Source organism: Micropterus salmoides, unplaced genomic scaffold, assembly GCF_014851395.1.
Source record: "Micropterus salmoides isolate LMB-PRFRI ecotype aquatic unplaced genomic scaffold, ASM1485139v1 Ms_hic_scaffold_19, whole genome shotgun sequence".
NCBI classification, from domain to species: Eukaryota; Metazoa; Chordata; class Actinopteri; order Centrarchiformes; family Centrarchidae; genus Micropterus; species Micropterus salmoides.
Window position 1 is genome coordinate 11,463,061 of NW_024041039.1, and position 123,444 is coordinate 11,586,504.

The 123,444-nt window shown below is 40.2% G+C and overlaps 6 protein-coding genes across 10 annotated transcripts in view; 3 read left to right on the forward strand and 3 right to left on the reverse strand.

The window, feature by feature from the left end:
* The window catches only part of ppp2r3a (protein phosphatase 2, regulatory subunit B'', alpha), a 62,115-nt gene extending 37,263 nt beyond the window's left edge, over positions 1–24,852 (reverse strand). For 2 of the 3 annotated variants that reach the window (XM_038728794.1, XM_038728792.1), the window contains exon 1: positions 24,272–24,852. The gene's annotated coding sequence lies outside the window, so the exon portion shown is untranslated. Of the gene's footprint in view, positions 1–23,934; positions 24,048–24,271 lie in introns of those variants that run through there. The other variant, XM_038728793.1, reaches the window with a different exon arrangement.
* Positions 24,853–34,623: 9,771 nt separating this feature from the next.
* On the forward strand, positions 34,624–41,503 carry nceh1a (neutral cholesterol ester hydrolase 1a). The gene is made up of 5 exons (XM_038728329.1): positions 34,624–34,952; positions 37,646–37,901; positions 38,316–38,385; positions 38,654–38,825; positions 38,919–41,503. The coding sequence occupies exons 1-5, from the start codon at positions 34,812–34,814 to the stop codon at positions 39,534–39,536; spliced, it is 1,257 nt and encodes a 418-aa protein (XP_038584257.1). The 5' UTR covers positions 34,624–34,811; the 3' UTR covers positions 39,537–41,503.
* Positions 41,504–46,059: 4,556 nt separating this feature from the next.
* LOC119910909 (tumor necrosis factor ligand superfamily member 10-like) lies at positions 46,060–51,819 on the forward strand. The gene is made up of 6 exons (XM_038729758.1): positions 46,060–46,299; positions 47,300–47,440; positions 47,952–47,997; positions 48,105–48,221; positions 50,495–50,748; positions 50,970–51,819. Exons 1-6 carry the CDS (start codon positions 46,186–46,188, stop codon positions 51,177–51,179), a joined length of 882 nt encoding a protein of 293 aa, XP_038585686.1. The 5' UTR covers positions 46,060–46,185; the 3' UTR covers positions 51,180–51,819.
* Positions 51,820–52,688: 869 nt separating this feature from the next.
* msl2a (MSL complex subunit 2a) lies at positions 52,689–60,898 on the reverse strand. 2 transcript variants are annotated; one of them, XM_038728578.1, is made up of 3 exons: positions 60,745–60,898; positions 55,103–56,505; positions 52,689–54,635 (listed from the first exon to the last, which is right to left on the reverse strand). In XM_038728578.1, the coding sequence occupies exons 2-3, from the start codon at positions 56,423–56,425 to the stop codon at positions 54,333–54,335; spliced, it is 1,626 nt and encodes a 541-aa protein (XP_038584506.1). In that variant the 5' UTR covers positions 56,426–56,505; positions 60,745–60,898; the 3' UTR covers positions 52,689–54,332. The 2 variants fall into 2 exon arrangements, with proteins under 2 accessions (XP_038584506.1, XP_038584505.1); XM_038728577.1 differs by lacking the exon at positions 60,745–60,898 and adding an exon at positions 57,854–58,891.
* Positions 60,899–61,037: 139 nt separating this feature from the next.
* pccb (propionyl-CoA carboxylase subunit beta) lies at positions 61,038–66,769 on the forward strand. Its single transcript, XM_038728580.1, has 15 exons — positions 61,038–61,313; positions 62,174–62,293; positions 62,415–62,483; positions 62,593–62,649; positions 62,821–62,934; positions 63,203–63,313; positions 63,548–63,656; positions 63,967–64,087; positions 64,189–64,270; positions 64,365–64,488; positions 64,695–64,802; positions 65,218–65,318; positions 65,454–65,552; positions 65,638–65,737; positions 65,865–66,769. Exons 1-15 carry the CDS (start codon positions 61,068–61,070, stop codon positions 65,984–65,986), a joined length of 1,683 nt encoding a protein of 560 aa, XP_038584508.1. The 5' UTR covers positions 61,038–61,067; the 3' UTR covers positions 65,987–66,769.
* A 333-nt stretch (positions 66,770–67,102) lies between these two features.
* stag1a (stromal antigen 1a) lies at positions 67,103–121,620 on the reverse strand. Of its 2 annotated transcripts, XM_038728916.1 has the most exons (32): positions 121,459–121,620; positions 83,535–83,749; positions 82,962–83,082; positions 82,571–82,726; positions 82,240–82,336; positions 82,071–82,147; positions 81,016–81,220; positions 80,324–80,475; positions 80,099–80,172; positions 79,820–79,943; positions 79,537–79,635; positions 79,305–79,384; positions 78,934–79,041; positions 78,577–78,691; positions 78,246–78,363; positions 77,890–77,993; positions 76,977–77,069; positions 76,342–76,635; positions 75,786–75,856; positions 75,319–75,487; positions 73,992–74,084; positions 73,451–73,625; positions 73,153–73,292; positions 72,495–72,596; positions 72,222–72,370; positions 71,359–71,487; positions 71,034–71,236; positions 70,740–70,908; positions 70,370–70,486; positions 70,034–70,148; positions 69,821–69,901; positions 68,745–68,768 (listed from the first exon to the last, which is right to left on the reverse strand). In XM_038728916.1, exons 2-32 carry the CDS (start codon positions 83,561–83,563, stop codon positions 68,745–68,747), a joined length of 3,783 nt encoding a protein of 1,260 aa, XP_038584844.1. In that variant the 5' UTR covers positions 83,564–83,749; positions 121,459–121,620. The 2 variants fall into 2 exon arrangements, with proteins under 2 accessions (XP_038584845.1, XP_038584844.1); XM_038728917.1 differs by lacking the exon at positions 121,459–121,620 and having other exon boundaries at positions 67,103–68,768; positions 83,535–83,563.
* Positions 121,621–123,444: the final 1,824 nt, after the last annotated feature.

Sequence of the window (123,444 nt, forward strand, 5' to 3'; positions counted from 1 at the left end):
CTTGGTAAAAGTGTGGCTGTTACAACTATCCCTTTGTTACAACCATCCCCGGTCTCCCCAAGACCTGTAAACAGACTTTGATGTGTCAAATCAGTGGAGTTCCTCTTTAATACTGAGTATCTGCCAATACTGGGTCAATTACATGTGTAACAGCAAAATAACTGCATCAGGAAAAAATAGCCTGAAGTACAGCTTTCCATTTAGGAAGTCTTACGTAATTATTATGGTTTTCTACTTCTTTTTTGTCTTTTTTTTGCATTTGGTCCTCTAGCGTAATCTAGTAAAGATTTATCACAGCCTGAGTAGTACAAAAATAGCTAATATGACAAAAACAAAGAGGTTAACACAATTAATTATGAGGCGTTTAGTGTTCAGGCATACTTGGAGCCCAAAAAGGAAGAGAAGGAAAACTAGACAACATGGAGCCACAGCCAGACCAGAGCAAAGTCCCAGACCCACTGCTGGTCAGAGCTGAATGACTTGTTCTAAAAAAGTTCTGGACTCAGACATTCCCCAGATACCCAGAGTGCTTTTACACTAACAGACATTATTCAACAAGTAACATCCACTCAGAAAATTGCAAAACACAGACTCACTCACACACTCCTCCGTTAGGCGTATTGTGCTCAAACCCTCAAACACTTGTGAAACCATAGAAATAAGCAGTAGACTGACCAGTGGTGCCTTCAGTTAAAGGGTATTTTTCAACCTGGACCTTATTTTCCCATGTTTTTTGTGTTTAATTGGGACAACATTTATTTAAATTGGTCTAGTACAGTGGCACGGTGCTACAGTGGTTAGCACTGTCACCTCACAGCAAGAAGGTTGCAGGTTCAAACCCTAGGTGCTCTGGCTTCCTCCCACCAACATTTTAATTGGTAATCCTTAGGTGTTAGTGTGACTGTTTTTTTGTATATGTGTGGCCCTGCGATGGACCTGTCCAGGGTGTACCCTTCCTTTCGCCCGATGTCAGCTGGGATTGGCTCCAGCCCCCTGCGACCCTGTACGCAGAATAAGCGGTTGACGATGGTCTAGTACCATCCAGACAAATTTTTAAAACTGCCTGCTATATGAGTTCCAATCACTTTCTCACAGTTATTAACCAACAGAATGCAACAAAGGCACAAATCTAAGCTCAAACCACATGAAACCTTCTAGGAGAAAAGAGGTACAGTTTTCCCCCGGTTTTCCTTCCCTTGTTTCTTTATCTTTACAAAAACATAAACGTTAATGTTGACAAGTTCATTAAATCTCAATGACAAGCTACATATTTTAAAAATGTTCAACTTCTGATCAGACTTTCAGGTACCTTTGTTGTCTGTTGTTTTTTAGTCATAAATTTAGTAGCACCAAGGTATAAGAAAGATATTTCTAGTTTTTTACCAAATCAGACAGTTTTTTAAATACAGCTGGGAAAAAAATATAAATAGATATATCAAAAACAAGTATAAAATGTTGATGACTCTGACCTCCCTGGAAATGTAGTCTGGACATCCAAAAGTAGCATCTTAAAGACGTCTAATCAATGACGCACACTATACACAATATCACACGAAGACATTCACTCTCTATCCCCTAAATACATCTTCTAGATGTCCAAACATACTGTCTTTCAGATGGTGTGCACATGGTTGTGCTCATTGGGCAGATCCATGTAGGCAGCAGGACTATGTGTTGAAATGAAAGAAAGAGTAGAGATTTCCAGATTTTAATAGAAATCCATATAAGAGCATGTTTAGACAGGAGAGCCAAAGCTAGACTAACTAGTCTGAGGGCTGTCTGAGTGTGTGTGTGTGTGTGTGTGCGTGTGTGTGTGTGTGACTTGACTGCTGTCCCTGTCCGTCAGAGGGTCATATGAGGAGCAGATTAAGGTTTCTAACCGCAAACCCCTGTCGCCATGGCCCATCGTGATGGAGAAGGTGAGGAGAGTCATCGTGTTCCGAACCACCACTGACTCACACCCTCCTCATCTCACCACCATGCACACAAATACACCGAATACACATGCAAAACCAAATCTAAATCAGGACTTTGTGGAGCAGCCTATCTCACATGTTCATCATCCCTTCTGCAGCCTCAACATCTCGACCAATCACATCAGTTTGAGACAGAGCAGATGAATGCCATCATCCAAATTAGGGCTGAAACTAATGATTATTTTTCTATTATTTGTTTTGTTTTGGCTTTGGTTTTCATTTGATTTATCTATGGATCTACAAAAATAACAGCAATCCAAAGGCAGTTAAAGTGAGAACACTTATTTCCAATATGGTCCCCAGCTGTTAAAATGTTAAAACACAGTAGGATCAGTGCAAACTGTACCAACTATACATACTCCTATATGCACAACATAAACAGATTAATAGCAAAAGTACAGTTTCATTAAAATCCTGTCACTGTCGATCAGAAAAAAGTCCCAATTGTCTTTGTCAACTTCATATTTAATGTAAGAATTTTGAAGCTGGAACTAGGTAATGTTTGCCTTGGACAATTAATTGATTATAGTTTCCAATGCTAAAGTTTCCAATGATATAAAACAAAGAAAAGCAGCAAATCCTCACAGTTGACAATCTGGAACTAGAGAATGTTTGACTTGGACGACTAATTCATTATCAAATTGTTGCCTTCATTTTTCCCCTTTTTTTTCCAGTTTTAATCTTTTCCACCTTCTGTATGCAGTCTATGGCGCTGAAGATTAAAACTTCAGTGAAGCTCAGATCACTCTGCGCATTGAGCCTGACCAACCCTCTAATCAGGATTTCCATGATGTATGTTGGTATGGCAAATTTGGTATAAATTGTCCCAACAGTAGTCTAATTTATCCCTACTATTAGTGGATTTCATCTACCTCTGGGACCATAACCCTGGCTCTTGTTGTATTTCTCTTACACAGCAATTATTCAAAAACTGGAGCATGAGGCCATGTGGGTTTCCACTCTTTACTGAAAACCATAAATGCAGAGGTGATATCATCTAATAACAGTTTTGAATTTGAGATATTAAATATATCATGTTAATGCGGGACCAGCTGTCACTTTAAGCCTGTTAGGGGCGTATTTACAAGCCAACATAAAAACAAGACCATAAAACTAGACTCCCCTCACCTCTCCCTCAACTCTCCTCCCTTCCTTCTATTAAATTTGTAGCTGTACACACCCTCAACTGAAGGAAAATTAGTGGGAACAACAGTAAAGAAACAACATGAAGATTTAATTGATATTAAACAACTTGTGGGATTCATTACAGCTAGGGATGAAAGCAAGACCAAAAAAGTAAGTGGATTGCTCATGTATAAGCCCAGTTAACCCTACAAATAAATATATAGCAGAAACACAAATCTGCCTTTCTCTTGCCCTCTTACACACACGCACACATGCCACATCATCTGTTACTGGGTTATTTTCTTCCCTAGTGTTTAGAGTCTATTCTTAGAGTTGTGTTTGTGCATGTGACCCCAGTCTCTGCTCACGGTCAAATGTCCTGCTGCCTTGTGAGCCTCACTGTCGCTGAGTGTGTCACACACAACTTGATCCACAGAAACGGGGGCCATGTTTACACCTTCTGGTCCACATCACCATGGGCCACCCCCAAAATTGTCCCACTTGTCCTTGCCTTCTACACCCAGTACAGGCTTACTACATCCATTCAACATTTTTCCTATTCCTTCACAAGTACTCTCCTTCTCCTCTTCTTTCATCTTTCATCTCTTAATCAACACCTCTTTAGTTTTATCCACTCTGTGAATCACATCCCCCCCTCAGGATCCTGAAAGATAAATACCGACAATCTCCTTCCATTTCTCTCCGCTCATCTTTTGTGTACTCATGTTTTGCTTGACATTTTATTTAATCAGCTTGAGACATCAACGCACACCAGCAGGGTTTTTCATTCACTTACACATAAACCCTGAGTGAATGCCAAGTGTATACAGTCTCCGGCTGGGATGTGGGTTTAGCCGAGCATGTGGCTGTGGCTGTGAATCTGCCGCTATAAGCCTGGGGCTTAGGTCTAGACTTTCCTAATGAGAAGCAGCCCACTAAATATTTACAGCAACTAACTGCTGTGCTTAATTATTGCATAGCTAGCTAACGAACTGAACCAACTATCAAAACTAATGTTAGCTTAATGTTGTTGATACATGATACACTTGATAATTTAGGATGATTTTATTTCATATTTCTTCATGTATGTATATACCTATAACCCTAAATTTACAAAAGATTGGTAGTTATCTTTAATGTATCGTTTGCCCCCTTAAAACTGTTATTTCTGGCAGTTATGATGTAGTTTGTGATGCTAAAGTGACTCTCTGTTTACATAGTGGATTCTTTTTATTGGGCAGAGCTACAGAGGTTTCCTTACAATCACTTTCATTCATAAGGTTTTTATTAGCTAAGACATTTCTGACATTTAAATGTTGCAATCAGATTTAGTAAACTACTTGTTTGAAACTAACTAGTAGTAAAGTTAGGAACGAATTTACAAATATACCCACGGAATTCAGAATAGCTGGAAAAAAACAACAAAGGTGAACAAAAGGGGGAAATGAGAGGTGAAAGATGAAATAAAAAGGAACAAATGTTTTCTGCTACAGCTTCAATTTAAAAGAAAGATGGTGGGGACACTGGTTTAAATCAAAAAGCAACAAGTGAAAGAGAAGAAGAAAGAAGGAGGACCGCAAAAAAAGTAGACAGTGATAAGGTAAGGTAATAATAACGCTGAATGAAACCTGAGTAAAAAGTAACCGGCTGCATAAAAAAAGAAATAAGCATAATATAATGTGACATAATGAAAAGAGCTTGTTTGTTAAACCAGGTTAGAAAACTGGGTTTGGTCTCAACAAAGAATCAAAGTAAATACAATCAAGAAAGGACAGAGTGTTTTTTCTGGCTTCCAAATATAGCTGCAGGCTGTATTTATGTGTATACTGTGTGTGTGTGTGTGTGTGTGTGTGTGTGTGTGTGTGTGTGTGTGTGTGTGTGTGCACATCTGTTTGTAATATGGCAGCACAATGGAAAAGATTTACTACAAGAGCTGACTTGAGTACAGCTTATTAGACTCCAATAATGTCAAACCAGGACTTAACAGAGTCTCTGAGCTGGGGAGGAGGGGGGCTACCTTTCTCTTCTGTCATCACACACGCATATAGACACACACATGCACACAAATACACACACACCACATTTCTTGACAGGCCACCTAGCCTTGTAGGCCAATGCTTGCAAAGTAGAACGAACATGGTGATCTCATGTGAGACTATATATGAGGAAAGTATTTACCCTAGGGCAACATATATTCACACACACACACACACACACACACACACACACACAGGTTACAGGCCAGTATGTCAAGAGTACAGACAATGGCTGCAGCCATTGTATGACTCACCATGACACAAACACACACACACACACACACACACACACACACACACACACCCTCCCTTGGGTTAGGCTTAGAAAAGAACATTCCCTCATTATAGCAGCAAAGCAGCAGTTCAAAGGCAGAGTGGGAATGTGGTGCTGTTACTATGGCTCTAACTGGCTGCAAGCCTGGACCATCACCATCACACTAACACACTGACGAATAACCTAGCAAGTCTCACACACACACACACACACACACACTAACCCTGACTGGTCAACAGTGATGTGAATTATACACTATTACTCGATCATTAGTGAGTGACCGTGTAACGTCACAAAACCAAAGCTTAGAAGTAAAGCACCTTTAATATTTAGTCTAGCACCTTTGAAACGCTTCAGAATTATAAATAGGTAAAGAGGATGAAAAAAAACATGAACTGCCAAAGTAATGCTAACACGGAAAAAACTAAACAAAGAGTTCCACAACTCAAAGGCGATCAGCTTTGTTTTCAACTCTGAAGCAATACACCCAGCAAGCCCTGCTCAAAGGACATAATAATGTGATAATAGCGCTGTAGTAACAAACTGTAGGAGGTAGCCCCTGCCATGTAGAGAAAGTATTTTAATGGAATTCAGAATTTGAAGGGGAGTCAGTGGGAGCTAAGTAAATTTGCATTTGAGCATGGAAGTTCATTTCTGACCTTTAGAGAGTGGACCACTATTTTGTTGCAAATATCTTAATTGTTAAAATGTAGGATTTCTTAGCATTTACTACAAGCACTGACAAGTAATGTCACTGCAGTAAGTTCCCAATGTGTTCTTTTTTAGCTCTGCTTGCTCTAAATTGACTAAATTGATTAAAGTGATGTGAAGGCTCAAGGCTACAGCATATCACACCCGAATGTCCAAACCGAACTGGAATAAAAAAGACAACATATCTGGTTTTGCTGCATGAATCTTTATTATTCTTTTAATTCTAAATTGGTGGAGCACTCTTAAGAAGGGTCTGTTGGTCAATCCATTGTTTACATAGGATAAATCCTGATGATATTAAGGATCTCCTGACCTATGTTCTAGCACCACACTCACGTCAGATTATCAACTATATGTAGCGTAAGATACAGATATCTCAAAATATACAGGACACCATGACATTTGATAAGCAGTTCCACATAGGCTGTGTTTAAAACAGAAGGCAGTTGCCTCACTGCCTCGATACCGTAATAGATAGCTGCCTCAGAAGGCATCACTTTCAAGTGAAGGCATCTCTGTTAACACTGGTTTCAAACAGCCTTCTAAGGCAGCACTTACGGCAATACGAGACGTCTACACACCGTCGGGGTGGTTATGACGCAGTGGATAAGATGCATGCCTTTGGTGTGGGAGACCCGGGTCCCCACTTAACAAGTTAGCAAGACACTTAACCCCTAGTTGCTCCAGAGGTGTGCGACCTGACATATATAACAATTGTAAGTTGCTTTGGATAGAAGCATCAGCTAAATTAATAAATGTAATGTCTTCTGGCTGTTGGAAGAGAGACGCTAGCCTTAGCATCAGCTAACTAGCTATTGAAAAGGCAATGACTAACAGATGCCTCAGAAATCATACTGAAGAAAATTGCAGGGTTCAGCGCAAAAGTTTAACTATTTTCAACTTTGACCACGGCGTGCGATGTCCCCGAGCAGTGCGCTCTGCTGCACTTGCTCTTTGCTCAACGTAGCAATAAACTGCCATGGCGCAGCACAAGCCATTTAAAATAATGGGTTTCACAGCGCAGCAGTGCGGTCGTTGCAGTCATTTGAGCCATTTCGAACAGCACTTGATGACTCGCTGTCCTGTTTGACACCTTCTGAGACAGCAGTTTAGCCCATTCCAACACAGCCAAAATATGAACCCTTGTGGTATAGATGATAGTGTGGGAAATCTCCCACAATAGCTAAATATTTGGTTCTATAGGCTGACATTTTAATTTCTGTACATCCATCCATCCATCCAAATCGTACAGGGTCGCGGGGGGCATCAGGCGAAAGGCGGGGTACACCCTGGCGACCTGTTCACACATACACAAACAGCCAGTCACACTCACACCTAAGGACAATTTAGGGTCACCAATCAACCTAGTCCGCATGTCTTTGGACGGTGGCAGGAAGCCGGAGCACGTAGACACAGGGTGAACATGCAAACTCCACCCAGAAAGGCCTGTTATCCAGTAGGCCACCGTGCTGCCCAATTGTATAGATATCTCAAAATGCAAGAGATGTAAAAGATAATAGTGAAAATTTGGTCATACTCCTTACAGCATTACTAATGAGCCAAGATGGCAGCTGGGTAAATGTGTAACATATGTTCAGGGACTACAGATGAAAAATGGCATTTTTTTTCTATATCCAGCAAATTTACAGCTGTCCACTGCCTGTTAAATAAACCAAAAAACAAATAGCTAGAGATTGATAAAAAAAATGTTTAGGCTGTTTCATAACTATTATGATGACCTAAAACCGAGGTCATATGTACCATCATATCCCCAATATAGATAATTTATCAACTACTAAAATGAACGCTAATATTATTACAAATGATTGTTCGTTCTACTGCTACTCTAACTACTACATACTGTTACTGTGTGACTTATACATTATAAATCTGCTCAAAGAGATAAAGAAGAACAGCTGGGTAAAGCTGAAAAGATTGTATGGACTGGACATCATCATCGCTACTGTGAGTCAGTATGATGAATGAGATGCTGTGCAGTATGTGGCTGTATAAGGTAGGTCAGAGGAAGGTCAACAGCACTAAAGCTGCCTTATCTGGAGTGGTCCAATACACACACACACACACACACACACACACACACACACACACTCTAAGAAAAAGCAGACAACAAAATCCAAGTCAAGTCTTTGTCTGCCTCAAATCACTCACGCATTTGGTATGACGGCATGCTGTGTACTGCTGGGATGTGTCATGTGGCTCATATCTCAGTGTGTGTGTATATTTCCATAAAAGTTGAGAAGGCAGTAAATGCTATATGTCAAGTAGGCATGTGGGTGTTTTTCTTCTTAATATTAGCTGCTGGTAAATACTGTAAATGTGAGTGTGTTTCCATATAACATGAGCAAGCAGTGAGTGCCATGAATCCAAATTTCCCAGTCAGCATTACTGAGCTCATGGCAAACAGGGAAGGCAGACACACAGTCATCCTGTAGGTATACTGCCAAGTCTTACATGTTCATGTCTCACATCTGTTTGCTGTTACACACACACACACACACACACACACACAGTAAGCACTCTAAGATGCGTTCTGTTACAAACACAGACACCTACACTTGCACGGTTCGTTACAAGAGAGGTCTATAACTCCCACACAAACCACCCGCACAAGTTCCTGAACCAAACTGCCAGTATTGGCTGAAAAGAGTGTGCATACTTTTCAAACTATTCATGGATAAATTAAGTTTATATCGCATTTGAATGCTTGAAAAGAGGCGTTGACCTCACAGTCGAGGATATGAGTTCATACTTTCTGAAGCAATATAGCTAATAATAAAACACTGTCAATCAGACTGAATAAGGTTTCAGCCCCTTTTTACTGCATTAAGTTGCATGAGTCTTGTTTCCATCTTATCAACCAATCAGCACCTGCTTGGAACAGGTGAAACTGGTACCACATAATCAAAACTGATACCTGAACATAGTAAATAATCATTCTGCATACTTAACTCTTCCATTTAAGTTACAGCAACAAGTTACTTATTCAATTGTATACCTGCCATTTTGCCTTAAGTGGCCCTTTAAACAGCCCTGAGATGTAATGGAAATGTACGCACACAAACACATAGTTCTGATCCCTCAGGATTTGGCTCCTCCAGCAGCAGTGACAGTGTGACTGTTTTGGCCTTTGAAGTCAGGAGTCAGTAAACCTCTGGGAAACTGGCTTCAATCCTCGCCCTGTCTCCACCCCTCAGTTTGCAACTAAAGAGCAGCTTCCCGAAAAGACTCATTTTAAAGTCAAGAGAGAAGCTTCTTGATATAATGATCTATTCAAAAAGCCCTGGGCCTTTGTGTCAAGTTAAGTCCAGAGATTGTATCCTCATTTTGGGAAATACTCGCTCATTTCAAAAGCATCAGTCATTCGTGAGAGTCTTTAAAAGCTTCCCATCTCCTCAACTCTCTTTTTCCCACTGACACCCTGCACTGTTTGGGATTAAGACTCTGGGTTTTAGCAGAGGAGATATTCTGACTTAAAAGAGTGGAATTGAGGAGGAGGAAGTCCATCATGCTTAGGGAGTCAGAAAGGAAGGCAGAGAGACATTTTGAGGTAATAAAAACTCCACAGACTGACTTAAAACACCATTCCCTTATAGCTGCCCATGTCCACATGCTAATTAACGAAACACAGAAATCCTCATGACCAACAATTCAGGCAGCACATCCACGTGGACAAAAGACCAAGCTAGAGAGAGAAAAAAAACAAATAAGGGCAGAAAATAGTTAACATTTGCCATCTCTACACCTCGGTTGTCTCTATTTAGAGAATGGCTTCTCATTTTACCCCGTCTAACTTGCAATCCATCATCATCCCCTTTCATTATGACAAAAAAGACAGATTTTTACAGCATTACAGAAAACAGTCTGACAGTGCTTCAGTGTGTGATTTATATGCTGTAGGTGTATGTTGCATGCATAAGAGGTGGGTGTACAGAGGTGCAATTCTGGTGTCCTGTATGAGTACGACCTATATATAAGTCCTGACGCCTGGGGGTAGAGTAGCCTGCATTCCTCTGATTCAGCCTAAACGATGGATATCTTACATGCCTTCCCTCACTGTCACAGTCTCTCTCTTAACAGCCTGCCTTGCCTAAGGGTGAATCTTAACACTCAACTCCTATCATCACCTCATTTGCCCCTTTATACTCATGCATGCCAGAAAATGTGCCACTTGATTGCCATAACGCTTCAGGATGCCACAGCAACAAATGGAAACAGGATTTGAATTTGATTTGTATTATGGCATCATGTGGATGGACAATCATCAAATACTTTATACACATACAATTTAATCCTGAAAACTGAATACTTATACTTCTACAGGATCACTGAAACAATAACAGGTGATAACCTGGACCTCAAATGTGGTAAAAAAACTGCGTGTCAGGAAGATGTCCCAAATATTAAATATTTTTTTCATTCAGTGCATATCAGGGCCCCCACAGTGGGCAAATCTAAGATGAGCTTTTTTTTCTTGCAAATAATTGGAAATTGTTACCCCTTTTGGTTAAGACATGAAAGTCACAAGCCAAAAAATTGTGAAACACTAGCGAACAGTATATAATTAGTTCATCTGTTTTTATGACATTTTGTTTACTGATTGTAAACATACTGTGAAGAAGGGTGCAAGAAGAGGAATCAAGGAAATAAGGAATTGACTAAATAACAAAGTAGCAAAATATTCCCTGTGTGACTTAAAGGGCAGATGACAAAGGAGGAAGAGGCTACAGCCTATTTGTTGTGTGTTTTTTGGCTCTGTATATTCATACATACTGTATCTGATAGTCTGGGCTTGTGAACATAAGTATTAGTGAACGCAAGTGCAGCGTGTGCCTGAGTGAACCAGTATTAAAAACGCCACGCTAATTTTTTGTTCCCTGAAAGTTAACATTATAATGATACCAAGTTTTCACCATTCAATAATGGTATGTTATTTTCCAACGTGCGTGTGTTTCTATTTTTGAGCACGAGAAGGAACTTTATTTTTGTGTATGTGTGTGCTGTATGTTTTGGCCCTGGAACTGTGGGAGTGCATTTATCAACAACAACATAGTCCCAGCTGTCCCCGAGGACCCGAAACACTAAAAGCTCCCCTGGTTCCCATGAGCGCACACGCCCACGCAGCCTGTCACTGGATTGCGTTGGTTTCTATTGTGAAACTCAAGACAATGTTGCTCCAAATAAACCAGTAAATCACTGCTTAATCACAACGTTACTATGATGAAATTACAGTTTAATTACACACACAGGCCACATCAATGTAGTCAACATGTTGCTCGTCAAGTCTCTATGTTTCTGAGATAAATGCTTCAAAACTCAGTCTTTAATCAGAATGCATTCAAAAAGTACAGACTATAAAAGCCAGAGCATGGGATTGAATAATTATTTTATATGTAGCTAATTTTACCTTGTAGTATGTTGTCATTGTACACTCACTATCACTGCAACATAACTTAAAAGTCTATTTTTATTCAGTTCTCATGAACACAGCTGACACACTGTGAGACAGGAGACACTGTATCTAGTTCATAGGAAGGGAGGAATAAAAGGAAAACATAAATCATCTTTAGAAATCAAGATGCATGCCCTTCTAATATCTAAGATCTAAATTCTAAATTCAAAGAAAAAAAGAGAAACACTAATGCCTGAATGTTTGTGTGACCTGCGACAAGTGTTAGGAAGAGAGAAACAAACCAAATAAACAAACCAGAAATGATAGCATATGGAAAAGAGCCAATCCATGTACAGATTCCTGCATTCAAGCCAGATATTTATCAATATATACTCAAGAAGAACAGATTGACTCTCATGCTGCTAAGCTCCAATAAATAGTTACCACTGGCTTCTGTAAGCTTCATTCTCCATGAAACACAGAAGTACACTATGCAATGCACCAGATCGCTATCAGTGCTGATATTGATCAGTTATTGACGAACCCACATTTAATACAGTTTCTTTGTCAATGTCAATATAAAATTCAGAGTGTGCAGGTTGTCGAGTCAAGTTTTTAGTGCCACAGCAATACCTGGGCTTACATACCATCACAAACGATTCCATTGAGTTCCACAAAATGTAAAAAGAGTCCCATGCTTCATGAAATATAGGAGTACTACTGTGGTTAGATAAATCAGGTGGGTATCTATCAGGTGGGTATCTTCCAAAGTTGCAGTCTTTTTAGCACAGAATTCTCTGTCCTGTATTTAGCTTCTTAAGCCCACTTCATGCACAAAATCAAGAAAGTGGGAAAGAAGAGAATGAGAGAGAGAGAAAGAAAGAGCTGGTAGATTCAGTGTGCAGGTGATGTGGCCACAGCTGCAGCTGTACAACAAGCTGTCTTTGATTCACTCCAGTTCAAACACATAGCAGGAGAATCACCTCACTGATGAAAGGACGCCAATGATATCAAACTACCACATCTCAGCTCTTCCAGGCATTGGGCACTGACACACACACACACACACACACACACAAACAGAATATTATACTAAGGGCTTTCACAGGAGATGTGATGATGAGAGCATGAAGACATTTTTACAAGCATTATAAAGGCAAGGACACAGGTATGTGCAGCAGTTTGTTCCCTAAGCTGTATATGGACAAATGTTATTCACACACAAATCCAGTCATTCAGTTTCGATCAGACTGTAATGTCTTTGGTGTTTTCCCCCCTGAGGGGCCTGTACCTGGACAGATGAGAAGAAAGAAAGAAAGAAAGAAAACTGCAGCAAACTGTTTCTCCTGTAAAACAAGTCAAAATCAGTTAAACCTACCTGTCCTCAGTCCTTGTACAAGTTTAAGGTTGCTTCCAGAAAAGCAAAATTGATGGAAGGAGGACAGGAACAAGCCTCCATCCAGCTGGCAAAGGAATTTTGAGAAAACTCCCAAAATGTCACACAATCACTACCAACAGCTGGGCTTAAGTGAATAAACAGGCTTCCTGAATATAAAAAAGAAAAAACATCCACAAGGAAAATGCGGAAAGAGTCAAGCTGTTATTGTCTTTTATGGTCAGTAAATGTTGCTCATATTTCATCCTTTCATCCAAAAAGAAACAGAAATAAAAGACATCCAGTTTAACTTTCAATGCTATGGTACATATATTAATATCCATACAGCCAGAACAGCAACAAGTGTGATGCTTCTGGGAGGTTTTTAAAAACTCTGACAGACAACTTAAGACATTTCTGGACTCCTGTACAATAGAACTGAACCACACGACCAATCATGCCAAACCCATGTAATTTTTTAATTGAATCCACTTAAAATCGGAAAAATGTTTGTGATGATGATTGGTAAGAATTTATCTAAATTGTAGCCTTGTTTTGACTCAGTAGAGACAGAGAAATATCTCTGATGTCTCTCCAAGATATCAGAAGAAGAGAAAAAGAGAGAAAAAAGACCCTTGTTGGAGTGTTTCTTGGGTCTCAGCTCTCAGCAAGACCCGACTCTAACAACTAGTTGAAGTTACTCTCATCTGTCTGGTGTCTGTGCATGTCTGTCTCACAGTAGGTCTCCAGCACTGTCTGTAACCATGGAAACCACAAGGATTTAGCGCCAATCACAGGATGTAATGGCATATTTTACAGATGCCACACACACACACACACGGAAAACCATCTTCCCATGATCAAAGTAAGGGAAAAGTCACACAGTTGGCTTCCTCAAGAGTCCGCTGGGACTTTTCCCCTGTGTTTTGTTGAAGTGAAAAGAACACTCCTTGACAGGTGAGCTGAGCACACATACTTCTGGGGGAGCCCTGCTTCACATTCATACAGCTATTGAGGCCTCTACTGTTTGCTAAGAGGCAACCCCACTAGAGTGATTAAAGTTCAACGTGTTGCTCAAGGGCAACTTGACCTGTTTACTTTCTGCCTGTTTACTTTCCTTGCCCAGACTTCCCCTGCCTTTTTCAGTCCAGCAGCACGTTGGTTATGAGACTGTTGCATCAGCTACAGCCACACTAGTGGCTCCAGGCCACAAAAACGAAACCACTAATGTCTCCTTTGTGAATTAGCAATCATACATGTACGTATGTTGCATAAGGTTGAATCTGTTATAGTCCCTCCTACTGTGCCACTGTAATCTATCTCATAAAGCAGAAATGCTGTGAAAGTAGGGTGAAAAGAAGGTCACATAGGCCTGCTGTATAACAGACATGATCAGTCACGCCCAAAAAGCTACAAGCCGATGTGGAAATAGACAGATAATTTATAATATAAAGGGTTAATTTTAAGATAAAGGGTAAGACAGAAATAAAGAAGCTCTATATTTAACTATACCATTTTTTTTCAGAGTCAAAACTCTAAGTGTGAAGTTCAGGCTCTGTAGATAGTCCCTCATCATTTCCCACAATGCAATTTGTCAAATTTCATAGATGTGAAATTACAATGATTAACAAGTGTCTGTAATCTCACTTCACTGCTCACTATAGAGAAAGGAATTGAATGTCTTTTCTATAGGGAGTAGTGAATGAGTGAAAGAAAGTAAAAACCAAGTATTGATTTCTGACCTACAAGGGCAGAACAACAGCTCTACAAATGAGGAACTACAACCTGAGGCACTGTTCTCCTTCGAAAGAGCTGCAGACACAGAAAAGCATGCATGTCATGAAAATACTTCTTAAGTATCATAAAATTTACCAAATGAGCAGCTATAAGAGAAAAATACAGTGCAGGTTCATGGAGGGTTTTGTGTGAAATGATCTCTGGTTTATGGCAAATTCAGTTGCACTGAACTCCACTGTGCTGTAGAGCAGTTACACACACACACACATACACACACACACACACACACACACACACACACACACACAGAAATACACATAGCCACTAGTGGTCAGACTGGCAGGCAGTGGGGAAGCTTGTGTGTGCTGGGATCTGACCAGTTTACCGTGTACTGGCTGCCAACAATCCACCGCACACACACACAAAAACACACCACTGCATTGTCCAACCACAGCTTCTGAGCGTGCGCGTGTGTGTATACATGTATGTCTACGTGTGCCTTTGCATACATCCACACGTGTGTGAGCACAAGAGTATCCATGTGAGTTTGACCTTGTTTTTGTGTGTGCACAGAAGGCCTGCATATCCATATATACAGTGTGTGTGTGTGTCTGCGTGAGCGATTGTGTTACAGTGTCCTCTAATTGTGTATGCATGGTTTTGGGGAGTTAAAGACACAGTATAAACAACGTAGGGACTCCCTTGGCTTGTGTTTACTGACCGAGATAAAGGCTGTCATTCCTCTCTCAACACCAACCTACTTCCTCCTCCCATCCCAACCAGAAAGAGGGAGAGATGCACTTAAACCTTGGCAATGTCAGAATGATCTTATCTCGCCAATAAAGCCTCTTGAATGGATTTAGATTAAACTGAAAGAGGGAAAAAACAAGAGAGGGCACACTGGTGCAAAGGGGTATTTTTTCCCCCCTTGGGAGAAGCTGCTTCCCTCCACCTCCTCCTCCTCCTCCACTTCTTCTCTTCCCACCTCACATGTTAATGTACTTACAGCTATGCAAAACCTCCCCTCTGCCCTGAGATTCTGGCTGGCATAACAAACAAGAGCAAAGCCTGAAATAGTCTCTACCACTATTTCCCATACTGCACTGGAGGTATTTCCGTGGTGTAGCAAATTCCTAGTGTTGGATCAAATAATCTACCCACTGCTCTTTCTATCTACTTCCCGCACTCTGTGAGTCTTTCTGGCTTACTGTCATTCTCTTTCTGCCGCCTTCTCTTCATGTCTCCTCACCCCTTTCTTTTGCTCTATCTCGCCATTTCTCCTTCTTTTCTCTCCATCTGTGGTAGGCAGTGAGACGCATGGTCTACCCACACTGACCAATAAAAAGCACCCCTTTGCCTCTGTCATTTGGTCGGCCTGTCTGTTATACAGCTCAGGATGTTTCAGGCCAGGACATCCCACTGCCTCGGCGGTCAGAGACACAGATTGTCTACTTCTGATGTCACAAGTTCGGATTGTTCTTGTGCACGTCGTCCTCCCCTTTGCTCACTATCTTGCTAATCTAAAAATCCTGCTTCTGTTTCACCTTGAGGAACTGCAGCCACAGTCTGACTCTACAAATTCAGAAATGCATTTAAATGCATCTTAATGCAGCACAAGCTTCATCTGCATCCACTGTGACAGAGATCACAACAGAGGAGAGAAGTAATGAATAGAGCAGGGTGAGTAAAAGGGGCATAAAAAGCAGCAGTAAAATATTTTTAGCTTCAGACCCATTCATGTCTCGAACCAGGGCCAGAAAGAACCACACTGCCATGACTATGAATGGTCCTGTTAGTTAGTTAGTAAGTACTTTCTCTCTCTTTCTCATTCTTTCTTCCCTTGCTGTCTTTCTTCCTCTCTTGGCAAGTGCCCTGCCACTGGAGGAATGCCTGGTTCAGATTCACGTGTGTGTGTGTGTGTGTGTGTGTGTGTGTGTGTGTGTGTGAGTAGAGTCCGGACAAAGAGAGCCAGTGTGGACAACAGAACACAATCAACCACTCAATGGATAGCTATTAACTCATCGCATACAAACACACACACACACACACACACGCACACACACACGCACACACACAAATTCCAGAGTCCACGGACGAGAAGCAACGACATTCAGTCCCAACCAACCAATCAGCGCGCTTTTACCACAGCCACAATGGAGCCAGTCAATGAGCAGCAGAGGATGATGGGAGATCTGTGAATCAAAGTGTCCGGCTCCTCATCCCTGTCTGACTAATCTTCACCCTCTCTCCCCCCTCCTCCTTTCATTCTCTCCTTCCTTCTTTTTCCACAGGGTGGATCTCTCTGTGGTCAAAGGTGGTTAGAAGATGCCATCCAGCACAGTCCACCTCCCACACACACGTATGAATCAGCCCATTGTGGCCTGGGTTCGATTCCTAACACTGGTGCTTTCAATTTTGGGACTCCTCTGTGTATGGCCTTTATTTTGACAACCACATGCAACTACTAAGTGGGTTGTTTTTTAATTTTTTGAACACATTTTAGAATGGGCACAAGCCAAAAAGGAAAGCGGTGACTCAGAGGTGATTCACAGACTACTAAGACTAGTAGACACTATTTCAGTGTTCATCACTCAATGTTATCTCTCCAATTCACATCTCAAGAGGTTATTTATCCCATAATAAATGATAAGTTAAACATGCTCTTCATCCGTTGCAGTGTCACATCTTAAAGACGTTGTATGTGGCAAGAAACACAAGCTGAAACAGAAAACATGGGCAAAATGTCAGTTGAAAACATGAATTTAAGTGGTTATAAAGTCCACAGATTAATTTCTGCTCAACTAGAGACTCATCTGATTTCATCCTCCCAAACATCTTACAAGCAGACGCCAATTCCTTAAAGTCCTAGAGGAACAAAAAAAATCTATTTTTCTCATCTCCGTTTAAAAATCTTGTTTTTTCATGTCATAACAAATATTTTTAACAGTGTGAATTTGTTTTTATATTATTTCAGAAGGTGTAAACAATAAGTACATTTGGCATTTGTCCTCCTTTCTATCTTCATTGTTATTTGTTTGTCAGGCATTTGATTTTAACTTGTGCAAACTCAAATTCAAAATGCCTGATCCTCTTACTGCTCGTGTTTCTAGCCCAGACTGACTTGCTCTGTTTTCCCAGATTCCAGCAATGACTTTCATGAGTACAATGTTATCAGAACTGATAGATTCATCGTCCACAATTATGGACATACTGCAAGACACAAGTTGCAATAAAGTGGAATTACTCTTTAAATATGTGTAAACTTTGGGTGTGTACCTCAGATGCACATGATTTTGTCTTTTGAATTTAGTTACTTTTTACACGGTTCTTAAATTTCAGGAAATGTTATATCAATATCAAGGAAAAGCTATGATAATGACAGCGGCTTTGCCCACATCACCAACAACTACATCAAGCCAGCTTTAGGCTACCACCAAAACTGACAAGTAGTCAATCTAATCCAACCTTTCCCCTGTAATGGTAGCCCACTTTTATGGTTTGCCACAAACCACTACATTCAAAAACAACAGATGAACTGCTTGTAAGCTACCTTTTGACTATCTCCTATCTACCTATCTTAGAATTTGCCTTTCTTCATTTCTCTGTGTCACTCTCTCTTTCTTAATGCAAAGAAACACAAGAGATGTCAGGCACAGTTCAAGGTGGCTCGTTTGGATGATGCTGTATTAAATTTCACACCTTTCACTATTTGAATAGGAATTTGTGTTATGAAGGTTAGTGAACTGTATCACAAAAATCAGTGATAACCAAGCAGAGTGTATAACCTCAGCTTATTGAGATGTAGCTCCACAACCCCCCACCCATCCACTTCTCACTATCACACTCACACTTTCCCTGTCACGTCTTCATTTTTAGCAGCCGGCAGTGTAACATGGAATATGAGACGACCACCCACACACACTCACACACATATGCTGCTGGGAAATGTGAATGACTGTGTCACTAAAAGTGTCATGAAGACGCTAAATACAATAGTGCCTTGTTCTGCAGTGAAGAGAGCATTTGTGTGTATGTGAGTGCACGCCAGTATGCATGCATGGATGTGTGTGTGTGTGTGTGTGTGTGTACGTGTGCGTGCTTGTGTGTTGTACAACTAAGGACAGGCAAGCACATGTGGGTGCAGAGACATTCAAATCACAAGAAAGTATAAATGTAAGAAGTCCTATGGCAGTCTGTGCACTGGTATGCAGTTTAATGCTGGCTTGATTACAGACGCACCACACCCATACAACACACATACATCCAGCCAGACACACACACACACACAGTGAGGGTGTGGGTAACTCATAATTACACCTGAAAGTAATCCAAAAATTAAACTTTTGTATTCTACAGGATTCTGTCTTATCTTCATGTGCATCTGACTCTGTTTATCCTTTTATTACCCCATCCATCCATCCATCCATCTTCATGCGCTTTTCCGGGGTCAGGTCACGGGGCCTTTTATTACCCCCTTACATAAAAAAGAACACACATGCAGACACACTTATTCACTCACAGCGACTATCAGACAGTCAAACACAGTAGCAGGGAGTTGTCCTGACTTAACAAAAAAGCTGTGTCTGTGTATTTTAGTTTAAACTGTTTCCACTTTTGTTACTTTGTTATTACATAACTATTTGTATTTCTTCTTGCGCTTCTATTTCCTTGGTTAGAAAACAGTGAAAAGATAGAGGCCAATATAAATAAATAAAATAAATAAATGGATCTAATTAAATAAATTTTTAAAAATGTCCAACAGCACTCATAGATTTTCTCCCAACTCACTGTTGATGTTTTGAAACTAAACTGTGAACTGCATTAAGTTTCAAAAAAATATTTTAAAGGGCTATTTCAAAGATTTAGCATTACACTTCCACAAAGCTGGGGAAATTAGCTTTTATCTAACTCTGACACAATATATCAAATTGTAACATTGATGTTTAAATTTGTGCACGGTCCCTTACAGGTAAACTAAATAAAAATATCGGCACGGTGGTGTGGTTAGCACTGTTGCCTCACAACAAGAAGGTCATGGGTTCAAACCCTAGTTGCCCTGGCCTTTCTGTGTGGAGTTTGCATGCTGGGTGCTCCAGCTTTCTCCCACCATCCAAAGACAAGCTAGGTTAATTGGTGTCTCTAAAATTGAGTGGTTGTTTGTCAATCTGTGGCCCTGCGATGGACTGGTGTACTTTCGCCTGATGTCAACTGGGATTGGCTCGCAGGATAAGCGGTTGACAATGGATGGATGGATGGATCTTGTTGACCCTTTTGTGGGTCAAATGCCAAAAACACTGGATCCTACATATTGTATTTAACCACAAACTTATTTATGTAGCAATTTTCAAAACAGAAATCACAAAGTTGCACAAGTTTGCACAAGTTTGAAACAGAGGCTTTCTGTTACAAATGTAGTCTCCAAGCCCACATTCAGTTAACTCCTGATGACATCGTCAAGGTTATTTTCTCAGACTTTAAAAAGCTCCCTCCAGAGCTACACAAGACAGTAGTAGTCCCACACAAGTAGGGGGGTAGTGGTACTTAATGACGAGTAAACTTAACTTCATGTGTAAAAGTGGCCCTTTAATATACTCAATAACAACAACCTTGAATGAAAAAGGCTCCAACCTGTTCCAATGTACTCCAGGAGAGTAGTTAAGTCAAGTCAAGCCAAAAACCTTTAACAGGAGAAAAAAGGGAATGAAACGTCAGGAAGTGCAAAAGAGGGAAAAGAGGGAACTCTATTCCAGGCCACACAGACAAATATAAGTTCTATATACTATTACTGCAAGTAGTAGTACTGATTAGGGCAGATATTTTCACAGTGAATTAATCTGCCATTTATTTTCTTTATTAACCAATTCATTGTTTGGTCTGGAAAGCACCATAAAGAAATAAAACTTGTGGATCACAATATCCTGGACCACAAGATTCAGTTCAAATGGCTTATTTTGCCCGACCCACAGTCCAAAACTGAAAGATATTAAATTTATTATAATGCAAGACCAAGAAAGGCAGCACAATTTCCCATTAGGGAGCCTGAGTCAGATTTTTGGAATTTTTTGCTTGAAAAAAATAGGTGCAGTTTAGCAGAGTAGCAGATCGGGCATCCATCAGATGATTGATCCCGGTTTAAAAAACATTGTCACTGGAATGAAACAGGGCGTTGTGGGTCTACTTTCTGTGACTCAGCTCACTGAAACATCATACATCTGTCTGAACTAAACCACCAACTACAGTCATTACTCCATTAAATCAAGACACTCCCAAAGTATTCAAGTGGGATATTGTTGCTAGGCACTTACTGTCCTTCTACACCTATGTGTGAAATGAATAAATCCCAGATTAATATCACACATGCATGCACACCATTACACAAATATACACACACCTGCAAAGTTATACACACAAAGCTTGGGAACAACAAGCACCTGTGAAAAGACACACATCTGTGAGGGACTGAGAGAAACCATGGCTCACATAAGTACATTTCCACAACAGACACAGAATCTGTCGCTCATCCGCCCACCAATCCACCCACAAACCATCCATTCAAGCTGGGAGGCAACAGACCAAGTAACGGATCAGGCAACTTATCTGGAAGTTAAAACACATAACACAACCTCCTACGCAATGTGTAGATGAAAGGAAGGACAGAGGAGAAATTTAGTAATGGTGTAAAAAGGGGAAGGCAAGGGCTGCATTTATTCAAACGTTCTGTCATTTAAATGGATTAAATTGATCAGTGGCTCTTTAAAAATGTATAATGGTAGTCATTTTGGTATGAAGAAGGGCAACTCTGGCTCAAATAAGATGAGAAGCACTGAAATCCTTTCATTAAAGAGGAAAAACACAGCTACCACTGACCACTAGAAGAAGAAGGTTTCTCTCTGTCTCTCTCTCTCTCTCTCTCATGTGTGAATTTACAAATTATTCTCTTGAGGGTTGAGACTCTTGAATAAGTTTACACAAGGAGTAGATGTTTGGCCCCAAGCTAAATGTTTCACAAAAGTAAAGCATTCTTCTGCATCTGTCCATCCATGAGTAAAGGCGAAAATAAATAATGCATAAATAATCACATTACACACTTCCAAATGAGCTTTTCTCTTAACAAAACATACTGAGAATAAGAAGGTGCAATACACACACAAAAATGCAACCACATGAGCTGCTAATAACCTAGAGCATGAGTTGATGCTTTCAAATTGTTTTGTCTGACCCACAGTCCAAAACCCAAAGACATAGGATTTACTGCAGCAAAACCTGAAACCTTTTTTACTTGAAAATTGGCTTGAATCCTTATTAAGATCAGGTATCAGCCAGACATGACTGGCTTTGTCACTGTCCTTTTATCAGTGATTCACCCTTTATTTAGTTGTACAGGGTCACAGACTGAATATTGAGCACCAAGGCAATCCGTTGTGCATAATATTGCCTTATTTATCAATTTTTGCCAGCAGTTCTCATTCAGTTCTGTTCTCTTTCAAAATGCATTCTCAACCCCATTGTTTTCTGTTCTGTTCATTTGTTGTGGAGAGCTAATGTCACTACAAGAGTGACTCATAGCTTCAACGAATCAGTTCCATGCAGTGAGGTTGAGTGAATATTGTGAATTAATGTCTTTTTTGAGAATTCACTTTTTGCAAAATGTTTTAGGATATTGTGAAGGATAATTTTTAATATTTTATAGGCCAAAAAATTAATCAATCTATTCATCTTTAGCTGCAGTATCCAGGGTTTAGGTATCAGAATTGGCAAAGAAAGGGGCCAGATTGGTGCATTCCTGCAATTCACAAATATACAAAACTGTGAAAAGCAGCAAAAATAACTTGTATTTATTGCCTAATAAATTTCTTAAACCAGTCACTGATTATCATAATTGTTGATTAATTTTCTGTCCACCAACTAATCTATTAATCGCCTGATTTCCATTTCCGTTCAAGGTCTGCCATTGATTTATTTATGATTATACACGTAGTGATGTCCCTAGATGTGTGTGTGTGTGTGTGTGTGTGTGTGTGTGTGTGTGTGTGTGTGATTGTGTGTGATTGTGTGTGTGAATGTGTTCAGAAGTTCTGTGGTTGGTGACGGGATGTTTATGCTCTCTCTCTCTCTCTTTCACACACTCACACACACACACACTTCCACATTCCCCACTGTTCATGCAGAGCGGCCTTTGTGGCAGTCAGTGTGTCCAGTCAGGCTCGAGTTACAGCAGACAAGATCCTCTCCTTCTTTCTCTTACACACACACACACACACACACACATTTTCAAGCATCCATCATCTTACTGAGAAGGCCAGGGAGCAACTAGAGAGCACAGGTTTGTTGCTCTCTAACGTATGGCTCATTCCTGTCACTCTCCGCTGTCTATAAGAGTAGAAAAAGAATAGCCATACAACAGAGATTTTATATATATATATATATATATATATATATATCTCAGTGTCAGCGGCTTAACTTAAGAGCACAACGTCGCATAAAGTGGATTTCAGAGCAGCCTTTCCACTGTAGCCCTGTGGTCATTATGGGTCATTATTAAAAGAAAAGAAGGAAAAGATGTTAAGCTGACTGACTGGAGATGTCACTCAAAGTGTGTGTATGTGTGTGTGTTTGTCACATCTATTCTAGGAGAATTCCAGGGGGGAGACCCTGTGACTGACCCCCACCCCACAGGATCTGACAGGATATCACCACCCAGGCACACTCACACACATACTCATGCACATACACACAGAAACAAACAAATGATGGGAGTGTCGAAGGACATACACACACTTGCATGCACAAAAGACACACAGCATTGATAAACTGTTTACACCACGTGTGTGTATGTAGGCTAGACACAACTTAGTTGTTGTTGTTTTTATCATCTATTTTATTATGTTTTTAAAATGCCATTAAATGGATATATTTGCCTTGTGTAAAGCATTTTAAATTGCCTCTGTGTATAAAACTTGCCTTATTCAGTAGAACATCTGCTACAGTGATTAAACTGTGCTTTACAGTCAACTACCAGGCTAATTAAAAGGACACAAAAGGTCCCCACAAAAATTAATAAATAATTATAAAAGTCTCTAACATCCATTTTTTTTAAAATGGGGGATATGTTGTTGGTGAGGATTAGAGTTAGGGAAATCGTGCTTTCTGAGCTCAGTATCCAAACACAACTCATGTCTTGAACTTCTGCCACAAAGGCCTACTCTGTATCTTGATTTGAATGTAAAAACTTAAAAAAGGGCACTTAAATAAAGACGATAAGATGAGGCTAATAAAATGAAGTCGGTTACCTGAAAATCCTCTAAGACCAGCTCACTCACATGAGATGTTTTGGGTTTCCCCCTTCAATGATCCGCTACAATTTGCGCGTCCAATCTCCAAACTTCCTGTGACACAACAGGAGGATCCCCCCCTATGTGGAAGAGGACGCGAGCGCACATGCACGCACACATACGCGCGCGCAAAACAGAGATACTTCAATAAACACGCCCTAGTTATCAAAAAACCCTGCAGCTGACGATACAGGCGATATCCCCGCAGCGCACGAGACAGTGGAGGAGACGGTAAACATACGGTAAAGTTTCCAAACAGAGAGGAAAAAACAATCCTATTGACACCATCTCTTACCTTTTTCTCCCCCCCGTCACTCCTCCTTCAGCCGTTTCCGAACTCTGTCACGACGAGGCTCGCCGCAGACTGCGAAAGCAAACAACCGCTTTTCGGTAACCTGGCAAGAGCAGAGAGAGTAGGAGACGTTTGCTCCAACCTGCAGCGGCTCCGTGTGTCCATAAACGTGTATGTGTGTGTGTGTGTGTGTCTCTGTGTGTGACAGCTCGTGGAGAGAATGAGCAGAGAGAGGAGAACCGGGGAACTTAGGGGGAGTTCCCGTTAACAGACAGGCGGGGCGGGGGCTCGAGTAGAGTGACAGGCTGCCAAGTGTTTAGATTCACAGCTCATTTCTGTGTATAAATGGTATATATTCGTAACAAATAGATCTATATTTACCCAATTATTGTATCTGTACTTAAGTTGGGCGATAAAACAGATTTCTCAATAGAAATTTCCTCGACAGAAATATAACAAATGTTCAATAAATGTTCGAAGTAATTCATTTGAAATCACGAACAAATCAGCACTTCATTTTTCTATTAAGATATTTATTTTGTGGATTTTTGTGAACTCATATGCTGCATATTTGTTGAAAAAAGATTGTATCATTATATTTGTTTTGAATGTTTTACCTCAGATTTGTGAAATGATCCACTGTTTGGCAAGTGTATGTTCTGACCATAAACATTAGTTTAAAACCACAATTAACCATCTGGTTTCTTCAACTTTCACTCAGGAGTAAAAATCAGCCTTTAAAAAAGAAATAATGATTTGACATTTATCGTGATACTTATCGATATTGACTGATATGACATTTTTTATGGTAACATTTTTGGCCTCATCGTCCAGCCCTATTTGTACATATATATTGCTATGTTGTTGCATATAATTTTGGAGTACATGTACTTTACATAGTATTTCCAATTGTCCAACTTTATACTGGCCGCTATAGGGTAAATATCCTTTTTCTGCCATATTGTTCTAATAGATAGCCTATGTCACAGAAGATATTAGCCTATATACAAAACACACAAGCTCTTAAAATATGATTTTGCTATAAGTTAAAGTTGCAAATAATGATCATTCTCATTACTGATCAATCTGCTGATGAATTCCTCAATCAACTGATCATTTTGGTCTATAAAATGGTAAAAAATTTCACATTGCAATTTCCCTAAGCCCAAGGTAATATCTTCAAATTGCTTGTTTTGTTCAGTCAACTGTCCAAAAATATGCTTAATTTACTCTAATAGAACACTAAGGAAAGCAGCATATAGTCACATTTGAGATGCTGTTTTTTTTATTTTTGCTTAAAAAGCTTACTAAAACATTTCAGTATTGTTTCAGAGTATTTTTACGAAGTTCACTAATCTGTTAATCAATTAATCATTTCAGCTTCACAATGTTTAAATTACACAATAGAATGACTTTATAACATACAGAAAAACAACAGTAAAACATCTTCTCATTTTGGTCCATTGCATGAATAATTTGGGAAAACCGTACTTTACCCTACACTACAAGTAGTCATCACTAAAGATTTATGCACTGGGTCTCTTTAAATAATAATCAATGAATTATGGATTAGAAAAGTCAAATACAAAGTTCACATCAGGCAGCAAGTATAGTTTAGCCACACTTGTTATTTGATGAAGTGCAAGACTTCTGTGCTCAAAAAATGTGTTTCTATGGAGACCAGGTGTCGACTACTGCACAGACTGCAGATCATGATACATTTTGAGTTTATAAATGTAGACAAGAAATAAAATTTTAGTTAGACAGATGGCTGACAGTAACACCCACACAATGACTTTAGGTGGAAAACGCCTCCTATACCTCTGGGGGGGTATTCCTCTGTGTTGTGTTAATACAAAAATTAATGGCAATCTGCTCTCTGGAGACTTTTATCCCCTCCCGTGTTACACATGCATGACCTCTGTTATAAGATCAACATGGTCAACATGGTTTGATGGGACTCCTGTGTCCTCCATCAATGTTATGAGAGGTGCTGAGGACACTGGCGCCGCTTGATCGTGGACTTGAAACCGCATTTTTACCAGATGACCCAAGGGGGGCCAGCTAAAATGGGAAATGGTCTGTGGTTGCGTCGTCGGTGGTGTGAAGTTACCATGCCGATGAGTGAAAGTAAGACCTGCTGATGGACGATGTGTGTTGGATTTGATTTAAAGCACCCCAGCTCTTTGCACACACACTTCTAGATACACGCTCACACCTAAGATCCCCCTCCAAATTCTGGTGGAATGTGTCTCCTATAACAACATCATCTGTCACAAGGCCTGCATCACATGACAAGAAGGGCCTGTTTGTCTGTGTGTGTGTGTGAGTGTGTCTGTCTGTATATCTCTGGGAAGTTGCGTGTGTCACGCATGCTGGACAGTGCCTTGTTCTGTCACACAGCATTATAGGAAGAGGACCAGATAAAGGGACAACAAGAAGTTGCCATAACATTTTAAACCACTTACATAACGAGTCCCTGATGGCAGCAGAGAACCGAATGCAATTTTAACCTGCATCTAATTTTGTTTGCCATGCCCAGGAACACTTCCCAGATACAATACCACATGTATTGCACCCTGTGAAGAACAGCAATAAAGTAAAACCCTAAAGCTTCAGTTTACCAAAATTACCAAAAAAAAAAAGTCTCATTTAGTACCACTTGTAGTACATAAATTTGGTTTTAATTGCAAAGCTTTTAGATGTACAGCCTTAGAGATGTGAGGCCCTATGCCAGTACAATTGAATATTGTTTGTAGTGCTCACAGCATTGAAAAAAGAAATATTAAAAATTCAAAAGAGGCTGGGCCAACCTGAAATGGGGAGAGCTGCAACACTGAGTGAAAAAATAGACTGCGGAGAGGGCTGGAGGGATAAAAAGAAAAGGCAATGAGGGTGCTGACACATCCTGACAAAATGGAACAAGGAGTGTCACTCAGCACCTCACACACCAACACGAATACAGTACACACACTCGCATACGTGCAGTACATGAAAGCTTGAGGACTGGGCACCTGGATCTGAGCTTATGCTGAAAGTAACAGATGCCAGAAATACAGCATCACATATAGAGCCAAGGACAAAGAGGTCATACAATCACACACTTTCACACATGCACCACAGTTCAACCATCCGTGTCTGAATCTTGCAGGCAGAGGTGCGCTTATTAGAGAGACACACTTAATAAAACCCTTGACTGCACATTCGCTTTTACAAGGTGAGCCCACTTGCCTGCATATGTGTGTGCGGTCATTATCAGCAGGTTTATCGAACTGTGTATTTGTTTGGATTTTGTTAGTAAACCAGACTAATAATCTCTGTTCCTGTCTTTAAGCCAGGCTCTTCAGCTAGTGGGCAGACATGCTACACCTTCTCTCAACATCTCACGATCCTCCACTGCAGCGCTTGTGTCCAAATGTTCTCATCCATGCTCCTTTGAGGCACTCAGGCTACAAATTAGCCTGAAGAAATCCCACAAGCCACAACCACGGACTTATGTGCTGTTAAAATGGCAGTCATTCACATATTTATTGTGTGGATGCATTCTGACCCCCACCATATGTCTGAGTATCTCCCTATTTATCTATATCTATGTTGCTGCCTACTGCATCAATCATACCCTCTCACCACAGCAACAGCTGCCTCTTGTCAATGTCGCTCTGCAGCAGCTGGGGAGGAGGGGTGGAGTGCGAAACCGCGTTTAACAGCCTTGGTTCTGGCTGAAGGGAATGTGGGGAGGGGGTGGGGGTTTGCTTAGCAGAACATCAGGATCCCATTTAGACCGTAGGGCGGCTCATGGGAGCGGGCCAGGGCGTCGGCTGAGTATGCCAAAGAGGAAGTGGGAGGTCATGTGTGTGTACATGTTCAACTGCATGTTTTTTTTAATGCATGTTTAATTATAGCTGCTATGTTAATCCCTTCAGCCTTATGAGCTCTGCTGTATTATCTTTAATGGGGTTGTTTGCATTTACCACTGTTGACATTAAAGAAACGTAATGAGACTGTGTGTGTGTGTGTGTGTGTGTGTGTGTGTGTGTGTGTGTGTGTGTGTGTGTGTGTGTGTGGTGAAAAGGCTGTATCTCTCCTCTGCATAACAGTACAGCACTGTCCTCATGCCCCTCCAGGTTAAAGGCCAGGGCTGAGGCATGTCGCTGGCCACATCAGTCCCAGTGACCTTTGACCTCTCTCTGCCAGGCCGACCGCCAGCCTGATGCTTTTTCCAAACTGTGGGATGCACAAACTGAAGAAACTACTGTGATATCTGCTGCTGGCTACAGTGAATGGTCTAGACCATCCATCTTCTAAAGTCCAGGATCCCCAGGAGACCAATGGAAAACTTGAGTCTGACAGTAACTAGATATGAGCTGGAGTTGGTCGTGGAAAGCTTTTGTTAGGAATGGAAGGGAGGAGTTTGACGAAAAATGTGGAATCTGGTGATGGAGAGCATGTGAATCTTTTTCCCACCTTTACAACAGAATCAATTAATCTCCTGCTCTTGCTAACAGTTAAGCAAATATTTTAATTCATTCCTGAAGATGCTGTTAGTCAGAGCCTGTCTTTGCTTCTGGCTTCTTACTGTGAATGAGATTCGGAAAATCTCTCCAACATATTGTTATTAGCAGGCCTGTGCACCATGACTCAGAAAAGACTGGGCTGAATAGACTCCTAACATCTTTATTTCTTTATTAATTTTCTAGAAATTGTGTGCAAAGAGTATGACAATAGTAAAAACAGAACTAAAATCTGCAGACTAAGAGTTAGAGCCATGCTAGCATCTTTATGAGGCTGCTTCGTGATGTTGAGCAGGTATAACGCTTACAGTGTTTACCATCTTAGTTTAGCATGTTAGCATGCTAACATTTGCAGCTGAGGTTGATTGGAATGCCATAGGTTTTGCAGGTATTCATTCATATGTTTGACCTTTTGAAGTCATAATGGTACTAGATTAAAAAAATTAAGGGTTCGCCTAGGTCCAGGGGATTACCAAAGTCAGCAACAATTTGGGGCCAGTTAAATTCAAAAGTTAATTGCTTTTACACATGTAGAAGAACAATCAGTATGTCAAGTTCCTCTTTTGTCTTTTTGGTTGCATGCCACTAAGTGCACATATACTCAATGAGCCATCGGACAAATTAAGATAGTGTAAACAATGTATTTACAAGTGTTTATACCACCAACATAATGCTATTGCTGTAATGGAAACTTAGAATACAGATGCTAATGCCAAATGTTTCATTAGAGCAGGAAAAGAAAAACTGCAAGATTCCACCCACTAACACTGTATTTCTTCAGGAGCAGATCAAATAGCCTTCAGCCACCCAAGAAACATTGTGTACTTGAACACCATGCACCACCAACAACATGCCACCCAGCACAAAACTGATCCTGCTTCTGTTCTTGATCTTTCAGATGTGACACCTTGCTTTGCAGAGGGCAGACTAACAACAGGTTGTTGTTTGTCATTTCAGAAATAGAGTCTGTGTTTTAGCCGGAGCATACCAACTGGCCTGCTGTCCATGACATTCCTGAATACCACAATACATTATTGTCACTGTGTGTCTGCATGTGTGTGTTTAGTGTGTGACAACATACACAAGCACACAGTGTGTTGAATCCATATCCCATATGTGAGGTATGTTTAAAATAATCCATTCAAATATAAATAGATAAATAATAAATTTTTATCACACTTGCAATGGCAAAGAAAGCCTGTAATGTTTCCTGTGTTACACAGATCCTGCCCTCTGTCATGACACTAAAGACATTCCTGTTTTCTGACGCAAAAGAAATTTGCATTTGTGTGGTATATATAAGGTTTGGGTCTATTCAGACCAGTGGTGGAACTATAAAGTAGCAGAAAATTGGAAGCACAGGTGTGAGTTTGTTATATTCAGGTGTCCCAGTAAGCCAAGACAGTGGGACAGTGAGCCAGCAGGACCCTAAAACCGAAGCAGCTGAATTGAATTCAGCCATCATTAATTTTATTATTTACCTGTGCTTTTCCTACTGTGACATGTCAAAATGTCACCAAAGACTAACATAGCTCCACCCAAATTCAATGTGAATGCAAGTGTTTGTTTATAGCATTTTACCTAGACCCAGCTGGGATATATATGGTGGAAGCGCACTCAAGGGAAATCTAATTGTTGCGTTGCACACAAACAGGCCTAAATCCTACATATGTACAGGCATGCACTCATCCCTCATCGGCCACATCCAGATAATGTAAATGTATTTAGTCTCTGTTGAAATATGTTTAAACTATTGAGTGAAGACAAAAATATCCTGTTGAAGTTAATGAAACAAGCTAAGTGACAAAATACTGCATGAACATTTTCTTTTCGGCTTGTTTTCTCTAATTTCTAATTTCCGCTTGCAGCAGGTTGTTGCTAAACATATTTTGCATGTTTTCAGTCAAATCAGATCAGTCTCAACTGATTGAATCCTGTTACATTTTAAGTGCAGGGCCTTGAAAATAGTTCAAGCTGCTGTTTAATGGTAACATACCTTACTATACACAATATTTAATGCTCAAACACATAAAAAGGCAGTGTCAAGAGACTGACTCAACCGCAAGACAGGACTGCATGAAATGGAAAACCTCCATTTCTGCTTAATGCGTTTAGTCATGTTAAATGACCATAAGTGTAATTCCAGTCAGCGACACAAGAGAGGCCCCCTCTCTGCCCTCCATACCACAGACTGGAGGGAGACGCCAGACCAGCAAACAGAAGGGAGGGGGGAGGAGGAGGGAATTTTAATGCACACTCTTTACACCACACACACACACACACACACACACCAAAACACATATATCACATTTACAATTTAAGCTTTCTGCTGACACTCTCATTCAGACAGACCTTTTGGAAAGAGAGCAACTATGGCATCTGTGTCTGAAGGGATCTTTGAGTGTGAAACACTGACCCCCTGTAGGATTCAGAGTTTCAAGATGACTGCAAAATGTTTGTAGTTTCTTGCGTCACAAGGAACAGCAGCTGTAGTCAGATTTAGGTGTATTGGTTGCTAAGTTTTGTTGCAGGAAAAGTATTAAACCCATCCATAGAAACTTTTCAAATCACTTCTGCTGCACAACCCTATGCTCAGTGCCATGTAAAATGTCATATTTTCACCATAAAATGCATAATGAAACCTACATACCATTTCTTCTTCTATTTTTTTTTACAGGTTACGCTCAAGGTATGTTTACCCAAAGTTGCATAAGGCACAGATGAAATCCTTCATATTAGGGAATAATACCATAATGCATCTACAGTTTATATGTAACATGTGGAAGGGCAAAATAGACAAAATGCGAGTGCATTAAAGCAACAGACATTTTGGGAAATGCACTTATTTGCTTTCCTGCAGAGAGTTAGATGAGAAGATTGATTACAATTATGTCTTTATGGTCAACATGAAGTTGGTCCTAGGAGAAGATCAAGATTTAGCTAAACATAAAGACTGAAATCTAGCACCTCTAAAGCTCCCTATTTTAACATGTTAAATTGTGCTTGTTCAATCCCTACAAAAATCTTAAGTGTAAAAACGATGGCGGGTTATGCCCCAGACTATTTTTTATTTCTTTATTATTTTTCCAGAACCAGTTACTCTCTGAAGTCTCTGCTGTTTACCTGGCAACTGGTCCCAGCCATGAAATTGTCCTTCACTTCAGGAAGGGATTGAGACTGATTAAACAAACGAGATATAGTGTGTTAATTATACAAACAAGGTATGACGTGTATGATGCTAATAGGTGGATTTTCTTTCCCTTGGGGCAGAGCCAGGCTAGCTGTTTCCCCCTGTCTTAATGTTAAGCTAAGCAAAGCAGCTACAACTGTAGCTTTATTTTGAAAGGACTGATATGAGAGTGGCATTGATCTTCTCATCTAACACTTGGGAAGAAAGTGAATATGTGAAATTCCCAAAATGACAAAGTCTTGATATCCATCTGGATATGTTTTTGTATGACATCACTGTAGATGTTCATCATCCCAAAATTTTAGCTGGGCAGTTAAATGTTCTATCACTTTGTCTTTTTCCAATATGGACAGACATTTACATTTACAATTCCCGTCAATTTTGTTACATGAAATATTACTAACCAGGTTTTTTGAGTAAGGACATCATTATGGTCCTCTATAGCCACCTTTCCATGTCTTCCAAGAGACCGATCTGACATGGTCTGGTGGTCTGGTTGCTGTGTTTTGGAAAACCAACCATCTGCAGGGGTCAGATCCTCATCAGCTCTGAGGTTTGTTTACATTCTCACACAGGGCCACCAGGGACAGACAGTGCCCATTTAAAAGTTAAACCGTGGGAAGAAACATGGCGATAAATAGTACAGAGAGAAAGTGACACTGAGACTCTTTGCCCTGTCTACACTGTCGGCTACTGTGCACTATTTTCTGTGACTGTGACCTGGATTTAGACCAATCTTGAAATCAGTGGTCTAAGATGCATATTGCATAATTACATCGTCCTCTGAATTTGGTACCTTTGATGCATGACTCCCTTTCTCTCTCATTTCCTGTCTGATTCTCATCTCTACTCTATTAAGCATTAAACATGTCATGCAAAAGCATTGCTGTAATCATTGTAAAAGGCATGCATCTAATTTTCCAGGTTTGACAAGTGTGTCGAATTTGCTCTGTCTGGTGTGTTTGTGTGTGTGTGAAACACTGGCCTAATGTAAATATTGAACACCAATCCAAACCAAAAAAGAAACAAATGATCCTTTATCTAAAAACAGATGGAAAGACATAAAAGTAAGGAGGGAGAGGGATCAATAGCCTGTGAACGGTCATGACGAGTCTGCTCTCTTTCTAACAACTTGCACCTCTAATCAATTCCAGTAAGACTTCAGTCAAGTATTGATGTCTACACATAAAAGACACCAATAGTCAGTGAGAAAAACATTTCTGACTTTCCCAGATGTACAGGGCCATTACTTCACACCAGATCATTCCCCTTCTTGTTTAAAGCATTAAAAAGAATCACAACTTATAGTGTTTAATACCATGGGGTTTTTTTCTGCATCCCTGTAATCATTGTTGTAATTGACATTTACAACATTAACAGGAATGGTTATAAATACAACCTCTGAATGGATAATTAACAAATTGTAAAAAGTAAATGCATATATCATCCATTCATAATTACTGTAATGTTTTCTAACATGCTGTGTTTAAACTTTGATTTCATTCGCATTTTTCTTACATTAACGGGAGATATGAGTTGGTAGGATCATTATATTGATAGCAGCATATTGTTATTGTTTATGATGTTTTGCATTAAAAGAAAACAGTCATATAAGAGCTGAAGAGAACAAGTATCAGCTGTGCAGAAGAGGAAGAGTTCCTTTTCCATTTTCCTGCAATATCATAACTACTCTATACATCCTGTGGTTCGAGCAATTATGCATTTAGATTTATTGCCTGTCTTTGCTATATTTCCACATCAGACTGTATCCTCTCACATAGGAAGACGTAGAGCAAGCTCCAGATGGAGCTGAAATCTTTGTTTGATTGCGTCTAAATGGTTTGGTTAGAACTAAATGTGGACTAAAATAGAAGGTAAATATGTATCTCACAGGTTACATTATTTTCCGAAAGATCCATTTGTTCCATCTGCACTTTCAAAATAAAGTTTCAAGGTTCAATTATGAAAGTAGTTCTGCTAGCCTCTTTGATATTTCTACGTACATGCCCACTGTCTGACAAAAGTGGATAGAGCAAGCTCTAATGTGCAGTCTGTAGCTCTATTGTGCCTCTACGTGGTCACATGTATGTGATACAATCTGGTACCCACAAACAGCTGTCACAGGAAACCTACATTTTCCAGATTTCCATTCGTTGTTGTCTCCCCGCCTTCAAAATAAAAGCGTTGCCAAATTTCTAAATGAAAGGTGCGATTCGCGAGGAGGGCGGCGCGGTGATTCAGTGGTTAGCACTGTCGCCTCACAGCAAGAAGGTCGTGGGTTCAAACCCCGGTCTGTGTGGAGTTTTGCTCCCTCCCACCCTCCAAAGACATGCAGGCTAGGTTAATTGGTATCTCCACGATTGTCCTTAGGTGTGGATGTGAGTGGTTGTTTATGTGTGGCCCTGCGATGGACTGGCGACCTGTCCACGGTGTACCCATAGACTGTCACCCGATGTCAGCTGGGATTGGCTCCAGACCCCCGCGGCCCTGTGCGCAGGATAAGCGGTTGACGATGGATGGATGGATGGATGGAAAGAACAGCAACCATATGTGTTGACTGCAAAGTTGTATTACTAATGCCTTCACCAATCATTTTATTCAGCTCCAGAAGACAGGTTTAGAAAAAAAGCTAATTAAAGCTTTTATTTCGAAGATTATCAACGGAAGTGTTCAGTGCGTGCAGTCTATGATCGCTCCCACTTATTTCTAATGCTAACTCTGGGTCCTTGTTGGCCCTTTAGTGAGAATTCAGAGTGCATCAGCTGCAGCCAGCAGAGTCAGCCCGGATCGTCTGTCAGCTCGTTCATAAGTCACTGAGGATACTGAAGCTGTTAGTTCCAAGATGAGGCTGCTGCCAGTTGTTGTTACAGTGTCATTGACGGTGGCGGTCGCTTATTATGTTTACATCCCGCTGCCTGATGCCATCCAGGAGCCGTGGAAGTTGATGATTCTGGATTCTGGATTCCAGACAATGATGCACCTGGTAAGAGGGGAGATATTTTCATTGGGAATGAATCCTGGTACACGTGCTGTAAGTGGACTGCCTCAAAAGCATAATGCATACAAGCAATGAAACTTCAGTTATTAATGTGCACAACATCTGTATCTTGATCTAGGCAAATCTTGATCTTCTTTATCTTATGTGTGCATTTTAGCTACATAAAGTCAAACGTTATTTATAACAGTTGCTGTGAATAAAAAAGGTTAGTTGGATGTACTGCATGTTTGGAAAACTAACAGCCGAAATGCCCAACTTTAGTCTCTATAATCTTACACACTGTCTTACAATGTGTAGCCTATTTATTTGTAGTAGTGTGTTTTCAGAGCAGCACTATGACATGCATAGCTGTAAAATAAAACATCTGAGGCACATCATACCTACATTTTGAAACACATCAACATGTCCTGTTATTGATGAAGTTTAATTGAAGTTACTACAGTGGTTCTCTTTATCAGAATGTCTAACCTTGCCTGTATCCATCAAGATTCATTGTTACCAGCAGTGTGAAATGTACAAATAGCCTTTTCAGTACATTAACATTGTGATTTTAAAACTGTCACGCTGTCCGTCGTGGTGGGAGTTCATTCTGGCCCTGTGAGGACAAGCAACACTTCACCCTCACCTTTGTTCTACATTGGCGCTGTAGGTGAAGAGTAATGCTATCAGGTATTGCCACACTGACTGAGGGATTGGCAGAGGGAGTTTGCTCCAAAGCAAATAGAGCAAATAGAGCAAACTCTTTACACAAGCAATTTGTTCATTGTATCTTTCTTTTCCAAACAATGAAGTTGGCTTAGGAGAAGGTGAGGCAGGCAAGGGTCAAAACCAGCGAACTGTCCAACACAAGCAAACAAAGGAGCAGACTGAAATCCTAAGTGCAATTAAAGGCAAAAATCAAATCCTGGTAATGCAGGTAGAAACAGGGAACCAAGACATGAGCGCACACACCGACATAACATATCTATCTGGCAAGGAACAAACGACATTTAAAACAGTCCACAGCATCTAAGTTGAGTATGATGTACTGCAGAAGAACAGGCTTTTTAACTGCGTAGAGATAAATTGGCCTTTTTCTCCTTTCTGCAGCTGACATTATGTGCAAGAATGGGTTCACATGTTATAAAAAGAACAAATTAGTTAAGTGTGCTTTTGAAAATAGAATAGAATATTTAATAGAATACAACTTTATTGCGCAATAGAGTTGATAATTGCAAGGCAATAAAACATCAAAGCAGCACAGGAACATGTTATTGCAACAGCCTTTTCACTTGTTTAACCCAAAAATCTATTGCTCGACTCCAGACTGTCCAGAACTCAGCTGCCAGGCTTTTAACCAGAACTAAGAAATATGACCACATTACTCCTATTTTAGCTTCACTACACTGGCTCCCAGTATGTTTTAGAATTGACTTTAAAATTTTATTGATCACTTTTAAAGCTCTTCATGGCCCCTCGCCTTGTTATATTTCTGACCTTTTAGTCCCATACGCACCAGCACGTACCTTGAGGTCCTCGGGCAGAGGTCTGCTGTCTGTTCCAGAGTCTCGACTGAAAACTAAAGGGGACAGCGTTTGCTGTCAGGGCCCCGAGGCTCTGGAACAGCCTGCCCGAGGAAATCAGGTCGGCTGAGTCAGTGAGCTCTTTTAAGTCCCTTCTTAAAACATACTTTTATAGGAGCGCCTTTCCCAATTTTATTTGATTCTATTTTTATTTGATTTGATTTATTTATTTATTTTTAATATATTTTATATTTATTTGAAACGTGTATTCTAGTCTTATAAGTGTTTTCTTGTTTTTAGCATGTAATTGTTTTTATGGGTTTTATTGTTTTTACACTTGTGAAAGCACTTTGTAACTGGTTTTTGAAAAGTGCTCTATAAATAAAGATTATTATCATTATTATTATTGTTATTATTATGTATCATAGAACAAATGTGGCAACTGAAAAGAACTGAAACACAGCGCTCTAGTGAAACATTAAGCTAAAGTACCTAAAATAAAACAATTTAAATTATTAAACCGTAAAATGCCGTGGAGCAAGATTTGTGGCACTGTTTTTTTTAAGTTTAAAAGGTAAGGTAGGCTAATTGCACTAGTTTACTAAAATATATCCAAAGAGGGGCTGCACTGATCTCATGCAGGAAAGATACTGATTTTATTCAAAATAATCCAGTGATTTAGTATTGCGCTGACATTGTCAGACTCACGATGGGCAGTTTCAATGAAAGAAAAGGATCAAAATTGATAAAGTAGAACCAGTGACAAGGAGTGGGCTACAGGGGTCTGGTGAAATCACTTCTTTCCAACTCAACACCCCCAGAACTTGTGGTCTTGTTACATCACATATGGCAATTTATCAAACTTCATGCAGCACTATCAGATCAGTACTCACTATCAGCAGAGACCGTAAGTTTGGGTATTTTAAGTGTTGCTGACTGGCCCCCACTATGCCAAGCAGATGTGTCTTACTGGCCTTGGCTGAACCCAACGATTAAGACAGTCTGAGATGTTTGTGGAGGGGAGGGCAGACATACTGAGACACATCAGTAAGATCCGGTGCAGAAGGACAGAGGTGACTGGGTGAGACAGTTCTGTCTCAAGTCTCACTCTTTACCTAAATATATCTTAAATCTGACATTTGTGTCCTGAGATACTGAATCTGCCTCTGTCTTTAGGCCTCTTTGAAGGCTTGGCTGGGCTTTGGCAATTACATCGAGTCAGTCAGGCAGTCTATAGAGGGCTTCGAGGGCATGATGAAGGGGCTGCACAGTTCTGAGCCCGGCGGAGGGGTCATGCCCGGAGTGAAAGTCAGCGACATCACTTTTGTCGGCGTCCCAGTCCGTGTTTATGAGCCCCCTGCTGGAGGGGAGGGGCATCTGAGGAGAGGGTTGATGTTTTTCCATGGGGGAGGCTGGGCCTTCGGCAGTGCTAGTGAGTACAAATGTTCCTTCGTTGTATTTTTTACTCGCAAATGTCTTTACTCTACAGGTGCAAATAGTGCACCCAATGCTAGTAACACAATGTGCATTTTATTTCTCTGTATAGTTTTTGCTCTTAGCCCTGTATTCATATTGTAAGCTTTGTTTCTTAATTTTGTATTTTAAATGGGTTAATAATTGCTATTGTAACTATAAATGCAAAATTAGGATCTTAAATTTGGCCTTACAAACCTGCAGATATATAGTATTTTTTTGTTTGTTTTAATTGAATGTGATATGTTACATTTTCTACTTTTAAGGGGATTGATTTTTCCAGATTCCACAAGTGTATAGTAACAAAATTTCAAATGAATGGATAATTCAGCAACTCACTTATCTTATCCCCATTTCTCTCGCACTTCCTCAGAGAAGGGGTCATATGATGTGATCAACCGGATGCTGTCCGACGAGCTCAACACTGTTGTGGTCTCCGTTGAGTAAGTGTGTCTCCTCCTGCAACGCTAATCTACTGTATCAACATTTTTCTGCTCATATACAGAAACCAACTGCTGATACAGATCTACACTTTAAGAAACATAAAGAACACTTTTGCATGTTAACTCATATTTTAGAAAGCTCCCTTCATAGTGATTTCACAGGTTGAGTAGTACTCCTCATGACAAGTGAACTGAGTACTTACAATCACATGCTCCAAAGCTTTCTAAACCTCCAGTAAATTATGATTTGCTACCAATGTCTGTGTAGGTATCGTCTGTATCCAGAGGTGCATTTCCCAGTGCCGTATTTAGACTGTCTCGCCGCTGCCAAGCACTTCTTGTCCCCAGAGGTTCTGGCCAATTATGCAATTGACCCAGAGCGTGTGGCTGTATCAGGTGACAGTGCAGGAGGAAACCTGGCAGCTGCAGTCGCTCAGGAGGTACATACAACAACCATCTCCTGTAGGAATGTGTGTAACAATGTACTGTAGCTAGAAATATAGAGATTAAGGCCTGTTTTTATATTTTCCCAGATTTCCATAGATGACACTACGAGTGTGAAATTCAGTGTCCAGGCGTTGATCTATCCAGTGCTCCAGGCTCTCGACTTCAACACGCCCTCCTACTTGCAGAACCAATATGTACCCATCCTCTACCGGAGCCTCACTATCCGCTTCTGGCTACAGTACCTCGGTGCTGACCTCTCCCTGGAGTCCCAGTTGATGGTGAACAACCACAGCTCCTTACATGACTCAAACATCACCCCAGAGTTGAGGGCACGACTAGACTGGACCACCCTCCTGTCCCCAAAATACCAGAAGAACTACAAGCCTCTGATTGTGAAAAAAGGTTCACAGGGGGCAGCAAAGGTGCCAGGGCTGCTGGACGTGAGGGCAGCACCACTGTTAGCAGGACCAGAGGTTTTGGCTAAATGCCCTCGGGCGTACATCCTAACGTGCGAGTATGATGTGTTGAGGGATGACGGCCTGATGTACGCACGGCGCTTACAGGACGCAGGTGTCACCGTTACCAACGACCACTATGAGGACGGCTTCCACGGATGTTTCAGCTTAATAAACTGGCCTTTTGAATTTGATGTAGGGAAGAGGGCACTCAGGGGTTACCTCAACTGGCTCAAGAACAACTTGTAAGAGGATGTATGTTTGTGTTTCACTGATACAAATGAATGATACACAGACTTGCTAAGGACATGTGCATTTGCTCTTTATGTAAGAATATAAGATCCAAGCTCAGGGCCCTCATGTACCTGCAGATATACAGGCACCACCTTTGTACATACAAAGTACATGATTTTAAGATGACTCTTTAAGTTCTGCAGTGGAGAAGGGCAAATATGTTAACTTTAACATGGCTGACACTGTGACCAGCAGACAAAATATTTAAAGAATAATTTTGTTATTTTTAAACCTGGGACATATTGTCACATATTTTGGTATCATTTTGAAATCTTATGAGAGGCGAGTTTTTGCAGGAAACGCCAGTGGAAATGAGGGAGAGGATTTTGTTATGTATATAGAGGAACTGCTAGCAAGACTTTGTTTCCTAACATTACTTCAACGCAACAAACTTATCAGACACCTCGTATAACAGTCTGAGCCTGTCAGTGGTAAAAAGAAGTACTTTCGTGGACGTAATTGCCTCACAAGGTATATGTTGCAGCTGCTGGCTGAAGCCATCTACTGCCATGACAAAACTTTTTGTAAAATATGAAAATGGGGCCCAGGTTTAAAAATACCAAAATTACCCTCTAATAAACACTTGGACACATAGCCACAAGCTTTCCATTAATGGATAAATTAACCACTGGGAGGAGCCACATCACACACTGATTCTTGTCCACACCACAAATACATGAGCAGTATGCCACAAGGGTATGTAATTGGGAGAAGTACTTTAAGTATGAAGCCCCTAATCAAAAGTTCATGTTAGTGAGCAGTGTTGAAAAAACAACAAACATTCTGAATCCGCAGGTCACGTTTTGTCATAATACCTCACAAATCATTGTATTGCTAGTGTTAAAATAATATGAAACCTGGTTTGATTCAATCCAGTTCATTTCATCAGTGTTTAGGACCTATTTTGGTGAATGGCACTGGGGATGCCACTGTCAGTCAGTTGGTCTGTCCACCTGTTACAGTTAGACTTTCATAGAGAACGCAAACACAGAACCAGAAATTCATGTTACACATGATTTTATTTCGCAGATAATCAGATATGCACGTAGCAGACTCCAGGGATCAGAGATAGTCCAAGGGGTTCCAAGGGAAAGCTGGGCTAGGCAGAGGAACAGGCAGGGGGATGTCCAATAAAGTCCAGAACGCCAGGGAGAATGTTGCTGACCAAGTGTCCAGTTATCCATAGATCTGCGAAGTGAAGCAGAGGCAGGAGTAGGGTCATCATGAAATTTGTCACACGCCTCCACCTCAGAATCATTTGTAATAGTTTTGGTGATCTCTTAACTTTCCACCCAGCGTAATAATTAGTTCACATTGTAATTGTGCCAAAACTCTGCTTCATGATATTCTTCTACTACAATGTTAACATCAAACATGGTACAGGACAGTTAACAAAAGTAAATTATATTGTATCTTGTAATATTCATCAAACTTAAGGCACACTAAAGTAACACCCATTCTGTAGAAGGTGACATCTTCACTGACATGATGTTGGCACTTGACAATCACTAACAACATGCACTATTTTCATCAAGTTTCATTCTAATTAATTTTTTTATTGTGTGTTACTTACAGGACATTCTATGCATCTGAACATGCCCTTAATTTACTATGAATGAAATGTTTGTGATTATAGATGCCTGATACTTATGGGATATGAATGAATTACTGAAGTTGCAATCACTTTTAAAATTTGCAGCCTTCTGCTGTCTTCTACTATGCTCGCTATTGTGATTTATGAAGGGACTGATGAATGGTGTCAATAAAAATCATGCTAATAAAGCCTAAATTGTTGTGTTTATTTGCTACTTTTGTGTTTTAGTTTTCAGTGAAGCTGCTGTCTGCACGACCTCCCTCATTAGTGACATTCATGTTTCCCACAATGTCTTTCAGCTAGTAGTAAAGTATAAGTGTGAATATTGCTCCTTGACTGTAGGTTCTGTGTGACTGAAGAGCTGTTCACTTTGACAATTCAATATGCCTTCTTGTTTGCTTGTGGCATATTCAAGTGCTTCTGTTCATATATGATGGCAACATGCAGTTAGTCAACATGAGAAAATGCTTATCATGCTAGATTATGCTTGAATTAATGCACTGGACAATGCCTGTTGTTCATTACTTAACTCTGAAGCTGCTATCTGTTTATTTGCTATATATTTAGTACAACGTTTGTACATTTGCGCATGTCTTTTAGTACAAACATTTAATTCTGGACAAGAGTTCAAACATTGAAATAAAAGACAATTTACCAAATAACTTATTTAATTATTTAAACACATAATTTTTTATTTTACTTGGGTTTTTTTTTACCTCTGTTTCCAGGACCTCCATGTATTCATTAAATGTATCATCCAACAAAAATACACCACATTTAGCTCCTCCAAATTTGGAGGGGTATGTATGTAAGTGCATAAAAATACAAGTAATGTTTATCAACTAGTCTGTGGAAATGCTTTCCAGCTATTTAAGAAAAGTAATGAAAGTTTGAAATGGTTTAGTCAATAGGAAGCCAGCACAGAGGAGAAATGTTCTCTTCAGTTCTAACTTTAACACACACTAATAAAATAGATATTTTAATATGCTGTTGTCTACCAGAAACACATAAATAACAGTGTGGTTTTGATGACACAGCTGCTGAATAGATAAGTCATGTTGCATATGTACTCTACATTGCTATTACTAGAGAATGCAGAGACCCTCAAGGCTCTCACATCTGCATCAGCTCTCAATCACTTTCAAGTCCAGACATGCTTTGGTTTTCAGGAGAAGTGCATTTCTGGGCCATTAAATCCAGCAGCACTAATAATCAATGCAACACTCCCCTCTAGCGACTGAGAACAACATGAGCCTTGCATACTCTTGATACACATTTGGCAATCACACATGAATGCATATGACACTCAGAGAGGCCCATTTGTCTGCATGTCAAAGACTTTTGATGCTTTAAGTACATTTTACTGACAACCCCTACTTAGTTTAAAGTAACATTTTGAATGCAAAGCTCTTATTTTTTAAAGTATTTTTTTATGTTGTTGCATTGCTACTTAGTAAAGGATCTGAACTCTACCTCCATCACTGTATGATATTTATTGAGCATTGAACACGTCCTTTCATAATACCTTAATTAAATATTAAACTTAATGTGTTAATCCTCATAACTGCATGCCTAAATGTAATCCTGATCCTACCCTTAGTCTAACCATTTAAAACAATAGATGATAGAATGAAGGCTCTGTTTCTCCCACATTCACAAACAGAAGTTTCGTATCAGGGAAACACCTTTCTACTTATAAACTCACTAACTCCTTGGCAGCTGTGTGTGTGCATTGTGCTGCTGTAGCATTTTTCAGCGCTAGTCTTTGTTTTAAAAATAAGACAATGAGCAGCTATAGAGCTCAAAGGGGAATTTAGGGAGATTCCATGACTTTACAGAGACAAGCGTTGGGAGGAGAAGCCCCAGAGGAGGGAAAAGGGGAGTGGAGGACAGAGGAGGGTGGATAGAGCATGATCCGTCCTTAAAATCCATTGAATGTCTTCTGGGTATTATTCAAGCTCTTCGCTTCAGGGGGAGACTGCTTTATTTCCAGAGAAGTAGCAGCTATCCCTAATGCGTTCCTGTTTCCCATTGTTCTTGTAACTTATTTCAGATTTAGGGTTTAGAAAATAGTTTGGTCTGAGTCACTGAGTCTAACAATTTCACAGTACTCTACGTTCCTCAAAGAAAGACAGGTGTATTTGATGATTTTGTTTAACCAAAGTTGTGTTCCACTTTATGGGTTTTAAAGTTATAACACAATTTTAGTGAATATTCTGTTTTTGATTCTCTCTGTGGTTGGCATTTTTCATGTATGTAATCTAGCTTTTTGTATAATTTAACTCATTGATTCATAAAAATATAATTATATGACAGAAATAGTCACATAACCCACCATAAAACCATGACGAGTTTTGAGCTTTAGAGATGCTGGTAGGCAGATTTTGTCACCTTAAGACAGAGCCAGGCTAGCTGTTTCCTCCTGTTTCCAGTCTTTCTGCTAAGCTAACTGCTGGCTCCAGCTTCATAGCAGACAGGAGAGTGTTATCAATCTTCACATTTAACTTCTCGGCAAGAAAGCTATAATCATAGTTGCAAAAATGTAAAACTATTTCTTTAAACTTTAAAGCACCAGAGGATTAAAGCCAGTCAGGGCCTGCTGCATGAGGACCTGGCTGACAGAGGTCAACAATAGAAATAACATATAACATAATAGGAAAAGGCATTGATGAAAGTGTTTAAACGTAATTAAATGACACACACCTTTTCTCTCTCTCTCTCTCTCTCTCCCTCCCTCTCTCTCTGTTTGTTTTCCATGGGACTGTAAACAGGAATGTCTCTCAGGGTGTCATCTTCCCTGCCTGAGGCCAGACAGTCTTCAAATACCAATCACCTTCTCCTCTACTCTCTGACAAGCCTGGGAATTGACACACTTAAGAGAACACAGGAATCTCTTTCTTTACTTATTAAGTAAAAGAAACAAACAAAAGGCTTCTTTTCCTCAGCTGTTGTTCTCACACTTGCAACATTTTCAGTTTAATCTAGTACTCTAATACAGTACTACTTGTTTCTGTGAACCTGCTGTGAAATGTATGGTGCACACGTATTACTATGTGAACATTGTAGCATCTTGTGTGTCAATTTGAGTGTGTTACATAGTCTTTAACACAGGTCTTTATTGTTGGGAGGGTCATTCACATCCAGGAGCTGTGAACTCCCTCAGGTCCACTCTCACTTCCTCACACAGACAATGGAGCAGGGGCTAGAGGTGAAGGAATGAAAGTAAAGGAACCACCAGAAATCATTCAAGGTTAAGTTCTGCTGATTGAATCACTCCCCTGTGACAAATACTACTTAGAGCTACACTGAAGCACAAACAATGGCAGGTCATTTGGCACTAATCGGCTAGCATTCTCTCAGATCACTTCACAATAGCAGGAAAGAGAAGAAAAACTGCCTGTTTTTCTTATGTTCAGATGCTGATCATCTGCTGCTGCCTGCAATTTTTATGTGGTGATGCTGCCTTCATGTGCTCCACTCAAGCTTTTACTGATTTTGACTTCATACATACAACTCATGGCACATTCAGGTGCTTGTGGTCATGTGATGACATGACATTACAACATTGTTTTCTCATTTATAATCAGGTAACAGCCATTCAGATGTACTTTGATCTGCAATGCAAGAGTCAAGACGAGGAAAGACATGGAGTAGTGAAAGTAAAGTTTTAGTAACTACTTGCACAGCATTTTTTGTACATTAACTTCATCTGCAGCTGGTTAACTGTTAAACATAAAGAGAATTTCAGTATTATACGGACAAAGTATATGATAATGAAAAGTTGAATAATAGGTGATTAATTTACAGACAAAAGGCCCAATGTCTAAATCAAACACTGACCACTGATTGTTTCCAGAGCCTCAATGCTCTCCCAACCAACGTCTCATTCGATACTGGAAGTCGTAAAAACATTTGTAATGCATTGAGGTGCTCCTGGCTGGAAGTAATAAGTAAATTAACCCAATTACATATTGTGGCTGATGATGAGACAATGGGATTTACAGAACAGAGCTACTTTGAACCACAGAAAGGAGTAAACAATTTCAAGTACTGAAAGGAAAGGCTGCTACTTCTACAAGCATCAGCTTCACATACTGGAGTTTGCACATTAAAACTCTATAAGAAAAAAAGTTCTGTTCTACACAGGACAAAAAATTTATCCTGAAACTGAAGTCCTTTTGTGCTCCACATACTAACAAACATTAGTTTGAATGTTTGTTTGGTTATTTTTAGACTTTTAGATTTTATAGATAGGACGATTTTATATGTGTCTGGAAAGTAAAACATCCATCCATCCATCGTCAACCGCTTAGGGTTAGCCAATCAGCTTACATCGGGTGAAAGGCGGGGTATTCCCTGGACAAGTGGCCAGTCCATTGCAGGTCATATATAACTATATATAAAAACATACATATAACTATACATAAAACATTCAATACCAATATAACAATATAATAAACTTTAAAACTCAACTTTGAGAAAAGTGGAATCTGAGTTAAATATTTCATCAATTCAAATAATAATTTTCAGACAAACTGATATTCTATCACAAAAAAATACCAGGCAACATCTGTAGTGCATCTGCATGCTATCGTCATAGCCTTTTAATACACTCCCATCTGATTTTTTAAATGTCTCACTCAGGCAGCCCACCTCTTCTTAAGTTGTATTTGGCTCTTGTTTGGCTTGTGCACGTGAAGTTTCCACATTTCCCACAACACCAGAAGGCGTCATGAACTTGCATGTGCAGCGAATAGCTCCCAGCTCATTTCTTTCTAATAACAGTGACATCTTGAGGCTGTTGTAATCCTCCATACCACCTCTCTCTCTGCTCCACCTACTATAAACTGCCTCTCTCTCTCTCTCTCTCTCTCTCTCTCTCTCTCTCTCTCTCTCTCCCTCCCTCCCTCCAGAGCAGTAATGCAGCAGAGCTTGATCTGACTTGTCTTCCCTGCAGGAATTGTTTCTTGCTCCTCGGAACTTATTCGGGTGCTACACTCGCGCTGTGATATGGCCATTTCTGTTTCTCTCCAGTGTCTGGGTCTCATCATACTCGCAGCAATCCTCCTCCAGACCATCGCCGTTGCCGTCAGTTTTATGTTCTTCAACAACGTCCTGAACACGGTAAGATATGCCTCAGTCTTCCCCTTCACCTAACACATAAGTGACTGCCATCTAACTGGTAAAAGGTTTCACGCATATTAATGATGTCAAGTTAACTTTACTTCCAACGCAGAGCTTAGTGATCTACCATTCATTTTACAGGGACAACAGTGACACAGTTTTACAGGCTACGATTATAGGCATAGGACACTAGATATTCCATCGTGAAATCACTATTTAGTACCCTAACAACTGATATGTAGCTATGATGTGGCCTTTAACAACCTGAATAATAATCTAAGCTAAAAGTCGCAGTCATGTAAGAATTTCTGAGGCTGGACAATGAGAGAGGAGAAAGTTGGCAGAGTAGATAACAGAAAACAATGGCAGGAAATGAGACTATTCAGGACAGAGAGGTTGTGACACACTAAAGCAACACATCCCAGGCTCGAGCAGACGTTATGACGAGCAGAATAAACTGACAGATCCCTGCTGACTATCTGATTGGCTGAGACTCCCTGTAAAAACCACCTTACCTGCGACCACTTCAGAGATAATTGCGTATTAATGCGCTAATTGGCATCCACCTGTACCACTACTGTATATTTGGCTTAATTAAACTCTGACATAGAATATTTTGTATTTTTTAGTCATGATTAAAAATATGTATTGAAGTATCATCATTTTCATTGTAACGATGTGTTGAACTTATTCACTTACTCACCATATTGTCCAAGCCAAAAGCCACATGAAACGGTGGTGTGCAGTGATAATTATTAGCTCATATGTATAACAGCTTTTTGTTTCTTAATGCTTACTTTTTGTGTAGCTAAAACAATTAATCAATAAGTCTATCTATCAGTTGATCTACAGAAAAGGAACTAATAGACTAATTTTCCAGCAAAAATTTTGTTGTTCCCCAGCTGTGTTATCGGTTTATCAAGAAAATAATTAACAGATGAACAGAAAATGAAAATAACCGTTGGTTGCATTGTTTGTTTGACTAATTTTATGTTGACAGATGCAGGAGAGTTTCTCCCGTAGTAGCGTTTCCTGTCTGATTAACACAGATCTGCACTCTGAGTTCGAAGATTCAGCAGAGGACAAGAAGAGCGACCCCTGCTGGCAAGTCACGCAACAGCTCCACTACCTCATAGAGAAGGTTTTTGATTTATGTTTTAATCTTGTTAAAAATCAATTTAGTGTTCTCTAATTATGACATGCGCTGTTGTTGGGGTTTTTTTTGAGTGCGGGGTTAATTCCTTATTTGTTATCATATGCCGTAGTGGCCCCTTTTAGGGGACAAGGCATGTCCAGGCAGTGGACATGTTCTGCCCACAGTGTAGCAGCATTTTCAGAAATTAGACTTATAATTTGTTCCTTAACTTGCTGTTACTCAGACACCACTGACTGGAGCTGGGAAAATGAACTCCACATCACTTCTAAATGACTTACCCAAAAGGGAAATACTGCTATTCAGTTCAACAGATGACATAATTGTAGACCCATACAAAGGGCTGTTCAATGGGGGGGTGACAAGGTCCCCGGTGAATTACTGGATGTTGTTAATATATACCTAAAAGACATAATAACTGAAAAAGACAAGCTACTTTAGCTAACTGCTTTTTCACTCTCTCTTTTTCTTTTTGTCTCTCTGGGTGTTTTTTGTCCAGACGATGGCTGATAGATTCCAGAAGGAGATATCCACTGCTATGAGAGGTGAGGACAATGCCTCTCTTCACTATCAATTACTACCAATAGGACTACTTGTGTCTTTTTCTACTAAAAATGTTCTGTGTGTTTCTTATCTGCCTGTGTTTTCACAGATAAGGTGACAGGAGTGATGCCTATCCTGAGCCCTGGGGTCAGAGGGGTCCCTCTTCCTAAAGTTGCTGCCCACGTAACCGGTGTCACCTCGTCCACAGAAACTCCAACAACAGATGGTGAGGAATGTTTAATGCAGTACAGAAGTAAAATATCCAGCATGAACACAAAGTAGAGGCTGTTACGTTTAGAATGAAGTCCTGGAAAGCATGACTGACATCCCGAACTCAGGACATGTGATTTGCTGACACATAATCACAGTGTTCACACACTTGCGAGTACTATCCTTCACCCAAACCTCTCCAGGGTGAGGGATGTGCTTCAAGGCTTCCCAGGCTGCTCTCAGATTCAGTAAGATCTTCATACCTATGTTTTTGTCAGGACATGCAGATGTACAGCTGCTTTATCTTTGTCAAAGTGTTGTAGTCTCTTTGACCAGTCAATGTCTCAGTTACTTAAACAAACATACATCATATCTTCAGAAATTCCAGGTGTGTTGTAGCCCTTATCTGATACAATTTATATATGTTTACGATTTGTTTTTGAGAAGGAATAATTAATGGGTACTATGACGCAGGTTGGTTTCCCCAGTTTATGATAGGGTCAATTGACCCTTTGCTAAGCCAAACCCCGAATACACAGCTGGCCAATCACAGCGCAGTATAGGTCTCGCTCTAACTGAGGTCCGACACTTTCGTGGCTGCGCTCCATTTACTCTAAAAGAGTCGTTTTCTAGCTTTTTTGGCTGTATTTTTCTACGATATGGTCAAACGCTGTTCCTGGGGCACTTGTAATAGTTACAGTTGCTACCCATAGAGATTGATGGGAGATTCTCTTTCCAAAACCTAAAATAAATCCAGAAATATCAGCCGTGGATTGTTCCTAATATAATGTTAATTATCTAACGCTAGCTAACTTCCTACTGAATGTAACGTAAAAAAGTCCTACTGTTCTGCTTTTTCATGAATGTATTAATGAATAGAGGCCTACCCAGCTTTACAGGAACAGTGTTGATCGTTCATATCGTTGTGTTTTGTCTCAATCGTCGGGGGATGCGGTGGTTCACTTGTACTGTGTGATCAGTAAGCTTTAGCTTCTATCATTTTTTTCACGTCCGTTTGAGTCAGTTTGACAGCCTGAATACAACATTCAAATGTATAATGCAACTGCAAAACTTTCTGCTTCTTTCTGAGATCGCTTTTTCCAACAAATTTGACAATATTTCTCTTGGGAGTGCAGTAATAGACAGTGGCAGCGCTGACAGTTTGTCGGTCTTAGCAACAGTAACCAAGAGGGGCGGGGCTTAGATGCATGTATTGCTATCTGCCACAGTGTTATTTTTGATACTACCACTGGGGGACGCCAAAGTCAAAGCTTTCCTAATTCTACTCTGTTAGCGTTGAAGGATAAGTCTGGTAATATTCTCTATTAATTGTACATAAATCTCATGAAATCAGGTCTGAAATGATCCTCCCAACAGGTGTCCATGTAGCCAAAGCCTGATATCTTATTCATCTGAGCCATAGAGCTCCTTTTGTTGTCCAAAAATTATTAATAACAATTAATAAGCAACACCACTGCACTGGGTGACATGTTCCTTCGTTATAAAAAACCTGGGCGCTGTGGTTTATTTTACATTGATCCCACATACCCAACCTTAAACACTCACTAGAGCACCAAATGTGTATTAATCCACAGTGGAAATAGTCCCCAACAGATGCACTATTTACTCCTGTTTAAGCAAAGTTTGCTGAACACTACAGTGCCCAGCTGTTTTAGGAAATTATTTAGATGTTTAAAAGAAAACAAAGAATATATTTTTGATGTATTTATTTAAAATATTTACATCTCTAAAAAATCTTTGAGGCTGAGAACCACAGACAGAATCGGAAAGCATTGAGAGAGTTTTAGTATTTTCATGGCATTTTATAAAAATATAGACTGTAACCAGTCTTATCCTAAGGATTAATAAGAATATGGATTTTGTTGTCCATAAGGAATACGTTAGTGAATGTCATAAAGCTAGAAGGTTGGTAAACCTTCTTTCTTTACACACACGTCCACATCCCTCGGGGTGGCTGGATCTCATCTGTTCTTTCTGGTGCTGTTTAACATGTGGCACTGAATGTTTCTTAGCACCTAGCTGAGTATTATTTTAGTCTATCAGAGAAGCAATTGTGGTTGTTGGGTAGCAGCTGTTCTGTGAGCACATCATTGTATTATTGTAAACCCAATTTTCAGACTGTGAGTTTCTTCAATATTTGTTCTTTGTTCGGATAGCAGTGACTGCTAACACTCCACCCTGTAAACTGAAATGATAGTGAATCATAGTGAATGGCCTTAATCGTTGTGTTTATGTTGCTTATTTGTGTGTTTCTATGTGCGGTTGCAGGCCTGCGGAGTAGCAGGGGGTACCTGGGGGAGCGAATTAGAGCATGGGAGGGCCAGAGAGGTCTGGCCTTCCTGCAGGACATGGAGCTGAGCGGAGGAGAGCTGCTGGTTCCCAGAGCAGGCCTCTATTACATCTATGCCCAGACCTACTTCAGACTGCCCTCCACGGGGGAGATAGATGGGGAGGCAAAGGGGGAGACGGGGGAAACAAAGGAGGAGGAAGGAGTACAGCTTGTCCAGTACATCTACAAGAAGGTAGCTCGTGAATGCAGGCCAACACTCAAACCTCAAATGTCAGTACATTACATACAGTCTGAGTTTCCATGGAGTGGCCAATCTAAGAAATTAAGATATTAATTTCAGACGGTATCAGAAAGATATAATGCTCATAAACCAGTGCTATATTCTAATATGATGTATAATGTAATGCTTTGTTTATGAAGGTTTTGATCTTGTTTGGGTCATATGGTCCACAGATGAGTTCCTACACGGTGCCCATCCTGCTGATGAAATCATCCCGGAGTGCTTGCTGGCCTCGGGGTCAGGAGCCTGGTCTTTTCTCCCTGCATCAGGCCGGTTCTGCCTTTCTACAGCCTGCCGACCGCGTCTTCATCACTGTTAGCAATGCAAGCACCATGGAGATGGACGGGAGGGCAAGCTACTTTGGGGCCTTCCTTGTTGGCTAAAGAAAGGGAACCTCAGATATAAGTGTCCGGGACTGGGATGACTTGATATAGACATCAACAGCAATTAACCCAAATATCAGGGGTTTGCTTGATAATACAAGCAGCTGTCTGAGGGGACTGGAGAAGAAGAATGGATTGTGAGGAGTGCAAAGGACTTCTTCAGGACCATGGTGCTGTAGGGTTATGAACAAACTGAGCTGCTAGCAGACTGTCAGTGGCAAATGGCAAGGAAGAAGAACCATTTGCTGCTTATTTACTCAGCAGTGACCAATTAATTGGTCCTCACACAGGTTTGGACATGGATTATGTGGTGCACTCAGAGTACAGGGTATTTGGAGCAGTACAATAGATGCAGATTAAATGTTGTGCTGTCATGTGTGAATGACTTCTATGGAGAACAGAGTGAGCTGTTTTGCCTGCAGGTTCAACAGTCGAGTTCCACAGGAAATGACAGTGCTGTTGGACATATGACACTTAAATTGTCTTTTATTGACAATAAGTATCATGTTCAATATTATGAATGAAGTTTATTTTTTGTTTACAGTGTTTGTTGAGTTTCCTCATTGTGCAATGTCTTGAATGTGTGTGGTGTGACACAGATTGCGTTGTCCTGCGGCCAAAAAGAACTGACATAGTGTGACTAGACTGAGTATTTAAAGTGTTTTGACACATTTACATTTCTATTTCCAATGGATACAAATCCAGATTTTTGGAGTGCTGGATGAATTCATTTACAAATGGTAGTTGAGATTTAATGGATTAAGCACAAACAATCTACATATTCCATAACTTATTAGCCATGCTAGCTAGTGGAATGGCTCTAGGGATGGCAAGATCTCAGCAGCTATTTAATGACTTTTCAGACATTGAATCCTAAATTTTATACTTGGACCTGCAAAATGAGATTCCCCCCAGCCATATTTTGTGTTTAGTGCTAATTAGCTAATGTTAGCATGCTAACAACACTAAGGCAAGATGGTGAACATGAACACAAATATTATACCTGCTAAACATTAGCATTTTAGCATTGTTATTGTGAGCATGTTGAAGTTAGCATTTAGCTCAAAGTACTATTGTGCTTATGCACAGCCTCACAGATTCTTAGTCTTCTTCAACTCAAGGTTCCTGTACAGATTTCATTTTACAATTTCTTACTTTCTCAGGTCTTAATATTTTGAACTAGTTTTAGCTGGAGCTCAGTATAACACGTGGTAATGAAGGAGAGGCATAAGAACCACCCTGTATTGGGCCATCATTTGTTTCTCAGGTGTTTCTCACTCTTAAACCTCATTAGATGGGAAATACGGTATAAATATTATCACATTTTTATGACGCCATTTTCCAGATTCTTCCTAACTTGTGCAAGAGGAAAAAAGCCCATTAGCCTCAAACACAAATCTTCATCCACTGCTGTATTCACAGTTATGGTTAATGCGTCTGCACCCATCTGGGAGCAAGTTTCAAAGCAAACCTGAGTCAAATATCCTTCTACACAAAAAGACACAAAACTGAAAAAGTAAAAAACTATGATTTAATTCATGTTGTATTACATGTTTCCATATTATGGCAGTGAATGTTTCAGCAATAATAAGTCACTCCTCAAACAAGAGCTTTTACATTAAAAAAAAAAAAAAAAACAATACCAAAAACTAATCAGGGTTCAAGTAATGCCCAAAAGAAATACATTTTGAAACATACACACACGCAGGAAGATAGATCAGATTTTCCGATCATACTGCAATCCACCTGCTACTTCCTGGTTTATGAGTGAAGAACCAAGGTGTTTGTTTGGTCGGCCTGAGTCCTCTCTCTCCCCTTCAGTCTCTTTTTGGTCACCATGACTGGACTGACAAACATGTTGTAGTTACAGCTGAGACAGTAAACACAAACACAGACAAAACACAGCCTCGAGTTATAGGAGGGCTTCAAGGTGCTTTAACTAAAACACACAAAAAGACAGAGGTACCAAATCTCATACATTTGGTATCAAAAATAGTCTCCGAGTGGATCTCCAATCAGTCAGGACACTAAAACAGTTGGGAAAAAAATGCACACATAAAGGATATTTTATCTTGTTAATGACAACCTATGGCTTCAGTTTATCTAAACACACACACACACACAAAGGCATGTACAATTCCATAAACAAAACCTAACAGTGTAATATTAGAAGACAGTTAAAGTTGATATAAATGGCAACACTGTAAACAACTGTGTGTGTGCACGAGAGCTGGGAGGCTCCTTGTTGGGGGCTCCTATTGCTATGGTAACCAAGAATGGTTTTAGTTGTAATTTGGCCAATCAATCAACCTAAGTGCTTACAAACCACCAGACGCCTCCCCACTGACATTACAGTAAATCTCAGCAGGCGCATACACACTCACACTTACATACAAACTGCGGAGCCAGCCAAGTGCTTTGACATTATCTTGCTGCCTGTACAATGCCTGCATCAGTCAAGTTCATTAAGACAAATTCATTATTAGTTGACAGTACTTGGATTGAGTGAGTTAACGAGCTAGAAAGGCATACAGTCTTGTGTGAGACAGAACTTCTCCAAAGATTAATCATAAGATTCATTCACAATTAAGGAGTGAACACATACAGGGTTAAGGATTAGTAAGGGCCGTCCTAATACCAATGATGCATTGCATTTCTTAAACATACATGGAGTAATACTCAAACATGGAATATGCTGACAGGTGACTTGAGATATAGATAGATAATGATGCCGTTTTTTGTTATCGTTATGCACCAATAATCACACATACGCACACACTCCAATCTATAATTGTGTGCACACACTAACAAACACAAAACCTGGTATGGGTTCCTGTTGCCTCTTACAGTATGTCTGTGGTCTATGAACAAAAAGCACCTCTGAAGTACAGAACAGCCTTGGAACCAAGTAGAAGTGTTTAACTACAGGCAGGCAACAATACACACCAGCACACAGGCACAATACAGGAGACTTTGGCACACCCATGCTAGTCTTACTACTCAGCATTTCCAACACAGAAGAAGAGCAGGTTACAGGACAGGACAGACCCATAGCTGCCTTAGATATTTGGGGGGTTGTCTGAGAGACACAATGATCAGTCATCACATTCAATCAGCACCGAGCTGTCTGTTTTGTTTTTGAGTCCCAGCCTCTCATCCAATCAGCAGCTCCAGGCTGTCCTCATAGTTGGACTCTTGTGGGGGGCTGGGGGACAGGTAGGCCGTGGTCACGGGGGCCCCCGTTGCTGTGGCAACATTGAGGAGGCTGTTCGCTCGGATGCTGGTGGTCGCCGGGTTGCGGAGTGCCGCAGCCGCTGTGATGCTGGTGAGGTTGATGCCGAGTGTGAGCCGCGTCTGCTCCAAGGCTTTCTCTGGCACAGCGAAGGCCTCTAGCTTTTTCTCACCGTTGGCCATGTAGGAGTTCTGGCAACCTCGACAGATACAATCCAGACATGCCTGAGAAACATGACAAAAATAGAGGAGGAACGTTAGTGTATTTGCATCACACTGTCATATAAAAACTGCAAAATTATCTCTGCTCCAACCTCAGACTGATTTTGAGAAATTAATTAATAAGAACATCCTGGTAGTGCATTCATTCAAACGTGCAGTTTAGACAAATGTTCTTCTCTTTGAAAATGTGGTTTAAAAATGATTTCATCTTTACCTTAAAATGGAAGCTTTAAGACAGGTCTTAAATTTTATAATTTGGTCATTTCAATTCACATTAGTTGTCTCAGCAACAGCTATTTTCCCAGCGGTCCATTTAAAAAAAATAATAAAATAAAATAAAATAGCATTATAGTTTTACAATCGATTGTTACACTTACACTACACCACAAATTGTTACAACACGTAATCACAAGATACCATTACACTACTGAAGTGTAAACATTCCATATATGCAGTGGCCATAGTCTCACCTTGCGGTTTGAGTAACAAGGACAGCGCTGCCCCCTGCAGGTCAACACAGAAGGATTCTGGGTGGCCCTGCCACACTTGCATCCTTTCTTCTCCACTGGCTTCTTATATGGAGGCCTGACAGGCGCTGGGGGCACAAGGCAGCCTGACATCAACCGTTGGTCTTTGCCATCCTTGGTCTTGGAGCCTCCACCAGTGCGGGCCTTTGCATGGGGCTTCTTAGGGCCCGGATCGACATGCTTCCTGGCACTCTTATTGTGGTTCAGTACAGGGCGACTGGCTTTGGGAGGCGCCCCATTATGAAGGGATGAGTATGTGTGTGCTGGTACAGTTAAGGGGGGTGTGGGTGGTTGCGTATGCAATGTCTGAGCGGGGTTTGGAGTGTGTAGCTGTGAAGAGGAACCCTGCAGGATGGAGGCGATAGGGAGGGGTTTCACCTTTTCCCTGTCACTCTCTGAACGAGATCGTTTACGTTTAAGGCGGACTGGCGGGGGCTTGGAGTTTGGAGGAGGATCATAGGAAGATGTGTGTATGTAAGCACCATGGCTTGACACTGTGCTAGTCCTGTCTGTTCGTGTCTGTGTGTAGTTATGAGCTGCATCCAGCTGTATGTACATTTGAGCATGTGCTCTGTCCGTGCTTATGTGTGTGTGGGTTCTTTCTGGCTGTGTATGAGGAGAATCTCGACCGGGCTGAAGAGGATCCAAAGTCTGTAACACCTCCTCCACACTTAGAAGCAACACCTCCCCCTCCTCCAGCTCCCTGCTGCTAGATCCCCCATCCCTGAGTGAGCACACAGTGCCTGGAGTTGGGGCTAACGGTCCAGTGGTCAGACTCAGTTCCAGACCACCACAACCAGTATTGGACACAGACAGGCCTGCCTGTGGCTGCTCCTCTACCAGCTCGCATACTTCCAGCTCAGGAGACGAGGGATCCAGGTCCTCCAGCACTTCTCCATTGCATTCCTGTGGTCCATTGGAACAGGGAGGATCAGAGGAGGAGCTCTGTGGTACAGCTGACAGCTCTGCAGGAGCAGGTGGTGCCTCTGTGGGGGTAAGGGACTCAGGGGCAGAGGGATTCACATCTTCTTGTGCTAGGCCTGGGTCCTCTATCTCTATTTCCTCTTCGTGTGATATTAGCGCTTCCTCCAGCAAGGCCATAACCTCTGGAGACCCTCCTACATGGCTGCTGATTGGCTGCAGCAACGGTGAATGAGTTACATAGAGGCAGAGCTTCCTGTAGCATTGCACCAGCAAACAGAGCTGTTTGTTCTCCTGGAAACAGGAATAGTCCTTACAGCGGCTGCATGACGACCTGATCTGCATCTTCTGGCCTTTACAACCCGAGCAGACATAATGCTGACACTCTGGATGTGTTGGGGAAATGGGATCCTGGAGCAGTTTACCTGAGACAAAAACATGAGCGAGTTGTTAATCTATGTGTTAATCCACTTTTCACTTATGTACGGAACAACAAAGTTGTTATCAAGAGATTCAGGGGAATCAAAGGTTTCAAAGGTTCTGAAATAGCTGTCCGGAAATGTGTAGTTAAATGGATTCCCCTGAATGAGAAATGATGGGGACATGGAAAGTTCATAGGTTGACGAATGTGGACCAATCGTTGGGATGCGCACACTCCAGCACGTGATTAATTGTGAGCATGTTAATCAGTCATCTTCATAACAACTTTGTTGAAGAGGAATATGAAAATGAATTTTTTTTTTTTTAAATGGTCTTCCATGAGGATCGAACTCACAATCTTAAGACTAAAAGGTCAGGTACCCTACTCGGTGAGCTAATCAGTGACACTAGATCCACCTTGAAATTACCATTAAGAAACGTTCTTGCCAACCCCTGTGTTAAACTACTGTTTTTTTATCTCGAAAAAATTCTCGTTATCATGAGAAAACAGAGTTAAATAAAGATATGAATCGATGGCCGCTTAGGGCTTCCATACTTATGTACACCAAAGATAGTACTATCAACTAGCTGCACAAGAGTCATTTAAAGTCATGTCCATTCACTGTCATGCCTCTACAGAAACAGCTCCAATTACCATTAGAATTGATTAATCTGCTAATTATTTTCCCAATTAGCCACTTGGTCTGTAGAACATTAAAAGACAATTTCCCAGAGTGACTTCTTCGTATACTTTGTTCAATCTGGGATTCTGATCATATTTATACATTTCATGTTGGTGTTTCTCATACCTTTTAAAAAACATATCTGTCCCAGTTTATTAACATAAACAAAGACTCCAACCTGTGTAATCATTATGTTCACATTACTGACTTTTACTGCTTACACCACCCAACCTGTAAATATTGCATGAAAGCACAAATAAATCATGCCAAAAACACCACTGAACAATCGAGAGAGGTCAGAAATACTACCATGGCATTCTGTCAACATTATCCATCTCTAAATACAAGCTGTACCAGCAAACGGAGTGGGCAAATAAAGCATGAATAGAAAACACATGGCTCTGCAGCAGACACAACAACAGAGGAGTGATCTGTCTTGACAAGAGGACAGATGACTGGGGCTCTGCCTCGGTTGCTATGGAGACGACGGCGGTGAGCACTACAAATCGTGTCAACTGCTGCGAGCACACGCACGCCCACGGACACTTCAGTCAATATGAATACTAACGTTATGATCACTCACTTTTATCAATGTGAAAGTCATTTGTGGTACTGATGATAGTCTTGCAATGTAGTGAAACAATACGACAAATATTTTCAGGATGCTTACCACAGACAAGGCATGCGAGGGACTGTCGGAAGACAGGCAGTAGCTTGTACATCTCTGCGAAGGTGTGAGGCTGCCGCGGGTCACACTGCAGCACGGCCCGGCTGGCGGACACGTACAGAGCGGTTGCATTAACGGGGTTCATAGCGGTGTACTCCGCAGCCTCGGGGAAACACGGCCCGGGAAAAAATCCAACCACTCTCTGCAACGGAGCTCAAGATAGCCAAGTCTCAGAGTGGATGGAGGGAGTATAAACTGGCCTGGCAGAGCAACAATCAGACACTCCAGCGTGTCAATGCAGACATATGAATTAATAATAGACACAATAATAGACAACGAACATGGTGAAGTGGTTATCACTAGACGCGCACAACGTTAGCTCGGCTAGCTATAGTTAGCATCACCGGTTCGTAGTCGCTCCAATTCATCGACGAGCTTTCATATCACAAATAAAGTTTCTCTTAATTCGGACCAATTAGACCTTAGGTTACAATTCCTTACATTATCCCTAACGCTACCTCACAGCTAACAGTGAATCAAACGGTCAAACGACCCATGATCAAAAGGTTAGCATTATGTAGCTACAGTTAGCTTACGATATCAGCCAATCGTTCTACACGAGAGATGGTCGAAGTTAGACATAGCGCACATTTGCTATTCAACACTGTGTCCTCGTCGATGCCTAATTGAACAAAGAGTTCCTCAAAAGATCACACATTCGTTTGGTTAGCAATTAGCTACCAGACCCCAGGCGCGCACTTGATGTAAACAAGGCTAACCAGTTAGCGTTAGCATGGCTAGCCAAATTAGCTAGCGAAAATCCAAGCGTATCACTACCCCCCTCTAGAGCCGCCTTATACCTCACGCGTAGGAGGGAAATAAAAACTGTAAATTGAAATCCTGCGATTTTTATACGTTTTGCTATAATACTTGGAGAGCATCGACCGGAACATAGCTAACTACTCGTTTTACAAATGCATCAATCATTCGATTTTCCACTTTTCCTCGCATCAACCCCTCTCCCCAGGCATGATCATCTCGCGAGACTTCGCCTAGTTACCCTGGTTACTGTAGTGTACGAAGGGATCACATTCTACTCTGAACAATACACACCACACACACTTTCTTTACTTGCTGCCATAACCAACACAACAACTTGCCAATTAAAAGTAGTAATTACTTAATTATTTAAAGAAGAGTGTAAGAAATTAGACTGACTTGAATTAGGATCGAAGCATCGAGCTATATCATCAGCTTTTACCAGTTCCAGACCGCAGCTGGTGGGTGAAACTCAACTAACAACAAACACTGAATATCAGGTTGCAAGTGTTGGTGCCACTGACTGTGTGGTTGCTATTATTATAGAAAATATCAAAAGTGAATAGGCTTACATCCATTTTTATTCTGTTGTTTACTGAATTGTCTGTGTCAGTTCTATTCATTTATTACCATGGAATAATCAGAAATTAGAAAAACTTGGAGCATAGATCGAGGAGGGGAAATTGTTGTGACACAGTTGCAAACATTGCACATCAAGTCATAAAGGAATAGAAATAATAATAGAAAGTTGATAAGTAAAGAAGTATATAAATATAAGATATAAAGAAAAAATATGAAGGAGAGTGTGGATATGTACAATATTTACATTATTAACAGTATGTAATGATGAACAGAAGTAGTGAATAAATAGTAGTAGCCCAGTAATAATAAGTACTGGTAGGATTGATGTGGAATGGATTACAAATCCTTAAAAGAAATCCTCAAAGCATATTGCACAATGAATATTAAAACAGAAAACACTGCACATTAAGTATTAAAACAGATAATACTGCACATAATGTGAAGTATTGCACTATAAGGTCCAGTGTAATAACTATGGGTATGTGTGTCTGACACAATAAAAGTAATAGTTTGTACAGTATTAATTTGTACAGTTTTAGGGTAACTTGGCCTAGGCTGGGCAATATGGCCAAAAATGTTATCATGATAAAAAATAATCATATAATTCCATATTGCTAATTCTCACAATAAATGTCAAATCATTAATTCTTTCAAGTTTAAAGACTGATTTTTGACCTGTCCTGACTGAAAGCTGAAGAAACCAAATGGTTAATTGTGGTTTTAAACTAGTCTTTATGGTCAGAACATGGAAAACACTTGCCAAACAGTGGGCCAGCTAACAAATTTGTTACAATTATGATATCATCTTTTTTTTCAACAAATATGCATGAGTAAAATTAAGTAAAATCTTTTTTCACTCCGTTTTCCTCAACAATTTTTTTTATTATTCTATTACTGCAGTGTTTACAATTAGTAATAGCCATTGAAGGCATGGTGAAAGGTACACTTACCATTTTTTCCTACCGCATCTCAGGTACGGTGGACCTTGAGTAAAGATATTTTTGTCAAACTACTTTTTCCAAGGCCAAGACCTTCAAGCTCAAATTATGACTTTTTTAGGACTAAAAACTCACATGTTCTAAAATGACTAAAAGATTACAAACTGCTCCTCCTACCCTGTGAATGACACTATGTTCTTCAATGCAGAATTAAGTCAGGTACAGTTGAGAACGTTTTTGTATTATATGTCTATGTGTATATTGTGCTATTCAGTTGAGGCAGTAGGCTACTTCCCGTGGACTCCAGTGATCCTAGAAATGTAGTTGTTTCCCAGACTATTTTCTTATGCAATATCTGGTCTGCTTATAACCTCGCCTTTATACAGATAAATATGTTTAAGTCATAATTATAACACATATTACATAGGGTTCTACAGGTCAACATATTACTCTTATAAAAGAGGGTCAGTAAGTAATTGAATGCTTGTCGTGAAAATCAATACATTATGCACGGTCATTATTTTGCCCTATTTTAAACTGTCAGGCAGTCCTTACCTCCGGGTCGCCAACAGGCTCTGTCGATCAAGTTGTTATATTCCCGTGCATTTTCGGGGAATATTAGTGATAGAGACCCCTAACTGAGAAAGAGGCCAACCGGAAACGCTAAATTCAGGGAAAACTTATCCTAATAGCTTGACTTTCATATTTCAGCCTTCGGCGAACTACAGGAAAACTTGTTCCCCTCGAGGTCCCGCCCATTATACCAAGCTTCGTTTTCCTTCTTTCTTATTGGTTATGAGAGCTCGCCCCCATTTGGTATTGGCTCAAAATTCTGTCTTTCATTTCCTGCCCGCTGTCACCAGAGAACACGCAGGGCAATGATGGCGGCTTTCAGTGTGGCTCGAAGCAGCTGCGGACTAATAAACGGGTTGAGGATATCTTACAGGAGTTTAGCGCCAGTAAAACATGGCGCAGTCGCTGCCGCAGTGCCGCAGACGAACCTGCTACGGGACTGCCGCTGGTATTCCGTCAGCCACCTCTCCGTAAAGGAGAGGATTGACAAGAAACGGAAGGCGGCGCTAGTCGGGGGAGGTCAGAAGAGAATAGATGCACAACACAAAAGGGTAAAGTCAGCTAAAATTGACTTACTTTCTTTTATGTTCACCTGCATTTACGCTAGCATGTGTGCGTTTAAATGACTTAAAGCTTCAAATACATGACAGCTAGAGTAACGTTAGTTGAGGTGTGCAATGCGTGGCGCATGGGCTCCAAGTCAACGGTTAACTTACTGCTGGAGTCTTTAACTTCTAACTCTCAGTGGCACTTTCAGGAATGTCCTATGTTGAACATCCACCTGGCTGATCCCCAGTGCCCTTGAGCAAAGAATTAATCCTCTAACAACTTCATGTAGAAGTTCCACTTGGCAGATTTTAACTCTGATAAAAATGATAAAATTGCAGTGTCCACAGCCCAATGTGAAGGACGAAAGTCAGACAACTTGACATGTGACCTATTTCACTATAATAATAATTCTTTCTGGTTATGACCAGTCCTGATTTGTTTGCACAAATTAATGTAATAGTTGGAGGGATGGTCAGATGTTATGCTGTTTTGCTCAGTGAAATCCATAGATGTAACTTGGTCAGTAAACCTATAGAAGTAGGTGATATCAACAAAACCCTCTGTAGAAAATATTTAGGGGAAACACAGACTGGAATGTAAATTAAATACCTAACAAACCCAGGTACTAAACTCATATAAAATTAAGTATTGCCATACAGCAGCCCTTCTGAACAATAGACAGCATTGGCCACAATAGACTAATACACCCAGAGACATTAAAGGGATAGGTTCCACATTAAAAGGAGTATGGCAAAATCTCTAATGAGTGACAAATTTGTATTGTGTCGTCGGAACAAGCAACTGTAGTGTAGTGTTCTTCAATTCAAGTAAATGTGTAGTAACTCAGTGTTATGTATTGCAGGGTAAGCTGACAGCCAGGGAGCGAGTGGAGCTCCTGCTGGACCCCGAGTCCTTTGTGGAGTCGGACATGTTCGTTGAGCATCGCTGCTCTGACTTCAACATGGAGCAGGATAGAAACAAGGTAACAGGGAGGGCGCACACAGGCCACAACTCAGCAACATCATGCTTTATACACTGGAAACGTTTCTTCTTCTGGGGTTTAAAATATTAATTGTCTTGATATTTTTCTCTCTCTGTCATAGTTCCCGGGTGACAGCGTTGTGACAGGCCGAGGCAGGATCAATGGCAGGCTGGTTTATGTATTCAGTCAGGTATAATGTGTAATTATACTGTAACAATACTACATTGTGGCAGTACACAGCAGCTTGGTTTCACCTGTATAATATTTTTTTCATCTTGCCCTTTTCTGTTTTCTTTCAGGACTTCACAGTGTTTGGCGGCAGTCTGTCTGGAGCTCATGCACAGAAGATCTGTAAGGTAAAAAAACTGAGATACTGAGAGTCTTTTTCCCTCAGTAAAAGGTCCTTGTTGACAATGAGACTTAATGTCTGTGGGTGTACTTGAATTTTGTTTATGCTTCTTCTTATTTGATCTCAGACTGTTCAAATACTCATTTGAATGTTCAACATATAAATATTCTGTGCTCAGATTATGGATCAGGCCATGACAGTTGGAGCCCCGGTCATTGGGTTGAACGACTCTGGAGGAGCTCGCATCCAGGAAGGAGTGGAGTCACTGGCTGGATATGCAGATATATTTCTGGTGTGGTTATTTTGTAGAGTCTTTGTACGACCCTGCTCATTCATTGAAATCTTAATTATACTCAATACATGTACATTATACTTAAAATAATACATACGTTCTGGGTTGAGTAGCAGACACTATAAGCACCACACACTTTTGTGCATTTAACGTATTCCCAATGTTAACATTTTGAAATACATATGGGTGGAGGTTTAAGGTTGTTAGACTCTATAAGGTAAAGTAAGTAAGTAAAGTTAAGTAAAAACAAAACATTCTCCTTTTCAAGAGGAACGTGTTGGCTTCAGGAGTTGTCCCTCAGATATCCCTCATCATGGGTCCATGTGCAGGGGGAGCTGTGTACTCGCCCGCCCTGACAGATTTTACCTTCATGGTTAAGGTAAAGAGCTGCACAAAGACAGCTAAAATCCATTTTTTTATATTAACTAATCATCTTATAATCAACACTGTCTTTCATTTTTAGCCACAGCAGTGATGCAAAATCAAATGTTTCAGTGTTTGTAAAGTGTCAGCATTCTTTTAATTTTAGCTTTTCTGCAAATTAAGTAAGCATACCCGTTTCTAAGATTGTATTCTCACAGCTGTGCGCACGTGTGTGTGTGTGTGTGTATAGGACACATCATACCTGTTCATCACAGGACCTGATGTTGTGAAGTCTGTCACCAATGAAGACGTGACTCAGGAGGAGCTCGGTGGAGCCAAAACGCACACCACCGTGTCTGGTCAGTTAGTTTGTAAAAGCTACATCGCTCCTGATTTTCTTGTTTTGCTTTGTTGAGTTGAGTTTCCTTCCAAAATCAATCTCATGGTGCTTTTGTCATGTGAAATGTTAAGCTGTAGTAGCCACTGGCTCCGCATCCTGCCTTTGGTTTACGTCCTATTGGCCATATTTCTAACAGCTTTTGAGTGTATGAAAGCTGATCCAGGATTACTGTTCACATCAACATAAAAGTGAGCAATAACTCATCTGAGATTGTTTGAGTTAAAATATTGTCTTTAAGGTCTTAAACGTGTCTCATGTCTTCTACCCAGGAGTGGCTCACCATGCATTTGAGAATGACGTCGAAGCCTTGCTCCACCTGCGAGAATTCTTCAACTTCCTGCCGCTGAGCAATCAGGATCCCGCCCCCATCAGGGAGTGCCATGACCCTAGGTAACCAATCACCTTTACCTCCATTTTACAGAACAACCTTAAGTTCTTATCGGGACATGTTTTTAATCTAACTCATGCCTGACATCGCACTCCTTTTTTAGCGATCGTCTGGTACCTTCATTGGACACCATCGTCCCGTTTGAGACGACTAAAGCCTATGACATGTTGGACATCATTCAAACAGTATGTGCACTAACAAACACCCTTCCACTCTTATATGTGGAACCTCATCTCATTTCCACAACTAAAAGTTTCCTTTCTTCATGCATCTGTTCAGATAGTGGATGAGAGGGACTTCTTTGAGATCATGCCCAGCTACGCCAAAAACATTGTGGTTGGATTTGCTCGCATGAACGGACGCACTGTAGGCATCGTGGGTAACCAGCCCAAAGTGGCTTCTGGTGAGTAAAATAATTGAAGGGCCAAAAGTAAGAGCAGCAATGAAAAGGGATGTTGTGTGAATTAGATAATTGTCCCTTTTTAAAAATTATATACGCAAACAAAGCAAGTCCCAAAAAGGGAGAAAATAAGTTGGGAACAAAGGCATTGTCAGTTGATTTATAATTTACACTTGGTGTGTTTTAATCATGCTGTTCTCGTTTATCAGGTTGTTTGGACATCAACTCCTCAGTGAAGGGAGCCCGCTTTGTACGCTTCTGTGATGCTTTCAATATTCCCATCATCACCTTTGTGGATGTGCCGGGCTTCCTGCCAGGTATTCTTTGAAAATCTGGAATAAATAAATACTTGAAATACTCTATATTTTACATCTTAATCAGGTTAGGGTACTGACCTATGATGCCATGAATAATACATTTAGCAGAATGTTTTTGTCTACCGGTTGACTCTTGGTCGCAGATTGGCTTGCACAAAAAGTAGGAAATTTGTCTGCCAGCTATTAAATACATACTACAGTAACACATTTTGATATGGTAGTAAGCCAGGTATCTTAACTAGGATACTCATAATTATTGCCTGACCTTGCTATATTGTGATCTATACACATGAGCCAAAAACTGGGCTACTTCATATGTAAGCAGGCATTTTCCTTGCATTGAAATGTAGCTACTGTCACATCCGACAGCGCCCACCATCACTCCCGTTACAACTTTTGTGATGGCCGTCAACAGGTACTGCTCAGGAGTATGGAGGCATTATCAGACACGGAGCCAAACTGCTTTTTGCCTTCGCAGAGGCCACTGTCCCGAAGATAACCATTATCACCAGAAAGGTGTGTGTGTGTGTGTGTGTGTGTGTGTACACAAAATGAGAAAAGAAAATCTCAAAGTGAAAGAATGAGAGTCAGAATAAATGTTGTTACACTATGTACATAAGACATATGACTCAACGTGTCTGTGTATCCAAGGCTTACGGAGGAGCCTATGACGTAATGAGCTCCAAACACTTGAGAGGAGATGTGAACTACGCCTGGCCCTCAGCTGAGGTTGCCGTCATGGGTGCCAAGGTACAATCACACTCATTTTTGTGTCTCCTGCTTTCCTTTACTTTTGATTTGACAGTAGGTATATTCTGTTTTCTTTCTTTCTCAGGGTGCTGTTCAGATTATCTTCAGAGGAAAGGAGAACCAGGCTGAGGCCGAGGCTGAATACGTGGAAAAATTCGCCAACCCCTTCCCCGCTGCTGTCAGAGGTACTTTCTCACGTTATAGCTCTCCAAAATATCATCCTCCCTCATCCTTTCACATGCTTAAATTGCATGCACCAGTATATAATACATTATACACTTCTCTTTCTGACTGGCCAAATGTTCGGTTTAGGTTTTGTGGATGACATCATAGAGCCGTCGAGCACTCGCAAGAAGATCTGCAGAGATCTAGAGGTGTTGGCCAGCAAGAAGCAGATCAACCCCTGGAAGAAACACGCCAACATTCCTCTGTGAAGCAGCACACCCAAACTGTTACTACATTAACACTATTTAAAGGCACTGTGGGATTTTCTTCATATTGTCTTTGCATTCAAACTGCAGTGGTACCATGTGATGACGACTTGCCTGCCAAGCACACTTCTGTTGTCATATTTAACTGTCATTCACCACTCCGCTGAAAGAAGTAAAGAACGCCCTGATTTTGTAAGTGCTTAATAGCAGTCCCAAATTTATATTTAATATATAAACTATTTTAAAACATCAGCCTCCAGCTGTGACTGGATTTGGGGGAACTATTGGTGCTCTGTAAACCAAATCAGCATGTGTATCTTTACATTTTTATCACTAATATGCAAGCTATTAATAGGAAAATTCTAACACATTCTACAGTACCTGAATGGAATAATACATTGGTCACACATTTTAAGGTAATCGTCATGGCAGTGGGGACCATATTGGTCACTGTTGTTGGTCTGATGTGATGTTCTGAAAACAGAATTGTATCTGAAAGGGCAGACTGAATGCAATTTAAGAAAACACAAGCAATTGTCAACAAGATAGTTGTAGTGGAAAATGCAAACATGCTGTCTGTTGTCATGTAATGTTTCCATAGTTGTCAACGTACTGTATTTAGTTCTTTAGGTTTCTGGTGTGTACAGCAGTAGTTTGCGCTTTCATACGCACTCCGTGTTTCATGTCCTACATTTAGTCATCCTTACAATCTGGAACTGTGCCTTTTCTCTGAGGCAGGCTCTGCCCTGCCATTTGTAAAATAAATCATTGGACTTAATACAGTTACCAAGTGTGTTTTCTTTACTTTTACCAATGCAATAGTTTTTGTAGTCAATATGTCGCTATAATCCCTTGTTGTAAGGATAAAATCAGGTGGTTTAAAATAATTGGCAGCTTTGTCCGCTGAGTGATTTGAAGGTACCAACTAAAATGTCAGTGAAACTCTTAAATATTCAGAGAGCTGAAATATTCAAGCAATTAAATTTCCAATGTCAAAAAGGAACTGTGAAGCTCTACACAGTTATAGTCTACTATGAAAATGCTGTCAAAGTTTTTGATGAAAAACTGCAGCTGTCAACTATTTTGAAACTGAAACAAAGGCACACAAACACTGGGCCATAAATTGATTACAGATTTTATTTTATTAAAAAGAATTTAGGTTCACAGAAAAAAACAGGGATTTAGAGCATTTTAGGGCAACTGATGTCAACTGCACTGCAGAAAAGATCCAATTGTCTCTGATATTTACAGGACTGCCAAGCCAGCCAAGAGAAAGGTAAATGATTGATAAACAAACGGTGGGTGAACGACGATATGGCTGGAAACATTCAAAACACATTCAAACTAATCTGTCAGACAGAGATCCATCACTGCACTGGATATGAACAATGGTAACAACAAATCGTCAGCTTCTTGGATCAGTTAACACTGTAGGCAGGTGAAAAACTTAACTTGATTTGACCTGTAAAATGAACAAACCTAAGAGATAATCTGCTGTAATACTGAACTGTGAAACGATTACAATCAGACCATACAGCGCTTAAAATCTGGTACCCCACAGCAACAATCTGAACTTGGTAACCGTTGGATATGAGTTTCAGGTGTAGGGGGAAGGGGCTGGAATATACTGTAAGTATGTAGGCCACAATTTGGCAACAAACAAGATACATATTCAAGAAAAAGCTGTACAAACATCCGACAAAAACAGAAACACACTTGATTTAAAACTTTAGTACTAAAGCTACAGAATTCAAAATATGTTTATTGTCTTTTTTTAAAACTTTAACTTCAAAAAGCAGTTATTCAAGGGTGTGTGTGTGTGTGTGTGTGTGTGTGTGTGTGTGTGCGTGCATGTGTGTGAACAGAACATGTCCAAGATCTGAGATGGGAGGGCTTCTGTCAGGGGTCAGTTTGGGGTGGGGGGTAAGGAGGTGGGCTTCACCGTCAAATGACAACACTCGTTTTGCTTTGACACACAATAACATCACTTCTTCCAGGTCGGTCTACAGCCGTTGACCTCTGTGTGCCTGTGCAACTACTCAACCATCATCATCATCATCACCACCACCACCACAACTTTACACACATCACACACCAGCACCACCACATACAAGGACTCAGATGGCGCACAGAGAGAGGAGAGGCGGTGGGTGTTAATAAGAGCAAATATATAGTACATTTAGTATTGAGATCCCTTCTATGTTGGATTTAACCAGACGGATCGAAGTGCGACACCAAAAGAAGGGGGCAAGGGTCTGTACAGTGTTACACTGCTCTGTGCTGCTGATGGGGAGCGGAACCAAACAACTGTACATCTGTGTAACAGGGAACCGTAAAAACTGCGAGTACTCCTCAGGCCGGCAGCCAGAGCGCCGTCAGAGATACCGCTAACAAGAACTTAACCAACAGGCTGGAGAGGAGGAGGAGGAAGATTGGGCAAGATGAAGCTCTTGAATAATCCGAACTAGATACTGGAGAATATTCTGGATCCTCCGGTCCGCCTGAAAGAACAGAGCAGACCCTCGCTTCACACTTCCAGGTGAGATCCAGCCGACGCGGGATTCATCAGTAGATCCACTTGACAAACATCCTTCCATCATGTCTTACAGAAAGAGAAAAGTACTTCGACAATGTTTTTTTCTTCTTCTTAAGAGTTTGATTGGCAGGTTATGTGGGTTCGATGTCCCAACCCCCCACCCCCCACCCCTTGTGTTTACTCCTGACGTGGATCCTGATCTCAGGGTCTTTGCCTCTTCTCAGATCAGAACATGGGCATGCTGAATCCCTGGAACAATGGAGAGGAGAGAGACTGTCAGACAATCTTGAACAGAAAATAACTCCAACCTTGCAGTAAGTAATACGCATCACTGTCCCTATCTTTTGGCACTGGAAGTCTAAAAGCTCAAATTCTCGGCATATAAGTCTGGCATCGGGCCATCGTCAGATTGACTATTTATATTCCTACATTTACTGTGTGATTAGCACAGTTGGTAGTGCACAGGACTCCGGTTCAGAGGGTTGTGTGTTCAATCCTTGATGCTAGAATTTATTTTCTTCCCTTTTCAACAAATTGATTGTGAAGCGATCGTATTACATATCACAATTAAGCATGTGCAGGTACATCCCTGCGATTGGTCCACATCAACTAATGGGCGTCCTCAGTATCTCCAGGCAGAGGAAATTCCTGCATTTCTCATTCAGGGGAATCCGAGCTCACATTTTCTGACGGCTCTTTCAGAGGTGTGTCAAGCAAGCCAGAGACTCTTTTGAATTTCCTGCAGAACTTTTAAAATAAAAGCTCCCAATTAAAAACGACATAAAGTACTGCTGCAAAAATGTTCTCACACTTTTATTTTGTAAGCACAATCACTTAAGAGGAAGTGATTACGTGAGTGACTTTTGCTGTCATGACTGAGATCCGTTTCAGCACCAGCCGCTATAATTATTTTTTGCCGCTATCAAAGTAATCTGCCCACGGGCCAGATATTATTGCTGCGGGCCAACTTTGGCCCACGGGCTGTCTATTGCCGACCACTGCTTTAAAGTATGAAAAGTCCAGTTTCAATCAATCAAATCACTCAGTTCTGTATGTGATTTAAGATGTCTAATTTACGCATAGGGCAGCAACACATGATCAACAAATCTAAAGATTATTTTCTTGGTATCGTGGTCAGAAAAGAGCTCAAGATATTCAGTTTACTATCATGGACAGTAAAGTAAAAACAGCGGACGCTCATATTTTAGAGGCTGGAAGCAGTGAATGTTTACATTCTTGCTTTAAATGACTTAAATAATTTATTATCAATATGGATACATATTGTGTCAATATGTACTTACCGACTCGTCTTCAATCATCGCTGCAGAGTCAAAGAAGTCTGGTCTTAATTCTGCTCTTTCACGTCTGTTCCTCGATGGCGGCTAGAAAGGACAAAAGCCAAAATTGATTTGATGAAGTAAAATAATTAATGGAGACAGGGCTCTTGATGCATCTTTATTTCTTTAATGGAATTTCACATTCAAAATGCGGTGAGAGAAAGCATCGTCACTGACCAGGTCGATCACCATCGTGTCTTCAAACTCCTCGTTCATATCCTCCAGCTGGCCCCGCGATGACATCATCACATCCTCGAAGATTGGCTCTGCGTCATCCTCCATCAACCCGCGGCTAATGGAAAATTAAAAAAGAAGCAAGTAGAAGGAACACAATTAGAAAAGCAGCAGCAGCACACCCAACTGATTACCTTCTTTTTTCTTATTCTCTTTATTCATTAAAAACGTTTGTTGCAGCTCTCTAATTTAACAGCGGACTGACACGACCCATAGCGAAGTTGCGAAGCCCGGGCTTCATCTGTTTGTGCTGCTGTTTTTAAAGCTTAACACACTTACACAGTCTGCCGGACGCCCTGATTGCTGCGTGACTTGATGTAGTTCATGCCCGTCCGGTCCTTCCTGTTTACCTCGTCCATCTTCTGCTGGCCGAGCCACGACATCTGCATCTGAGGACTGAAGACAAACAGAGGGTCAACATACTCCAGTTTGATATCACTTCTTAGTACTTGCTATTACATAAAGGTTACTTGTAATTCACCGGTTTACATAACTCAGTTCAATATGTATTTGGAAGTAAATAGAAGATTCTGACTGACACTAATCTTGTCTGTCTTAAAAGGTAATTCATGAATTGGTTTTAACTTCACAAACCATTTCATGTTGGTGTGTATGAATGTATATGTTTTCATTCTGAGTATACACTCACTTGTGTACGTAGTCGTTCTCTGATCCAGGTTCTGAGTCCGGGTCAGGCATGTGTTCTGCCGGTCTGTTCTCTCTGAGGACTGTTGAGGTGAGCTGGGGTGTCTGCAGCGCACCCGGTGTCTGAAGAGTGTCATTACGCATCATCCACGAGCCCTCCACACTAGTCTCTTCTGAAAACGAACGCACAGAGAAAAGTTGATAGTATCAGAAACACAATTTCACGTAACGGATACAGTGCAGATAAGCCTACCCAAATAGAGAGTAACCCTCATCTGTGTTTGTGCACCTGTCTCACCCTCAATGCGTTTCTTGTGTAGAGGCGGTCGTCCCTTCTTGCTGCGGACTGAGCCAGTCTTGCTGCTGGAGCCCGACGTGACAGACATGTGGTCCTCGTCTCCTCCGGTCAGCAGGCTGTTCCTGTAGGAAATCAGCGGCAGCCACACATCCTCCCGACGCTCCGACATCGACTCTGACATAAACTTCTCCAGGTACGAGTGGCTGAGAATGCACGCAGCATATTAGCATGATTCATTTATTTTGAAATGACATTACGAAGGTTTTAAGTGTAAGATTAAGTTTTTGTCTTAGAGTGGGGAAAAAAGATGGAAGGGAGTACTTACACTGTCTTTTTGTCTTGGCGGATTAGTTTGGAGGAAAATTCACTCAGAACCTCAAGGAAGGCCAGGTTGATAGGAGGAAACTCTGGTCCTCGAGGATTCTGGTACTTAAATGCAAACTCTATTCCATCCCTGACATGAGTGCACAAGACAGAGACAGAAAGGGAGGAAATAAATTGCTAGCAGAAAATATTTCCATACATTCAAGACATACTCTTGTCATAGTGTGAATTTATTAGATGTTGAATTGACTTTTCCCAGCAAATCTTAAAATATAAATATGTCACCAGATGTCAGTGTACTTTTCTTCAGCTTGTAAGCAATTTAGGCTATGTCACCCATCCTGTAGTATCCTGTGTATGTTATGGTAGCCCGAATTTGAGTGGAAGCTGTAGTACTGAGCAGATACGCACTCAATCAACTTTTCAGTTTTAAAACATCTGTAATAGATTTATTTCCTATTTTGCTCTCAGTCTGTGCTTTTACTTTTTTCAGTCAGGCTTGCTCCAGCATTTTAGGTACCTGAGCTACATTTCAGAATATATTAGGTTAGACAGACACCTTGAAAAAGGTTTATTTGTGTGTTAATAATAATGGCAGAAAATCTACCATTAAAAATCCTCTACATGACTGACTGAATCAAAATCCTACACATAATATTCACCTTTTTATTACAGATTCAAATCCACATCACTAAAATGTAGCACAGTCATCTGCAAACTTTCTAATTCTGTTGTGGGAAACACCCTCACCGTCTTTTTATCTCACTTTAATCTTAGCTAAGTGTTCTTAACTCCCTAAATATCCGATTACAGGTGTAAGCCCAGTCTAGTGCCCGCTAGAGAAAAGAGCCCTCGTGGTCTTACTTGTGCAGAGTGGCAACAGCCTCTCTGGTCTTGATCTGATCCAGGCCGAAGGTGAGCGCGAAGCGGCGGGCCAGCTCCTTGATGCCGCTGACATGAGACGACGTTCGGTCCAAATTGGGTCCCTGATCCTGCAGAAGCTCGTTGAACAGCTGCAACACACACACATTGACTAAGTGTTTGTGGCTATGCACATGAGAGCACTTAAAGAATGCACCATTTCAAACCAGACAGCTGTGTATGGAGCCTGTAATTTTGTCTTTATCAGAGTCTCACCTGCTGCAGACTGAGGATGAGTGTCTTGGCACAGAGAATCTTGTCTGTCTGTCTGGTTTTACTCAGAGTCTCCTTGATGATGTCGCCATAATCATTATAATACTGAGGCAGAAAAACAAAACAGTTAAAAACATGCAAGATGACAAACTGGAGTACATTCAATCTCACGTCATCTACAGATTTTCACAATTGCAATCTAAACCAGAACTTATGTGACATTTGACATCCAAATTAGGTTACTTTTTTTGTGTTTAAAAGAAAAAAATATTCTTCTTAAGCTCCTTGTTTTTCCATAATGCATTTAATTTACAGTTATTTGCTCTTCTATTTTGTCATTTTGGATTTATTCATTTTTAACTAAAATGATTACTAAGATAAATCTGCTACATCCTAGAGCAGTCTCCTTTTTACATTTAACAACTACAAACTTAAAAATAGTGTATCATTAAATTATAATTAGAAATCAAAGACATTGCTAAGACAAACTGCTACAATCTACACTGCATTTTTGCAATAAGGCCCAATCAAGCAGGCGATCAACTCAAATCTTTTAAATCACCTTTAGATACCGTTTTAATGGTTTCTGAATGTTTCATATTGCCTTATTATTTTATGCTGATTATGTCAATATTGCTGTCAAGTACGGATAAACAGCCACCTTCATGTAGTGTTTGAAGATGTCGGCAGCAGCGGGCATGTCTACAATGTCGTAGATGATGAGTTTGCAGAAAGCTGCAAGCAGATTTCTCCTTTTGTGGAGAGCCTCGATCTTGTTGGCTTCGTCCTCCTCATCTCCCTCTAGAGGCAGATGGACAGATAAATGAACAGGAGGACAAAAGAAGATGAGGAAAATGGCAAATTCAACAAAACAAAATAATTTTGTTGATTTTTCAAACTATCTTCAAGCTCATCTAATTCAGTAAGAGCTGTAATTCAATGAGAACTGTCTCTCTCACCCATGCTCTGACTCTCATCGTCCTGGTCGATGAAGACGTGGTCCAGGACAAAGTTGAGCAGCTCGTTCTGCAGAGTGCCGTCCGGGTTGAAGACCAGTGGCTGGAGGCCCTCCCTGCCGCCAGAAGTCAGCTGGTGACTGAAGATCATCAGCAGGTCACAGAGAAGCATGAACGCCTGAGCAAGAGGCAAAAATGAGGAATTATGATATAACATAAAAAGACAAAACTAAAGACTGATTTCTTTCGTGTGTTAGAAAACATGCTTGTTTTGTCAAAATTTTTTTTTTTGTGGGTCAACAAAAAAGTTTCTTTCTATTCCCTCTAGTAGATCAGAATAAACTCATCTTTACGTCTAATGAAAATTAAATTTGATCAATCATGCTCTTCTAACATCTCAAACACTGTGACAGTTGTGACTGTACACAGTTTCTAGTTTTTAACTGGTTATCCATACACATTCTGACAATAATGAATAAAAATGACATCCTTTATATTTTTTTGTGAAAGTGGAGGTGTGAGCAGGTCAGGTGTGTATTGTCACCTGTTCTTTGACTGGTGTGTTGACGTTGGACAGGCACTGCTGGCACACAGCCAGGAAAGACTTCACCACTCTCCTGAGAGCCAAAAGGTCATCCTGCGCGCGCGCACACACACACACACACACACACACACACACACACCCCAGAAACCACAAACATTAGCCACATTTTTAACAGAAAATCGATATTAAACAGCATTATCAGTCAGTCTAAATGTCTTGCCCTAGCTAACTGCACCAGAGAAGTCATCAAACTTTAATGATTCCAATTAATTATCTACTAACTTCATTGAGGCAGAAGAATCAATACACTTCGTGTTAACGCTGGTCGAGTCTGTCAAAGGGCTTCAGAGAGCACAGTGGGACATTGTAGACTTATAAACTAATGAACAATTTTTCTTTTTTTATTCTTGAGACATGTTCAGGAATTGTTATTCTGAATAATTTAAATATTAATGGTCAGTGGTGATGCTGTTATAATGCATCAGCAACCAATAAATCCCTAAAAATGCTTCTAAATGACATGTTTCTGATTTCAAAAGAAAAGGTGTTAAAACTATTACCTACTACTACTCAGTGCATGTTATACTAATATTGGCTGCTTGGATCTGATAGATAATTAATTGGCAACAACTGACAATTTATCATTTAAGTAATTTTTTAAGCGAAAATGCCAAAAATTTAGATGTCTTTAATATGAATAAATGAATATTAAACAAATTAATATTTGTTCATTTTCTTAGGCCTTCTTCTTACAAATAAACTTGCCTTTGACTAATAGACCAAACACTTCATCAGTTAATTAAGAAAACTATCAGTAGTTGCATCATTAGTTAATAGTGAATAATTAAAAAAGACAATAATAATAATAATAATAAATAATAATAATGATGGACGCACATGCAGAATATTTAGGCTACTGTAGGTCAGAGTGCAGAAATACTGAACTTGAGTTAAAAAAGACCATCTTTCAACTTGAAATGTTGCGCTGTAGGAGAGGCAAAATATTCCCCAGCAGTGAATTAGGGGTTAAACTGTCTTGGAGGTTTGGCCTTCAGTCTTCCACAAAATAACAGCCTGATCTGCTGCCGCTGTGCAGTGTTTAAGTGTTAAATCAAATAGATTGGGGGTAAGCCCCTGATTCGGTAGTAAGCATCATGTCCGATCGTGAGATTAATTTTCACACCTAAGCTGCCCTTCTCAGCAGAAATACAGATAAGCTCCTGTCCCTCTGGGTCACCGATGCTCAGACACAGCAGTCTTATCTCTGAGCCCCTGACTGAGGATAAATGCTGTGTTCAAATCTCTGTCAGTGAGGTGAGTCGAGCACCTTGCTGGGTGCCCCCTCTGTGATCTTGACCAGCTGCCAGAGGATGGAGTAGTGGGAACACTGCAGGGCCTGGACAGCTATCTGCTCCGGCATGGAGCCCTGCTCGATGCCCGCCTTCAGCAGCCGGTAGCAATTCCCAAATAAGTCCCACCGCGTCAAGTCGTGGGCACTAAGGCAGGAAACAAGAGGGAAAACACATTACATTTCACTGATTAATTAAGTTTATTTAGTGGAAGTTTTTATCCAGTGCTTTCATTCAGTTTTACAATTTACAAGTTTTGATGTGGTATGGATGTCTTGGAGTGTTAGCCTTTGCCATCACCTTGGACTATTCACTATTTTCTGATATTTTGTGATAAATACTAAATAATTACTTGAGAAAACAATCAGAACATAAATCAATAATGAAAATAATATTTTAGTGAAGCTAAACGGATGGAAAGTAAAAAGTAAGGAGAGAGTCTTACTTGTGGAAGGCTGTGAGTCTCTTGAGAGTCGATAAAACATTGTAGATATCGTCATCATCGGCCTCCTCAGCCTGTAGTGTAACAAACACCTTTTAGCACACAAAGGCTAGACTAATATTTCTGCCTTTAACCTAAACACATGGAATAAACACTAACCCTAGACATGTAAGTATTATGATTCTCTTTAATTTGTATTTTTGCACCTACATTTGGGCCTGGCACAACAAATTTGAAATTGATATATATCTTCATAAATTTATAAATCAAATCAAATAAAGATTTTGGGGCATCATTTCATAGTGACAGTGGAGATACAGACAGGAAAAATTGGGAGTGGGGAGTGATATGGCTTGTTATATTCATGTGTCTTAACCACCAGTACATCAGGACACCTCAAAACTGCATATTTCTAATCACCCACACATGTTCATGTGTAGCTTGGGACTAAATTAAAAAGCTATGGACCCCTTAATGACATTATGAATAATAAATACATCCACATGACTATTTTCACCCATCCCTTTCCAACAAACACCTGCTGCTCTTCCCGTCATACCTCCTGCAGAAGCTCTTCCACAGAGTGTGTGAAGCGATCCGTCATCTCGTCGATGAGCTGTGAGCGGGCGATGTCCACACGGTTCATGATGGTGTACTCCTCAGAGCAGAGGATGCTGTAGGTCTTGCTGCAGGCCTCGAGCACATCCATCTCGATGTGCTTCTCCACCACCAACCGGATCTGCTTTAGCAAGGCGTCCAGGTGCTTCTCCATGCGCCCAGCGCTGTACACGTCCAGGTCAAAGAACTGAGGGATCTGCAGCAGGTTGGCTACCTTCTCAGAGTCTGCCTGGTACTGTGGATGAGGAGATGGAGAGGCGGGAATTATATAGATGTCTTATAGCATACATAAAAAAGTCAGAGGCAGTAAAGAGAAAGAGAGACCCTTCAATCAACACCTGATCCTTCTTTCTGTTTCCCAGTCAGTGAAATGGCTGATTACATTTTAAGTATTTAGCCAGCACATTTGTCCAGTGTGGCATTCATTCAGTAACACTTCTCATGAATAAGTAGAAGAAGTAACACCTTGATAGATAATTTCGACAAACAGATCAGACACCCAGCCCACTCATTAATCAGTGTCAACGGTCTCTCTTTTGCTGGTCCTATGCAGGCTGGCTTTCAGGAAGATCTTACCTTGGACAAAAGCATGGGCAGAGCCATGATGAAGTGCTCTGTCAGTTTGTTCTTATCGTCTATCTGAGTCTTCCTCTCCTTTGCTGTCAGCACCTGGATGAGCACACAAAAAAGCTCAAGGTCAAATGTAGTAGGTGTAAAAATAGGCAGAAAAAGGGTCATAAAGTGTTATTCATGGACATTCTCCATGTGCTACCTCACACAATAGTTTGTGCTGAGGTCCCTCTACATTGCACCCAGATGTAAAGTAAGTTACCAGTGACAATTTTGGCCCAGTAACGGGCAATTACAATAAATAAGAAAATGTTAAATACAGTTGTCATTTAAAATGATCCGGTTTTTTTTTTGACAAACATAGCAAGATTGGTTCATTTTTTTCACATTTAACAGAGCTTGGATTAATCCTATAGTAGCATTTAACTCATCCGTTCCTCTCATCTTCAAAACCAAGACACACTAATCTATAATGACACTTGTCTACTTGATCTCCTGATCTCCTGTCAAAGTACACAGTCTGGGAACATAGTCACATAAATATCTCTTTTAAATTGGCAGAGTATGACTACCACGTCTAAATTTAGACAGATTCTTTTCTGTACAAACAGAGGGGAAGGCAGGCAAGAACAGCCGTGGCCTGGATTTGAACCCAGGGTGTCGCAATTGGCACAGCAGTGTATGCCTTAGCCTTTTAAAAACACAGTGACGAGCACTGTAGAACTCCTGTTAACCAATTTTGCCGCCTTGAGCAGACATTTAGCTAACTTACAACACATGAATAGACAATTGTAAGTATTGCTCAAGGCCTCTGTTGGCAGGTTACCTCATGAGTCTCACCTTTCTACTCAATTGGTGCACAATTCAAAGTGAATGCTGACAGAGTGCTAACGGTGTACAGAGTGTATACTTGACCAACCCGTTTGCCAGTGCCTCTGCCAACAGGTGGATGTGCCTCTGCTGCCTGTCGGATGGTGCACACTGTCAGCTCTATCAGTGCACTCTCCTGTCTGTCTGACAACACTGCAGAGGAAGACGGAGGGAGTCAAAGCAAAGGAGAGAGAGAAAGAGATATATACAAAGAGAAGAGAAGGAAGCAAATGGGAAAGAGAAACAGAGAAAGGGATTTAAACAGGGACCAAGAAAGAGTTTCAAGGAACAAGATTTCATGGCATCATCTCTTCTAGATGTTTTTTGGCTGTGAAGTTGTGCTTGATGTGAAGTAGTCTAAGCCACATGCTTAAAGAGAGAACAAGAACAGTGTGTGTGTCTTACACTCCTCTCCCTGCACAGGCTCCTCCAGCAGAAGTTCGGTCATACACTCCCAGTCTTTCAGCAGCTCCTGAGAGCTTTCCCACAATGAGTCCACCAGGTAGGCTGCATGCTCATGGAGCTACACAAAGAAAGTACATGATCAGGTATTGCAGGCATTGTGTGTCTCCAACAATGTAAATTTGCCAGTTTAAGGGTTTTACCCACAAGGATACGGTAACAATATATTATTTAAACGTTTAAAATATAATCTACCTTTGTGCATAGGTGGTATGTATAATTTGTCATTGTTTGTGCATTATGTGTAATAACAGTGACAGTGTGTGAGTGTTACCTCACTCTCCAGAAAGAAGAGCACCAGCATACGGATGAGATTTCCGTTGGGACTGCTCCTCCCTCTGCGCTTAGCCAGCGCTTCTTCTGCCTGCGGGTCATGACGACTGAATAACCTGACAGCAGAAAGAGAGATTGAGAGATGGAAAAGAGGAGAGCGAGAAATAAGGAGAAGAAAGGAGCAATACAGAGAAGGAGTGAGCAAAAAAGATTAAAGACAAGGGAGGAAGCTAATAAGACAGACTTTAGAACCCACTATTAAATGACTAATAAGATCCAAACTAAAAGGCAAGCTCAACATTATTTCAAATCAAAATTATCTTAAGATAATATAGGAAAGACTTCAGGATGGACTCACTTCCTGTGCAGGAACTCTCCAGCAGCAACTGCCACTGGTCTGTGGGCAGAGTAAACCAGGTGGTACACATTCTCACAGTCCTCATTGGATAAGGCGTCTTCACTGCCCCTGTAACAGATAATAAAGATAACACTTAACACAAAGACGTAAAAATTGGCTTTGGTGTCTCCTCAGTACAAATCAAGGAGTACGAGAATCAGAAATAATAATGTAGGGAAGAGTATTTGAGTACATGAAACTAAATTTATTAGGCATATAAAGTGATGTCCATTGAAACAGTGCTTTGAGTGAACAATTGTGCCCAATGTCACACTGAACTAATTATCCAACCTATTTGTGGGACAAGGGCAAAAAGCATTTCAGTTACTCACTGCAGGATGAGTGTGACCAGTCTGATGGCCTCCACAGCCACATCATACTCCTTATCCAGTGTCATTGATACAATACGGTCCTGTCAAAACAGATATAATTAAACAGGGAAGCAACTTGGATAAATAAGCGCAACAGAAATTAGACAACATCAGATCTAAGCATGACTCAGTCCTATTTTTCAGTGTCTTAAAAGCAGTCACGATTCTAACTTTTAATTCTTGCGGATATTACCTTGAAGCGGTTGGTGAACAACTCTAACTTGGGGAACAGTTCTCGGTTTGTGTACAGATTCTGTAAAGCCTTAAGGCACTTCAGACGAACCTCTCCTTGCTGAAAAAGAGAAAGAAACAGAGTTTAAAAAATTTCAAAGAAAAGCAGATTGTGGTGGGCTAGTAAATATTATCAGACCCACTGAATCAATTTAGAAGTGGTGCACTAATATCATAAGAAAACATCAGCAGAGGCTTGAAGAAATGCGAGAAAACAAACAACAAAACCGTGGTGGTGTGCTTACCCTATCGTGTAGCGTCCATCCAACATATTTCAGGTAACTATCATTAAGAAAAGCATCGCTGTACATCTTCATCCATACTCCAATCTCCTCAATACAGATGGCTCGGATTTCAGCAATCGCATCCCTGGAAACAAAATTACATTCACCACGAACATCATTATTATTATTATTATTATTATTATGACAAACAAGTCTCCGTACTGCTTCGGCAGACAACATTTGACAAAAAATGGTCATGTCTGACTGTTAATTATTAACATCAACAAACACAAAATGTACCTGTAGCGATGCACAAAGATTCCCTTGAAGATGGAATTCATCATATTCTCTATTTCGTCCTGGTTTTCTTGAAGCTGTAAAGAGGACAAACACCAAGTTTTAGGAAGGACAGACTGTGGCCAGGACATTTTAGTATGTAGCACAGTATCCCAATAAGCTAAACAGTGACAACAGGTTATTCCTTATTTTTAACAATCTGAAAAGTTACTTTAAACACCAACTGACCTCCTTCCTCTTCTGTAGCAGCAATTCTAACTTCTCATTGGCCCGTTTACCGGCTATCTTGTTCCTCTCAGCCTCGTACTGTCTCTGGGTGTTGTCCTGGTGAATGCTCAGGTTCAGCGCCACATTCACCAGCGCTGTCATCAGCTTCATCGCTATGTAGAGACAAAAATGCACATACTAAGGCTCTGTAATAAATAAATTCTCCTCCATAAATTTTCCTCGCAGGAAATTTGTTCTTGATTTCTTCATTTTCTACCTCTTGTAAAAAACCTGTACACAAGTCTAGGTTAAGTTCTATAACATAAAAGAAGAATCACACTTTTTGTTTTTTTGTGGCAAACAAAGTTGTCAGATGCAAACACGGTATACCATAAGTATAAAGGTGTAACAGTAAAGCGGTCGTCTCCCACATCAAAATAGGTTTCCTCAATTGACAGGTGGAATAATAATCTCAGTCATTTTTAACGTCTTTGCAGACACTTTGATTACATGTATTTATTGTCATTACCTGCCTCTTGTAAGATTCAGCACTACCCTAACAACATCGGTGGTGTTTTCATTCACTGCCAGCCATTGTGGAGGTGTGTGCAACTCACTTAATAACTGTTCAAAAACATAGTGTACAAATAAATGTCTTATTGTTACTGTAATGATGAGGACTGCTGCAGCACTCATAAAGCTGGTGTCAGTACCTGCTAACGTGGAGGTGTGTCTGAAGGCTCGCACTTGAGAGTCGGACAGGCCAGTGAGGAGTGAGATCACCGTGTCCATCATGTACTCGTCGTAGATGATGCTGTACTGACACTGTCGGATCAAAACGCTGATGAACTCACAGAAGTTGTAGCGGAACTTCTTCCACATAGGCCCTGGCATGGTGAGGGGATAATCCCCGCTGTCCTGTTGACAAAAAACACACAGTGATCAGAGAGACTTCATTATCGTTTCTCGAAATGATCTGGTTCAAGCCTCTGTGCTGGCAAGCATTCATCCAGCTGGAGTGTTTCTGAGCAACACGAACAATTTTCTTCCAAGTTTTAAAGATAATTGACTACGCCATCATTCAGGTCAGTGTTGATACAGCAGACACACTTAGGGGTTAGATCTTACAAGTGACTATATTAAATTTGTGTCTTTAGATAGCTGAATTATTTGCTGCTATTAAAACTATGGTTGTTATAGATGTGTGTATGCTCTGAGACATGTTTTCAGTAACATGCTTGTAATGATTTCTGGTTGAGTTTAAGAACACATTTGTTACCAGTGAAGGAGAGCAGAATCCTTTTTATTTGTTGAACCGCTGATATTTGTTTGTTACGCTCTGTTCTGTCAAAAGTCTGATGTGGTTAGAGCTTAGTAAAAAAAAAAACAACTGAAAACTGATGTGAGAGGTAAGTGACTTTCATTTTTTATTGTGTGATTTAAATCGCACTGCACCCACTTACAAATATCTGTTCCTTCTGCTCATACATAAAAAATAGTTTCCAACTTACATTGAATATAAAAAGAAAATTGGTTTGAGCTGTCGAAGAGACATGAAAGTCTCAAATGCATTTGAAGCCTTAATTATCCTTTGGAGGATTATTCCTGCTTGAAAAAAAAACCTGACGAGCACACACGGTGCACAATGCTTCTTTAGAAAGGCCACCTGTTTGCATTGCTACTAAACACAACCCCACATCCTTGCAAACAATTACACCACAGCAATTTCACTTGCATTAATTACTCCCTGACTGAAGCAGACAGTTACCTCATCAAACTCTTCAGTCATCTTGCGGATGATCTCTGCGTTCTGCATGTTCCTAAACATCTCAATCCTCACAGTGCCTGGTTACACAACAATAACAACATGATATTTAAAATTCCAGCAACACAGAACAACTGATCTCGCTAAGTTTCAGCAGTTATACTAGACTTACCTTTGCACCCTGAGCACTGGATGAAAAAATTAATGAGGTCCAGCAGTGCCAAGTCTCTGTCTTGCTTATACGACTCGATCCACTCATCCACCACAGACTGTTTACACACAGAAAACATACACACACTAAGATTTTTAAATGTCAATATTTTACAAAGTCTAACCTACAAAATGGACAGGTGCTGTTAAACCTGAGTGCAAAACAGTTTTTAATATAAGAAACACCTTGTGAGGTATAAACAAAAACAATTGGACTTATTTGATTCAATAATGTATTTATTTTACAAGTACGAGTATGGCCACTTGAGAAAATTAAAAACACATTCACCCACCTGCATGGCGCTCTTGCCCAGTTTGACCACTTCAAACAAAGTGACAGGGTCTCCACCGTCTCCATTATGTTGAGCCACACCGTTGGCTTTCCCTCGCCCTCTTGCTACGCCCACAGCCTTGTCCATCGGTGACTTCCGAGGCTTCTTATTAGAGGTCTGTGGGGATGAAGGTGTCAATAACACAGGTAGGTAACCCAAACACTCATTGGTTATCTAACAGAAATACACCTTCAGGCACACACAAACACAGACATGTATACACTAGGTGTTATAAGGGCTTGTTTCCTCACCTCTTCCAACATACACACATGCATGCACACACTCCAAAAACCATACACAAAACAGAGACAATAACAAACTATTTCCTCTTCCCTCTAACTCAGACTCATACCGGGGCTTGTTTTCCAGGCCTCCCTCTCTTCTTCTTGCCTTTCATCTCTGGATCTTCCAACTCACTCATGCTCATACTTAAGCCCACTGCGTCAGTTGCCCCAGACTCATTGGATGAGTCCCTTAGAGAGCAAAACACATACAGATTCAGAAGCTTTTGTTGATCCACAGAGCAAATTAAGAATTCAGTTTCATAATGACAGATCAGAATAGTGAAACTATATGGATGACAAGCAAACCAAAGTACTTGTTTTAGTGAAGTATAAACTAGTGCAGCACAATTACTGCAATATTTTGATGAGGGTCAAATGTGTGACAAAACAGTATTAAGCAGTAAAGTACTGTAGTGCTGCAGAGATGCCCCAGTCTAGAAATCGTGTTCTCCCAATATAAGAAAACATGTTTGTTTGGTATGACCCCAACAAATGTCACATCATCATGATTTTTCATACACAAGTTAAAAACAAAAGATTTCATTTAAGGCCACAGAGCGGTTACCAGTAACATCCACATTTTCTACAGGACGGTAAATGCATGCAATGTTCTCTTTCTGTAAATTGTGTGATTCACTCACTGTAGGACGGGGAGCTCCGAGGTGATCATCCTGGTTAGTGAGGATGGCGATGTGGTGTGTGTTTATGTGCGTCTTCAGGACTGAGTGGGGTTCAGGTCAAAAGATGGGAGGCACAAGACAGCAGCTCAGTTGGGGGAAAGTTCAGGAAAGGGCAGGGAGGAGAGGCTCCAGGACGGACTGCACTCAACTTGCTGGCACTTAATTCTCTTCAGCTCCTGGAAAACAAACACAGCGAAAGTGAGGAAATGATTATTAAAAATACAAACATTTCGAAACAAATCCAACCAGTATCAACCATAAATGATACAGGTGCTTTGTTGCACATAAACAGAAAACTGATTTAGATCAAGTGGAAGCTGTCAGGTTTATTAATGAGGTAATAAAGTGATGCCCCTCAAATCACTAGCAATTTATTAAACTGTGGCAAATGACTGCTCTAAATGGTTTGTAACATTAGTTAATACCTAACAGTTTATATGATGTGTGAAGGTTACGAGTCACAGTTGTGAAATGTCATTGAAAGCAGACAGAGACAGTTCAATACTCTGGTCGATCAGGCTGTGGAAGTGGAAATGGGGAGAGGAGGACACCAACTGGCCGCTTTGAGAACTACAACAGCAAAATATTGTGGGACGTGTAGTGAGGATTTGTACACAGGAGTGTTGTTGTAAAACTATTTCAAAAACAAGCCTGAAAACTGTCAGAAATGTACCATAATACATAAACTAAGTAAGCTTTCTCTATTAAATTAAGAATACGATCAGCTTAAAGTGTGACATTACACTATTTTGAACTTTGTAAAAGTAGAATTACACAGAAAGCAGAGAGCTGCTATGACTTAATCAAAGCATTGCCCTCTGGTCAAAATAAAGGTGAAAAATCTTTGAGTCTTTGTTAGACAAAGGCGAAAGACGAAAAGGATTTCCAAAAATTGGTTCCTGAATTATGAAACTATTGAGGTGCCACAAACGATGCAAACTCTGTGAAACAATCCCAAAATGCCTTGCAGCCAGAGCTCAGAGTAAAGCTAAATTCTCATATAGAAGATTTCAATATCAGTTATTTACCTGTTCATATGCAAATGAGAGCAAAGAGCAAAGGAGGATCAATGCCGCTCTTCACCACAAGAGGCAGTATGATCCACAAAGTCCTCTGCCCAAAGTCTATCTCCAAACTGCTTAATTGAGTTTTAACTGAGGAAAGTGGTCTTAAAAAAATCCCTTAACACTCATTTAGCTCACAGCTCGGTTCCAGTCCAGTTCTGCTCACCTACAAAGGGTTTTAAGAGTGTATTTTCCCCAGAGTGTGTGTGAGTGTATACGTGTGTGTTTGAAAGTAGGTCTGGGCAACAGTAGGGGGCAGGCTAAGAGAGTGTGTATTTAAATGCAGTCTTCCACGATGTGTTTGTACTGAGGAATAGCATGGGCAGGAACTGAACTGCACACACACACACACACACACACACACACACACACTTTTCTCAGTCAGGCTGTCATCTAAGCCTGAGAAAGAAACTTCAGGTGAACACAGGATTTCAATCATTACAACTACAGAATACAATTTTTCCTGCCTGTATGGTCTAGTTGCTTGGAATAATATTTAATAAAATCTGAAGTTGGCCTTTATCTGACTACCACTCTCAAACTTCAATAGCCCACTGAGGTGGAAAGGAGGAATGGCTGGGATTTGACCTGCTAGCATACACATAAGCTTCTGACTTTTGGCACTTGATATTCCTGCTGCACAGACATTAAACCTACAAAAAGGATATAGAGGCTCGATTCTGCCGACATGGCTGCACATATGAATGGTGGGGGAAATAATCCCGGCCGTTTGTGGAACAGCATTCAAAAACTCGGACACGGCAGAAACTTGCACAATACCACAATAAAGATAACAAATCCACTTGCTTTTTAACATCTTTATTTGTAACCTGACGATGTTTTTCTGCTCACATAAATTCTGCATCAGAATCAGAAGGATATTTAATACAATGGAAGTGAGATTGTAATGGAAATGACATCTAGGAAAGTTAAGTTTTAAACTTCTTATGAGCAACCTTAATTAACATGCTGGCAGGCGATCAGGGAAAAGGGTAATAGTGGAAATTATGAAAGAGCAACAGGAAAACCTAACACAGAATGCTATAATTAAAAGGAATATATACTACTTATATTTTGGGACGTCAAGCACAGCGAGCTTACAAGTTTCAACAACACAGAAAAAAAGATTTGCACACAGCATGCGCTTCAAAGCATCCTTCATCCTTCACCTCCAGCCCTGAAGTACATGCAAAGCATTTTTCTCTCCTTTTTAGATTAAAACAGATTTGAGACTTTCAAAAACGTTTGGGAAATACAGTAAGAATGAAGACAGCTTTCATAAAATACTATATATGACATGACTGCTGTCATTTCTTGTCAAATACTACAATATTTTTATCACAGATATGTGATATTTAACAGGCAAAAAGACCATTAATTCAGATAACAGTAGGGCTGAACATTAATTGTTTTCAAAAGAACGCGTTGAAAGAACGCGATTAGCTAATTAAAATGTTGGTCAATTATACAGCGCATCTGACCCGTTTTAAACAATCATGCAGTTACAAATTCATTCCATTGTCATCCTTGTGTGACATATCTGCTGGCCAATCACAAGCGACATGCGCCTCCTGTTATAATCCTGCTCACCAATCAGAGCGGGCACAGGGCACGTACATTTTACAACAAACGAAACTAGAGGAAAACGTGGGTTAATGGCGCCAGCCAAACCGACACAGGCAGCGGCTGTGCCGCAGTTTTGTCCGGCGTCAACTCACACTTAAGTGTTTCAGCAGCGGAGCGTTTAGCCTACACGTTGTTAGCGTGTTGCTAATTTGTCATTTTGCGTGCTTCAACTACGGATAACAGCTCTCTGCGGGCTACATATCCTACATGGAGCATTTCAGAATAAGAGCGTTTTGCCTGTGTGATTTTGCTGACTTGTTCAGATTTTGCGTATTTGTTCACTTGTTTTTTGCTTCTACTATGGTTAAGTAAGCTATGTAGTTAAATTGTTTCTTTTTTGTCTGTTTTAACTGTGTTTATTGTTGAAGTACGATCTGGAGTCTGCAATGGGTGTTTTATTTTGAAAATAGACCGGATTCTCAATAGAGAGCCTAAGTCACACTTCCGTGTCCGGCTCATGGGAGCTTAGCTGTTTCTCAATCTCCATTCTTTTCTGGACTTGTGTTCTTGTGGACTTGTGAAACGTCATCAGTCGCAGCCAAAGTACTGTTCCAATTAAAAAGTCCGCATCTAGCCAAGTACAGTCAAATACCCGAATGTGTTCTCGCTCTGCCCGTTTTACGGAGCCTGCATCGGTGGTGACTTGTGTGGACTTCGGATCGCCAGATATCCCAGAATGCAGTTGTTAAAACTCGAATATAAATCAAATATGTGGTTGAATTCTCAAGACAGAGCGAATTTTAAAAAATGCTACGATGTTTTCGGAGATGTGAGGTCCTGCCCGCTAACGGTCCGGCCGTCATCAAGTCCGCTGCTGTTCCAACTGCTGAATGACTGACTGCGTGATCCCGTTCCTGGGAGTTTGTACTCCCGAGCCGAACTTGCCAAGTCCGATCTTTAAAGTACAGAAGTCCGAATCTTGGCGAACTCGGTATTCAGAAACAGCCCTTAGTTTGGAAAAAATATGTATGGTAGTCAATGGCGAGAGACAACTTATCTTTTTATCCCGTTAGAACTGAACCCTGAATTACACATATGATGTTGGTCAATTTAAAATATAATTTTGCAAGTCAAGAAAGTTACATTTTGTTGTAAAACAGTAAATTTACATGTCGTTTTGCGTCTCGCACAATATACATCACCAACATGTTAGTGCGGTAAAGCTAGCTTTCTTGCTACTAGCTAGATAATGTACCTATGTTCCACGCAGAAATATATCTCACCTGATGTGTTTAATCCAACGACTCCTGGCTCTTTCATCACATCATCCTCTCATGTAAGTGTTTTGATGTTAGCTTCAGTCATTAACAGAGAAAGTTATGACGTCACATACGCGACTTTTGGGTTTGTGGTCTTTGTAATTACGTATTTTCACAGTCTTATATCTAAATGTGTAATTCAGGGCACAATTCAAACGCGATGAAAATATTTGTTGTCTCCTGCTATTGACTACCGTACAATATTGACAGTATATTACTGGACGAAGCCACTCCGCTGATTTGAATGGAGAGGAGTGAAGCCAGTTTTGGACCAATAAAATACTACTACAGGGCTACTTCCTGTTGGCACCAGTGTCTACTGCGCATGATCGCGCAGCACAACCGTGGTTTAATGACGTAGAACAACGGCAGAAACACCGTAATTCTGGTAGCTGCACCAACAAAAGATTTCATGGCTCAGTGTGTTTGTCTGACTCGGATCGTCACTGATTAATCAGCCGACCTACGAGGCTCACCTGTGAAACACCGAAGCAGCGTCACTGATGGCTGAATAGTTTTTTTTAGATTGCTGAGAGCTTATAATCTAAGCAATACGGTTACATCTCATGTGCGACGGGGTGTCACAGGGTTTTGACGTCATTTTTGGGCCTTCATGGATCCCTCCATGCAGGCTTTGGCAGGCTTCACTGTCCGATCTCTGGCTTACCCCCTTGGTTCTGTGTCTGATTTCCTGCCTGTTTCATCAGGGGCGAGTTCAATCTCAAAACGTTTTGCACCGGTTTGCAACATTTTCAGATTGAACATGTTTCCTTGCAACGTTGTGCAACGGGCTTCGAGGTATGTTTTCTTCTGTTTGGTGGGCGTGTCACAGGTGTTACCAAATCAGCAGCGACAAGTTTGTAAACACAACGGAGTTAAGAAGGCAGGGAAATGCAGTGCGCTTGAGTACACAACAGGGTGTTTCCGTTGAAAAAAACTTTTTGCTACGTTTTGTCAGCGCTGAACTCACCCCTGCTCTGTGCTGCTTGACGCGGCTTCTGTCAAAAATAGACTGGCAGTGAATATTGAACTTTAGCTTAACTTCAATAAAAAAAATTAATAAATCGCAAATTGAATCGTAATAGCAATATCTGGCAGAAAAATTGCAATTAGATTTTTCCCCAAATTGTTCAGACCTAGATAACAGATATTGCACCTGCACACTCAAAAAAAAAAAATCACATCCCTGCTGAAAACACTTGTATTGGAGATGCCAGTTTCAACCAAAGTTAGTCCAAAGTACAAACAAATAGGTAACCTAGGAGAGACTCCCTCATCCTAGCTCTACAAAGCCTACTCACTAAGACCAGGGGCGCATATACAGTGCAAACAAACTGGAGAATCTGAATTGGGAAAGAGGGATGTGATCTGAACAAACAAACAAACAAAAACCTCTCCAGTGAAGGTAAACAATATGGAAACAGGGACACCTATGAAGCACCAGAGGGTCTGAATGTATTCCTGTCAAAAACCAACTACAACAGAAAAAATATTAAAATTAAATTACCCATGTTGTAGAGATGTGGAGAGGAAATTACAAGGAAGTCTGACTGTAATTAACAGGACAATAACTAAAAAATGCTGGTGTTAATGAAACATAACCTCATTTAGTCTTGTCTAATCATTTTGAGTGATTTTAATTTGTGGATTAATCCCACATAAACTCTTCACATAATTTAGAGAGAAAATAGCCTAATCAAGATGAAGATGCAAGACACCATGCGAACAGTGAAATGATATTGCTCCTCCAATAATTGACTCTTGATACTGGTAATTAGCATAAGTTTAAAACTTATTAATAAGAAGTAATCAAATTTTGTAGCAAAGTAACTGGATTAAAGCCACAGCGGTGCAGCTTTAGATGACTGACACGGTACAAAACAGAGGAGGCGGGACTGCCCCTATTATGTCATTTCACCACTGTCCCACCTGCCATCTCTCCCCTCCACTGCTGGAGATGCCACCTCCACCGTCATCATCCCTCTGTACTTCATAGACTGTTACATCTCAAATGCTTACTCTTTCTTTATCCCAACATGCGTCTTTCATCATCAGATTATCTTGATTTGAAACAACTACTGTGTCATGTTTATTTTTTATCAGTCCTGAGCTTTTTATATACACTCTATGGTCCTGAGCTACACAGAAAAAGAGGAACAGGAAAAGGGTGGGGTGTGTGTGTGTGTGTGTAAGCTTGGAGCCTGCCTGACCCATTATTGACCAAAAAAACGAAATAATCCTCAATGCACATTGGCTTTCCTCGTTTTCTCGACGCACTAACACTCTCTTTGGCTTTCTCTCTCACACACACACAGACACACAGATTGTAGCGGCTTCAACAGGATGCTATGAATAATTTGCACTGAGTCTCCTGAACTGTTACTCAATTTTGGAAGACAGAAGCTGCCAACCACATTCACTTTGCACCTCTCCTCGCCCTTTCTCAGTTCACTTCCATTTACTCTAAAGACACGAATGCAAACAAACTCAAACACATTTTAAAATAACAACAGTTATTGACTGCCAAAGAAGAATAATGGATGATACATGTTAAGCCACTTTTCTGTTCACTCAGTTTAGTTTGGCTGCACTGTGACATGGGAACAGCACTGACCTGCCCTATGATATTCTGCACAAGAGCTGTGACTGTCTCTGCCCTAAACTGAGCTGGTGTCTCTGTTAACTGATAAACACGTGTGGTCAAGCAGGTTAGAGAGAAAATGGTAGTTCAAATATCTTGTTTTGTCTGACAAGCAGTGCAAAACCCAAAGGTATTACATTTAGCGTGCTATCACAGAAGAGAAAGAAAACCAGCAAGATAGACAAATTGTTTCAGCACTAGTTTACTTTAATCTAAAACTTCATTAGCAAAGCCACACATTTTACAAAGGCGTCCTGTCATATTGAAATCACTTGTGCAGTTGCAGTACCTGCATCGTGGGCTCTGATCACAGTTGCTCAATGTATAGCATGGCAGGGCTATCCCATATGCCTCACAGAATGATGGAAAACAAGAACAGTTAACTATTTACCTTTAATAGTACAAGACAGGGCCAATGTTCTCACCAAGTAACATTTACACACACAGTCACTCATAACCTTGCCAGTAGAGGATATTAACTCTGGTAGCAGGAGTGCAGGCAGCTGTACGGCTGGTAGCTGGTTGAAGGCCAGTCTGTCTACTTTAAGTATTTTAAAACATTTGCCCTGACATTCCAGGTGGTGACAGACTATCTACATTTCATATCAAGCGGAGACAAACAGGATCAAGTAAACTGCCCAGAAACTTCACCAAGACTGAACCAAATATTCCCTAAATAAATTAAATGAAGCCCAGCCCAGTTATAATAATAAAACGTCATGTAGCCACTTTAAACAGAAAGACCGGGCCAACAGACATTCTGTCCAGGTTATGGGGAGCTAATAGCCATATAAAACACAATGTGGACTTCTCTGTTTGGAACAAATAAAATCTATAAAATATGGTCCAAAAACTGAACACCAGGTAATGTTCTTATTGGTGATCTACAGGTTTTAGGTTTACTGGAAAACAGTGGACTACACAGACGGAAAATCTGTATATTTTAATGTGATATTAAAGAACAGTAAAAACTTTGACACTGTTCTGAGACATGCATGTCTGCTACAATACTGTGTTATCCACACATGCAAACATGTGAAGCAGTTGAGTTTTCTTCCACTTTATGCTCAAAAACCTTCTCTAGCACTAATAAGTGGTAAGAAATTAAATTAGTGATATTCAGCATGTAACTGTAGCCACTCATGCTTAAAACAGACACACCGGGGTTTGGCAGTGCAGTTATAAGTGCTGCTTCAGAGGCACTAAAACAAACCCTCATGTTAACTATATCCTGTCGAGTCACTACATCCTGTGTGTGTGTCTACTTAAGAGAGTGCAAGACAGAGAGACAACGAGCGAGCATCTGAGAACCACTTAAAATGCATGACATGTTCTCTAGGAGGCAGGCCGCCGTTGCTATAGCAACTGGTGTGGGTCATAAGCCCGGCGGTGACGGCATATTTGATTGGCTGTGTGGAGGCTGGAGGGGACCACAGCGAGGGGGTTAAAATCTGACTTACTGACTCTTACAGGACTCCTCAAGTTATTTTCCAATTAGTTTTCCTCTTTCTAATTCTGCAGATGTAGACGCACATTCGTCACATAGCTAGCTAAAATGAGGCCGGGTGTTTCCTTCCTTCTGGACACCATTCAATCCCATTCACGATATTGCTGAAATTTGCAACAAATCTTAAAACAGTGTAGCGATGAGAGTTATGGGTTAGTATAAAATAAAAGCACAAATATATTAATGTAGGTCTGAGCAATATGGCCAAAAATGTTATGATTTAAAAAAACTCATATTATACGATATTGATAATTATCACGATAAATGTCAAATCATTATTTCTTTCAAGTTTAAAGGCTGATTTTTGCTCCTGAGTGAAAACTGAAGAAACCAGATGGTTAATTGTGGTTTTAAACTATTCTTTATGGTCAGAACACGACAAACACTTGGATCACCTCTTTTGCCAATCTGAGGTTGAGCCTTCAAAACCATTATGGTAAAATCTGTTGTTAACAAATATGCACAAGCAAAATTAAATAAAACATTTTTTCAGTCCCTTTTCCTCAACAAAATAAATATCTTAATAGAGAAATTAAGTGCTAATTTATTGATGATATATGATCGAAATGAATTAAATCATACCTTTACTGAACATTTGTTATATTGTAAGTAATATTGCGATAATTATCATTATTGTTTTATTGCCCAACACTGTATTAAGTAGTCCCTAAATGCTGACCTCTAACATCAATGTGCACAATAACACTGCTTTCTGTCAAAACTTTCAGGTCATAAAAGAGGAACTGATTAGAGTGGAAGTCCCACCTGAAGTGCGTGTTTGAATGCAACTTTTCCCTGAATGCAACGTGAATGTCAATTGACCAAAAAAAGAAAGGAAAAAAAACTACAGGGTTGCCCAGTGAATCTTGCTTAAAACTTTGCCACGACACAATGCGGCATTATCTGGAAAAGCGCCGCATTTCTCATTTGAATATTTCTACTGTTCCCCTTGAGAATAATATAAAAGTCACTATAATAACTTTCTAGAGCTGTAAACAGAACTTGTATAGTATTATAAACCATTGTGCAATATATTCAGTGTAGTGCTGTTTTCCTTCTGCATCAGACTGTTTCAGTGTCTACAAAAAAAAATCAGCACAAAAACTTTGCCAAAGGTACCACAGGAAGGAGAAAAAGTTATGTCATGCAGACAGCACAGAGCAAGTTGAAAATAGGTTCAGTAATGGTTACTATAGTGATGCTGTCTAAATTAGTATTTTGTGATCTTCCAAAGGCATTTTCTGTGCAGAGTTTCTCCATGCCATTGGTGTCACTATTAAGAAGTTAAGTATAGTAACAGGATTACTTAAAATAAATAAAATAACTGCAGAGCAACAGACTTCTTTTGAAGAAGTTAAAATACAAATTGTAAATTTGTCTAACAGGCAAAATAATTTCCAGAGGCAAACTTCTGTCATCATGTAAACAGAATTATGTTACAGTAAATTAATTCATATGATCCGGCTGTACTATGACATTCAACGGGTGAGATTTTATTCAAAGTAATAAATCAACTCCAGTGTTAGAGGAATCCACCTTGACAGAAAAGCATAAATTGGGTTTCTACAAAGTACCTCTAATCAAATTGCATGTCTTTCACGGTCACTTCATACCCTTCAACTGTGAAAGAGATTTCTTTGGGACCAAAAATAGTGTTGAATAATCTGCCTTTTCCATTTCTCACAAATATGACAATTAAAATACTGCTCCCGTCTCAAGGCAAAAACAAAAAGGCAGCATTCTAGTAAAGGAAATATACCAATTAGGAAAACAGAACAGCAACAGCAATATAGCAACAAGGAAAATGGTAAATATTGTACAGATTATTGTTAGGTTTTATTTTACTGATCCCTAAAGGAAGCCTCCCCTCCCTCCTACAGGGTGATCAGAGTGCGCTGGGTCAATCACACTACAGTACCACTGCAGGTGGTAATGATTCAACATCACTTCAGCAATGGTAACACTTCAGTGAGGTGGATGCCAGTAGCTGTGGGGGCACAACACTTCTACTACCTTCATATAAATGTTTCAATATTTTCTGAAAAATAATGCAAATATGAAACGATACGGTGTACACAAAACAGGTGGATGCGCAGCTCTCACAAATATTAAATGAAGCACTTCTCTAACACTGACTTGCACTTAGTAATGTACAATTGTTCCCCTTAATCAGTCTAAGGGTTTAAAGGAGCACAAAGAGGATTTAACAGGTGATAACAATAAGGTTAGGATTGTGAAAAGAGCTGGTCTTGCAATTTCATTCCTGAAAACTCGCTAGCGCGCGCACACACACACTCCTTCCTGCAGCCGTGGACCCTACTGGCCAATTCTTCTGACAACTATAACCTGCACTACATGTGCTATAATTGGCCATTATCTCTAGAGACAGAGTATAGTTAGTCTCTGTTCCCAATACTGTGGGCTACAGTTGTGCAGTGTTTGAGACAAAAAAACACAGGACTTGATTCACCACTAATAATATCAGGAGGGAAAAGCAAAGACTTTAAAAAAGGATGGTTGCCCAGATACTGTACATGTACTTCTGTATGAGTTGCCATCACTAAAGCCAATCGAGACTTGCGTGCTATTTCTGTCTCTACAGTTAATATTTCAGGGTATGAAACAGTGATCCTGCATTGGTGAGTAAAGCTGAGTATTATAACACTTCCCACTGGGGCCACCTATGAGAGGAATATGTTAATTCATAAAATGGGATTAGGAAAGAACAAAGTAGAAAAAGAGACAAAATATATCAAGAAATAATGAGAAAGATGAAATGAAATAATTACTTTGGAGAATAAACCACAAAAAGTTGTAATCCTTGTATAATATATTGGTAACTTATGTGTAAATGAATTGTAAGACTGAAAATACAAACAACTCAAGACAACCTGATAGTCCAATACAAATATGATTCAAAGGCCAAACAGAAAAGCTGACTTTCAGTGTGTTTTGTCAAACAGACCGTTTCCAAGTCAATGCCTTTATTGTCATGTTAATTAAGCTACACTACATAATTAGCCTGTTTTTACAGTGTTTGTGTCCCTCGGGTGCAGGTAGGAAGCTGGCACAAAGCAAAACATCAAAGTGTGCTGCTGGTGAAAGCACAAAGATATTCAAGCTCCACAAAAAGGACGCAGTGTCAACAGGACTCCCTACAACTTCATTACAAATGCAGTAAAACGCACATAAGTAGCAAAACAAGTTTTAGCAGAGACAGGCAGGACATTTCAGCATATTATTCTGCAGTCTACATTCTGCTTAAGACTCGTAACTGAAGAAGCACAAGTGTAATGTGTAAACTTATTTATTCATTTAAGAGTTTACCAGATACTTGGGCAATGGACAAAAAAACCCTAACATTTCCATACAGCTAAAAAGCTTTCCTCTTCATGCATTCCACCACAATACTATGCATCATTACTTCCATCTGCAAAATAATTTTACTCTTAAGCTCTTCAAACAGACAGGAACAATGGAACAACTTAACGTGACATAAATAAGCTACATAAGGGGATTCAAAACTATGACTTCAAACAAAAAATCTGTATTAAATCAAAATCACTGTCCTTGCAGCAAACAAAAAAGCTGGGTAACAGTGATAACCAGTATATTACTTAATGAACCGTTGGCGAGTCCATAATTAAAAACAAGACAGTGCTTAGTGGAGCCGGAGTGATGAAAACTAAATTAGCACACACTGGGAAGATATTCTTTTCTCTTTATATTTCAGCCATTGGCTCAGCAAATGAACTGCTCTGCTGTGCTCTAACTGACTGACACAGGCTAAAGCCGCTCAAGTTTGTCTCTCCAGTCTCTACACACTTAGCTGCTGACTTCCTGAGCTGATGTTACATCGAGCTCAGGCTCAAGTGGATTAACTTTCACACACACCTCTCTCTCTCTCTCTCTCTCGTTCTGTGTGGCTACATTCAAAAGTGGTCTGTGCAATAATTTGGGAGGCTCAATTACTAAAAACTGATCGAACGTTCTGTCTGCTCAAATGGATGTTAACCCCTGTGAAGCACTCATCTTTACAAAGCTGGTTTCCGTAGCAACACACCCATTACAAAGCTCAAATGAAGTCATTTTCTGCTCAACGGCCATTTATTACTTTTATTACTTTCTCAAAAACAATTTATCTTTACAATTTCAGCTTGTGGAGGATTTGACACAAATCAGCCTCAGCGGTTATCTGTAACTGTACACCATGCAGCGTACCTCCTCTCCACAATGTGGTGTTCTCAATGTACTTATATCACAACACTTTATGACAGTGTTATGATTTCAGTGCTTCCCATATATTGATTAATTTGTGCCTGCCTGCCACAATATCAACGCTGGTCGCTACATATTAATTTTCGATTATTTATTTTTACTATTTAAAATTGGTAAAATCGTATTTAATTGTAGATCTGCGCCAAAGTTCTTATAGGTAAGTCCTAACACTCGGCAGCCATCGTGGCAATGCCTCTGGGCAGTTATATCGGACTAACAAGACCAGGCTCCTATCTAATGGGGAGAGAGCCAGAACTGCACTTTCACCAGGACATAAAAACTACATGAATAGAATCGGCAGTAAAATCAGATAAAAATCGCAAAAAAAGTTTAACGACTTTGTCCCAAAATAAGGTTTATGGCTGCACAAATTTGTCCAAAACTAATGCATTTTAGTTAACTAAGTAAGTCCATCTGTTCTTAACACAATGCTGTCAATCTCGGAGACCCACCTTCAAATAAGTTATTAGCCAGCATGTAAGGATCCTAGCTATTAAGGATAGCTATGTTAACGTTAGAATCCTCTAGATGGCATATCAAAGTGAAACAGTGTCCTGAAAGCACCACGGACTCAGCAAATGCCTTGTACTGTGCTATGAGCCCTCTGGCTGTACGCATGTATAACGTTGGTTCAGGTTCAGTGTGCAAGTTTTAGTGGCATCCAGTGGTGAGGGTTGCAAATTGCAACCAGCAACTCACGGTGCATTCATGTGCCCTTCGGATGGTCCCATTTCCCGAGTTGTGAAGTCGTTCTTCCGACTCCGGTGTGTGTTCATGTGCTCTTAAGTCAGAATGTGGAATCAACATGGATGCTACTACAAAGATGTGTTGGATTAGCATTTTCAGAGCATATAAACAACACACAGACATCTAGTTCACTCTACATGGACAGCAAACTAACCATTATAACCATATTAAAAATATATATGCAATACATGATTTTGCACAAATCAAAAGTTCTGTATACTTCTTTATGTCCCATGTACCCATTATTTCTCTTTTTGCAATAAAGATTAAAGAGGAGAAGCTACAGTGGTCGATTAGCTCTATCAGCTCTTGACTTGTGGTAAATAATATGTGTGGGCCTCCATTTGCTCAAATTTGTGTTCTTATCTTGCTTCTAATAAACCAGTCAAAGACTAGTACTACTACTAACATTACTCTTTGTTCTTGTTACCTATCAAACATAGTGACGAAATGGAGACTTTGCCCGTTTCAGCTACTGTAGAAAAGTGGTGGCGCAACATGGCAACGTCCATGTAAGAGAACCTGCTGTGTAAGATATAAATGGCTCATTCTAAGGTAATAAAAATATAACGGTTCATTATACACCACTGATAACTAGGGCTGTCACGATGACTGCAAAATTTAAACACCGTGCTATTGGTCAAGCCTACCACGGAGGATGGCAATCACCACAACAACCGCAATGTTCATAATGTACACTTCAGGGCTTGTTAAATTAACAAATGAGTGCTTCAAAAGTATCACAACCGTAACGAGCTCTGTTCAAGGATGGATCACCATGGGCTGTACGTGACCCGACTTCAAACTTGGAAGCTGTAAGTGATGCCATGTATTGTGTCGTTTTACTGTTTATTTTAAAGGTTAGCTAACTTGGTGTTAGCATATTGCGCGCCTAATGTGGCTAGCAGGCTCGGCGATGTTGGACTAACGCTGTAATCCTGAGGGACAGTCGAGAGAAACTGAACGGTAAGCCTCATTTGAAGCTCACTAACAAGGGTTGTGTGTCGGATGCCTGCAGCTGTTTTTTGTTGTTGTTGCTTTCTGTTAAAATTTAGTTATAATGTTACCACAACGCACCGTGGCGAACGTGCGTTGCTGCGCATGTAAATCGACTTGATATACGTGCCCTGAAGGTAATGATATAGCTATGTGTGAAAAAGACACTGTCAAACTACAAAAAGGCAATGTTGTTGACTAACACCCAGCAGCTAGCTTGCTCCGACCATAAAGCTGCTACTGATAACATATTATATTGCATTTCTGTTAATAGATCCTCCTAAATATTACACACTGGACCTTTAAAAGCAAAAACAATTCTTGTGCAGAGTATTCATAAGACTATGTGAAATGACCAAAAAAAATTTAAATAAAATATTTTTATTTTTTTTGTTTATAAACCTTAAATAGACTGATTGTCAGAGCTAAAGCAGGTGTTTCCTTCAAATGCCGAGAGGGAGAAAGACTGAAATAGACAAGAATGTATGTAAATGTCTGAACCACCTGGTTAGCTGTCATACAGCCTGCAATCAAGTCAGCATGTGTAGTTCTGAGCTGGAGAACATCTCAGGAGGAGCCAGTTTCCTCACAGCTTATCACTGTTTGCTCTGATAATTACCTCTGTTGTTTTATACCGCTGTGTGAACTCTGACACTGATCTTTTTTTCAACAAAAAAAATGGTTAGTTATTATGGCGAACATCTGTTCTTGTCTCACTTCAAACTAATCAGGATAAAGTTATTCTCTTTGTGATCCTTCAAAGTTCTGATATCTTGCCAATCAACCTTGTTTCAATGTTGCATTTCAGCTTCCACTTGTTGGGGTCATCCAGTATTTCCAGAAGGGCCAGTCAAAGGTCTGTTGCTGGTCAGGTTTTCATACCAATACTATGTGTTTTTCTAGATAAATCTTGTTTTATTTATTTAACAAAAAATGGAATCTCTCTCAAGTACATCTACAGTCCAAACCTTGCCTTAATCAACCTTAATCTACTGTATCTACTACTTAACAATCAAACAATATGAGGCCAAATCATTTATCCAATGACAGGACAAGCATTTACAAATTACAAAACTGTAATTTAAATGAAATGAATGAATGAATTTAAATGATCAATCATTTATTCAACAAGAAAAACAAAGAATCTAATAAAGCATTCAGTTTGATATTGCGCGATATAAGTACTTTTTGGTAGTTTCTTAAAAAAGGACTGATGTTCAATACCCAGATCTTTTCAAAGGCGATGACAGTGCGAGAAAGAGTGGATTGGAGTGATAATTATATCAAGCAACCTATAATCAATAATGTGTCTGTGACTGAAATTAAATTACTCAAGAAAGAAAGAAATCCAAAAAAATAAATAAAAATGACAACAGCTACACTGACAGGTTGTATATTTTCATTAAGTGCACTGGCCAAGGTCATATGCTTGTAAGGCTCAGTGAGAAGCTCGATAAGCTGCTACACAAACATAATTAAGGGAGAAGCACTCACAGGAATGGCTGTGAATGGCAACCAGTGATTGTAACTGACACATGATGTACTTCTATAATTAAATATAATAGTATAGTCCCTGCCATCACAAACCACTGGAGGAAAACTGGTAAAGCATAGAACTTTTCTGTTCTACAAAACACTCTGGCGAGTGTCCAACGTGCAGCCAGCAGCTGAACTCTGAATAAGTTGCTCAGTTTTAACATTCTGGATCTGCAGGGCCAACAAAGTCGATGCACTGGTATGATCAGTAAAACATGCCATCTTTAAATATTTCAATCCCAGACCTTTCTGCCTGTCAAACCTACATATTTTTACTGAAAATGCTTCAGCCAGGAGTCCTGTTGCATCAGATACGGTAGTACTTATTCTACGTGCTGGTATCTGATTGCAACAGGCCAGCGTTTTCACAGTTCAAATCTGCAGAACACATCAAAGGGAAAGGGGAAAAAAATCATACAGAGGGACAAATGCAGTTGAAAAAGTGTGAGCCTATTTTAAATGTGCAGCAAGAGACTATAATACTCAGACTGAGAACATTTGACACACACTTAATCACTAATTCAAAAAGCTTGGCAGAATGTCGATGTGCATCCAGCTATTGTGAATAACCAGATACAGATAATAAAAGCCTTTGTGGTTCACAGTAACCTGATTTTTCCAACAGCCTTACATTACATTTGTTCATTAGGTTAATGTCTGAAAGATGTGGCAGTTTGTAATAAGAAATAAGTAAAATAAATAAGATACTTTCTGCAAAGTAAGAGAAGGATACAAAGAACTGAATTAATGTGTTTTTCATAATACAAGCCCTATTAGGAAGAGTGTTAGGAGAAAACAAAAGTGACCTTTCTGGAGCGTGTGTGTGTAGATTTAAACCACAGAATGAAACTAGGCTCTGCAAAACATAAATCAAATTACAAAGCATAACACATAGATGTGGTAATGTGGTATTTCTTTTTCACATTTTTCACAGCCAGAGCAGTATCTTCATTTAGATTTAACAGTGCAAATGAAGCAAACTGACTATTGGCAGTTGTTCATTTACAGACAGGACTGGTGTAAGTCAGGTTTAAGACTAGCTCATGTCATATTGTCAATATATACATTTGGTAGAGCTTTGAGGTCATCCTGCTGTAAGGAGATGAGCTGCTGGTGTTTATGAATACCACAACTGCAACATCTGTAACAAACATGCTTGGAACTTGCAATGCTTTGCCTAATGTCACTCAGTACTGTAATGCATTTTCTGCTATTTTTAATTTACTAAATAACCACAATGGAAAAAAACAAAAGTTTCTGTTGAGTTTTGCTTTCAGGCACGCCCACTTTACTGTGTGATTTCTATATCAGTTCCTTGTTTCTCTTTGTATTTTCTTCACTTGAATTCCCTGGTTTCAAACAGGAAATACAAAAAGAGAGAAAGCAAAAACCTTTATTAATTTTTAAATAAGCATTTGCATCGGCAAACTAACTGTGCAATGGTGAATGCCCTGAGCCCTATTCAGACCCGGCCTATGTGACACTGCTGGCTTCACCAGCAGTTCATCTGTTAAAGTCATAAAGTGATCCGGTGCGCAAAAGGAAGGGAGGAGCAGAGAGAGAGAGACAGAGAGAGAGATAGAGAGATAAAAAGTTATGATATTGGGAATAAGAATTTTCTATTCTCTCACAGGCTTGACCACCATGAGCACGAGGGACACTTGCCATGGCTTCATTTGAACAGTGAAACAACTGATTTGTTTTCACATCAGTTTCACCATTTAATGTTATTTAAAACCAAATCCCACTGCCTGTATTTAAATAGCTGAGTTTAAGCATTGAACGACAGGACAATAAGCTGGGATTCTTGTTCAATTGTTATTTGCTAGCGTGCTGTACATAGTTTGTTGGATATTAATTTAATCATCCATGCAGTTGAAATGAATGAACAGTGGGAATACATGGAGAGACTGTTGGTCTGATTATTGCATAATAACAAAGTTGAATCTAATCTAGTCTTTTGCAAGAAGGTTTTTAACCTTTCTTTCCTGATTACACCAAGAGGAGAACATGGCTTTTATAGACTGATCTGATACGAGAAGATTGGTCTACTTAGTGTCTTTTAATTGGCCTTTCCACAGTGTTTCCAAGCAACTGATTTTGACAAACAATTGAGATGATAATTTTATTTCAGTGACAGGACTTGACATTAACTTTTTTTGCTCACTAGCCAATGTGGCTAGTGTTTTCCAGAGTTACTGATAAGGTTGGGTGCAAAGCTCCTTTTTTTATGAAAACATGTCTATTCAGATAAACACACAAAAAGAGTACCTACCTTAAAAGTGCTGCATGGGTGTAGAAGATTCAAAAGATAAAAACTAAACTGAAATAAACAATTGAATCAGGAACACTGTTTAACTATTTATTCATAACAGCAGTAAATACTGTAATACAGAGTAAGAAAAATATCTGCATTAGAAACAAAGAGAAAAGAAGATCAAAAAATCTTACACAAAAAAAATACACAATTAAGGCTCCCGGATTTAAACTTTATCTGACTGGATTTATGTTTATCATTATGAAGCTCTGGTAGCTCTGAGTAACTGGAGATACGTCCACGTGAAACGAGTATACAGGTCTTTATTTTCTAGATTATTCACATACAAACGCATCTTCTGCTTTCCAACATGGCATGAGTAGTTTTATTAAAACAGGTAGTGATATGACACTATGATGTGATCAATCCTTGTAAGCTAGGAGCCAGTCCCAGCTTACATTGGGCGAAAGGCGGGGTACACCCTGGACAGGTCGCCAGTCCATCACAGGGCCACACATAGACAGACAACCACTCACATCCACACCTAAGGACAATTTCGGAGACACCAATTAACCTAGCCTGCATGTCTTTGGATGGTGGGAGGAAGCCGGAGCACCCGGAGAGAACCCACGCGGACACGGGGAGAACATGCAAACTTTGAACCCACGACCTTCTTGCTGTGAGGCGACAGTGCTAACCACTGCACCACTGCACCACCCACTATGATGTGATGAGGATAAAAGCAGATGGGGAGGCTGACGGTCTACGGGACTGTGGCTGCCCTGTGACTTCAACTTTTATATTATCGTTTGACAAAAGTCTGGATGTCACATTTGGCGTGCGCAACCTCACACAGTGGCACTGCAGGAGAGTGAGTTGTGCCTATTGAGTGGATTCCCGTGCTATTAAAAAAGTTTGCTATATCATTGTTGCTGCTGGTTAAGTTGATAATTTAACGGCAGGCCAAAAAAGCCCTCAGGCTGCAGGGAAAATCTCCCGGTGCACCAGTCCGCTAGTTTAATCTCCACAACGTCTTCTTGTGTACAGTGTTGTCAGTTAAGACAATTGGCTTCACGAATGGACCAATGAGCAAACACTATGTACTCATGGGAGTTGTAGTGTCGTAGTGTTACATTGCAATTTGTTTGTTATTTCAGATGCATGTTGCCAAGACTAAAATTTTTCAACACGCCAAAGTGGCTAGTGGGAGTGACTGTGTTACCCGCCACGGCTAAAATCCATCTGCATTTGGCGAGTTGGTAGGTGTTAATGTCAAGCTCTGTGCGGTGATCTTAAAAGGTGGTACAAGGCGTGCGTTTAATCGCTCTGCATGTTTCGCATTGTGCTGCTGTAGCCTTTATGTTTATCTGATGGCATTTAATTCAGAAAGGTGCCGTGTTGAAAGTGACATAGAAAAGTTACTTGTTTCAATAACGTTTCTGTTGTGACCTTTACATAAAAGTGACCAGGGTGTTTATTCAGTCATGAAACCAACATGTTAAAGTGCTAAGTAAAATTTGGAAAAGAGAAATTGCTTCAGATGGAATATCTGCTAGTCAGTGCAAAGAGTTTGAGACAAAGACAGAGAAGCTGTCAGGGAAGAAATATCAAGATGACAGATGCAAATCCAACAAGTAGAGATATACCGGAAGATCAGACTCAAGATATTCTCACTTTTATTGCCTGTGAAAAAAGAAACAGAAGATGACAACATCAGACAGTAACCCTTCATGATCTGCACATGCTGCACCAATGCCCAACTACAAACAGAAAGTTTGGGCGCCCTTGTGACTCAGCAGACTGAATTAACATCATGTAAGAACAATAGCTTAAATCAAATGCACTTCTCATTTGGCAGAGATGCACTCACCCTAAACGGCATGATGCCTCGCATACTTTCTCACCAGGGTTAAAGTAGCAATAAAGTGATGTCAAAGCCTTTAAAAACCCAGGACAAATAGTAATTGAATTAGTCCTTCAGTTCTGCAAAATTCAAAAACATGTAGTTAAAAATGATACAAGGCAGATAATAGGGATGGGTAATTATGTCAGCCACAGAGTGATGATCTATAATGCTTTTAATTACGTTGTTTACACTTTACTAATCCCTTTACTGACCCTACATGACACGTGTTTAGCAGAAAGGTGCCTCAGTAACCTCAAATCTCCACTTTAGAGACAGTATTCTCTGCTACTGAAATCATCCTGCTGCCTGCTCTCTCTCCATCCCTGGAAAATATGTAACACTGAATTTGTTTATGGCCAAAAGTGTGAAGCCAGAAGTGGAGAGTGTTTCATTACTGATCTTGAGGTGTTTGATTTCAAAGATGGAAAAAAAGGACATATATGTTCTCATCAATTTATTAAATATTTAACAAATTTTTAAAGCAAATATGCCATGAATCCACTTTATCGATTGTCTTTGTTTTTTGTCTCATAGTAAAATGAATAGGTTTAAACACACTTCTTGGGGGGCAGTGGAAACTAACTGTGTACATAACATTGATATACCATATATAGTTGCTTGTGACAGGAGTCTTGAAGACTGACAACGGCTGTGTCACCCGAGAGCTGGTCTCCAAATCAAGGAAACACAGGTAAAATGTGAAAAGAGAAAATGACGCAAAACTATACACAAAACATCTATCGTTTCTTATTATAAAGTTAGCAATTATAAAGAAATATAAATATAAAGAATATGGGTGAAAGAATGGATTAGCACATGCAGGTAGCAGGGACTGTCTGTGCTGCAGAGAGGAGTTGAGTAAAAAGTGTTTTGCAGTGAAATAGTAGCTGCCTGCTCTCATTGGCTGGATGTGGATGTCGAGTCGGCCGACTCCTCCAGATATCTGGATGGCGTCAGCGATCGAACGCTGATTTATCCCCGATTACAGCCTGGCAGTCGCCGATCTCGCTGACCGGCACATCGTGTAGTGTGAACTAGACTTTAGCAAACACCTGCTTAATTTACACACACAGCAGGTATGGAGCAAGAGTCACATTTGTTTGGGGTTGTGTATTCTGGTAACCTGGCAAATGTAAATTTAATATTCACATCCCTGTTTGCTCCATTTTGGTCTCCACCAACTCCAGAGGGAAATATCTACTTTGTTAGCTGCTAAATGCTCTACTGTGTTCAACAGCTAGTCGCTAACTTTGTCTTTCTGCCCTTTGCTGCTGATCAGCTAGCGTACAGGTTCAATGAAAACAGCTGCCCGCTGACGCCAAAGGAGTAGATTAAATATCCATCCTGGGACCATACACAGACTCTTGTATTTTACAATACAATATTTTATAGGCCGAACAATTTACGTATTTATCAAGAAAGAAGACTGACCGATAAAATAATCATATGCAGGGAGCTGTAGTGAGCAAGTTAACTTGAAAATGTTCCCCGCCTCTTGATTATGTCATCTTTTTCTTTCCCAATAGTGTGGAATATAGTTCCGACTTATAATTTCAGTCAAAGCAAATACTAGTACTGTCGCTCTAAACTGTGTACAAAATTACAAGAAAGAAAACAAAAAAACAGCAAGCTCTCAAAACCTCTCTACAACAAAGGCCAACAAGTGCCTGACTTGAGCATCAACCACCAAGACAATAATTGCACTTTATCATGCTGCCAGCCCCGATACAAAGTGAGAATAAAGTGTCTTGGCCTTATAATGTGGAACAGCCTTGAGGCCAACTGTGGCCGTCTGGTTTAACCAGATTATGATTATGTCACACTGGAGATTACCCATCCGACACCGAGAGTTACAGAGTCAGACACATAGTCCTGTTCCTGCACACACACACAAACACACGCACAGCCATCTGTTATAGCCACAAACTACTGTATGCTTTTTCTCTGCAGCACACAAAGCCTGATCTTAGCATAGAGGAGGTAAGGGGGACATTGCTGTGCAAACTGCACAAACTGGTAAAATCTCTTCTGAAAAATAGACCCCCCCCCCAACCTCCTGAGAACTACGTCTGTGAATAAAGGATAAATAGATCATAAGAAAAAGGGCAATGCTGTGGAACAGCATAAAAGAGACACAGTAGAGGCAATGGATGTTTCTCCCCCTCTCTGTGCAATGGCTGCCTGCTTGGCTGCAGCTGACGCAAAATGGAGCCATGAGAGCTGGGGGGGTGGGGGGGTTACGAGGGAGTGAAGGGGGCAAATGGGAGGAGGGGTAAGGTGGAAAAGTGTGACTGCAGCACAGAGGGGAATAACAGCAGGAGAGAGCGTAGAGTAGAAAAAGAGACTCATTTGTTCTTCTCTCATCTGTCTGGGCTCCCTCTCACACCTTGGCCCAGATTTTCAGGCTGCCTCATATTCACTTCCAATAGAGGGGGGAGAAAGAGGAAGGACGGGGCGGGACACACTCATAAACTTACACTGACACACTCCCGTTGTGGAGGCCATCAGTCCTCGCATCGATTATTACTTCCTAATGATCTAACATCAAAGATCTCACTGGAATGGGAGATGCCTGCTAATTTCAGCAGGCAGATGTCAAACCAAAAGAAAAGGCTGTTATGTAACAATAATGAGCAGGCGGCTGAGGGGAATAATGACTGTCCAGATATAGACTGAGGGTGAGGGAATCAGAAGAAGGGGCTAGTGTGTTTTGACTGAAGCCAGGGCTGCCAACTTTTTAAATTTAGTTTGGGGTGAACTGGTATCGGTGAAGCTGCATTTTATGAGTAGGCTTCTGTGACATTACTCACAGTAGGGGTCAGGGTCATGACTCCTCAAGACCCAGGAATGGATGATTGATGAATAAGTATGGTTGATCTCCAGAAATCATACCCTAAATTGGGAGACCAAACCTAAACAGGGTCTTCCCCCAGAAAAATTGTTAATTTCAGGAACAAAATCCTTTTTGCCATCATGCATGCATCAAATGCTTTTACATTTGTAAATGTACAAGTATGTAAAAGACAGCACTTTATTACTATCCTGACATACACTGGTGTCGCATCAGCTGGGTGGAGTAGATTTGTGGTGCAATGTTATCAGTTATAAATGTGTTTTTCATTACATGAGAAAACGGAAGTGTGGTGTGAGAGTGTGTGAAAAGTGTCAACTGCAGGAATCCCGCAGCTAATGCGTGAGACTTGGCATCTCAGTTGAAGCAGATGGCTTATTTAAAAACAGTACTTCAAGGAAATAGTGTATGTAAATCCCAGCCAGGTGTCAAACAGAAATTGCAAGACAAAGAGGAAGACATTTTTTAAAGAAATAGCAACAGGGTGGATTCATAGCGAGCGGAACACTGAATAATTTGAGATGAACCTCTCCTGCTGTGGGACGTGCAAGAGTTTTGTTTACTGGGGGCTGTTAACACATCACACAACAAAGGGATCATTACTAGAGTGGTGCAGAGATAAATCAGTTACCTGGGATTAGGGATGCACCTATCCAATACTGATATTGGCCTGATACTGACTCAAATAGCTGGATCAGTTATCAGTGACAAGGGAGGCTAATCTATGGGGCCGATCTATCCAATTCAATTACGAGTTTTTATTATTGTAAAACAGCTTGCCCCATTGGATCTTTGGCAGTTTGTGGTAGTAGCCAGGCCAGGTTGGGCTAAGAACAAAGTAAGGGAGATGATGATCAATTAATCAAATAGTACTTTCTGGTTCCAGCTAGGGCTGTGTGATATGGCCAAAAATGTTATCACTATAAATGTCAAATCATTATTTCTTTCAACTTTAAAGGCTGATTTTTGCTCCTAAGTAAAAATTGAAGAAACCAGATTGCTGATTGTGTGGTTAAACTTTTCTCCACGGTCAGAATATGACAAACACTTGATGCCAAACAGCGGATCACTTCACAAATCTGGAGGTAGAACATTCAAAACTATAATGATAAAATATTCTTTCAAAAAATATGATTAGTAAATCTTGTTTCAGTCCATTTCCCTCAACAAAATATTTTATATATATAAATAATAATAAATACTTTATAGAAAATATAAGTGCTAATTTGTTTGTGAATCAAATTAATTAAATCAAACATTTATTGACGATATATTGAACATTTGATATATTGTTATTGAGTAAAATTATATCACGATAATTATCATTATTGTTTTATTGCCCAGCCCTAGTTCCAGCTTCCTAAATTGAAATAAATGAAGGCTGCATGTACAATCATTCACAACTAAACTGACCATAAACTGGCAAAAAGCAAAATAGTTTCCCAGTTTATAATATTAATTGCGAATGAATGACTTTTCTTTCCCTCTTAATAAATCAAATCAGTAAAAATAACAGTTGTGGTACATGTGTACAAATACAAACAAACTGTAATTACAAACAAATAGTAATACTGTCTGGGTCCTGTTAAAGTCCATCACCCCCTGTAGATGGTTTTCAAAACGGGCTAGTCTAACCGTGACTACAATTGTCAACAGGTTTAGGAAGCTGTTTGCGGTGGGTTTGTCTGATACTGTATTGGACTGTTTGGTTTACAGTTGGATAACGCTGGCAGGATAATATGCGTTCAGTAAGGAATAAGGAAGGAGGTTTACAGGTAAATAATCTGATGGAGTCAGCCAATGCAGACAGGGAAACCCCTTAATCCCAAGTACACAGGCTGAAAGAGCAGATGGGGTCTGAGTTATACAAACTAATGAGGTCTTAGGGCAGGGTAGTGGAGAAATCTAGCCCGTCACATTTCCATTTGTACTTCAGTGGTATTCATCTGAAATCCATGGAAACATGTACACTCCATAACACCATTTTGTTGCCCCAGTCCCAGCATCAAACCAACTTTCTAGTCATGAGTCCTTTTCCTGCTCTGAAATGCTTTCCCAGACCTGACTTTTTATGCAGACAATTTCATGAAACTATCAATTTGTTTTTTTCCCCATAGTAAAACGTGATGTCTGTTTGCAATACCAATAAATATTTGGTGCATTTACAGTTTCCAGACCTGCGGAGAAGCCCTGTCTAGGAGCTCACTTTGCTGAAATTTCCATTCTTTTTGCGACCACTTCATTTCCACTCTGTACAGACACAGAGCTGACTTGGCACAGGCAAATGAATCAATATTAAGTAAGAGTGTGTACAAATAACACGGACTGCTAAGATACACATTGCCACAGCCAATGGTGAGGAGGTGTTAGTTGCTGGTGCTTGAAGCTGGTTGTTAACCTTGCCTGTATAAATGACACCTGAAGGATTTGCAGGTCTGGTCTGGTGCCAAATTTAGATCTGCCTGCTCTGACAAACACAAATCCAGATAACGAGTCAAAACCCTTTCAAAGCTGAGGCGAGAATTTAGAAACATCTACCCCTGGAGACTGTAAGGAAGATGTCAATATCTGGGTTTGAAACTGGAGGCTATCTTTAATGCCCAACAAAGAGATAAATAATGTATCATCTCATAACCTTTTTTTCATTCATAAAAAACACACTGCACTCCCTGAGGAGGGACATAGGAAATGCATATATATCTATCAATGTTTACGTAAATCCATGACTTTCACTTCTCTACAGTACTGTTGGCCAGTGCTACGAAAGAAATTCTTTCCACCCAGGAATTAAGAAACTGACAAATGAACAGTTTTTGGTGAGCTAGCTTTAGGTTTTCCTGCTCTGAGCCGTTGAAACAGCCTGCCAGAACATCCGAGAGAAGCTCTTTAATCTGGCTTTTGATTAAAATGTTTTTTAGCCATTGTTTCGTTTATTTAATTCTTTTATTGTATTCATGTTTTTTCCCTCTTATCTATTTCTTTTGTCATTGTCTTTGATCTAGTTTAATTGTCATTTTTTTCATTTTTATTTCTTGTGTGCATTAGTCTCAAATATATTTTGCTGTGCTATACAAATACAGTTTGATTGATTGACACTTTATATAAATTTATAAGCACTATATAAAATGTAATAACACATTATAATCCTGTTTTATGCCGATTAAGGACATGTTTAAGCATTGCTCTATTTCCAGTATTTATCAGCAATTTTGTATTATTAACAACTGTGTTTTACATTTTTTGGATTAATTATTTGTTTATATACCAGTATCCACTTATGGATGCCTCACAGTTGTTAAAACACATTTATACCAGTTTACAACAATAGTGTGTTATAAAACATTATATAAATGCTAAATGGGCAAGATTAAATCAAGTGTTAACAGAAATTTTTATGTAGTGTCTCTAGTCTTTTCTAATGTATTTCTTACATACGTTGTCAGCTAAATATCAACCATACACAATTGTGAATGTACAGAGACCTGTGTCTGCTTCTTCACACAAAGGTTCACTGTTACCCCCTTAAACTCTCCCCGTGCGTTCAATATGAGTGCAGCACTGGCGACAGTCTTTTTCTTTGAGCCGTTTTTCTGAGGCTCAGTCTTTAATAAGGTGTTACAGTCTACAAAGCTCCACTTTACAGCACTGGTGTATGAACTGCTGTCAGTATCAACAGCGCAGGCAATCCAAACACAGGTGGAAGCAACACTTCCTCACTGTCCTAACAGCAGAAGGGAGATGAGACAAAACATCCATCCAAAAGTCCTATAAGTGCGGAACCTTTTTTTCAATTAATGCCAAAATACACTCATATGTATACACTATGACTTTTGTTAATGTTTTTCATGTTGAAAAACACTTCCAGATATAACATCCCATTTCTGATGCAAGTGGGCTAATAATGGAAATTATTTCATTCCTTTACATGAAGTGAACTGTAATGTGAGAAATACCACTGCTGTGGCATTTTAATTGTATCTTTTTCAAGTGATGAATTACAATACATGACTTGTTTATTTTTGTGTTGTGTTACCATGGATTACATCCCATTGAGCCATTGTGGGATTGAGGTTTATGATTCATTACAGGCATCTGCAACGGTAGAGAAAATACTTAAGTCATTTACTTGAATACTAGCAGCAAAACTGTAATGTAAAAACACTATATTAAAGAGTTGGTAATATGCTTTTTGGCTTTTTCCCTCTCCTTTAGTGAGTCTGCTCTGAACTGCCTAAAAACAGCTTGTTTGTAGTCCAGCCTTTACTTCCGCTTTCTTGTGATGTCACAAGTAAATACGTATCATAATGCTCGCCGAGCGACTAGTCTGACACGCCCTCAAAAACACCTGTGGGAAAAAAGTGTGCTCCAGCACACACCTATCCTCTCCCTTCCAAACACTAGCTACCCTCCAGGCAGTCAGTGGACATAAAGTTGTTACTATGATGTAGAGACCGAGCTCAGTTAAAACTTTACGGATAAAAGACACTTTTGTTACAGATTAATAACTCACCACTCTGAAACTCTTGCTCCAGTCCATATTGCCAAGCTGGTCAGCAACATGTAGCCTACAGCTGAATTGAAGCCGTTTACCGTCTTTTTGCTGACCCGCCCTTCTATGCTTCTGATTGGCTTGTAGTCCTTAACTAGGAACTGTGCATGTGCAACTCCCAACAAAGATCATTTAGAAACAAGATGTATTACTCCATAGCTAAAACAAAGCCTTCAACACAGGGTGAAAAGAGGAGCTGCAGCAATGTGCAGTGTGAAAAAAATATGGTTTTTGAAAATGAAACCATGTAAACCTGTTCTGGTACAACCTCTAAACAGGATTTTGAACCTGAAAATGAGCATAATACCACCTCTTTAATTGTAAAAAACATGCTTATACATAGGTCTTAAACTCAGATTTAAGGTGAGCACAGAGAAGTCAGTTTAACTAGTCCCTATAGCTTTTGAACAATATCAGGAGCCCAACCGGATCAAAGTAACATTTGCAGGTATATTTACATTGGTGTTTAGTTTGCTTCAACTGAGCAGCCAATTAGCTATTTTTTTTCACTCCTTAACCCTAACAGTAATTAAACCATTTAACTAATTAAACATCTTTCAAGTGAATTACACATGTCCAACACACAGCCCAACTAGCTAACGTTACCATTAACTGAACAAGGTTTACTATTCATAATGAACACTGTATCAGCGCCAGGGGGGAAATAGGACAAGACAGCATAGGCTACTCCTATAAATCAAAGATATACTATTGCACTTAGTGTTTGCTAACACAACTAAAAGAGCGTTCTCTTACCCAGCATCATCCATGAGACCTCAAAACCAAGAATGCAAGGAACTATGGAGAGGCTGCTCCAAGATAACAGCCAGGCTTTATCACCCAAAACAATAAGCTCACAATCTGATTTATTGCCAAGTAGGTTTTATAGAGTTAGAAGTTTTACGGTTAAAGATTCTTGCTTTGGAACTAGGGCTGCAGCTAACGATGATTTTAGTACTCAAAGTTTCTACAGATTATTTCTGTAGAAGCTTCTAGCCCCCCCCTACGGTAACGGGATCAGCTGTGTAAGTTGATAGATGATAGATATTTATTAGTCCTTTTGGAAATTCATAGTGTGTCATACAGCAAACATCAGACCAACAACATCAACAGACCAACAACCAGACAACTGTTTTACCAACACAAACATCATCCGAGTGCTATACAAGTTATACTAAGGTGCAGCTCCCCAACACCCAGTTAACTTATGACTGTAACGTTACAACCCAAACTCACGGCCCACCCAGAAGAACAATAAACGCACCTGTGTACATTTTCAGCTGAGGATTGCGGTTTAATCTGGCTAGCCTTCAACTCAACAATCAATCACGATTTCAGTTAAATGCTAAAGTTGCTGTTACCTTGTCTGTGGTCCACTGGCATAACACTGGGTGCTTTCTGATCAGGTGCCGTCGTGCTGTTGTAGTAGGTGACATAAGTTTCGTTTTACGGCTGAAGAACATTACAGAGTTGTTGTTTTCCTTTATCTTGAAATAATCCCATACTTTGGACACTTTTTTCTTTGTCCCTCGCTACTTTCACTCACTTCCTCCACTTTGTAAACAGCGCCATCATAATCACGTTGTGTTCACACAGCGTAAGCGTGACAGTAATAAATGTCTGTGCGAAACAGTGTGCACTATAGTTATATGGATTAAACGAATCATCGATGCAAAGAATTTGCGTCAACGCAAAATTGAATTTTCAGCCCTATTTGGAACTATATAAAATAAAAGAATGAAAGCAATTACTATAACCACATCTGTACACTAACAATGTAATGTCTATTTAGAATAATAAAGTGCTTATATGTTTTATGAGCAGAGAATGTTCTGTAGACTATATCACTTGATTTACTTTAAAATTACCCAGATTGTAAAGACAGAATAACAGAGGTATGAACATTGAAACTATCTTACAGTTTTGGCCTTTCCTCTGTTGCTCTGTCGTTGCTGTTCTTTTGTTGCTGCTGCAGTGGTCTGTGTAACTGGGACCCAAGGGCTCTGTGGGCGTGACTGGCCAGCCAGCACCGCTAACATCGTGGCGCTTGTGGAGCTTCTCAAACACGAAAATGTTTGAACACATTTTCTTAACTTTCGTAAAACTGCTAATATTCAAGATCTACACTAGAGCCCGACCAATATTATCGGATATGAGCTAATTGCATTTAATCGTCATCACAGGGGTCTACTATCCAAATCATTCTTAAAATCAAAATATTGGCTCATAAATCGGCTCTTTTTCACTTTAATATCGGCATCAGGCCCCAAAAACCCATATCGGTCGGGCTCTAATCTATACAGTTGATTTCTCAGCTCAAACCTCCTAAAAGTGTATTTAGTGATGAAATCGCATACAAAACTTGTAAAAACAAAAAAACGTTCTGCTGTTAGCCTCTTTCTCCGTTGCTTTCTGCTTCTCACATGAAAGCTTCTTCTTCGTGAGTAGTCTTACAGTCAAGCAGTCACGGCAGACAGTGGAAGCAATACTGTCCCCAGCACTTCCTATAGTGCACTGCCGTTAGAAATGAACAACCAGAAATGTTCTTAATAAGAAGATTGCTATCTCTCCCTTAAACAGCATCTTTGTAAGAACGCGTCGACAATGAAACTTCTCTCTTTTGGTTTCTGATTGTTTGTCAAAGGAGAACCCATGGAAAGTGATTTACAGAGCAGATATGTCAAAACAAATCTATTTAATTAAAATCTATTCAGTTAGACTTTAATGTTACGTCCACATCTTTTCAGTGAGATAAGTGTAAAACCACAGATTTTGATGGTCAGAAGAATCAGCTATGCCTCATTTGGAGGTTTTGACAACAAAAACGACACACAAACTGTCAGTACTTAAGTTTGCAATATTATACATGTAAAGCTGTATAAAGAACCCAGGATCAGTAGTTTACTGATCGTGGGCTAAAGAGAAGTATCTTGATGTCGGAAAGTAAAGTGAGTTTTCCTATTCTTGACTCTTTAAAAAACTACTAATAGCCACTGCCAGCCGGTAGCTTGGCTGCATCATGAAACACGCTTGTGCGAGAGCTATAGGTAAAAGCAGCTTGCACAGCCAAGCAACCACTGCGCCATGTAGGAATACCAGGGAGAGATCACAAACCTATAAAAACACACACACACGACATGATGCACCTAGTCTCATTACTGCTCAAACTGACAGATGAATAGCATTACTTTAACAAATACCCTGACTACAGACTTTGCATCTCTTTTGGTACTAGAAATAGAATAGATTGTCATCACATTATCATTATGTCAACATGATGTTGTTATGCTATCTGACAATATGTAATTTTCCTTTCCAATCAGCCTCACAATTTCCAGCATACTCTGCTTAGTAATATTTTCCTTACCATCTGTAAAGCACAGCTCAGCTAGCATTATCACTTAGGATACACGCCAGAAATCCATGAAAACATCTACAGGGGAAACGTCCCAGCAAGTACACCTGCTGCGGTCACGAGCTGGTGCAGTAAACTTGTTGTTCTTTTTGAGTTACAGAGGGCTTGGGGATTGTATGTGAATGCAGAAAATCTGATTGCCAAATATTTTAAAGTTTTTTTATATGCTGCCACCCTGTACTTGAGTACTAACATATTGTCAGAGCTGATAACGGTGACTAATAGAACAATTTGTGGCACTGGATAGTATCATTTGAATTTTAAAAAGTGACAGTGTTGCTATATATCACAAGTGTGCACTTCTCATAGTTAATGAAATTTACAGCCTGGCCCACAGCTCTTCACACTTTGGCATATATCTTCTCAGATGATCACACTCCGCTGCGCATGACATTTCCAAACAATCAACATTTAAATTAATGGTGCCTGAGTTTTCTGTGTAAGTGTAATTGCTTAAAAAGGTCAGAACCAATAGGTTACATCGCTCTAATGTCTGTGTAATGAGGCTGCAATGAAATAATATTGTGTACGTGTGGCGAATTAATCTGCACACTATGTTGAACACTACAAAACTGAGAAAACATTTAAAACTATTACCAGCTATGAGCTATGTAAACAATTCATTTTGTCCAGCTTTTAAAAGTGCAAAAAGAACTGTGCAACCCAGGCTCACATGAATAAAGGAGGACAAAATGCTCACAACTACTGCCAGACCTCAATTCAGCAGCCTACAGTTAAGTAAACAAATTGGCTTGGCTCTTTCTTATCCATCTTTCTTATTCTCCAGTTTTCTTATCCCATACTTGACCTGAGTTGCCCTACACAAAAAAGAGAAAGTCTACAAATCTGATATATTGACATGAGCAGGCTTTTTCCAAAAAAATGTAAAAAATAAAAAAAAGATAATCGCACTACTGTAGCGCCATCATTTCGCTTAGACAATAAAAGTTGTAAAATGTCACTTATTCTATTATTTTCATAATCATAATTATGAAGAAATCATTTGTATTGATCTTATACTGAGGGGAATTGATCTTATACTGAGGGGAATTAAAGACATGGTCAAACTATTGGAATGATTTTGCTCAGCAAAGTTGTGTAAATTTGAATTGAATGACTAGCAGCTACCTTTCTCAGACCATAAAGCTGCAGTTAGCAACTATTGTGCATAGAAATTCACAGACACACATCATATGTAATATGGCACAAAAACAAAACAAAAAAAATGGTAATAATGCCGCGTGGTTAAGCCAAAAGAAATCACCACGGGGGAAAATTACTTCACCGCAACAGCCCTACTCCGGAGTAACTGTAGTGCCAGCGTAGGCTGTAGAAAATAGGTCAGTGACGGCTGGTCTTCTTAAACCGTTTTTTTATTTGTAAAATATTTTGAGTAGGCTATGTACTTACTACATTTATTCTACTGAAATAATGAATTATTATCTTGGAACTGTGGAAACTTCTCTGAATTTCTGTAACTTTTTCCAAACCTGGAGCCTGGGGCAAGCTCTTCATAGGCACATGTCAACAGTGTTTGTGTAATTACTCTCACTGCCATAAGGGGAGACAAAAGTTCAGTACTGCAAGTTTAATATATTAATAAACCAATTTAAGTAGACTAATGATAGCAGATGGCAGCAATATTTGATTTTCTTTGACATTCCTTCGACTGTGCTGAAAACCGCCCACGGCTGGACAACAATATGAACAGCAAATATTGTTTTTTCTAAATCCAACATCTTGAATCAAGGTCACCATGTAATAGGCTCTGACAAATGTCAAAGCCATTACATAATCTCTGAGCTGCGTCATTATAAGCATATGGTTCTAACAAAGGCCACTGCAGTTGAGTGGTGAGCCTCTGGCTTAGCAATTACTATGGAACAATTCATGATATAGAATCCAGTTCTTTACAGTTTTATTTATTGCCTTAAACAATACTTGTTAATACCTTCATGTTTCAAATAATTAAGACACAGTATCTTGCTTTCATTACTCACCCATTTATAAAGTAAATTGTCTTTGCAAATTATGGACAAGCCATTTATTTTCTTCACAAAAGCTGCATGATACTAATTATCCTCAAAACAAACAATCATTACATATTCACCACTACCCATTACCACCTTTAAAATGACAAACTACAGTACATGTGTATACTACTAATAAGAACCATTATGGGATTCTCAGGCTGCATTCGAAAAGTCTTTTTTGCTTAGGAAGGTTACTAACTGAGTGAAGTGAACCGGAAGTATTTCAGTGGCACAATTAGCTTCTTTCTTTTGGTTTGTTTTCTTTTGGCTTTTTTGTAATCTAATACTGTTTCAACAAAGTTTTATGTTTTGGGTTGTTAAGTGTTTTCCACAATAAAAAAAATAAAATGGATAAAGGAGGTTGATCACCATGTAAGTTACCATTGGCTATTAAGCCTTTTCTCTCTTAAGCTGATTTTTGATTGATTTTGTTACCATTTAAAATGGGTAAAATCGTATTTGATGACAGAGCGCTGCACAGCGCATATATTCTCTAAGCATCTCCTCTCGCTCCCCCTCTCCCCCTCTCTCGGCACAGTTACAGTCATTCTGTGGGAAACACTGTATTTACATACAATTGGGATTCATGTTGATAAATACGCCTATGGGTGGGCAGGAGGGTGAGTGTGAGCAAGCATTCTGAATGTGACAACCCTGTCCATTATTTAGTGACTGGTAGGCTGCCTTACCTGCATTTTTGCTATCTTGGTTATTATAATTAAGTAATATATTCCACTGTGTTGTCCACCTTTAGATGGTCTGCATTACAACAACATGGGGTGCAGTGTCAAAAATGCACTTTTTGTAGTCCATCTTCAGAACATTGTAGTTTCATCACGGCAGGTCACATCAATAAAATCCGCCGTCGCATAATTACGTTGCTTAGAAAAGAGCAGTTGGATTCTCTTAGACCCGCCGTCCTCTTTTCCTAAGTCCTAACGGATTCTCCTTCACATTGACCTCATGACATTTTCCATCGAGGTCAAGAAAAGGTGGTTAGGAAAGGAGATTTTTTTGACTTTTCAGATTCAGCCTCAGTCCTTTATATGCTTACTATGGGAAGAGCCAGGGCAAAGAGCCAAGCTATTCAAGGGATAGAGGAAGGAGGAGTGATTATTCACCATTTCTCTTAACCCTCAATATTATCTAAAGGTTTATACAATGGCATGTTATTCACATCAGCCACCTTTAGAAAGTTATGCAGGAAATGCTACCAAATGTCACCTTTAAACGGTTTCATACCCAAGCACATGCAAGGACAGGTTGGTGTATAACTGAATATTTATTATTGCCACAAACAGAAAATAAACTGTGGATGTTTAGAAACTCTGTGGTTTTCTTCTTTAAAGCCACTTAAGAGAATCTTGGATGGTTTCTTCAGTACATGCCAAAACACAGAACACTTCTGTTTGGCATCAGACCAACTATATACATTCCTATTAACGTGGATATATCTAAGCCAACATTTTGAGAACAAATAAACTGTGCCTTCCTTAAAGGTCCCATATCCCACATTTTCAGGCTCCTACTTTTATTTTGGGTGTCTATTAGAAAATGTTTTAACGTTCAAAAAAAGCGCATTATTCTTATACTGTCCACTGTTCAGCACCCTCTGTCTGGACCATTTTAGCTCCTGTCTCTTTAAGGCCCTCCCTCCCTATAAGCCCACTTTTTTCTGATTGGCCAACTTCCCAGAAGCCTCATGAGGGGCAGAGACTAGCTGGCACAGCTGAATCAATGTATGGAGATAGGTCTGGCTATGCAAGTCTAGGTCTCACTGATTACTATACAAAAACGCAACTTTATTCACTGATTTTGGTGAAACTGGATCTTGATTGCAGAAAATTATTTCTTCTTTTCCCTTTTTCTGGCTGCTCTGCCTCAACTTGGGATGTTTCCTGATGGACAGATGGTTTTACTTGTTAGCAGTTATTTTAGCTGCTAACTACTGCTAAAGCCCTGGATATACTTGCTTTTAACTACACATTCTCATACGCAATATGGCTGCTACGCGTATCCTGCGTTCCTTTAGAGCGTAGTTTGTGCACGTCCCCAGGAATTAACACTACCCGTCCGCGAGATGCAAGTATGCAGTATGTCGACCTTACAGGCAGGTCAGCAGCAATCTACTGTTCCACACACAAGCCCAGATGGTGGCGTTATACAGTTGGTTTGTCAACCGCCATTAAAGAAAAAGAAGGTCAGCACCAAACTTTAAAAAAAAGGAGATTTATGGCGGAATGTTTACAATAAAAATCCCGGAGCTAGTCCGCAATTACCAAGATCGTTATGATGTCTCATTAAAATCACAACCTGCTCGAGTGTCACTATGTTTGGTTTGTTTACAATGTGAAAATTCAGAGGTTGTTAAGGAAGATAAGCCGTATTGGCGAGGGATGATCCGGTCCGGGTCTACCCCGTAGTGGATTCAGGTTTAATCCTCCAGGTACACGCAAAGTACGCAGGCAAGTATGTGAACAAAGCCGTTTACGTCGCAGACGCCTGTCTACGCCTACGCATTATTAAAAGGCAAGTATATCCAGGGCTAAATGGTAGCTGCCTCTAGTTTGTTAGTCGTGCAGCTAGCAGCCCTGTTAGCTGACTCTGCTTGGACTGGAAACTTGGTGCTCCAGGGGTGTGTTGGTGTGCACCCAGTTCGGGCAGAGCCAGCTGATAACGCTACAGTTAGCAGTAGCTACCGCTTACTGTAGCGTTACCAACAAGTAAAGCTATCTGTCCATCAGCAAACTCCATAAATCCCAGAGTTGAGGCAGAGGGAAAACCAGAAAATATTTAACTTTCCATCAGAACCGTGAAAGCACTTACTGAACAACCTCCAGCTCGAGTGATAGAATGACCACTTGGTGTTGTGCTGGACGGTAGTGCTGAGAGTAAAGCTGTGCGGTATGACTAAAATCTCATATCCCAACATAAGTCATTTCATATCCCAAAAACAATATATATCCAGATGTAGAAATTTTATGTATCATGAGTTACTTTTGGAATTTCCAGTAGTTACTTATGATATTTATCTGCATCAAAAGGTGGTTGTGCGATTCTGGAGATATCCAATACCATGACATACCATGAGTGAACAACAACACGGGAAGTAATGTAACTAATGTTAGCTAGGTTGTGGCTACTTGCTGCTGCAAACTAACATTAAGAGTGTGAAATGGTCCCACAGGCAGCACAGCAGCTCCAGACTGCGATAGTCACAGCTCTCCCGCTTCTATAGCTAACATCACAACAACAGCATATCTTGGTGAACTGTAAGCTGAATGTCCGTGGGCAAGTCATTTAATGATACCTGATATGGCTAGATAGTGTTGTGTTGTTCGTCCATACAACAGGCTTCTCTCTTAGGTATGAGCTCCTCGTTACTGCTTGCATGGCTCTGTGTCTGACCCTCGAGTCGGGGTCAGACACAGATGTCTCTAATACAGCTACATAATTGTGTGTTTTAATGAGTCAATGTACTACAGCAACAGACAATGGCCCGAATGTATTCACTGATGAAAAAGTTCAAAAGCCACAATGTAGGCTAATCTGAATACTATGTGCTGTGGCATCAAAACATGTGACTCTTTACAGGTAAGAAGGACAGGGGTCCCAGTGTGTGTTTGGCGAGGATCTCCAGGGCACTATCCTGATGCAATAAAAGAGCACCCGATATTTTGCATTAACGAGTACGCTAAAAACAGAACAGCATTCAAATCTCTTCTTTTACACACACACACACACACACACACACACACACACACTCACACATATATATATATATATACACACACACACACACACACACACACACACATATATATATATATATATATATATATATATATATACATATACATATACATATACACACACACACACACACACGTATTTGAACATTCTAGTAATTTAGATTTCAGCAGTCTTATTTAAAAAACAATGTCAACAGAACACCAGGACTACAACTATTACAACTACAGAGAGCAAAACTTTCTACAAGGGCCATGATACATGTCATAAACACATGCAAATTTAATCCTCACAGTGATCACCATGTGTTGCTTAACTTGTTCTGCAGGATAAATGAAAAATGGCTTGTGCAGTGTGAGGTGGAAACATTGAGTGATAATGGAAGACAAGTTGGCAGGCAAGTGGGCTGCAGATAGCAATCCAAGACAGCCTGGATTTAAAAAAAATAAAATCACATGGCTGACTGTAAACAATGCAGTTATGCAACAATCTGAGATTCATGCACACAGCCAGTAGGCACTCTGACCCAATATCAACTATGCCTAACTGCACTGCACAGGGTGAGCTGTACATAGGTCACTGTGGGAGGGGACGGACGGCCAGAACTGGAGCCCATTTAGACATGTAGGGATAGCTGGTGGAGCCCATCCCCCCTAATGTGACTCATGTTTCCCCGCTCAGTGTTGCCTGATTCCCGCACAGAAGGGGGCGGGAAGGGGAAAGAAGCGCCATAATAATGTTGTGAAACATGCGCGAGTCCATCCTGCAAACATTACATTACGAAGCAATCACGTGCGGTCATTCATTAAAAAGCAACATGTTTATTAGTCGTGTGAAAAGTCACCGGTACACTCTGAAAACTTGAAGGCAAGAAGGAGCTTGAATGCTGATGTTGACACAAGAAAAAGTAGCAACTAGGAACACGTTCATTTCTTACATTGTACATCACTTGTGTATGCAAAAACCAGAACTCCCAGGGGTTGATAACAAAGTCAACAACAACGTGACATTAGCGTTGATGACAAACCTAAGCAAAGAAACCACCGCACGGCAGGAGGGCAATACTGTAACGTACAATTATAATACTGCTGTGCAAATGAGAGAAGGTGATGCTCTGAATCCTGCCTTGCAAAGAGCGAGAAAACACGTCACACCGCATGGCTCTTTATTTGTTGACAAGCTCAACTCCAGTGCCGGATGGAAATTGGTGGCAAAACAGGCCGCCGCTGCGGCAACCACTTGCCCCTCTAGCAAGTTGTCTTGCCGAAATTTTGGGGCTAGCTCGCAAGCTAATGGTGCTGCTAGGCTATAATGTAACTGAGGAAGAGAGAGAAAGCACATTCACCTCCGTTAGCCGCTAACGCCCATCCCCCAACCAACCAGTCTTCCCTGTCTGTGTCCACCATCTTTAATCTGTGCTCCGTCTCCCTTCCCACCGCACAAAACACGACAAAAACACAAGACACTCACCTTTAACGACCATCCCCGAATCGATTATCACCTTCCAAAATAATCAATCGATTTTCGTTTTAATATTGTGCGTATTTTAATATTGAAAATTGGCCGTGCGAGCGGAACCGCGCCTTGAGAGAAGAGCAGCAATCCTAAACCGCCATCTGGTGGTATTTTCCTCTCTGTGATGCAGCGGGAGCGGCGCAGCCTCAGACCGAGACACAGCTGCCCCCTGGCGGACACACTGGGCCGCGGCGGACACGCGCAGCGAGGGGGGCGAGCATGGGAAGGGAGGGACAGCAAGACCCCGCCAACACTCACGGGGACACGCACAGGCACAGAGAGACTCCCCCTTATCTTTCAGTTAAATTATTTTGACAGGACTGTCTAATGAAAATACTGTATACAAAGCACTCTAAAGGGTGTATACGCTCAAAAACAACACACACACACACACACACACACACACACACACACATATATTACCTCTTAGTTACAGTAAGACAAATATCAAAACAACCACAATGAGTTAAATAGATCATAAAATACTTGAATAATACCTTAGGACAGTGATTCCCAACAAGTAGTACTTGTATGCCAAGTCTAAACAGGTAAAGATTAGATAAAAGGTCTAACTAAATTGCTAACTATTAATCAATGAATAGATTAGTTCTCAACTATTACAGTCCATTAATCGCCAACTATTTTGTGCAATTTTTTTTTGAAATAAAGTAAATATTTTGTGGTTTTGTTACTCCTCTATGACAGTAAACTCCCACATATCTTTGTGCTGTGGACAACACAAGACATTTGAGGAGGTCATTGTGGACTTCAGCATCAACATTTGTCACCATTTTACAGACCAACGACTAATTATTTAATTGAGAAAATAATTGATAATAAAGATAATGGTAAGTTGCAGCACTGCAAATGATTAGCCAAAAGTACTGTTTAAATGGTTGGAACATCAACTTTATATGGTAGTAGGTGAGCCGACCAAACCAAACTTTACATTGACACATAAATTGTATGAAAAAAACAAACATTATCCACTTTTATATAATAAATAGTGTCCATGATAGGTGTGGTTGATGAAGGGGAACGCAAGTTCAATTGAGATTAAAAGATGCATTGATAGGACATGACAAAGCCTACCTGTATAAGCTATAGGGCTATAAGTAATGATCATTTCAAACACTGATTAATCTGTAGATTATTTTCTCGATTAATCATTTAGTCTATGTCAAAAAGTAGAGAAAAACACATATCACATTTTCCTAGTACCCAAAATAAGGTCTTCAAATATCTTGCTTTATCTGACCAACAGTCCAAAACCCAAATCTTTTCTTGAAATGATTGATCAATTATCAAAATAGTTGAATATAAATTTTTCTTTTGATTGACTAATTAATAAATAAACTCTCACACACGTCTGCATAGAGATATGTTATTATGGGGTTTTCCTTAGGGAAGTACTTACAAAATAATACAAGGTCAATCAGTGCATTAATGACCTTTGACCTGGGGTTATGTCTGATGCTCTTCCTCTACCTATCTCTGCCCCTCTCTTCCATCTCTGCATCTCATCCTCAGATGGAGGGAGAGAGACAGAAAAGAGTGAGTATGTGCAAATGGCCAAACTCCTATGTCATTTGTCTCCACGAGGTCCTTGGGCTGGAACTGGACGTGCATAAACCCAATTACAGAGTACACACATTACTCACTCTTGCTCGCTGTGGCCTGCAAAAGCCAGAAAGAGAAAGATAGAGACAGAGAGGCTTCAGGTAATTATATTAGTCTCACTGGCGAGTCATTAAGTGGATATCAAGCACCTGCATTATGTGCGTGAGTGTGTGAAACAAAAAGAAAGGCAACAATGAAAACAATTTTGTGTGCCAGGCAGTGACGCACACACACAAATGTATCAGGTGGTGTTTCATCTGACAGACGCACTGTTGTTTGCCATAGCAACAGCACGCGTGCCCCATAAAAGATGCAGCCAGA

What these genes read in the sequence shown, in the direction of transcription:
- nceh1a (XM_038728329.1), top strand. Translation starts at nt 34,812, where the DNA reads ATGAGGCTGCTGCCAGTTGTTGTTACAGTGTCATTGACGGTGGCGGTC. An exon ending in ACTGTTGTGGTCTCCGTTGA is followed by an intron (nt 38,386 to 38,653) that starts GTAAGTGTGTCT and finishes ATGTCTGTGTAG; the next exon opens with GTATCGTCTGTATCCAGAGG. An exon ending in CAGCTGCAGTCGCTCAGGAG is followed by an intron (nt 38,826 to 38,918) that starts GTACATACAACA and finishes ATATTTTCCCAG; the next exon opens with ATTTCCATAGATGACACTAC.
- LOC119910909 (XM_038729758.1), top strand. Translation starts at nt 46,186, where the DNA reads ATGGCCATTTCTGTTTCTCTCCAGTGTCTGGGTCTCATCATACTCGCA. An exon ending in TCAACAACGTCCTGAACACG is followed by an intron (nt 46,300 to 47,299) that starts GTAAGATATGCC and finishes TTATGTTGACAG; the next exon opens with ATGCAGGAGAGTTTCTCCCG. An exon ending in AGAAACTCCAACAACAGATG is followed by an intron (nt 48,222 to 50,494) that starts GTGAGGAATGTT and finishes GTGCGGTTGCAG; the next exon opens with GCCTGCGGAGTAGCAGGGGG.
- msl2a (XM_038728577.1), bottom strand. Translation starts at nt 57,995, where the DNA reads ATGAACCCCGTTAATGCAACCGCTCTGTACGTGTCCGCCAGCCGGGCC. An exon ending in CCTCGCATGCCTTGTCTGTG is followed by an intron (nt 56,506 to 57,853) that starts GTAAGCATCCTG and finishes TTTTTGTCTCAG; the next exon opens with GTAAACTGCTCCAGGATCCC. An exon ending in CTTGTTACTCAAACCGCAAG is followed by an intron (nt 54,636 to 55,102) that starts GTGAGACTATGG and finishes CATGTTTCTCAG; the next exon opens with GCATGTCTGGATTGTATCTG.
- pccb (XM_038728580.1), top strand. Translation starts at nt 61,068, where the DNA reads ATGATGGCGGCTTTCAGTGTGGCTCGAAGCAGCTGCGGACTAATAAAC. An exon ending in CCAGCCCAAAGTGGCTTCTG is followed by an intron (nt 64,489 to 64,694) that starts GTGAGTAAAATA and finishes CTCGTTTATCAG; the next exon opens with GTTGTTTGGACATCAACTCC. An exon ending in TAACCATTATCACCAGAAAG is followed by an intron (nt 65,319 to 65,453) that starts GTGTGTGTGTGT and finishes TGTGTATCCAAG; the next exon opens with GCTTACGGAGGAGCCTATGA.
- stag1a (XM_038728917.1), bottom strand. Translation starts at nt 83,563, where the DNA reads ATGATCACCTCGGAGCTCCCCGTCCTACA. An exon ending in TGGGCAAGAGCGCCATGCAG is followed by an intron (nt 82,337 to 82,570) that starts GTGGGTGAATGT and finishes GTGTGTAAACAG; the next exon opens with TCTGTGGTGGATGAGTGGAT. An exon ending in CGATGAGAGTCAGAGCATGG is followed by an intron (nt 73,293 to 73,450) that starts GTGAGAGAGACA and finishes ATCTGCCTCTAG; the next exon opens with AGGGAGATGAGGAGGACGAA.